The 118117-nt window shown below is 39.4% G+C and overlaps 3 protein-coding genes, 2 non-coding genes and 1 pseudogene across 6 annotated transcripts in view; 4 read left to right on the forward strand and 2 right to left on the reverse strand.

Annotated features, from left to right (window-relative positions):
- Positions 1 to 326: 326 nt before the first annotated feature.
- On the reverse strand, positions 327 to 60822 carry ATP6V1A (ATPase H+ transporting V1 subunit A). The gene is made up of 15 exons (XM_049785773.1): positions 60714 to 60822; positions 30152 to 30246; positions 26676 to 26804; positions 25114 to 25328; positions 24633 to 24770; positions 20173 to 20324; positions 18010 to 18172; positions 17050 to 17158; positions 10267 to 10389; positions 10055 to 10169; positions 8679 to 8742; positions 8223 to 8426; positions 6775 to 6869; positions 5238 to 5409; positions 327 to 2750 (listed from the first exon to the last, which is right to left on the reverse strand). The coding sequence occupies exons 2-15, from the start codon at positions 30234 to 30236 to the stop codon at positions 2658 to 2660; spliced, it is 1857 nt and encodes a 618-aa protein (XP_049641730.1). The 5' UTR covers positions 30237 to 30246; positions 60714 to 60822; the 3' UTR covers positions 327 to 2657.
- On the forward strand, positions 10519 to 11131 carry LOC126026270 (40S ribosomal protein S15-like; annotated as a pseudogene).
- LOC126026730 (U6 spliceosomal RNA) lies at positions 16094 to 16200 on the forward strand. The gene has a single exon (XR_007501951.1). It is a non-coding gene; the product is annotated as a U6 spliceosomal RNA (small nuclear RNA).
- On the reverse strand, positions 47847 to 47955 carry LOC126026879 (U6 spliceosomal RNA). Its single transcript, XR_007502082.1, has one exon. It is a non-coding gene; the product is annotated as a U6 spliceosomal RNA (small nuclear RNA).
- Positions 60823 to 62243: 1421 nt separating the features above from the next.
- Positions 62244 to 78689, forward strand: NAA50 (N-alpha-acetyltransferase 50, NatE catalytic subunit). Of its 2 annotated transcripts, none has more exons than XM_049785825.1 (5): positions 62244 to 62447; positions 72275 to 72408; positions 72772 to 72891; positions 73855 to 73921; positions 75735 to 78689. In XM_049785825.1, the coding sequence occupies exons 1-5, from the start codon at positions 62440 to 62442 to the stop codon at positions 75910 to 75912; spliced, it is 507 nt and encodes a 168-aa protein (XP_049641782.1). In that variant the 5' UTR covers positions 62244 to 62439; the 3' UTR covers positions 75913 to 78689. The 2 variants fall into 2 exon arrangements, with proteins under 2 accessions (XP_049641782.1, XP_049641781.1); XM_049785824.1 differs by having other exon boundaries at positions 62245 to 62447; positions 72272 to 72408.
- A 28536-nt stretch (positions 78690 to 107225) lies between these two features.
- The window catches only part of USF3 (upstream transcription factor family member 3), an 869396-nt gene continuing 858504 nt past the window's right edge, over positions 107226 to 118117 (forward strand). Inside the window, exons 1-4 of the mRNA XM_049785845.1 lie at positions 107226 to 107413; positions 109415 to 109486; positions 110882 to 110910; positions 113692 to 113774. Coding sequence (XP_049641802.1) covers positions 109440 to 109486; positions 110882 to 110910; positions 113692 to 113774 — 159 coding nt within the window. The 5' untranslated portion in view covers positions 107226 to 107413; positions 109415 to 109439. The remainder of the gene's footprint in view (positions 107414 to 109414; positions 109487 to 110881; positions 110911 to 113691; positions 113775 to 118117) is intronic.

Raw genomic sequence — 118117 nt, forward strand, 5'->3', positions numbered from 1 at the left:
CCAGCATCTCCTATGGTCCTCCAAGCCAGAAGTGATTTCTGAGTGCATAGCCAGGAGTAACCCCTGAGTGTCATGGGGTGTGGACCAAAAATAAAAAGTAGTCTTCAAAATATTTCCATGGGGAAAAATAAAATATTTCCATGGGAATCTGTATATTACATTTTAAGACTCTAATCATTCTATATTGAAGCCAAGTTAATTTCATAATCTTAGGTAATACAATCCATAAAGGAAAGAGATTTAACATTTTAAGATAATACTAAAAACAAGGTGTGAATTTTTCTAGATCATAACATCTGCCATAGACAAAAATGAAGAAAAACATGTTAATTTAAATTTACTTTTTATTATTCCATAGATTTTTTTTAACAATTATACACAACTTTTAACATAAAGATAGTGAAATCTCAAGGATAAGGAGGCAACATATTTGGCCTCTTCTATTCGTTCTTCAGTAAGGAAGGAAATTTCCAAAGACACGATGTGTGAGATTTAACACTGGAAAAATGCATATGAAACTTGTTTATCTGGCTCCACTGAGAACCAGGCACAGCACAATAAATAGAGAACTGTATCGTGTTTTTAAAAGACTGTTGCAATTTTAACACATCCTTACTATAGAAATAAGACCAGTGACTGACCTGAAACTGTACAACATAAAGTTAAGAGGATACTTACGATGAATATCTGAGCATAGTTTCTCTAGAGTTTTCACACCCATACATCAACATTCTTAAAAGGAAGTGAGAATGTACATTGCAAATTCAGAACAACAAATAGGCTTGGTCAAACTTTCTTCATTATATCATTCATTGCTGTCATAACCCTACTTTGCTGGTTGGTTTAAAGTAGGAAGAGGAACTTTCAGAAATCTTTAGTCTCCACTGGTCTTGGAACCTCTGAGTTCCACAATGGAAGCAAACTGTTGAAGCAGCACCATTAAGTCACATCTCAACAAACCCTTGCATACTTTTTATTTTCCAATATTCTAAAAGGTTAAAAAAGTTGCATGGGAGAACATGCAAACAGCTGCTGATATCACTACTGATATATATTTTAACAGACCAAAAGAAACACATTACCTAAAATTTTAAATAACAAATATTGAGGCATAAAATAAATACTCTATTTATACTATTGCATTTGGGTATTTGAGACTGTGAAGACATACTCACATACCCTACCTTCTTCTTCCCAACAAGGAAGCATGGTGCCAGCACTACTGATCAGAGTTCATGGGAAATTGTTGCTCTCAGAGCTGTTCTATAGCGTGCTTTATTCTACAGACACAGAAATAATTTTAAACATATACTCAAAACTCAGGATGAAAGAAATCTTTCTTCCCTACATAACCCAGATTCTATTAGCAGATACAAGAATTTTATCCCTGAAGAAGCAGAGTGGAAACTGTTACACTGCCTAAGGCAACAGATATTCTGAGAATTGTTTTTAGCCAATGAACACTAACTACACAAGTACTATTTTCTACAGCTGGGAAAGTGGTTGTTCAAGAATTCAACAAGCCAAGAAACATGCAAATGTGTGACATATGCTACCTTGTAAAATATATAATGCCACTCTGGCCTCCAAGAATCACTATAAATTAGCTGATTCTTAAAGGTACAACCAGCCTTCAAGATACAATTCAGCCTTCTTGCTGGCATTTTATTTATTTCTCATTATACTGCCACATGATTCTTAGAAGGCAAGTCTTCTAAGATGTTTGAAGAAAAGAAAGAGGGTGTGACGTGGATCAAGTTCTCATTGACTGTTTTAAATGTAAATGTGTGTGCGTGTGGGGTCACTCCTGATTGTTTGGAGAACCATGTATTCCTGGGGAGCAAAGCTGAGGTTCCCACATGTGACATGCACCCCAGCCCTGTAAGCTATGACCCTGGCCCTTAAATGGAATTTTAATATTTTTCAAAGTAATGCAGTAGAATAGTCCTTGGTATCGCATATTTTTTAACTTGAAATAAAATAAAAGCTTTAATAAGATGATAATCTAACTTTGTTGACATAGCTTCTTTTCCACTTTCTTTTTGAGAGAGTACTAATCTATTTATTGTGTTGAGCCCCACAATGCCACTTTAAAGAGTTTAGTTTCCAACAGTTTCATAAATATTTCTAATTTATGTTGAAAAGTAATGCATGTGGGGATATTAATCATTCATGTTTAAAAAACATAAATATTTCCTGCAAAATACTTAGCATACTATTAAGCTCTAAAAATTTTATCATAATAATAATGGAGTCATTTCACAAAGTACATGTCAAAATATATAGAAATTTTCCATTCTAAATCCACTGCAGAAACAGTGCACACATACAGTAATCCTGTTTCAACTGAATGGTAGATGCAGAAAGCAGGATAAGGAGGGATGTCACCCTATATAACAGATATACAGTAGTGTAGCCATTGTACAAGATATTTACTATATTCACCACTTCAGAGGATAAGGGAGACCCTTCAAATACTGCAGCTAAGGAATGTTTGTTTTATAGAAGACTTATCAAATAAACAAGGAAAACAAATGATCACATACATTAGCACTAGTCTTAACGTTACACAATGAAGTAAAGGGCTTGAGATGACAAATTTTGGAAAAAATACACAGATGAACTTGCTGACAACAAAGAGGAAAGAAATCACAGTTCTAGTCTTCAAGGCTACGGAATGCATTCTGCATATCTTCAAGAAGTTGTGCATAATCGGCTTTAATCTTTGCCTCACCGTCTTTCATCGGATCCTGAAAAGAAATGTTACATTATTTTAGTTCTGAAAAAAGAAATGTCTGAACATCAGCAATATATCACAGAACTTCTCTTATATTTAATAAACTTTAGTTACAGGTTAAGTATGCTGAACACTGGAGTCAAAATTATATTCCTTTTCCTTGTTTCCCTAGAGGGGTAGCTTAGAACAGACTGCAGTTCTATTCCCTGGTATCCCATATGGTCCCCAAGCCAGGAGTGATTTCTGAGCATATAGCCAGGAGTATCCCCTAAGTGTCACTGGGTGTGGTCCAAAAAGCAAAGAACAAACAAAAAAACCCACAGAAAAGATTTTAAAATATGGAAGTTATTTGACCCAAGTAGTCCAGTTTAGGAATCTATTAGGTAAAAAATACAAAATACATATATGAAAACATTATAAATAACTGAGAATTTCTAAGATGTCTTAAATAAGAAAATTTAAGACTTAAAATTAATTTAAAACTTTCCAGTCACAAAACTACTATATAAATATTTGATGACAATAAAAATAATGAAATGTGGGGCTGGAGAAACAGTAGAGCAGATCTTTTTTTGCATACAACCCAACCCAGATTTGATCCCTGGCATCCCATATTGTCTCCTAAGCACCATCAGGAGTAACTCCTATATGTAGAAACAAGAGTAAAACCTGAGCACTGCTGAGTATGGCTTCAAACAATGAAACAAAAATTACTCGATGTGAATTTAGCATAATGTGCATATATACTTTTTATTGGGTTTATTACTAGCTGTGTTTAGGGCTTACTTAATGTGGGCTTAAAACCATAAGTGCTGCTAGTGATCAAACCAGATCAACTGTGTGTAAGGCAAGCATTCTATTTGCTGCACTATAGCTCCAGTTCTGTATGTATAAATTTAAAATAACATCATCACCCCTATCACACTAATAGAAATCACCATTATTATTACTGCACATTTTTTTTTATATTTTCACATTCATTTGGGGGTGGAGGGCACATCTGGTTCTTTCTAATGTAACTATAATATATAAATAACCAGATGTTACTTTTTTTTGAGGGGGGTGTCACACCCGGCAGTGTTCAGGGGTTACTCCTGGCTCTATGCTCAGAAATCGCTCCTGGCAGGCTCGGAGGACCATGCAGGATGCTGGATTTGAATTACCGTCCTTCTGCATGCAAGGCAAATGCCCTACCTCCATGCTTATCTCTCTGGCCTCTTGTGTTCCAGCTTTTTAAGCCATTTTCCCAGCCCTTTTTTTTAATTGCCTTCTCACTGAATATTTACTTACTTTTTTTTTTCCAAATTATATATGAAATACCTTCCATAAAAAAAAAAAACTGTTAAGACTTGCATTTATCTTTCATGCAGAAGGTCATTGGTTCAAATCCCAGCTTCCCATATGGTCCCCTGTGCCTGCCAGGAGCGATTTCTGAGCGTGGAGCCAGGAGTAACCACTGAGCACCACCGGGTGTGACCCAAAAACCAACCCCCCCCCAAAAATCTAGAAGTTTAATGATAACTTTTATATATAATCACATGAAATATCTTTGATTATTTCCTTGGATTTTGAAATAAAAACTGGACTCAAGAGTGTTAATAGTTTTTTTTTTTTCTTCTTTCCATTCTGGTGATACTCAGGATAATCTCCTGGCAGTGTTTGGGGAACTGGATAAATCCAGTGATGGAAAAAGGGTCTGAAGCTTGCACAGCAAGCACCTTAACCCAAGTGTTTTCTCTCCAGCAATGTTTGAATGTTTTTTATTTTCCTGTGTGAGTTTTTAAAAACAAGAGAGTGAGTTTCTATTTATTTATGTTGACTTTTAATCTATCGTATAACAGACATTATATATAATATATGTAACAGACACGTTCAGAAACAATCTCAATTTCTCAAGAGGTGATTATTAACAGTTGAATGCCATGAGATAAACAATTAAATGCAATACAACTAATAAAACATTTTAGAAACAATCTTACGTATTCCAATTTCTGCTGATAAGTTAACTGTTTATACTTCAAAAAAACAAGAGTTCATTTAAAAGGTTAAAATGGTATGTAAGAGGATACTTAAAAGAAGTAAACAGCACAAATCAATTCAGATAAACATGGGAACTTGAAGTTAATAGGCACTTAAAGTAAAGTAACTGCTGCTAAGCAGTGATTTTAGTTTTAAATTGCAGGCAGCAAAGACAAAAAAAGAGAACATGTTAGCATTTTTTTAGACATGACATACTATAATTTTTACCACTACAATTGCTATTTAAACATATACCTTTCAGGTCTGTTCAGATTTTATATAAGCTGAGCCTGTGTAAAAATGAGGAGTGTTAACTGTAAATTTTCACGTGTGTGTGTGTACAGGAAATCAAATTCAATGCCCAACACATTAGAGGCCTGTCCTCTATCACTACATAACTGCATAACAGGTTTACATAGCTTAACTAAGGTTTAAAAGTACCTTTCCCTATCTAAAAGTGTAGCATAGAAACAAAATATACCTTGAATTTCATCGAGGAAAGCTTATAGAGAATTTCTCCCATATTCTCTCGGATAATGGACCATGTGATTTTATTGTCACTTTGGGCAGTGTTTTCAACAGCACTACGGGCCATATCATAGAAAGCGATCATGTTGGATAGCATTCCCACAGTCTTGTAGAATGGGCAGAACCTAGAACAAACAAAGTAAAAACAAAATCCAAAGTAGGCTCATATTCTTTTTTTTATATCCTTTATGTAACACTTTATCTATATTATAGATACTATCATCAGCTTCTTTTAATATGAAGGCTTCTAGATGATAGCCACATTAAAAAATGAGTAATAGAAAAGAACAGTTGTCTACTGAACCAGTGTCCTTAGGATATGAGTTAGATGGAGATATATATTCATATACCTAAGGATGATGCTTATTTTTATGTTCAATTAACTAAACAGAGACCAGAGAGATTGATCAATGGACTGAGCACAATGCTTTGCAATGCTCTGGCATGCTTAGTGGACCATATACAGCAGAAGACATTAAATAGGTTGACCAACAGGTAAATAAATACCTTAGTCTTTAAGCCAGGGGTCCTCAAACTTTTTAAACAGGGGCCAGTTCACTGTCCCTCAGACCATTGGAGGGTCTGACTATAGTAAAAACAAAACTTATGAACAAATTCTTATGCACACTGAATATATCTTATTTTGCAATGAAGAAACAAAACAGATACAAATACAATATGTGGCCCGCAGGCCATATTTTGAGGACCACCTCTTTAAACTATCTCTTGAGCATGTAAGAACTTTGGAAGATAGGGAATAAGACACTTAAAAAATAAAATGGAAAGAGAAGTACAATTTCAGAAAGGGTAAGAGAGAAATAGGCAACAGCAGAGAAAGAAATGCTTCTAGCAACAATCCTTAAGTTCTACACACTAAGCAATAATTTAATCTAATGAACAAATATGAGTAAAAATACTGACATAACTAAACAAATGAATAAAATAAAAATATGGATTACATTAGATTACTGTATTTCTGCTATGGAAATGGAAAAAAGACCTCAAATCAAAAGTATGTTTTTTGAGCCAGAGTGATAGCACAGCAGTAGAGTGTTTTGCCTAGAATGCAGCTGACCTGGGATGGAACCGGGTTTGATTCCCGGCATCCCATGGTCCTGAGACTGCTAGGAGCAATGTCTGAAAGCTAAAGCTAGGATTAACCCCTGAGCACTGCCAGGTATATCCCTAAAACAAAAACAAAAACAGAAAAGTGTGTTTTGTTTTTTGTTTTCTATTTCAGGGCCACACCTGGTAGTGCTCAGGGTTTATTTCTGCTTCTGTGCTCAGAAATGACTCCTACTAAGTGCATGGTAAGGCATCATATATGATGCTGGGAATTTGAACCAAAGTCATGGCTGCCATAGTCACATATAAGCAAGTCACTTATCTCCCGTGCTATCTCTCTAGTATGGAGAAGAAAACGTTTTTACTGTGTGAGCAGCTCTTTCAAAACCAGAAAGACAAAATCTTCAAATAAAAGGGTAGGTTACCTGTCATAAGGAGTATATCCATTCTGTTGTAGGAAATCATCTTTGATAAGTTTTGCTACCTCCAAAGTAATTTTATCTGTTTCTGCTAGAGAAGCCTAGAAGAGAAAAAATAAAAATTTTCATTTACTGTCACATGTTTATAACAAAACAAATAGCCAGGTGAAAGTATTGAGCTATATCCAACTGTGCTCAGGGGTCACACTGGTGGGCTTGAAGGACCATAAGTGGTGCCAGGGACTGAACTAGAGTCAGCCTTAGGCAGAGCAAACATCATATCTTAACGTATGTTAATTATTTTTCTCACTAGCCCACTTATGCTTTTGGGAATACTTTCTTCTTCATATTTTGGCTTACAATCTTAAAATTTTTTTTATTATAACACCATGATTTACCAAGCTGTTTATAATAGTTAAGTTAATTAAATGTTTCAATACCAATTCCACCTCCAATGTGTCTTTCCCTCCACCAATGTCCCCCAGTTTTCTACCCACGATGTCAGTGTGCTCCATTAACAGGCACAAAACATTTACTGCATGTTACAATACAAAAGCAAATAGAATCATCAAAACTTAAATCAATAAAAGTCAATTGGTGATAATTGTTTTATTTCAGATTGGTGTTGCTGAAGTCATTATCTGAGGATTTATTGGGTGGGTTGGTCCCAGTTGAACCTTCTATGTGCTATTGTTTTCATGTTCACTGAGCTTGGTGGGCTTCTATAAAACTTTCCTATCAGATTTGCTGTGACTTAGTGGGCTGACAGTACAAATCTGGAGTTGTGGGGCTGGAGAGATAGCATGGAGGTAAGGCGTTTACCTTTCATGCAGAAGGTCATTGGTTCGAATCCCGGCGTCCCATATGGTCCCCCGTGCCTGCCAAGAGCAATTTCTGAGCACAGAGCCAGGAAAAACCCCTGAGCACTGCCGGGTGTGACCCAAAAAACACAAAAAAATAAAAATAAATAAAAAAAAAACAACAAATCTGGAGTTGTCACGTGGCCATGTGACACAAGAGCTATGGAGCTGGAGCAATTTGGTGGCATGGCAGATTGATGAGGTTCAGTTGTGGAGCTGGGTGATTTCTCTGCCAGCAAGATGGCAGATGTGGGTGAGGGCTACTGAGCTATTTGGTGACAAGTGTGGGAATCTGTCCACCCCAATCCCTTGGCTTACTATTTATTTGAATTCTCAGGTTTTTGAATTTGTGTTTTGGCTTTTGGGTCACACCTGACAGTGCTCATGGGTTACTAAAATGTTTGCTAACTGAAGGAATAATCCAAAGTTATCAATCAAAAATATCTAATCCGAGGGGATAGGGAAGGAGGGGTAAAAAAAAAAATCTAATCCTCACCTTTTAAGGCAACAATGTACATCAATCACCAAGGCTCTATCTGTCCTTCTACTAGAATTAACTTACAGATCTAATCTCCATAGGATGTAACAACTCACCTTCCCTACTAGCTGTATAATTTCTGCCAGGTCTTCTTCTTCTTGCAGAATCTCTTTAGCTTTGGTCCTCAGGGGAACAAACTCTGTGAAGTGTTCATCATAGTACTCGTCCAAGGTACGCATGTACTTGCTGTAGCTGATTAACCAGTTGACAGAGGGGAAATGTTTGCGTTGAGCTAGTTTCTTATCTAATCCCCAAAACACCTGATTTAAAAACAAGACCAAATGAAACCAGTGATTTTTCTTTTATTTTCCATTAATGGGTCACAAAAAAGGGTCTACTCCCAGTTCTATTCAGGGGTTAAGCTCAACAGTGCATTGGGAACCATGTTGTAACAACATGGTGAGATTGAACTAACCCAGGCTTCTCACATACAAACCATGTGATGGGGTGAGTATGGGGAGAGTTAGAGAGTGGAGACGGACTTAAGAAAATTACATGAGGAAAAGATATACCTGGACAATACCAAGAGTAGCAGATGTAACTGGATCAGAAAAATCACCACCAGGTGGAGAAACACTAAATTAAAAGGAAAAAAAGATTACTGCAAGCCTTTTTATTTTGATTGGGGTGGGGTGTTATATTCAGTGGTGCTCAGGACTTACTCTAGGCTCTGAGCTCACGATATCATATTCAATGATGGGGATCAACCTTAGGTTAGCCCTGTGCAAGGCCAACACCATACCAGCATCTCTCTGCCCATGAAAGTCATTTTAAATTATTGAAATATTTTGGCTTTGCACTAGGAATCATAGTAGATGCTGGAAATCAAACCCAGATAGTCTGGGTTAGGGCAAGGCAAACACCTTATCTGCTACGATATCTTTCTGGTGCCAGATATAACGACATTTTTATTTTCAGTGAAGCAAACTAATTTATCTCTTTTTTTAATTGAAACTTACTAAGAAAGATTAGAGAGAAGATAAAGAGGTGAAATGTGTTCAAGAGAGAACACTGGCAGCAAAGAAATAAACAATCATGGGAGGTACATGTTCAAGAGTGAACACAGGTTTGAAGGAGTAAGCCTCACTACAAATAACTTCAGAAATCACCTTTGGAAAAAAATTACGTAAAAACTAGTACTGAGCTGATAATGTGAAACATAACTCTGTTGCCATTGTTAGTATGAGAAACAAGACATTATAATTAGTTTCACTGCTGTTATCAAATAGTTGACAGAGAAAGAAGGAAACGCTGACTACAAATTATAGCTTTATACAGTGGCCATGGCTTTTCACACTGTTTTATCACAATATATTCTTTCTTGAACATATTTGTTTCTATGTTATTCCTAAGAGACTGACTGTATATCATAAATGACTAATGCCAAATCTATGGAGCCAGAATGTGCAGATACCTAGATATGTGCCTTTTAAAAGAGCTCCTTAAGAAAGGAAAGAGAAAAGAAAGAGGGGAGAGAGGGAGGGAGAGAGGAAGAAGGAAGAGAAAGAAAGAAAAAGAAAAGAGGGGAGAGAAAGGAGAGAGAAAGAGAGAGCTCATTCAGTGAGAGAGTATTAACAGAGGTATAGAAGGTACTGTGTTTGTTTGCACACGGCTGACCTGGGTTTGACCCCCAGCATCCTCTATGGTTCCCTGAACACTGCTAGGAGGGATCCCTGAGCACTAGGAGTAACTAGTGATCTCTGGCTCATTAGCACAGCCAGGTTTAACCCCTGAGCACAGCTGACTATGGCCCAAAAGTTAACCAGCTCTCTGAGTGATTCCACAGTACAACCTTGGTTAAAAATCACTGCCCTCACAGGAAAGTAATATTTTCTCTAAAATAAATGACCCATTACTCTTTGGAAAAATAAAAAGTTTAGGTGCTTACGCTCCCACAATGCTGACACTTCCTTCTCTCTCAGGATTTCCAAGACATTTCACTCTGCCTGCTCGTTCGTAGAAAGAGGCAAGCCTGGCACCAAGATATGCAGGATAGCCACTATCTGAAAATTGAGGAGGTGGGAATTAAAAACAGAATTTAAGCCAGTCCTCTCAAATCTAACCAATATTTCTTACATTTTAAATAATGTAAAAGCTTACCTGCAGGCATTTCAGCAAGGCGACCAGAGATTTCTCTAAGAGCCTCAGCCCATCTGGAGGTAGAGTCTGCCATCATACTGACATGATAGCCCATGTCACGGAAATATTCTGACAGTGTAATTCCTAAATTGGAATGAGCATAGTACAAATGATAATCCTGTAATTTAGACAGCATTTTCACCCGTATGAAAAATTTAAAGCAGTTTGAAATTTAAAGATAGATTTCTAAGTTGTGTCAGAAGAGCAGGGAAAATGGCAGAAGTGGAGCTGCAGAAGAAAAGACCCTTCTGCAACTTCACATACCAGGGCGTGGCCCTATACCAGCTGCTGGCCATGTCCTACGAGAAGCTGCTGCAGCTATTCAGTGCCTGGCAGTGGTGGCGCCTAAACCAGGGCCTGCGTAGGAAGTAGCACTCCCTGCTTAAGCAACTGTGCAGGGCCAAGAAGGAGGCGCCAAGATGGAAAAGCCCCACCTTCCTGACATGACATCCTGCCCGAGATGTTGGACAACATGGTGGTCACGTACAACGGCAAGACCTCCAACCAGATGGTATCTGGGCCACCAACTCGTCCAGCTTCATCCCCCTCAAGGAAAGGCCTCAGTGAGGCTGCACATAGAAAAAAAATGTCTAAGTTGTTTACACTAAGATCTGTCCTGAGCACACACTGAATGAGATTTCTTACTCTTTTTTGAATTTAGGTATGGCCTTTATGCTAATGAAAAGTATGTAAAAACGTGTTTCCTTAGCAAACAAGTCAATAATTTCATGTTATTTTTCTTCCTTTAGGCTTACTTGAATTCCCAGAAGCCTGGAAGGCATGTAGTGAAAGGAAAGAGCTCTTATCAGCCTGGATCCCAGCATAAAATGCAAAATTAATTGTCTGAGTGATAATACAGTGGGTAGAGTGTTTGCTTTGCACAGAGCCGACCCAGATTCAACCCCCAGCATCCCATATGGTCCATAGAGCCCACCAGGAATGATTACAAATTAAGAGTAACCCCTGAACACTGCCAGGTGTTGGGCCAAAAAAAAAAAAAAAAAAAACAAACTAATTTTTTTTCCCTGAATACCTTAGATTGAGCAACTATATATTTGGGTTAGTTAGCCTAGTCTATCATAGCCTAGTCTATCTAAATATAATATTTATTTTAAAATGTAGGATGGCCATAGAGATAGTGTAAGGGGCAAGGTGTTTGCCTTTCATACGGCCAATCTGGGTTTGAATCTCAATATTACACATGGTCTCTGAGCCCCCCCAGTAGTGACCCCTGAGCACAGAACTAGGATTAAGCCCTGTATAGGGTGCAGCTCCAAAAAAAATACAATCAAAATGTTAGGAAAACACCCTTTCCATTCTTTGTTGAAATTACTAAGTCTAAAATTATTTTACAATGTAGTGTTTGTGTATATCACATACACATGCAACAAGAACCAAACATTAAATAATATATACCCTAATTAGCTTTTAGCTTCTATGGTTATTTTTCAAAAGCAATAAATGTTAATAAGCAATACCTTAATTATCCAGCTTATTCTACTACGTAGTCCCAATCCCATACTATAAATTTGTAGATAATAAATCATTTGTAAGAAATTAGTTTTATATCCTGTTCTACTATAACCACCTTAGCAAAGTAAATTAATTTCTCAAGACACTTTCCTATTGTATTTAAAATGGAATGACTCTTGTCATATCAATATAATACTGGTTTCTAAAACATGGTTCTTTAAAATAAAATCTGTATAAAATATTACTTATTATTAAGATTAAAAGCACAATAATTATGTATTTAATATAATAGTATTACATCCTCTTTTATTCAAGTATGGCTATGTTTTGATTCTGTAGAGACATTCACAACTTTTCTATGTATTTATTAGAGAGCCTTGGTAGAAAGTTTAACACACACACAGGGTTAAACATCAAAGTGCCAAAGGCCTCTTAAAGGCACATTAAGATACAAATTCTTTAAAAACCATTTTAAAAACTGCGCGGGGGCTAGCGTCAGCGCATATACAATATATATTGATAGTATTCTATGCATATATCTTACATATGCATAATATCCGCCTTGTATTGTGCCCTTGACACTGACCTAAAGCTCATTTCTAGTTCTTTACTGCCTCAGTCCCAACCATTATTTCCCCCCATTTACCCTTTTTACCTTCAATACCGTACAGGTCAAATCACAGACCAAAGTGGTTCACTGAATTTAACACAAAATTTCCCCTCTATGTATTTGTTTTGTCTGTCCTCTTTGTTATCTGTTTAATACGGAAGTCTCTAGAAGTATTCCTCCATTTAAAGTTTATGTTAGAACCAAGTCAAGGGAATTGTTGAACTTGTTCTAGCATCCCCATAGGCACCAATCACGACCTGTGGCATTGTTCTTCCTTTGCATAGGCACATTAAAATGGGAAATTACTATATATACAAACACATTCTTATCTAATAGAGATGGGAACACACAAATCTTGTAATGCAGTGGGACCTTACACCCTGAACATTGTCATAATGACCTGGCTCAGGCTTCAGAAGAACAGGTATTGTCCATTTACCCCTGAACCAGGGATGCCATCTACAAAACGACCACGGTTGTGTACATCACCTAAAAGCAATCCTCTACCAAGGAAGACTCTACCACTGCTCTGGCATAGACTTACTCAACAGAGACTTTCCTTAACACCCAGAAGACTTAACAACAACGACCTGCTTTCAGGGCCGAGCTCTCTCCATCACCCTCTAATTGTGAGATGAAACTAAAGGATGCTCCACATCATCCTGACTTTGATGTAGGATATGGACATATTCCAGGGTCCTTAGCTATAGAAACCTGACACCAACAACAGTGACTATGAGAAAAATAAAAGTGTATTGGCTGGGGGCCTGAGAGATAGCAAGCAGCCAACCCAGGACCTAAGGTGGTTGATTCGAATCCTGGTGTCCCATATGATTCCCCCGTACCTGCCAGGAGCTATTTCTGAGCAGATAGCCAGGAGTAACCCCTGAGCACCTCCGGGTGTGGCCCCACCCCCCCCCCCCAAAAGTGTATTGGCACTACAGACAATGACTTGGGTTAGACAACCTAGTATGCCTGGAGCCTAGAGTTAGTCTTATGCCAGAAAACTTCAGGGGTAAGGTCTCCTTGTATTTAGGACAAAGCTTTTCCTTTCCATGTCCCTATATTTTGCTGGGTCTATGCAAACAATTGCCACTCTAACACCATCTTTGCTGTGCTCCTTTGACTCATCCTTAATGAAATAATATATTATGATCAACTGTGTCAACAATACTATAGACTTTAATGTTAAAGGAGTTCCATAAATTTTGTGGCTTTATATTGCTCTGTGTGCTACTAAGAAATGTTATAATGTACTACAATCTGGGAGCGTGAGGGACAAAGTATTTGTGCATGTGTTTTGTTTTATTTTTCTTAATGTTTTTTGGCTGAAAATTCAAAATTAAGGTGTCAGCAAGGGGATTCCTCTTGAGAATTCTGTTTATGGGTGATTGTCTGTCTTGCTACTGTATCTTCACCTTATCCTTTCTTTGCATTTTTGTCTTCATAAAAAAAAGATATAAATTTTACAAGAAGATAAAAACATTAGAAAATAAAAAGTCCTCAGATAAAACTAAAAAATGGAAAAGCAGAAAACAAATCTGCAACTCACAACAAATTAAGACTTGTTTTAAAAAAACTATTATTCAAAAAAAAAAACAAAACAAAAAAAAAACCCAAAAAAACTCCAAAAAAAACCCCCACCAAAACAAAACTATTATCCAGGGGCTAGAGTGATAGTATGGCAGGAGTATGTGGCTAAATTGGGTTCGAGCCTCATCCCATAAGGTCCCCTGAGCACTGCCAGGAGTGATTCCTGAATGTAGAGCCAAAAGTAAGCCCTAAGCACTGCTGGGTGACACCCAAAAACCAAAATAAAGGGATGGACAGATAGCATGGAGGTAAGGTGTTTGCCTTGCATGCAGAAGGATGGTCCTTTGAATCCTCCGGAATCCCATATGGTCCCCCGAGCCTGCCAGGAGAGATTTCTGAGCATTGAGCAAGGAGGAACCCCTGAGCACTGCCGGGTGTGACCCAAAAACAAAAACAAAAATGAAATTCAAAAGAATAACAACACACACAATAAAACTATTATCCAAAAATACAATCAGAATTTCCAAATGCCAGGTACTTTTCAAATCATTTATGACCAAAGGTTTATATCCAAAGTTCACTGTTAAGAAACACAGACTACACAGGCATCTAATAAAGTAGGATTAATAAATGTTAGTTATTTTTTCTTGGTATATGGATATTCACTAAATATTCAACTTTTTCTTTGACGATTATCATAAGAAAGTGTGAGGGAAAGAAGTATATAGAGAAACATAAGCTTGTGTCCACCATTACACCTTTTGAAGGGATAACAACTGAAAATGTGCATACAGTTGTATCCTTTTGCTTTTCTGTTCTTTGTCTTGAGACTTTTGGAGACACACTTGGTGGTGGCACAGGGAACAGAAGGTGGTGGCCAAGACTGAAGCTGGGTTGCCTGTGTGTAAGGTAAGCAAGCATCTTCCCTGGTGTACTATCTCTCTAGCCCCTAAGGGTTGTATTCTTGGCATGCACACAAGACATGTGATGAGACAGTGTGAAGATTGTGATAGCAAAACGAAAACCTATCAATCACGCAAGTATTCACCAAAAAGATGTTCATGAAATAGATGTGACACATTCTCACAGACATTTCACTTGCAGCCATTTAGAAGTAGGTAGACTTCTTATTTTAATATAATGGATGCTTTAAATACATAATAGTCACTTTTATGTGACTATTAAGTGGAAAGAAATATACATGAACTCTTTTGCCAAAAATTAGGACAGGGGCCAGAGAGTTAGCACAGTGGTAGGGCGTTTGCCTTGCCTGCCCAAAACTAAGCTTGTGGTTCGATTCCTGGCATCCTATGTGGTTCCCAGTGCCTGCCAGAACCAGGAGTAACCCGAGTGCCACTGGGGTGATCCAAAAACAAAAAACAAAATCAACCTATGACAGTGTTTGGTTGCACAAAATTAAATAAATGTGGAAAATCTCCTTAATGAGATAAATAGATAAGACACAGGTGTGCAAAGACAATAAGAATTCACCTGAGGCTATGTATCTCAGATTAAACTTCAAACTAGAAGGCAAAAAAAAAAAAAAAAAAAAAGAAAAAAGAAGCAGGTCAATTTCAGATCTCCCCCTAGCATTTAATGCTAAACTACTTGGAAAATATTGATTTCAAGTTGCATACTGCTAAAATTTAAAGGCAGTGGGAGAAAAAAGTCAACAAAATATTTGGTGAAGAAAGAAGCATTAAGGGAATGTCATCTCTACAAGTCTTTCTTGAATCTTACAAAAGTCAAAATTTTGACAAACAAAAGGAGAAATGATAGCAAAAAAGAGTTCCTGGGGACGGACTCTATTATATTATAGGTCTAAAATGAATAGAGACATACATAATTACAGAACAAAATGTCAATATTATAAATCTTGAAAAGTCCTTAAGTATTAACGTAGAAGTCAGAGTATAATCAGAGATGGAAGATAATAAATACATAAATAACCAGATGTTACTTTTTCTAACTAGCAGATAAGATATAATACCTGAAAACTTATTAGACTCAGGGGATGGTACCTAGGGCAGAAGTGCATGCTTTGCATGTGGGAGCCCTGATTTCATCACTAACATAAGAGGAGTCTATTCCCCCAGCAAACATCATGGGAATGGGAATAAAAAGCAAACCCAAACAAAAGCCAAAAAATTATCACTTAAATTATAGAGATTTGTGCTCGCATCGGCAGCACATATACTAAAATTGGAACGATACAGAGAAGATTAGCATGGCCCTTGCACAAGGATGATATGCAAATTTGTGAAATATTTAAATCCCTAAAATATTTAAAAAAATTAGATATCTGGGGATGTTTCTACAGCTAAAACAATATAAAATATTAAAAGAAAAGTAGTAAAAGAGGGGCCAGAGTAGTGGTGCAAGTGGTAAGGTGTTTGGCTTTGCTACGTGCTAACCTAGGATGGACCCTGGTTCAATCTCCCAGCATCTCATATGGTCCCCCAAGCCAGGAGCGATTTCTGAGTTCATAGCTAGGAGTAACCCTGGGGCATCAGCGGGTGTGCCCCCCCCCCCCAAAAAAGGGAAAAATAGTAAAAGACAAATCATCTTATGATCATTATAAAGATAGCTCAAATGACTATAGCACATGCTTTGTATCCAAGGGATCGGAATTTGATCCTGGCACCACATATTCCTCAGTGTTGTCTGAATCAGCCATATGCAAGGAAAGGCAAGTGATTTGTCCCTGCCCAGGACAAAACTGAGCTGGAGTAGTCTTTGACAACTGCCAGATATGGCGCAAAAACCAAACTGAAGAGATAGCTTCAAGTGCTGAAGGTATGTTTTGCACGTGGGATTCTATGCCCTGAATACTACTGGGTGTGCCCCCCAAGCAGAGCTGGGGGTAGATCCAAGCACTGCCAAGTTCCGCAATAATTACCAACACACAGCTCACATTTATATGACACACACACAAACACATATAGTACAACAGGTTTATAGATGTTTTGATATATTCTAAGATATATAAACAAATATTTCTAAAAGCTATAGATACATCTTAGGTTTGAGTATTTTAGAATGAAAGTCTATGAAAAAGCTGTTGCTAGGTTAATGTTATACTCAAACTAGATAGATGCTATTGTTTTTATCCCAACTCATGTACTTACCAGTATAAATAGAGGCTTCTCTAGCAGCAACAGGCATATTGGAGGTATTGGCCACAAGAGCTGTCCTCTTCATAATTGACTCTACTTTGCCATCAACTTCCATTGTGAGCTAAAGAAACAATCAATTAGTGATCCTCAGTTTTAAATGAAACGTTGTAACCCTCTTTTCACCACTGTCTATATTGAAACTTCCTTATAATCATTATTTTCAGAGCATTTATTCCCCAATCACCCTGTTTACATACCTCATACAGCTGTAAAGAGAAACATTATTTCCATTTCATAAATTACTCTATGTATACTGTATCTATGTCAGTATCTACATCCAGAGATATTTTGTTATTTGAGTCACATCCAGTGTTGCTCAGGGTTGACTCCTGGCTCTGTACATAGTGCATAACACCAGCAAGGCCTCTGGGACCAAATGTGGTACCAGGAAGGAAGCTGCATGTAAGACGAGTGCCTTACCAGTTTTTACTGTCTCTCTGGTCCCTTAAGCACAGATACATTTAAGAAAATTCTTAAAACCAAAAAAAAAAAAAAAAAAAAAAAAAAAGATCTTAGGGGCCGGGCGGTGGCGCTAGAGGTAAGGTGCCTGCCTTGCCTGCGCTAGCCTAGGACGGACCACAGTTCGATCCCCCGGCGTCCCATATGGTCCCCCAAACCAGGAGCGACTTCTGAGCGCATAGCCAGGAGTAACCCCTGAGCATCACCGGGTGTGGCCCAAAAACCAATAACAAAAAAAAAAAAAAAAAAAAAAAAAAGAAAATTCTTAAGAGACTCTCAGCACATAAGAGTACTGCTCCATATTCAACACAATTTATTAACTACAAATCAAAGGAGACCAATGGTCTAACATTCTCTGAGAGTTAGTCAAATAACTCGTATAAATATATATGTGTACACACACACACGCGCACACGCGCACACACACACACACACACACACACACACACATACCTCTGGGAAGTCACGGAGGACTTCAGCCATCTCATTTCCTCTTTCACCACATCCTACATAAATAATAACATCACTGTTCGAATACTTGGATAGAGACTGTGATATCACTGTCTTTCCACAGCCAAAAGCCCCAGGAATCGCTGTAGTTCCTCCCTGTACACATCTAACAAAGAAAACAAAATATGTATTATTTTGCTTGCTAATAAATACCAATTATTCAAGTGGATTAGTGACACAAATTCAAATTTAAAAAAGAAATTCCTGAAATATTTTTCATCTCTACCTATCATATTACATGTGTTTATACATATATATTTACACAGATATAATTGCTCCCCTAGATGTATTTAAAATGCTTTTATAATACCACAGTCTTATCTTTAATAGCTGAAAAGTAAAAGCATTTCATAAACGTTCCTGAGGGAAAGACATTAAGATAAATAAAATGGCTCCAAATAGGTGGCCAGAGTGATAGCCCAGCAGTAGGGCATTTGCCTTCCACGCAGACTGACCTGAGATTGACTCAGCTTTGATTCTCAGCATCCCATATGATCCCCAAGCCTGCCAGGAGTGATTTGTGAGCACAAAGCCAGGACTAACTCCTGATCACCACTGGATGTGACCCAAAAACCAAAAATTAAATAAAAAGCTCCAAATAATATTATGGATGTTCATACAGAAAGGGAAATACTAAAGAAAAAAGAAAGGAAAACCATGGGGCTGAAGACAGTAGAGTGGGCAGGGCACTATTCTTGCATAGGGGATGCTAGGATTTGAACTGGGGTCAGTCCTGTGTTGGCTGAATGCAAGGCAAATGCCTTAACACCATGCTATCAATCCAGCTCCTGAATACCTCTTTCAAATAAAAATTTTTGTGGTGGTGGGCATCAGGGCCTCACCATAGAAGAGGCATAAATTTTACTGCTGAGCCATATCTGCAGCCAAATCATCACTTGATATAATCTATAGTCACATCAAATCACCCAGGGTAGAGGGACAGATCTGGAAGTAGCCCAATTTGTATGGTATGTTATTGAATGTGAAATGTAGTCTCTATCACAGAGAAAGCCCAAAGTAGTCATGGAAATAAACAGGAAGGGATGCAGAGTCTATCAGAGGATGGACTAAGGCTAGAAAATTATTCCTGAAAGAGGCCAAAATCTAGAGTCAGGACTATAGCACAGCAAGTGGGCATTTGGTTGCATTCAGCTGACCCAAGTTCTATTCCTGCCTTCCCATATAGTCCCTGGAGCCTGGTAGGAGTAATTTCTGAGCCGAGTGATGCCAGATGTGGCCCAAAGAAACGAAGCTAAAATCTGAAAGGGCTGAAGCACACGCCTTGCATGTGGAATGTCAGGTTTAATCTCTAGCACTGTGTGGTTCCCCTTTCCCCCCAACAACCTTTGGTAGTGATCCAAAACACTAAGTCAGGAAGCACCATCAGATGTAGCACTAAATAAAATTTTAAATAGGACCTGAAAGAAACTAGAAACCAGCTCGATAAAGAGAAATATCCCGATCAGAGGGAACTAGAGGTCCAGGAAACAAGGGGGAGATATAATTGCTTGAGAAATTAAAATGATTCAGTACTCCTAGAACATGATGTATAAAGTAATAGGAAGCCAGGAAGCTAAGAGAACAGTAGATGGCAAGCAGTGATCATGAAGAAGGTTTTGTAGGAACTTAAGGTGTGTGTATATTTTAAGAGTAATGAAGAGCTCCAAATGGTAAAGGACCAGGTATGTTTTAAATTTAGATAGATCTCTGTGTCTTTGAGACAAATACTTAGAAAAAAGGAAATGGAAAAGAACAGACTACAAATTAAGGTGGGTGTGCAGCAAGAAAGTCCAGATTATTTTACAAATCAATTAATATTAGAGTAAGTTAAGTAAAGTACTGCAGTATTATATTAACAAGGACTTTAGTCTCAAAATTTAATTTTTTCATAAATTTTTATGAAATAGCGCTTTCTTTCTGAGTTAGGAAAAGTCTTCTCTGGTAGAATAGTAGTCCATAGTTACGGACAATATATAATATATACTGTATATCCAATTTATTCTCTAGATAGAAATAATTACAATCTCCATAGATAAAGACATTAAAAATTTATCTGCAAACATTGGGGAAAAAACAACAAAATCATAAGATACAGCTCCAACTTACGGAAAAAGGGCATCAAGTACTCTCTGGCCTGTCAACAAAGGATGATTGGCTGGCAGTTTCTCAGTGACAGGCCGAACTTGACGGACAGGCCAAACTTGGACCATAGTGAACTTCTCTTTTACACCTTCAAACTCAAGCTCCAAGACAACATCCTATAAAAATACAGTAGAATTTTAAGGAGTCAAATTTATAAATATTTTTTTCCTCTAAAATCAAAGCATACCTGGTTGTTAGGGCTAAGTAAAGTGGTATATAAAAATCGATCAATTCTGTGGAAAACAGTATGGAGAGTCCTCAGTAAACTTAAAATTGAGCATAACCATGCAATTCTATTTTCGGGTATCTATCCTCAGAACTTAAAAAGATTCATGTACACCTTTGTGTGCTGTAAAGAGTACAATTCATTCACTGCTGTAATGAGTATGACAGCTAAGATATGGAGTCCACCTAGGTGTCCAATGACAAATGAGAAGATTATGAAGATGAGATATACACAATGGAATACTATGCAAATGCAAGAAATGATGAATCATGCAATTCTATTTTCGGGTATCTATCCTCAGAACTTAAAAAGATTCATGTACACCTTTGTGTGCTGTAAAGAGTACAATTCATTCACTGCTGTAATGAGTATGACAGCTAAGATATGGAGTCCACCTAGGTGTCCAATGACAAATGAGAGGATTATGAAGATGAGATATACACAATGGAATACTATGCAAATGCAAGAAATGATGAATCATGCAATTGCTGCAACCTGGTTGGAACTGGAAGATATCATGTTGAATGAAGTAAGTCAGAAGTACGACAAACAGAATAATCTCACTTATCTGTGCTATATAAAATAATTGAATTAGGAAATGTAATTAGTAAAGAGGGGGATGTCTAGATCACCCTTGACCCCAGAACCTAGGGAAAAGAAGAAATCAAGGAGGGAAGGAAAAAGATGGGAAGTAATGGGGAATAGGGGTCTGGGCTTCAGTTATAACGAGGCTGAGGAGAGTGGTATAGCTATGTATCCCAAGCACAAACTCAACAACAATGAAAGCATGAAATGTATGCTGAAATCACCAAACTTCACTGTGCCCTCTGGGGGTGGTATGCAGGAGGTGGTAGGTTGGTCGAGGAGTAGAGGATGATGGAGTATGGAAGCCTGGTGATGAGAGTTGACACTGGTGATAGAATTTGTGTTGAATTATCGTATGCCTAATACTCAACAACTAATATAGCGTTGTAAATCCCAGGTCTTTGTTTGTTTTTTAGTTTTGGTTTTTGGGTCACACCCAGCAGCGCTCAGGGACCACATGGGATGCTGAGATTCGAACCACCGACCTTCTGCATGAAAGACAAACACCTTACCTCCATACTATCTCTCCGGCCCCAAATCCCAGGTCTTTAACTAAAATTTGTTTAAAAGGGGAGATTAATACCTTTATCTATCTATCTATCTATCTATCTATCTATCTATCTATCTATCTATCTATCTATCTATCTATCTATCTATCTATCTATCTATTTTTTAACAGCCAGCAGTGCTCAAAGGTCACTGCTGGCTCTTTGCTCAGAAATTGGTCCTGGCAGGCTTGGGGACCACATGGGATGCTGGGAATCAAAACCAGGTCCATCCTGGGTTGGCTGTGTGCAAGGTAAATGGCCTATTGTGCTACTACTTCGGCCACGAGATTAGAAATGTTTATGCACTACACTAGTTTCAGGTATACCAAAAATGATTTGATATCCGTATATATTGTGAAATTATCACATAAAAATGGTAGTTAACATGTACCAGGTTTATTTCTTAATGCTATGAGGACTTTCTAAGATCTATTTTCTTAATAATCTTCACATATGCAATACATGCACAACAGTTTCATAACTATAATAACCAAGCATACTTTACAGTTTTAAGAAAGTTATATGTATAAATTTCATCTTCTGACTCCACCCATCAGCCCACTCTGGACTTACATCAACCATCTCCTGCCGTTAACAATCACCACTCTGTTCTTTTAATCTCTGAGCCCGATTTTTCATTTTGTTATTGTTATCAGATGTCACATATAAGTGAGATCATAAATAATGTTTTTCTCTGACCTTATTCCAGTTAGCATGTTCTGAGCTTCCTGCCTGAAAGATCTTTGGTGTTTTATTTTATTTTATTTTGCTTTTTGGGCTACACCAGGTAGTGCTAAGAGCTTTCTCTTGGCTACGTGCTCCAGAGACCCTTTGGGACACCAAGGATTGCACTGAGGTCAGGTGTATGCAAGACAATCAACCTACTCACTATACTATTGCTCCATTCCCAAGATTTTCGGTTTTATTTTGGGTTTCTTCCTTTAATGTCCAGTCAAACAAGCCAGATTGCCCAGACCATGCTGGTGAGGATGAAGGGTGTGTGTGTGTGTGTGTGTCCAAGAATGCATGGGGGATCTTTTGTGATCAAGATAAAGCATGCTGATCACATGCCAGACATACTCCATTATCTATATACTTTTCTCCATACTCAAGATAACCCTATTTCTTTATTTGGTTTTTGGCCCATACCTGGTGGCACTCGGGGGTACTCCTGGGTCTATGCTCAGAAATTACTCCTAGCAGGTTTAGGGAACCATATGGAATGCCGGGGAATCAAACTTGTGTCGGATGAGCATGAGGCAAATATCCTACCCGCTGTGTCCCAAATATCCAGTTTTAATGACTAACCAAAACTTAAAAATATATATCTCACATTTCCTTATTTTTCCTTAGTTACCTAGGCAACTTGCAATTGATATCTGTATAGATTGCAAATAATGCTGTAAAGAGGTGCATGTATCTCACAAGTCAGTGTTCTTATTTTCTTCAGAAATCCCACAATCAGAATTTCTGGATCATATGGTGGCTAAATTTTCAATTTTCTGAGGGACCTCCAGGCTGTTTTCATAGTGGCTACATAAAATGACTAATTCACAACAATTGTACATGAGGATTCCCTTTCCTCTATGCTCTTACCAATACTTGTTTTCTCTTGCTGGGTGGTAATAGTCATTTTAATAGGAGTGAAATCATATATCACTATGCTTTAATTTGCAATTCCCTGAGGATGAGCAATACTGAATACCTTTCATTATACCTGTTAGCCATTTCTTTTTATAATAAATTTATTTATTTAAAGAAAATGCACTGTTAAGACATGTGTATGCCTTTGGAAGAATGTCTACTTAGTTACCCTGTTCATTTTTAAATGGGCTGTTTTTACATTGGTCTTCATCAGTTACATCATTTCAATTGTTTTATCCATTTGATAGACTGCCTTCTTTTGGTGGTGGTAGGTGATTTGGAACACACCCAATGATGCTTTGGGGGTTATTCTTGGCTCTGCATTCAGGAATCCCTCCTGGTGGGCTTGAGGGACTATATAAGATTTCTGAGATTGAAACCCGGGTCAGCCTCATGTAAGGCAAGCACCCTAACCACTGTACTCTTGTGCTGGTCCCTAGACTGCCACTTTTCACAATTTCCTTAATTGTGAAAAAGCCTTTAAGTTTGAAGAACTTCAACTTATTTTCTTTTTGTTAACTTTTCCTTTTGCTGTCAAATCTAAATAAACATTTCCAATAATAATAAAAAGGAGTTGGGCTGGAGAGATGGGAAAGGTCCTATTGCTACTGCTATTGCCCTGTAGTAATGCTCCGGCCCCTCAAATAAACTTTAAGCTTTTCAGTGAACTCAGCATCTCCTAAATATATCTTCAGACCACGAAGACTATTATGGTTTAATGTATTTGATATAGAGGTCAGAGCATTAGCATAGTAGATATGGTATTTTTGTGCATGCAGCCCACTTGGGATCAATCCCAATCAAAATGGTCCCTTGAGCCCCACTAGAATAATTCTCGAGCGTAAAACCAAGAGCAGGGGTGGCGAACAAGTTCGACACAAAGAGCCAAAATTTTAAACTGTGAGAGTCAAAGAGCCACACCACGCAATGGCCTGCCAAAACAAATACTCACACAAAAGCATATAATTTTAACAATAATATAGAAACACATAAGGGGCAAAGAGCCACATTCATTTTGGCCGGGAGCCGCATGCGGCTCGAGAGCTACTTGTTCACCACCCCTGACCAAGAGTAATCCTTGAGAATTGTTGAGTGGAGCCCCCTACCCAGAAGTATTTGATATGTGACTATCAACAATACAAATAGAATAAATTTACAACATTTCAAACAGCATAAGAATTCACATGATTACATAGCCATAACATAAAAAGCATTTTATATGTCTAAAGAATCAGGTCTATAAGCAATGTAGCACAATTACAAAATAGTAAACTATTGTACTACATCCAAAAATAAAAGCAGTATCCTCTGCTATTTTGCATTCCCAAAATTTAATTGAAAATTTATACCTTATATAACAAATATAGAACACTTAAGGCAATATAACTGAGTAATCATGATATGAAAAAGGCCATACTTACGGAAGTGTCATAATTTCCCGGTGGAGCAATGTAAGTTACAGTCCCTCTATTTCTTGGAGGTAACATTATTTTGTGCTTGATAAGAGAATTCTCATTGACAATTCCATAAATATCTCCACCAGTGATATGACCACCAACCTAAAGAACAAATAAGTTTGCTGAAGGACTGAATTTATTGAAAAATAAAACTATATTTCTTCTTTTTTTTTTTTTTGGTTTTGGGTCACACCTGACTCAGCACTCAGAAATCTCTCCTGACAAACATGGAGGACCATATGGGATGCTGGAATTTGAACCACCATCCATTCTAGAGTGGTTGCTTGCAAGGCAAATGCCCTTCTGCTGTGCTATCTCTCTGGCCCCTAATTAAACTAAATTTCTATGGTACATTTTTATTTTATCTAAGAATACAAAATAGCTCAAATTGTATAAATTTCACATTCTCTCTGCAACGTTATAAATCTCAGTTACAAAGACATACCCGAAGATTTTTGCAAGGTGTGAAATCCCATTTTAAATCTCTGCTAAGAGCAGGAACATTAATTCCTCTGGGAATGTAGATACTTTGGGTCTTAGTGCTGATATCTGACAGAGGTCTTTGAATACCATCAAAAATGGCTCCCATGATGCCAGGTCCAAGCTCTACAGAAAGTGGTTTACCGGTACGGAGTACAGGATCTCCAACAGTCAAACCAGCTAGAAGCCATTGTTGAGGAAAATTTACTAGGTAAGTTTAAATACTACAAAAATAAAAATTAAATACCATAGTTTAACAAGGAAATGATATTCAACATGTCCTAACAACAAAGTAGCAAGAAACTGTAAATTTACAAATCTCCAAATTGTACTTTCATTTTTAACCTGATTATGAAGATTTTAAACCCTTAACAAAATTACTTCTATGGTAAACACCTAAATCTCTGCCAGCTACCCTACCATTAATGTTTTACTATATTATACACATATCCCTCTTCCATAATATATTATTAATGAAAAAAAGCCTGTTGAAGAAAATTGTTAAACAAAAGTCAAATCGTTGTTCAATCTAAATAAAATATATAATGAAACAAAGAAAAAACAAGCTCTCCTCACAAGGCTTCTTATTCTTTTCTCTTTATTTTTACATAGAAATTGAAAGTATTTGCAATGTGTAAAATCTAAACATATTGGATATGATTTCATCTTCTTTTTGGAGGTAAGCACCCCATGGTGTTCAAGGGTTATTCTTGGCTCTACACTCAGGAATCACTCCTGGCAGGCTCAGGGTGCCATATGGAATGCTGGGAATAAAATCAGGGTTGGCCATGTGCAAGCCCTCCTCTACACACTACTTTCTCTCCAGCCCCAAATGTAATTTTAACTTCTAAATATCAATGTTATTCTTTTTTGGGGGGGCAGGGGGTGTGTTTGGGCCACACCGGTGATTCTCTTTTTTATTTTTAGCTTTTTGGACCACACCCACTTGATGCTCAGGGGTTACTCCTGGCTAAGCGCTCAGAAATTGCCCCTGGCTTGGGGGGACCATATGGGACACCGGGGGATTGAACCACGGTCCTTCCTTGGCTAGCGCTTGCAAGGCAGACACCTTACCTCTAGCGCCACCTCACCGGTCCCACACCGTGATTCTCAAGAGTTACTCCTGGCTATGTGCTCAGAAATCGCTCCTGCTTAGGGGACCATATGAAACAACGGGGATCTAACCGAGGTCCATCCTGGATCAGCAGCATAAAAAGCAAATGCCCTATTGCTGCGCTATTGCTCTGGCCCCTCATCATTACTCTTTCATCCTTTCTTCTATGTGTCCTTTTGAAGAAAAAAACCCAATTGGTTTCCCCTAAATTTTCCACATTATGAAATGTTAAGAACAATGAAAATTCAGAAGACAATACCAATTTCTTAAAATAGGAACTTTCATATAATTTATTACATTTTTTTTAACCTACATTTACATTTCATGTCATACCAATAGGTGAATCTGCTTCTACTTCAATATTTGAAATCTGGCTTATAGAAAAAGACAAGAAATGAAACAAAAAAGGATACAAGTTTCTTCATACACTTGGATAGTAGCCATGTCACCCTCCAAACGGATAATCTCTCCAACCAATTCACTGTGGCCCACTCTTACCAGTTCATACATGGCCGCACCTGCCATTTCACAGGCTGTAACCACTAAAAAGAAGAAATCAGTATTTTGATGACTATGATGATTATGTACAGGTAACAAAAACATTAGAGAAATTCAATTATATAATTCATACTTTCATAAAAACATAAAACCCTCTATAAAAAGATTTATTTTAGCAATTTCTTAAACATGATATAAAAAGGCATACAAAATTAACATTACACTAAAGATTGTCCACTGAAATAATATACTGAAATATAAAGATTGTCCACTGAATTAATTTTGAAATTCTAGGACAGCATAGCAGGTAGGGCATTTACCTTGAATGTGGTCAACCTGGGTTCTACTCCCAGTTCCCATATGGTCCCCTGAGCCTACTGGGACTGATTTTTTTTTTTCTTTTTTGTTTTTGGGCCACACCCAGCGGTGACACTCAGGGGTTATGTCTGGCTATGCGCTCAGAAACCACTCCTGGGTTAGGGGAACATCTGTAATGCTGAGGATCAAACCGAGGTTCATCCTGGGTCAGCCCATGCAAAGTAAACACCCTACTGGCACCTGAGTGAAATAATATTTCTGGTCAGAAATAATTTTTGAATGCAGAGTTAGGAGTAACCCTGACCGCTGCTGGGTATGAACCAAAAACCAAAAATAATAGCAAACAAAAGTGCATAAAATTCTTGATTGCAAACTATTAATAATATAAAGGCATGTTAATAACACTTGATTTATAACATTTGATCAACCCAAGCAACTATAAATATGGAATGCTAGGTTTTAAAGTCACACTTTAACACTAAAGACTCAAATATTAAAATTGGAATAAAAGCTTGGCCAGTAGCTAAAATATTATCAGTTTGTGATATTGGCATTCCTTTGACAGATAATATCTAAGACAGTAGGAGTTTTAACTTTCTTATATTTTATAGTTTGTTTTTGTTCTCTGTTAGTTTAGTTTGGATTTTGGTTTTGGGCCACACTTGACAATGACTGGCTTACTCCTGGCTCTCTACTTTTTGATCTGGTGGGCTTTCAGGGATCCTACAGGGCACTGAAGGTGAAATTCAAATTAGTCACATGCAAAGCAAACACCTTACCAAAAGTATTATCTCTCTTGACTGGTTCTAAAAAGTATTCTGACAAGTATCATAATAAAGTAATGATAGTTCTACCTAAACGTTACAAATGCATCTACAAATGTTTTTCACACACCAGAAAGATAAATCACCACCACTGCTGAGACTTTGGCTAAGGAACTCTATTTCTTATACTTACTTAGGATTATATTTTTATTTAGATCATATTATTTTGATAGCAATAATTATTTTTCTGGCAGGAAGGGAAAACAGGCCATTTTCAAATATGTGCACAAGTAAGTCTATTTCTAATACTTAGTATTCTAACAGAATAGATTAGACTGTATAATATGCAAGTAGAAACTATTGATGTATTAATATTTAATTAACATGTGTTATAACAATAAAGATTTAATATGTCAAAAAAGATTTAATATGTCTATGACTAGTATATAACTAATACAATGAGAGAAAAGATATATCTAAACTCATATTTCATAAACTAAAAGTTAGTTGGAACAGAAAGGTAAGGTGTTTGTCGGGCATGTGGCCAACAAGGGATAAACTTTGTTTATCCCTTAAATTGAGATAAACCTCTGATTTTTTTTTCAATTTTTTTAAATTTGAGGGGGTTTTAGAGGCAACACTCAGGGGTTACTCCTGGCTTGGGGGACCATATGGGACACCGGGGGATCTGACCACAGTCTGTCCTAGGTCAGCTGCATGCAAGGCAAACACCCTACTGCTGAGGCACTGCTCTTGTCCCTAGATCTCCAATATGATTTTCCAAGCACTGCTAGGCATGATTCCTTGAGTACAAAGACAGGAGTAACCCATGAACATTCCTGAGTGTGGCTTCAAGCCCCATCTCTTCACACAATAAAATTTGTTTTTTCTCTTATTATCTCACTAACTACTTAAATAGTATACCCATGGGGCTGGAGAGATAGTACAGTAGATAGGGCACTTGTCTTATAGGATGGCATCTGGGTTTAATACCTGGCATCTGATAAGGTCCTCTTATAAGATAATTCCTTATAAGGAATTACCAGGGTAATTCCTGAATTCAGAGCCAGGAGCAATCCCTGAACATTGCAAGATGTACCCAAACAAACAAAACACAAAAATAAATACCCCTAAAATTCCATGTTATAAATAACAATAAAACAATAAGGGAAAATAATTTTGAATAAGGCCAGTTTACTATAAGTTTCAGAAAAATTCTTGTTGAAGTTGTTTGTCTTTTCTAAAAGTTTGGATTTCAGCCTATTCTTAAGCTATTATAAATTATCTCAATTAATAATAAATCTTAGGGGCTGGAGAGATAGCATGGAGGTAAGGCATTTGCCTTGCATGCAGAAGGATGGTGGTTCAAATCCCGGCATCCCATATTGTCCCCTGAGCCTGCCAGGAGTGATTTTTGAGTGTAGAGCCAGGAGTAACCCCTGAGCACTGCAATGTATGACCCAAAAAAACAAAACAAAGCAAAATACAAAAACCAAAAATAATAAATATTAGAGGAGCCCTTCTGATATAGGTATTTCCTCATTCTTTTTTATTTGGTTTCTGGCCACACCCAGTGGTGCTCAGGGGTTACAATGCTGGGGATTGAACACGGGGTTGGCAAATGCCCTACATTCTGTACTATTGTACCCACCCGGTATTTTTTCATTCTTAATTACCAAAGACTTTTTTTTAAAAAGAATTTCTTATTTTCTTTATTTAAATAGCATGGTTAACTAAGTTGTTCATAATACTGGGGCATTAAATTTGGGGGCATTATCTAACACCAAACTCACCATCAGTATGACCTTCCTTCTACCACCCACCTTCCAAGCCTGTCCCTTTAACATAGACACATAATTTATTTTTATTGCTTGTTACAAAATGGCTATTGAAAATATTAAAAAAACTTCATTAAAAGAATATTTGTGAGGATCTGGAACAACAAAACAGTGGTAGGGTGTTTTCCTTGCATGTTGCCAACCCAGGATGAACCCGGGTTCAATCCCTAGCACCCCTTAATGCCCCCCATCCCCCTGTACCTGCCAGGAGTGATATCTGAACACAGAGCCAGAAGAAGACCCTGAGTGCTCCCAGTGTGGCCCCAAATCCCCCCTCCCAAAAAAGAATTACTTGTGAAAATTGTCATTGCCAGAGGGGTTAATAAGATATCTGAGGTACCTGTTCGAATATGAGGTGCCTTTATGTAAAATAAATACTCCCACACTTTGAGCCTTCTATCAGGCCTCAAATGTATATGTATTTATATATAAAACAATAACATTAATTTTTCTACTGATAATATTACTTACCAGGTCCTGAGACTCCATGCACATAACCAAATGTGCTTTCTCTATCTTCATCAGCTATTTTGGGTAGCTTAGAGAAATCCATCATGTTAATTTACCTAGGATTTAAAAAAAAAGTCATAATTTCAGGTTTTTTATTTTTAGTTTTTTTTTGGTTTTTGAGTCAACCTGGCGGTGCTCAGGAGTTACTCCTGGCTCTGAGCTCAGAAGTTGCTCCTGGCAGGCTCAGGGAATCATATGGGATAGCGGGATTCAAATCGGGGTCTGTTCTGTGTTGGCCATGTGCAAGGCAAACACCTTACAGTTGTGCTATCGCTCTGGCCCATAATTTCAGGTTTTAAAATAAATATAGTCAACTCTTCCCTTAAGGCATATGCTTAAATAATTCCTTCTTCAAGTAATGCAAAGTAATATAGCATTAACTACAACATGATAAAATGTTATGTATCAGTCCATATATTACAATGGACCCTTTGCCATTTTTTATAAAACACACACAATCGACTTCAAGTGTTTGTTCATATTCTTACTCCCTGTTGGAGTATTCTTCCTGATATTGCTCTTATATTTCCTTCTTCAAACTTCTCAAAGAGGCTTCTCATTTCTTAGCCTACTCATCTTATTTAAAATTGCAACACACCTCCTGCTTTATTTTTCGTCAACAAGTCATATTAAAATTTTGGTGAAAGCATTTTTTGTTTTGTTCCCCATTTGGGGAGAGGGATTTCCCAGGTCGTATTTAGAGGATTCAAAAGGCCATTTCTGGAAATACCTGGCCAACCAGGCCTGACAATGCAATGCTCAAGGCTTTATGAAGTGATGAGTCCGGCCTTATAGTGTGGAAACCACAGGGGTACCCTGAAGGGCTCGTAGGCCAACAGGGCTATACCCAAGAGTGCTAAAATGGTTATTTCAGGGCTCAAAACGAGACGCACATATACCAAACATCAAACATGTGCTCTAATCTCCATACTATTTTCCCAGGTCCTTCTTTTCCTTTCTTCCAGCAATACAGAAAAAAGTTTAAGAAATATAATTCAATCTCAGATAAAACACATGAAAAATAAAAAGCTACAAAAATATTCTGAGTCATAAAGTAGGGGTCATAGATTAGCAAGCAGTAAAATTCCAAATAGCACACAAATCATTTACTGAAATCTCAAAGATGATAATGTCTAGGTAAAACACCTGGAAGGTTAGGAAGAATCTGCAAAAACAGGAAGAGAAGTAAGGCAATCCAGGCATGTCAATTTTAAAGAATGGACATAAATTTCCAATAGTCAGGCTGACTAGAATAAAAGATTTTTTATTGGGCTGGAGGTAAGGCATTTGCCTTGCATGCAGAAGGATGGAGGTTCAAATCTCGGCATTCCATATAGTACCTGGAGCCTGCCAGGAGTGATTTCTGAGCTTAGCACCAGGAGTAACCCCTGAGTGCTGCCGGGTATGACCCCCAAAAAAACCAAAAACAAAAGGAGTTTTTATTAGGGCACCAGACACTAATTTCGAATCTTGAAAGCATCAAGTAAACATCTTGTTTTTGTAAACAGAGGAAACTTCTATTCAGGAAGAAGTTCAATTCTTTTTTGGTGGCAATACTCAAGAATACAAAGAGAGAAGAGAGGCTTAGGGAAGGCCCTGAGTATCAATCCAGGAGATCTCAGAATTCTTTTTTGTTTGTTTGTTTGTTTGTTTTTGGTTTTTGGGCCACACCCTGCTGTGCTCAGGGATTACTCCTGGCTATCTGCTCAGAAATAGCTCCTGGTAAGCATGGGGGACCATATGGGACGACGGGATTCAAACCAACCACCGTAGGTCCTGGATCTGCTGCTTGCAAGGCAAACACCACTGTGCTCACACAAGCATGACTGATCAAATAATTGGTCATTGGTGACTGGTTCAACCCCACCCCTAGAGTTTTTGGGTAAGAAGGTGGAGAGACTAAAAATTCCAATCACAAGGTTAGGTTCTTCAGGAAACCAATCTCTCTAAGTGTTTCTAAGTCACCACATTCATCAGGCAAATAAGATAGTTATTATTTTCAAAGAAGAAAATTTCAGTGTTTTAGGAGAAATGAATTTGAAGCCTTAGATGACCAAATACGTGTAAAAAATACATTTCTATCATTGAATAAAATACAGATTTTCATATAGATCATAATATTTTATGCATTTAGTGCTACCACAAGACAGATGGTAGATAGGGCTAAAAGAAAAAAATAAGTATTAAAGAAACAGTCAAGAGGGAAAAAAAGGGACTGTGTGATGTACTGTTTGTCTTGCATGGGGCCAACCTGGGTTCAATCCCCAGCAACCAATATGGTCCCTAAGCGTTCCAGGAGTAATTTCTGAAGTTAGAGCCAAGTGTAAACCCTGAGCACTGTCAGGTGTGGCCCATCCCTTCCCCACAAAAGAGGAAAAACAAAGATCAAAACAAAGATTACATATATAGCTATATGTAAAAATTTCCATTTGAGCCAATGTGATGGAAGGGGGCAAAGAAAGAAGAGTATAAAGATGATAAAGCAGAGATTATCATTATAGATGGTACTTACTGATTAAGTGAAGACAAAGTACATGTAAAAGACAGTAGTAACTTCTGAAAATGCACTGAAGAGGCTATTCAGTGAGCAGTGAAACTGTGAACTGTGAAAGACTGTATAGAAACCAAACATGTCTTACAATAAAGTATTTAAAGAACAACTGAAGAAAAAAACCTTTAAAAGACATTTGGGAACTGAATTGGGCAAAGACTTCAAAGAATTAGCAAATAAATAAATAAAGGAGATAAAACATTATTTTTCAGAAAAGCAAAAATTTTTAGTCAGATGAAAACTTAATCACACTGTCTTACTTCCCTTTTAATTCTGGACATTTTTTTCATAGCATTTGTGATACATGGTCATCTGCCTACAAAAGCAGAAGAAATAGCATAAGCTATTGACTCAGTAAGACTAGAGATACAAGCTAGTACCCAAAGATACTAGCAATATGCTACAGATACTGAATAAGTCAAACCACTTACTTTGATTTACAAAATAAAAACAAAAATAACTTCTGGGGCTGGAGAGATAGTACAGTGGGCAAGGTGCTTGCCTTTCACACAGCTGACCTGGGCTTGATCCCTGGCATCCCATATGGTCCCTTGAGCACCGCTAGGAGTAATTTATGAGCATAGAGCCAGGAGTAACCCCTGAACATTGCTGATGTGGCCTCAAAACAAACAAAAATCCTAACTACTTTTATCCTCTAGTCTTGTTTTTTTCAACTACTATAGCCAAAAACAAATTTTCTTTAGTGCCTTCCAGTGTTTTTAAAGAAATAATCTACCTTTCATTACTCATTATGACTTATAAAGGACATAAAGCAGAGGTAATCTATTTTATGCATAGGCAGGCAGGGCTGAATTGGAGAAGGCTAAAAAAGATAAACAAGAGGGGACTGGAGAAATAGCACAGCAGTAGGGCTTTTGCCTTGCACACAGACCCTGGTTCAATCCCTGGCATCCTGCATGGTCCCCCCAGCCTGCCAGGAGCAAATTCTAAGCTCAGAGTCAGGAGTAACATCAGAGTACTGTCGGGTGTAGCTCAAAAACAAACCAAGAAAACAAAAAATATAAACAACAAGGCACTAGGAGTACACACAAGAATGTCCTTATAGATGGTTCAAATTTCCTTGTTTTCACAAAGACTTCCTAGCAAGTTAATTTCCTATCAAGGCAATAGTGCCTATTTTAATTGAGCATGCTTAAGAATCTGAGCTCAGGGATCCCCTAGCAAAGCTCAGGGGACCATTTGGGATGCTGAGGATTGAACTCAGCTCAGCCATATGCAAGGCAAGCATCCTACTCGCTGTACTATATAACTTAGGTTTATTTATTCTAATATCTTTCCCTTTAAGACAGTGAAAACTTTTAAATGTATTGGTAATGGGTGATTAGTGGAAATTACATGAGGTCTCTTTCTGATTCAGCTGCCATGTGGGCTTATTACTCAGCCAGATCATCCTAGCGAGCTTAGAAATGAATGAGTGTATAGTTTAACTTCTTCATTTATAGTTATGCCTGTATCATATATAAGAGAGCAATAGACAGCACGGAATAGGAAGAGGTGACATTTATATAAATTGATTCAGATTCTTTTTACCAGATCCACAATTTTCATCATAGAAATAATATCATTACAAAATGGGACACTGATCCTACTCTTGAGGACTGGGGAATGGTTTGAACCACAAAGCAGATACCTAGCATGCATATGCATGAGGTCCGGTCTTCAATCACCAAGGCCGGTGTGGTGTGGTGGCGTAAGTGTTAGGACATCTGCCCTACATGCGCTAACCTAGGACAGACCGCAGTTTGATCCCCTGGCATCCTATATGGTCCCCCAAACCAGGAGCGATTTCTGAGCTCATAGCCAAGAATAACCCCTGGGCATCACTGGGTGTGGGCCCCCCCCCAAAAAAAAGAACAGACAAAGAATCAACCATATCAATGTATGTGGGATCATCTCACAAATATTTTTCACTCCAGATTCCCTCATGGGTGAACTTAAGTTTTGTTTGGCTTGCAGAGTATTTTGTTTGATTTTCTTCCTCTGCTCAATTCTCCTTCCACTCCCACCTCTTCCCTTTCATCTGGTTGATCCCTAACAAATATTCTATACAACAGATTCTTTTGGCATCTGCTTCCAGAAAACCCAATACTGAACAAACTAAATACTCCCACGATAACTGAAATTTAAGATTCACACTTGAACTAGCACAATTTGGGAGTTGTTTTCTTAGTTATCTTGTGAAAGAGAAATGAATAGACTGGGTTTAGAATCTGGGGCTTATAAGGCCAGGTATAGCAAAGTTTTATATTCTACTTGCTTCTTGTTCTTCAACAGAAATTAAAAAAATATAAACAGCAGTTAGGTGAAAAGAATCTCAACTCATAATAGTTTGACTTCTTGGTGAGCAAAAAAAAAAAGTTTGACTGTATTGTACTATTTTCTCTGAGTTGAAAAACACACTCCTCTGTCTAAAAGTTACAGGTTCCAAGTATTTAGTACTTTGAGAAACTTCCAAGATTTAATAGACCTTAATATTTACAATTCTCATAGTATTGAGATAAGGTTTCTATTAATTGTATATTTCTCACAAAAGCAACTCAATTCCAGAAATACAAATAAGTAGGATAATTAAAGAAACCACTCCAGGATCAGATAATTTTATAAATCTCCATAAAAAGGAAAATTTCCTTATAAACTCTTTCTTGTATAATTCCTTATATGCTCTTTCTAGTATAGTCTTGAAATCCAAGCAAACTCTACTTCATCACACTATTTTTACAACAAAAAAATTTAAATGTTTCCGCTGATTTAAATGAATTGACGAGGCCAGAAAAATAGTAAGCAGATAAAGCTCTTCTTGCTGTGTTGTAGTGGATGTGGGTGAGATATCCAGCACCCCATAGGGTCTCTGAGCCCATCAAGCTCAGGGAATGATACCTGGGTGTAGAGACAGGAGTAAGCCCTGAGTACAGCCAAGAGTGGCACTAAAACAATTGAACTGAATTTATGTATATGGCCATTTGTCATGCTAATTTGTAATCCATTAAAACCTTTAGTTAAGGCTTCTGTAACCAGGTCTAGGAAGGGGTGCGGGACATGGGTCACCCCAGCACCTCTCTACCTCCTTCCTCTGGTACTCCAGGGCTTTGCCTGGCCACATGGCTGGGCAAGCCAGCGAGGTGGGTCCCTTGGAGGAGTTTATTGGTTTTCCTAGGCATTCTCCATTTCCCTCCCGGCTCCAAAGGGAGGGTCTGGGGTGGGGGCTCTGACCTTCTGGCCTTCTGGCTCCGGAAGGATCTCTTTACTTCCTGGGAGCCGAGCGGGGAGGTCCTGCCAGCATGGCGTTTGGCAGCCCTCCGCCATGCCAAAGGCCTCTGTAACCAGGCTTAGGAAGGGGTGCGGAACATGGGTCACCCCAGCACCTCTCTACCTCCTTCCTCCGGTACTCCAGGGCTTTGCCTGGCCACATGGCTGGGCAAGCCAGCGAGGTGGGAATAGCAGCACAATAGGTTCTGGCATTAGGACTTACCAGGGTATTTTTCTTATTAAACCTGTCCATTGTGTAGCCCCCGCGCGGAACATTATCTGAACGCCTTCCAGGCGCTCGTTTTATTCCTTTACTCCCTCACTCCCATCTCTTGTTACCCCACATTTAACCATTTTTCTGTACTAAGGATTTTTGTTTTGGCCAAGGTGGATTACATATCTTTCACAGTAATTTTTTTGGTGGAGTCTGAAGCTTCAGCAGGCAACACGTCATGGCAAGGTTCCATGATGTAGGCTTTTTGGCCAAGATAAGGTGAAGATGCAGCCTCGGCTGCCTCCCACAGCCTTCTCTCTCCTTCCTCCCCATCCCCAGGGTTATTCCTGGACACCTGCTCAGGGTCCCAGCAAGTGGGTTCCGGTGAGGTGCAATTTAAAAGAGACCTCAGGCTTCCTTGTTCCTGCAAGGGGCTGGAAAGGGACTGCTGAACTTTCAATTTCCAGCAATTAGGAAGCAAACGCCTCTCGGGGAGTCAGAAACTTCAGCAGACAACAAGGGGAGGGCATGGTTCCATGCTCTCTTCGATTGTCCAAATCACAGACCAAAGTGGTGTCTCGGAAACACACCCCTTCCTCTTGACTATTTTTAAAACATAAAAGGGTCACGTGTATCTCCTTTGTATATCTCATATGTATTCCCTTAACATCTATAACTCTTTTTGAATATCCTCATATAGTGACAATTTTGCCTACTGGATTTGTTATTTGATTGTTTGATTTTCCCCCTTTGAGATCTGTTTTATAAGCAACACTGGTAGAAGAGTATCTCTGTATAGATTTCATGTATGTACCAAGTTACGGGGAATGTTGGACTTTATTCATCGGCCCCCAGATGCACCAACAATATCTTGTGGCATTGCTTCTCTTTTGCATAGGCACATTAAAATGGGAAAATAATACATATGCAAACAAGTTCTTATCTAATAGAGATGGGAACACAAATTTGGTAATGTAATTAGGCCTTTTACCCTGAACATTGGCATCATAATTTGGCTCGGGCTTCAGAAGAATGGGCATCGCCCACACACACCTGAACAATGGATACCATTTATGGAAACAACCACAATTGTCTATAACATTACCAGGATCCAAGCCTCTACCAGGGAAGACCTACCACTACTTTGGCATTGACTTACTCCAAAGAGTGCTCCCAACACCAAGACGACTCAGCAACAGTCTGCATGCAGGGCAGATCGCTCCGCATTGAATGGTATGCTGAAACTAGAGGATGCTCCACATCAGCCTGACATGGATGAAAGAAATGCACAGAATCCAGTCTTTAAATATAAGAATCTGATACCAACAATAACTAAAGTGTGAAAAAGTTTCACCGGGACCTTGAGAATGACTCGAGTTGGACAGACTGGTATGCCTGGAACCCAGAGTCAGTCTTATGCCAATAAACTTCTGTGGTGAGGCCTTTTTGTAATCAGGTCAAGGATTTTTTTCCATTTTCCCCATTTTTCTGGACCTATGCAAACAACGGCGATTGCCACTATCACACCTTTACTATATTTTTTTACTCTTATCCTTTAAGGAAAAAAATACAACTTACTGAACTTAAAAACAAATAACTGTAGTAGAATGCCTGTCTCGAATACAGGCAGGGGATGGGAAGGGTGGAGGGGGTAATGTTACACTGGTGAAGGGGGGGGGTGTTCTGGTTATGACTGTAACCCAACTATGATCATGTTACTTAAATAAAAATATATTAAAAAAAGAAATAAATACATGACAAGTTCTAGAATGTGGTGAATGTACAAAATTTTGAAATATAGAATTCTTATATTATGGATACTACTTTGTTTTGTGATAGAAAAAATAAAAATTAAACATTTTAATGTAATAAAAACCAAAAAAAAAAAAAAAACCTTTGGTTACCTATGAAAATAGTAAAATAAAAATATCTCATTAAAATGTTTCACTATTGGGGCCGGAGAGATAGCATGGAGGTAAGGCGTTTGCCTTTCATGCAGGAGGTCATCGGTTCGAATCCCGGCGCCCCATATGGTCCCCTGTGCCTGCCAGGAGCAATTTCTGAGCCTGGAGCCAGGAATAACCCCTGAGCACTGCCAGGTGTGACCCAAAAACCAAAAAAAAAAAAAAAAAAAAAAAAAAAAAAAAGTTTCACTATTAAATTCTTATGCTATTTCAAGCACAAGTGTGTATGGAAATACCTTTATTTTTTTAATGAAATTTTTATTTGTTTTTCGGGCCACACCCATTTGATGCTCAGGGGTTACTCCTAGCTAAGCACTCAGAAATTGCCCCTGGCTTGGGGGGACCATATGGGACGCCGGGGGATAGAACTGCGGTCCTTTCTTGGCTAGTGCTTGCAAGACAGACACCTTACCTCTAGCGCCACCTCGCCAGCCCCTAAATGAATTTTTAATTGAATCACTGACATACAAAGTTGTTAGTGATTTTCAGTCATACAATGTCCAATACCCATCACTCATCAGCAAGCACAGATTTAAAAATGATAAAACAACTTCCCAAATTATTTTGCAAATCAGATTATATTGAAAGTTAATCTTATTGTAAATCTTAAGATATAAAGGATTGGGGCTGGTGAGGTGGTGCTAGAGGTAAGTTGTCTGCCTTACAAGCACTAGCCAAGGAAGGACTGTGGTTCGATCTCCCAGCGTCCCATATGTTCCCCCCAAGCCAGGGGCAATTTCTGAGCGCTTAGCCAGGAGTAACCCCTGAGCATCAAATGGGTGTGATCCCCCCAAAAAAAGATATAAAGGATTAAGGGCAAGGGTGGGCGCAGCGGTAGGGTATTTGCCTTGCACACAGTTGACCCAGGAAGGACCGTGGTTCCATCCCCCAGCATCCCATATGGTCCCCCAAGCAAGGAGTGATTTCTGAGTGCATAGACAGATGTAACCCCTGAGCATCACTGGTTGTGGCCCCAAAAATTAAAAAAATATATAAATGATTATGATACTTAATGCTGCATAAAGTTTTATATGCTCTATATAATTTCTATGCAATATTTAACTATTTTTCCTCAATCATTTAAAAATAAATTATGGGGAGCAGAGCAGTGGCGCAAGTGGTAGGGCATTTGCTTTGCACACGCCAGCCTAGGACAGACCATGGTTTGATCTTCTGGCGTCTCATATGGCTCCCCCAAGCCAAGAGTGATTTCTGAACTCATAGCCAGCAGTAACCCCTGAGTGTCACCTGGTGTGGCCCAAAAAGCAAATGAAAGAAAAGAAATTATGAAGCCTATTTTGCTTTATTTGGACTTTTGGGACTAGAAGCTCAGGTCACCGGCTCTGTGCAGACTGGTGATCTTCAGGTGACCATAGCATTTCTATAGAATCAAAGTACAAAGTAAAGTCAGAAAAAGCACCTAATCACCTATTTTAATGTTGCTTCCCTGAAAACAATATGCTGAACTGATCAATCGATGGCTTTTTTTTTCCTTTTAAAGTATCTTTGTTTGATTCCTACTTTAAGGACAAAAAGTAAATGCAATTTACCACTAAGATTTTCATAATTCCCAAAACAAACTCTACTGTAGAAAAGAAAAGGAAAATTCCAGAAAGTTGGCATAAACAGCCATCTGATCTAATGACTCATCCATCTCACCCACAAGCTGCAGAATACTGCAGTGACAAATCATAACAAGATACCCACTTTTTTCCTTCCATTAGAAAAGATCTACTCCTAATTGCTATTTGTTTATGTCCCATATGTATCTGTTAATTTCATTATTCCAAAATAATACATTTTACCAATTTCAAGTGACACAAATGTTTGGGGAACAATGAAAGGTATTACATAAAAGCTACCATATTCTGAAACATCTCTTGTTTTTATAAATAAAACACTTGGGCACTTAAAGTGCTATTTTACTGAATTAAAAAAAATTGGGTAAGGGAGGGTCACACCTAGCAGTGCTCAGGGCTTTCTTGTGTCTCTGCACTCAGGTATTCCTCCTGATGGGGACCATATGGATACTATGGATCAAATGCAAGTTGGCTGCATGTCAGGCAAGCACCGTATTGACTGTACTATCACTCTGGCCCCTGAACTGTTATTTTAATACAATACTGTTCACTTGAATTTCTTTGGAAATTTTTTGTTAAGATGAAGAATCTAAGGGCCTGAGCTGTGGCGCAAATGGTAGGTGTCTGCCTTGCATGCACTCACCTAGGACAGACTGGGTTCGATCCCTGGCATCCCATATGGTCCTCCAAGCCAGGAGCAATTTCTGAGCACATAAGTAACCTGAGTGTCACCGGATGTGGCTCAACCCCCCCCCCCCAAAGGATGAAGAATCTAGTTAATTGCAATTACTTATTTTTATCCCCAGCTTATTTTCTCAAAGAAAGCACCATATCTTTTAAATATTTTCATACTTGGAAAAAAAACAACAACTAACAGGGTAAGTATAGTTCCAGCCAATAAATAACTTTAACTTACATAGTACTAAATTTGTTGACAAACTTAGGAATCTACCTAATCAATCAACTCCATTACAAAGACTTCTGTGGTAGATTATTAAATATAATTAGTCCCAACTGTTCCTTGTAGGTGAACCCTAATTTGGTTCAAATTTTGGGAAGCCCATGTTTACTTTATTTTATAAAGTAATCAACATTATCAATATAAAACAGGTAAGAATTACAAAACTATGTGCTATTTAAAATGTAACAAAATAGGGACTGAAGCAGTACCGCAGTAGGAAGGGGCTTGCAGGGGTCTCAACCTCGAGGCCCTCTGTACAACATTTTGTGGCCCTGCCCTAGAGGAATCTTTTTTTGTTTTGTTTTGTTTTGTTTTTGTTTGGGTCACACACCCCCAATGTTCAAGGCTTACTACTGACTTTGCACTCAAGAATCACCCCGACTTTGCCTCCTGCAGTCCCCAGGTAAATTGAGTTTGAGACCCCTGCCTTACATGAAGCTGATCTAAGTTCGATTCTCAGAATCCCATTTGGTACCCTGAGCACTGCCAGGAGTAATTCCTGAATGCAGACTCAGGAGTAGTTCCTGAGGACCTCTGGGTATGACCCAAAAACCAAACAACGTAAAAGCAAAGTGCTTTAGAATATAAGGGATATTATTAAAGTGCTATTTTAAAAGCACAGTAGGTAGGACCATTGCCTTGCATACAGCTGACTCCGGTTTTGTCCCCACATTCCACAAGTTCCCCAACCTGCTGGGAGTAATTCCTGAGGCATAGCCAGGAATAACCTGTGAGCACTGAGGATGTGGCCCAAGACCAAACAAACAAACAAAAAGTAAAAATCGGCACACATGTGCTACCTAGGCCCATGTGTTGGTACTGCACACCATGTAGTTAGCCTGGGCACATGGTGCTTGAGCACATACTTCCCGTATGTTCCACATCTCTTCTGAAGATTCTAACTTCCATACTTTCACTGTAGGATGTGTACTGGGGCAAAAGTAATGAAGAAGCTGTGCTCTTTCGTGAGCACTTAACTCTCTCTTATTCTCTTCCTCTCCTTAAGAACCTCCAAATAAAACTTATTCTAGGGCCCGGAGAGATAGCACAGCGGCGGCGTTTGCCTTGCAAGCAGTCGATCCAGGACCAAAGGTGGTTGGTTCGAATCCCGGTGTCCTATATGGTCCCCCGTGCTTGCCAGGAGCTATTTCTGAGCAGATAGCCAGGAGTAACCCCTGAGCACCGCCGGGTGTGGCCCCAAAACAAAAACAAAACAAACAAAAAAAAAAAAACCTTATTCTAAAAAAAAAAAAAAAAGTGATGAATAAGCCAATGGTTAAGAATAAAGGTAAACAGGTGATTAAGTTTATAAAGATTACTGAGAGACCTGAGCAATAGTATAGCAGGTAAGGCGCTTGCCTTGCACACAACCCAGGGGGGCTCGATCCCCAGCATTCCAGATGATCCCCCTAAACATTGCCAGATATAGCTCAAAACAAAAAACAAATCAATGACATAGACCAAAGTAAGCAAGAGAAGTACAAATAAACTAGATGTCAAACTGACACAATGGAGTCAGGAACACTATTGAGTTCCTGACTATTGAGGAAGTACTCACGTAACATATTAGAAAGAAGTAAAGCAAAGGGGTCAGAGAGTTAGCATAGCGGCGTTTGCCTTGCAAGCAGCTGACCCAGGACCTAAGGTGGTTGGTTCTAATCTTGGCATCCCATATGGTCCCCCGTGCCTGCCAGGAGCTATTTCTGAGCAGATAGCCAGGAGTAATCCCTGAGCACTGCTGGGTGTGCCCCCCCCCCAAAAAAAAGAAGTAAAGTACTTCTAAAAAGAAGTAGCATAGATAAAAGCAAGAATGGACACAGCTAGAATAAATTTCAAACAGTACTAGCTATTAAAAAATTTTAAAAAAAGTATTCGCTAAATATGATTAAGATTTAACAAACTTGGGGCCGGAGAGACAGCATGGAGGTAAGGCGTTTGCCTTTCATGCAGAAGGTCATCGATTCGAATCCCGGCATCCCATATGGTCCCCCATGCCTGCCAGGAGCAATTTCTGAGCGTGGAGCCAGGAGTAGCCCCTGAGCACTGCCGGGTGTGACCCCCCCCCCCAAAAAAAAAAGATTTGACAAACTTGTCCATAAAGAATTTGTATAGAATTTCTAAATCTATAACTTTTTATAGACCTTTTTATCTTAAAATCAGAGTATGAAATTTCATTTTAACCAGAGTAACACAAGACTATATTTAATGAATACTAGAGCACGCATAGGCTATAGATCTATAAAAAATGAGAAAACTATAACATGAGCAAGCTCAACTATGTCTTCAGGGAGAATATTTATTATTATTTGTGGGGAATGGTGCTTGGGGCTACCCCCAGCTTGGTGCTAGGGGGATCATGTAGTGCCTGCAATCAACCCTAGTTCTTTCACATGCATACACCCCATCTCTGAGACATCTCCCCACCCATAGTCATTGCTATCCTACCCTTCCACATAGCACTATGTCTTGTACAACAAAAACCACTCTGAAAATAAAAATAGGGTCAAAGAGAGAACTCAAAGGACTGAGATGCATTCTTTGCATGCAGATGCCCTGGGTTCAATCACCAGCACTGCCAGGAATTCCCTCCCCCAACACCCAACATTGAGCCAGGAGTAGCCTTTGAGCACCACTGACTATGACACCAAATCCCCTCCCACCCAAATAGACAATATCAGCTACTCTTTGTTAAGTACACAACACACTCCCAAGCATTATGTTGAAAGTGGATATTCTTGTCTAACCTTTAACAATAGCTTTACAAGGTTGGTATTTGATTAGGCAATATGTTTCAAAACTTATACAGCCCACTCAAAATGATAGAACTATAGAGTAGTAAAGCTTACATCTAGGTATTTAATAAATAATTTAGAAGAATTTATTTTAAATAGTAGCTTTAACTTTTTGTTATCTTTACTCTCTCATCTGTAGTATGTAAGGAGATAAAACAAGAAATAGACAATTACCCAACAATGACATACTCTTGGCCTTAGAATACAAAACTCAGCTCAACAAGCAGTAGGCCATGGGTTGGTGTGAGGTGAGGAAAGAAGATTGGACCAAAGGTGACAAAGAAAATGGAGGCAAGTCTTGAACACTTCGGTGTTAAAGCAGGGATATGTAATGACTTTTATATGTTAATACCATAAACATTAACACTACTGTAAACATGTTACATAAACTATAATAAAAACAAAATAATTTATAAAACATTACATTAAAAAATTCTAAGTGGGGGCTGGAGAGATAGCATGGAAGTAAGGCATTTGCTTTGTATGCAGAAGGTCGGTGGTTCGAATCCCGGCATCCCATGTGGTTCCCCGAGCTGCCAGGAGTGATTTCTGAGCATGGAGCCAGGAGTGACCCCTGAGCGCTGCCGGGTGTGATCCAAAAACCAAAAAAAAAAAAAAAAAAAAAAAAAAAATCTAAGTGAAAGCCTCTTTTTCATAATTGATTGCCTATAGCAAAATGGCAAAGACAGACCTGGAGAGATAGTACAGAGGGCAGTTGCTTTTCTTTGCATGGCCAACCTGGGTATGATTACCAGTATCCCATATGGTCCCCTGAGCACTCTAACTCTCAAATGCAAAGTCAAGTGGAATCCTGAGCATTGCTGGGTGTAGCTCAAAAATGAAAAACAAAACAAAACAAAAGTAATGGCAAAGATAAGAAATAAAGTAACAACACAACCACAAACTACAGAGCCTCCAAAACCTGATTACTGTAATATCTATCTCTTATGAAACTAAGGTTTATCCCATTGTTGTATTTGATTTGCATCTCCCTGGTGATTAGTGATGAAGAAATTTTTTTTCATATGCCTTTTGGCCACCTGCATTTCATTCCCCCCCCCCCCATTTTTTGGATGGGGTTATATCTTTTTTTCCTTCAAGCTAAGTTCTATCAGTACCCAGTTTATCTTAGACTTTAATCTCTTATCTAACACCAGAGATTAGCAAACTACCAGTGCTGGAGGGAATGCAGGGTGGATATGCAGACTGCAAAAAGGTCCAGCCTTTTTGGAAAATAATATGGATATTTCTTAAAAAACTACAAATTGAGCTTCCATAAGATCCAGCAATACCATTCCTAGGGATATACCCTAGGAACCCAAAATCACCATGCAGGAAAGCAATCTGCATTACTATGGTCATCAAAGCGCAATTTACAATAGCCAGAAACTGGGAACTACCCAATATCCAGAGAACAGATGAGTGGCTAAAGAAACTGGAACATCTTCACAATGGAATACTATTCAGCTGTTAGAAAAAATGAAGTCACGAGACTTGCTTATACATGCATGGATACGGAAATTATTATGCTGAGTGAAGTGAGTCAGAGGGAGAGGGTTAGACATAGAATAATCTCATTCATTTGTGGAATATAAAAAAAAAGATAAGGGGCTGGAGAGATAGCATGGAGGTAAGGCATTTGCCTTGCATGCAGAAGGTCGGTGGTTCAAATCCCGGCATCCCTTATGGTCGGTCCCCTGAACCTGCCAGGAGTGATTTCTGAACATAGAGTCAGGAGTAATCCCCGAGTGATGCCTGGGTGTGACCCAAAAACCAAAAAAAATAAAATAAAAAAAAAGATAAGGGGCTAAAAGCGATAGCACAACAGTAGAATATTTGCTTTGCACGTGGTGACCCAGGAGGAACCTGAGTTTTATCTCTGGCATCCCACATGGTCCCTGAACCTGACAGGAGGGATTTCTGAGTGCAGGGCCAGGAGTAATCCCTGAGTACTACCAGGTGTGGGCCAAACCCCACCTCAAAACTAAAAGAAAAAGAAAGAAAAATAACAGATAATATGGTCATAATATTCAGAAAAAAAAAGAGATGAGGGTCAAGGGGACCAGTCAATGTTAGGAAGCTTGCCACCATGTGCGGTGAATGCAGTTAGGAATGCAGTTAGGTGAATGCAGTATGGTCCACTGTAACAATGACGGAATTGATCACTCTGGATAAGAACGAGGTGCTGAAAGGGGATAAAGTGATATGCATGGTATACCTTTATTAGCAGTAGTATAAACCAGTGTCAAAAAAGAAGAGAGAGAGAGAGAGAGAGAGAGAGAGAGAGAGAGAGAGAGAGAGAGAGAGAGAGAGAGAGAGAGAGAAAGAAATAAAATGTCTGCTCCATGGGGCTGGAGAGATAGCATGGAAGTAAGCGTTTGCCTTGCATTCCATATGGTCCCCCGAGCCTGCCAGTAGTCATTTCTAAGCAGAGTCAGGAGTAACCCCTGAACGCTGCCGGGTGTGACCCAAAACACACACACACACACACACACACACACACACACACACACACACACACACACACACACACACACACACACAAAGTCTGCCCCAGAGGCAGGTGGGAGTGTGGTAGGAAGGGAGGGGAATTGGGACATTGGTGGTGGGAAATGCGCACTCGTGAATGGTGGTGTACATTCTATGACTAAAACTCAATCATGAACAATTTTGCTTCAATCAATGATTTACATATAAAAAAGAAAGTAATATTTATAAACTAGGCAGTCTTATTTAACCCTTAACTTTAAATAGGTAACTTAAATAACTTTATAATAATCATAAATAACAGCAAAATAGGGTAAAATATCAATGTAACTAAAAGTAAATGAATATGTCTAAAAGAAAAACTGGCCACCCTTGAAGGTAATAAGAACTTTAACAAAAAGGGGGCAAAGCCATAGCACAGAAGTAGGATGGCAGATCCAGGAGGGATCCTGTTCGATTCCTGGCATTCCATATGGTCTCCTAGCCTGCCAGAGGCAATTTCTGAGTGCAGAGCCAGGAGTGACCCCTGAGCACCACTGAGTGTGGTCCCTAAACCAATCAATCAATCAATCAATCAATAAAGTTAAAAAATAAAAGAATCTTAACAAAAACAGAACTAATACAACTTTGCTACTATTTAAGGAAGAAATAGTACCAGAAAATCTTTTGGTTTTTAGAATGCATTAATTTTAAACTTTGTTACCTTAGTTAATGCCAGAGTGTGGAATACCCTATTTATCACATTTCTTAAATAAAATTGAATAAATGAAAAGCAAAAAGTTAAATACAAATTAATTTTAATAACTGGTAGTGGGTAGGGTGCAAACCTTGTATGTAGCCAATGTGGGTTTAATCCTTATCAACACCTCTGTTACCCTGAGCCTTGTTAGGAGTGAATCCTATGTGTAGAGAGAATAAGCTGTGAACAGTGCCTGGTTTAGTCCCCCAAACAAACAAAAAGTTAAATATGAATTTTGATAATATTTTTTTAATTTCACAATACAAAAAATGAGGTTTGAACTTAATTGGCTGCTTTAAATCAACTTCCAATTCTACCTGGTAGGTTACAAAGTCTTCAATATTGCTCCTTTGTAGTACTTAGTACTATTTTAATTAATATTCTGTGAATACAGGCCAAGGATGTAGCTGAAAAGTAAAATTTATAACTCAAATATGTGAAGCTCTGAGTTCAATCTGCAGAAAAGCAGGGAGTAAAACCTGTGATCAAATTATTCAATGTCTGTCCCCACTGCCAGACAGTTAAATGCTAGGAAAACAGAAACCATAATAGCTTTGTTCTTTGAGTATCCCAATTACATAGTAAAGCACCTCAACATAGAGTATGCAATTACTATACAGTACTGAGTGACAGTTATGGCAAACGTGTGTGGGAAATATGCATTCTCATTCTGAGTGAAAATTGATACAACCTCTTTGAAGAACATTAAATATATCTGCTCTACCTCCATGCTATTTCTCCAGCCCCCTAATTTTTTTTTATTAAAATCTTTTTCCTGGGGCCGCGAGGTGGTGCTAGAGGTAAGGTGTGTGCCTTGCAAGCGCTAGCCAAGGAAAGATCTTGACCCTGGTTCGATCCCCATGTTCCCCCCAAGCCAGGGGCAATTTCTGAGCGCTTAGCCAGGAGTAACCCCTGAGCATCAAATGGGCGTGGCCCGAACCCCCCCCAAAAAAACAAAAAACAAAACCTTTTTCCTTTAATTAAGCACCATGATTACATACATGATTTGTTGGTTTTTTTCTTTCAGTGAAGCAAGATCGTTTTTATTGAAAATTACTTAGAACAATATAAGGGAGAGAAACGGAGAAAGCATATATATTTTTTTAAATGGTACACTTCAAGAATTTGCGTGTCATCCTTGTGCAGGGTCCATGCTAATCTCTGTATCGTTCCAATTTTCTTTTAGTATATGTGCTGCCGAAGCGAGCACAGGAAGTATATGATTAAGAGAGTGCATGGCTTCTTCAGAATGGAAAAAGCAAACAAAAATAGAGACAAGCAGGCAAGATAAACAATCAAGGGAGAACATAGGATTGAAGAGCAAGCTCCAACAAATAGTCATTAAAGACTACATGTGGCAAGAGAACCATAATCCTCTGAGTAAAATGAGGTAATGAACAGTTGAAAACAACTAAATATGCTGCTGAGATGGGACTATATTAAGCTGAGAAGCTTTGTACACCAAAGGAAATAGTGCCTAGGATACAAAACCCACCCACAGAATGGGAGAACTATTCACCCAATACCCATCAGCAAGGGACTAATATCCAAAATATACAAGGTACTGACAGAACTTAACAAAAAAGAAAAAAAAATCTAACCCCATCAAAAATGGAAAGAAGAAATGAACAGACACTTTGACAAAGAAATGACCAAAAAGCACATGAAAAAATGATCCACATCACTAATCATCAGGGAGATACAAATCAAAACAAAATGAGGTACTATCGCATGCCACAGAGAGTGGCACACATAACAAAGAACAAGAACAATCAGTGCTGTTGGGGATGTGGGGAGGAAAGAACTTTCATTCATTGCTGGTAGGAATTCTGTCTAGTCCAGCCTTTATGGAAAACAATATGAAGATTCCTCAAAAAAATGAAAATTGAGCTCCCATATGATCCAGCTATACCATTCCTAGGGATATACCCTAGGAACACAAAAACACAGCACAAAAATCTCTTCCTCACATCTATATGTATTGCAGCGCTATTTACAATAGCCAGACTCTGGAAACAACCAAGATACCCTTCAACAGATGAATGGCTAAAGAAACTGTGGTACATATACTCAATGGAATATCATGCAGCCGTCAGGAGAGATGAAGTGATGAAATCTTCCTATACATGGATGTACATAGAAACCGTTATGCTGAGTGAAGTAAGCCATAGGGAAAGAGAAACAGAATAATCTCATTGATCTATGGGTTGTAAGAAAATAAAAAAGATAGGGGCTGGAGCAATTGTACGGCAGTAAGGCATTTGCCCTGCAAGCAACCAACACAAGACAGACAGTGGTTTGAATCCCAGCATCCCAAACATCCACGTGCCTGCCAGGGGCGATTTCCATCAAAATCTAAAAAGCACATATTCTCTGACAGAGTAGTTTCATTCTTTTTTTTTTTTTTCCTGGAAGGCAGTATGAGGAAGAAGCTGCTTTAGCAATATCTTGGGACCTGGGGCCCCTGCTCCTTGCAAAGCAAGGCTAACTGGATGAGGCAAACAGTTCAATGTCTAGAGATTCACTGCAGTGAGGAGACACCTTCATGGTGCTTCAAAGATATCTCCAAGTCTATAGCAGAAGTACCTGAAGAGCTATGTCATGCTAAAGATAAAACTCCAAAGCATGCATTCCTGAACTCGAGCTAGCTCCCTGGTCCTAGCTCTTCCATTTTTGTGAAATTACTTTATGTGTACAAAATGTTTATTTACAAAATATTTGTTTTGATACCAATTCTTATACGAATGATTAAGATGTCCATGATAACATGTTTAAAATAGTCTTATTTTAAAATAGAGAAAGAGTGGCTTGCAGATAGGAATCTCAAAGGGTCTCCAAGGAAGGAGAGTGTAATGGTGATAGGTGTGTACCACCATTAACGATATTGTAAATCATAGAACTGCAATCTGTAAGATGACACCTAGCTATTAACCCAAAACAAAGGCATTCCCCATCTTCCTCTTTCTGTTAAAATTAATTCCTTTGATATGTAAAAGCCCACCTGGATCACTCTGCTCTGTCCACCCTGGTGGATTTTGTTCTGAACTAATAAAGAAAAGGTGCAGACTGACTCCTGACTGGCTTTGTTTATTAATCTTTTGCAGCTACCCTGCTTCTTTAGACCTGTCTACCTGGAGATAGAGAACAGCATGTGGGTGATATCACAACTTGTGGATTTTATTTTACAGCAATCAGTAAAAAACTTTAAAATAAATAAGGTGTAATGGTTATGATAATCTTTATAAAGATATTACGTAGGTCCAAACACCCAAATACTAGTTCTTTAAAGCTATGTGACACTGGTTCAGCATTTAACCTCATACCATATTTATTTCATTTTTTAAATAAAGATAATATTTATCTTGGTCAGACAAACAGTATGGCAGATAAGTCCCTTCCTGTTTGCATAAAGAGGACCCAAGTTCAGTTTCTGGCACTACATAAGGACCCCTGTGTTCCACCAGAAGTGACCCCTCAGTACAATGCCAGGAGTAAGCACTGAGCACTTTAGTGTGTGGACCAAAATGCAGTACACACACCCCCATCTCATCAAGTAGTCAGTCAATAAGTTAACACAAGTAAACTATTTAAGTGTCAAGGTGAGAAGCAAGCTCTTTAATAAATGTTTTATATAATGGTTATACAATTGAATACTAGTTTGGTATTAAATAGAATGAGGCACTTTAATTACAGATACTCCTTGATTAACGACCAAGTTCCATTTCAAAGACTTGGTCATTAAGTGAATTGGTCATTAAGTGAGGAACTGCATGAGTACATACTGTACAGTAGTACAGTATATGCATAATACTTGACAATACAGTATTTTGAATAAGTAAAATAATGAGATCAAACTGAAAGCTTCCACTTGTTTTAATTTGCATAGGTTGTGTAATTTACACACAGTACTGCAATGTATTACAGAACATAAAGTTATAAAGTAGTACATTAAAGTACCAAAAACCACAGTACTGTACTGTAAAGTGTACAAGATGGAAAGGATATTTAAAATAAAATAAAATAACGGTGAAGAGATGGTCGTAAGTGCGAGCGGTCGCTAAACAGGTAGGTTGTTAAGCAACCTTTATATATCAAATGTGAAAAATATCCTAGATAACACTGTTAAGCAAAAATATAGAGGTGCTTAGCTTTGTTTGCTATTAATTCATAAGGAAAAAAAATCCAGAATGCATAAAGTACACAAGATATATGAATGTTTACCTTTTACCATATGCACCTATATTAACTAAGGGAGAACTGACAGTATTGTTCAATGAATAAGTACTGAAATCATTAACCCAGCTAATTAAACTACTACATACACTTAATTAACTTAGTGGAGTAAATAACAGCAAATACTTTATAGTTCTTATCTAGAGTTAGCTATTATTTCAATCACTTTTCCCCTATAATTCAGTTAAACCCCATAACATCGCAAATACTTTTTTTTTTGGTTTTTGGGCCACATCCAGGAGTACTCAGGGATTTTAATCCTGGCTCTGTATTCAGAAATTACTCCTGGCAGGCTTGGGGGACTTTATGGGAAGCAAGGAATTAAACCTGGGTTGACTATATGTAAGGCAAATGCTCTACTGCTGTGCCATCACTCTGGCCCCAATTTTTATATTAAAACTGAGGGAAAAAGTCAATACAGAAAGATAAAAGTAACCTCTTTAAAATCATGTGAATAGAAAGAGCAGGGCCAAATGAAAGTGTATGGCTCTAGGACTTAAGCTTTAACTTGTTTTGTTTACTCTTACTATTTTAAAGTTATTTTTTACTTAAATATACCCCAATATTTTGTAAAAAGAATCTCAATGGCGTACAATAGGGAACTTATATGCACTTAAATAACTTGGTGCAACAAACAAAAAACATGAGAAACAAAAAAACAAAGGACATATACTTCAAACAAACTAACTCTAAAAATCTTTCATTCCTTTTATGACTTTGATGTTTGCTTCAGTCTCATTAAAAAAATAAAACAGAAATTGGGGATGGAGAGATAGTACAGTAAGTAGGACACCTGTCCCCACCCAAATTTGCCAGTAATGATCCCTGAATATAGAGGCAGGAGTAAGCTCTAAGCACCATAGGATGTGGCCCTAAGAACAAACAAACAAACAAACAAAAAGACAACATCTTGGGCTGATAGTGCAGCACAAATGTAGCCATGTACCCACATGCAAAGAGAGTGCAGCACACATGTACCTATGCATTGCTGGGGGTAGATGTAGAGGCAAGCCTCAGAATAATGAGTGAGTGGTAGAGGTAACTTTTAGCACCAGAGAGCCCAAGGAATACCACATTCTCTGATACGTTGTTGAACTATAGATCTAGTTCTGAAAATAATTAATAGGGGCATCAAGGCCTGATGAGTACCATTTAGGAGTCCCCCTGCATCCAAACAGAACAGTCAGTGATTATGGAGCTTTCCCTGCATGTGACTGATCATGGTTTGATTCATGTATAGTCCTTCAAAGTAATCCCTGAGCCCATAGCCAAGAGTAAGCCCTGAAATTATAGGATGTGGTTCCTGTCCCCCAAACCCCAGATCAAAGTTTCAGTTATATCACCCAAAGCACAGATTCAACACTGAAAACATGAGATCTAAACTGTAACAATGAAACTTTGTAATGTACCAGCCAAGGTGGTAAGCAGTGAACAAGGGAAGAGGGATATGGGTTTGGTGATGATGGAAGTATGGGAACACTGGTGATGGGAGTTGATGCTAGTGGTGGGTGGATTGGTTGGTTGTTTTTTGGCTGCACCAGGTGCTCCTCAGGGGTTACTTCTGGCTCTGCACTCAGAAATTGCTCCTGCACCCGGGGGACCATATGGGACGCTAGGGATTGAAATCTGGTCCGTCCGGGATCAGCAGGGTGCAAAGCAAATGCCCTACTGCTGTGCTATCGCTCCGGCCCCACTAGTAGTGTACTGATATTGAAATATATACCTAGGGGCCGGCGAGGTGGTGCTAGAGGTAAGGTGTCTGCCTTGCAAGTGCTAGCCAAGGAAGGACCGCGGTTCAATCTCCTGGCATCCCATATGGTCCCCCCAAGCCAGGGGCAATTTCTGAGCGCTTAGCCAGGAGTAACCCCTGAGCATCAAACGGGTGTGACCCAAAAAAACAAAAGACAAAACAAAAAAATATTAAAAAAAGAAATATATACCTAAAACTCAACTATCAATAATTTTGTAAACCACAGTTCTTTAAAATGAATAATTAATCTTTTTCTTAAAAGAGTAAATAGAGTAAATTAAAAGAGTAAAAGAGTAAATAGAGACTGATAGCTCAAGGACTAGGACACATGTCTTGCATGCAGAAGTTCCAGAAACTATGGCACCACACAGTCCCCAAAGCACTGGGGAATGTGGCTCAAGAAACTAAAACATCCCCCAAATATGTAAAGAATTTCATCTTTTCCAATTACAGAAATACTACATTTTCATAATAAAACACACAATACTTAAAACTGTAAGGAAAAAAGTAAAAGTAACCTGAAATGCCCATTCAGCCAATTGAGAAAACCGCTAAGGTGACTATCCTTTACTACAATTTACCTTGTTTAGACATGCAGGAACAAGTAGTCTTGTACAAGTGTTATTCTGCATGCCCTCGACTTTTTTCTTTCATTTTTTTCCTTCTCCTAATGTTGGAAAACATATTAGCGAGATGGTGTTTTCCAAAGGCACAGTATCTTACTGTATACATTTCTCAAAACTTTCTTCTAATTTAAGATGTACTATATATTCTTTTCAGAATGCATTCAGAAACACCCTTTCAACTCAACAATTTAGTTGCTTGTAAAGTCATTTAACTTACCAGTGACTTTCCAAGCATTCCAAAATATGCCTTGGCCATAACTTAGTAACAATATTCCTGACAGGCAGCAACATACAAGTAAACACTGCTTAACTCACTTGTGTTTCACATTCCCCCCACCCCTCCTTTTGGGGTTACATCTAGTAGCACTCAGGGTTTAGCTACTGCACTATCTAGATCTGGTACTTTATTTCTAAAGAAAAGGTTCCATTGAATGGTATTACTGGACAAAGAATATATATAATATATAATAGTAACAAATTTCGCCTAATTGTTTACTAAAGATTCATAAAAATTCATATTCTGTGTTGGAAAGAAAGTACATTTGACTATGCTCAGGGATCACTTATGGCATTCCTCAAGGAATTCAAAGTGATACCCAGGATGGAATCTGGGCCAGTCATATGCAAGTCAAGTGCCTCTCTACTATCTCTCTATCCCTGATGTCAAAATTCGTGACCATACTTTACTGAACACTTTTTTCTAGTGATAAAAAAAATTTTTTTTCATTGTTAGTATACTGAGTACTAGAGTGAGCTTATACATTTTTCCCTCTAAGTTTCTTCTCTGTGAAATTCTAATTATGTATTTTATACAAAATCAAACGTGGAGACATTTCTTTGGAGTGGTAGTAGGAGTAATGAAAGTCATACCCAGTAGTGCTTAGGCTGTGTGCTCAGGGATCATTTCTGGTAGTACTCAGGGGATCACACATAGAACCAGAGATTGAATTTGGGTCTACCACATGCCAGAGAAGCAATTTACCCTGGGCCGTCTCTCCAGTAAGAGGGGATGTGTGTATGTGCAGGGCAGGGGTGGTGAGGTGGGGGTTGGTTGGTTCATTCAGTGCCAGGAATTGGATCTGGGAATTAAGGATGAAAAGCATGCCCTCCAGCTTTGATCTCCGGGTGTTAGCAATCAAACTCAGGTCCTTGTCATGTGCTCCCTCTGAGATATCTCTGTGGCACAAAATAATTTGTAGAGAGAAGTGTGGTGTTATAGACCATACCCTGCAGTGCTCAGCATTTCTGGTGGTATCAAGAATACAATCTTATACCTGATGTTTAATTATTGAATACAGGTCTTTATATATAAGAAGCATACTTTTGGAACTGGAGAGATAGCATGGAGATAAGGCATTTACCTTTCATGCAGAAGGTCATTGGTTCGAATCCCGACATCCCATATGGTCCCCCGTGCCTGCCAGGGGCATCTGAGCACGGAGCCAGGAAAAACCCCTGAGCACTGCAGGGTGTGACCCAAAAACCACAAAAAAAAAAAAAAAAAAAAAAAAAAAAAAAAAAAAAAAGAAGCATACTTTCTACCACTGAACAATACCCAAGATCCCAAAATTTAAATTTAAAGTCTTTAAAAAAATTATAAATATCTTTAATCAATCAAAATTAATTTGACATAGAAGAGAATCTAACATTAAAGACAACATTATTTTATTTTTTTACCATTATAAATTTCTGTATAAAACAAAGTACATTTTTCTCAGTATTAAGATGCAATGTAAACTCATGCTAGCTATAATTGAATTGTTTAGTGACATTTTCCAATTAAAAAACACTAGCTGTTGGGGCTGAAGCAGTGGCACAATCAGTAAGACATCTGCCTTGCCCGAGCTAGCCTAGGATGAACCTCGGTTTGATTTCCCCCAGCATTCCATATGGTTCTCCAAGCCAGGAGTGATTTCTGAATGCATAGCCAGAAGTAACTCCTGAGCGCCACCAGGTATGGACCCCAAACAAAACAAAACAAAACAAAACAAAACAAAACAAAAACACTACCTGTTGTCTTCGTGGTTAATTTAGGAAAAAAAATTTTTTTTGTTTGTTTTTTAATCACACTCAGCTGTGCTCAGGGAACCATGAGATACCAGGAATCAAACCTAAGTTGGCTGTGTGCAAGGCAAGTGCCCTACCCAAAGTACAGTATTTCTAGTCCTAGAAGGGAAATTTCTTACTCTCACTCTTGACTCCTTTGTATATTTTGTTCTTTGTATCCTTTTGTATCACTTTACATGAGAATAAATTTATAGTAAAACAAAAGGCTAATTTTAAAACATAAACTGAAATTTATGTTCTACAGATCTGCACAATTTTAATTCTTTACTACAAATCTTGTACAAATAAAAATTTAGAAATAGAACTATACATTCAATGGGGCTGGAGAGATAGCACAGCAGTAGACTGTAAATAAGGCCTTGTACGAGGACAACCCAAGACAGAGCTGGGTTAGAGTCCCGGTATCCCATATGGTTACCTGAGACTGCCAAGAGTGATTTCTGAGCACAGAAAACTATACATTCAAGATCATAAGCTTTGGAAAACTTGTATGAGGAAATAATAAGTCATTACAGTTGACAAAACAATAAGCTTTGTTAGTACTGTCAGCTCTTATTCATAATTATTTTAAAATTTTTACTAGAAGTAAGCTTTTCTTGCTATTTTATTATTTTACTATCATCTCATTTCAAATGCTACTGCTCTGACTACACTCCAAATCGGTTATTTATTTTTGTGGACTACCTTGTTTAATTTAGGATTCAGGAATTCAGGATGCAAGACATTCAAGTTAGATATCAATAAATTTAATATATAAATCATATCCTAGGCTTCTATAATACTCATAATCTATTAAGTAGGAAGACCAAACCTCATTAAGAAAAGCACTTTAGGGCCCGGAGAGATAGCACAGCGGCGTTTGCCTTGCAAGCAGCCAATCCAGGACCAAAGGTGGTTAGTTCGAATCCCAGTGTCCCATATGGTCCACCGTGCCTGCCAGGAGCTACTTCTGAGCAGACAGCCAGGAGTAACCCCAGAGCATCGCCGGGTGTGGTCCCAAAACCAAAAAAAAAAAAAGAAAGAAAAAAAGAAAAGCACTTTACTGCCAACAATTACATACTTATTTTTTTTTCAAATTTAAGATTAATTTATAATTTTTCAGCCTGGGGCCCTGACTACTGACAGCCAGAATCACCTAAAAGGGCATTTGTGGCACCAGACATGCATCATGGTTGCTCTGGATGCTTTAAAACCACTGAACTTTTTCTTGATCCTTTCTCACTGGGGAACCCTAAGAAGAGAGGTAAGAATTTTCTGATTAAGTGTGGGCAGCACCAGGGTTTAAACTCAGTTATGAATTTAAATTATGCCAGCATATCTCTAATATGCTGGCATGGGTTTTGAACTCACAACCTTACTGCTAGAGTCATGGTTGGAGCGACAATACACTGGGTAAGGTGCTTGCTTTGCATGTAGTCAACTCCAGTTAGATATTCTGGCACCACATAGGTCCTTAAGCACCAGAAATGAGTTCTCCATATACCCTGCAAACACTTATCTCCAGCAAAGAGCTAGAAATATCTCTTGAGCACCACCAGATGTAGCCCAAAAATGCTATTAAAAATAAATTTACAAAGCTACTTAGCCATCTTTTGTATCCCAAATCACTGGGATATTAAAATATTAAAAAGAATAGGGTTGGATGGGGCCGGGCAGTGGCGCTAGAGGTAAGGTGCCTGCCTTGCCTGCGCTAGCCTTGGACAGACCACGGTCCATCCTCCATCCTCCGGTGTCCCATATGGTCCCCCAAGCCAGGAGCGACTTCTGAGCGCATAGCCAGGATTAACCCCTGAGCATCACCGGGTGTGGCCCCCCCCCCCAAAATAAAAACCAAAAAAAAAGAATAGGGTTGGAACCAGAAAGATAGCACAGTGGTAGGGCGTTTGCCTTGCATGAGGCCAACCCAGGATGATGGTTAGATTCCAGGCATCCCATATGGTCCCCCAAGCCTGCCAGGGGTCATTTCTTTTTTCTTTTGCCAGGGGCAATTTCTGAGTGCAGAGCCAGAAGTAACCCCTGAGCACTGCTAGGTGTGACCCCCAACCCCCCCCAAAAAAAATAAAGTAAAAAAATAAAAATGATTAGGGTTTATCTCATTTTTAACTGCAAGAGGAAGAAGGTTCCCAACCCCAACAAGAGTATATGATGACAGTCTAAAGCTGAATGAAAATCTTGATTTTCTGACTCGTGGCATATCACTTGTAGATTTTATTTATTTAATTTTGGAGCCACATCTGGCAACACTCAGGTGTTACTCTTGCCTGTTTAGAAGTTCTTCTGAACTCCTGCAGGGTTCAGAAGGCTATACAGGATGTCTGGGACAAAACCTAGATCTGCTCAGTGAAAGGCAAGTACTTTATACAATGTACTATCTCTCAGGACTCCACTTATGGATTTTATCTTTTTTTCTTTTTTGGTTTTTGGGCCACACCCAGTGACACTAAGGGGTTACTCCCTGCTATGTACTTAGAAATCACTCCTACTTAGGGGAACATACGGGACGCCAGGGGATCAAACCACAGCCCGTCTTACGTTAGCATGTGCAAGGCAAACACCCTACCACTTGCGCCACCGATCGGGCCCCATCCACTTATGAATTTTACAGCCATTTTTGTTTTTATTCATTTCCCCTTTCCTTCCACATCTGAATGATTATTGTACTTTTAAGTAAACCTCTCTGTTGTGAATTGATCACTGCATATATAAAGTGACCTAAGATTTATGTCTATCTGTACACCATGATCTGGATAGTTATATTACTGATTTATTTATTTGAAAGCTAATATGCAGTACACAACACATAACAAAGAGCTGTTATCTGCAAGAGTTTAAATAGCAGTTTAAATCTTGACCAATTGTTAATCACTTATTTAACAATTTACAGAGTATCTATCAAAATTTCAGCATCCAGATACTGAAAACACAACTGAAGAAATACTGTCCCTCAACTTCTAGTTTTATGGTTCGAGAAAAAATATGTCAAATAATAATTTGAAACAACATACTAGAAATGAAAATAGACAATACTATTTAGTATCAGGATTGAGAGGCTATCTCATTCCAGAGGGTAAGGAAGAATTCCTGGTGGTGGGAATAACCTTAATATATAATGTAGTCAAGCACAGATTGACAGGAGCCCCAGGTTACAATAAAACCCCTACATTCCATTTAATCTACCAATGTTAAGATTCCTTCATTTAATATGCAGAAATGGACAGAGGTCTCAGAAATATCTTCAAGCTTTATGTCTGTGCATGCGTGACTTTTATATAACAAAGCTCTTTCACATTCGTCTTTAAAAGCAATCTAGCCACCAATTCCTGCTGCTAATTTTCCAGATTTCATCAGTGGTCTTTTTGTTATCATAAGTTCCCTAAAATTGGGAGAACAGTGAAGTAAAACTGCAGACTCATTCAATCTTCTTCATATTGGCATTTCCCACTCCAACTCGAAATGCTGGCTTTCTTGTTCCCATTTTGGTCCCACCCAGATAGAACTGGTTTGGACTTCCAGGGCCTTAAAGAATGTCACCTTAGCATTTAGTGGAATGTTACCTGCGTAATAAAGCTACCATGCTTGTATTTTCCTTTCCCTAGAGATCAAGGAACTTCACTCCAGCAAATCAATAATAAAATTCTATTTATATAGATAGCAAGCATGTCAAATGAACAAATAAATATTAGTGCTTTTGTCCAATACGGATACAAAATGCTAAGGTAAATTTGCAATAATTTATTGCTTCATTAGCGAGGGAAAGAAAGATCATCAAGGTTATTTTTCTAGCAAGGGTGTTAACTGTTTCAATAGCTAGTGTATAATTTTACCCTTACATTTGGTTAAACTGCTATTCTAGAATTTTAACTTTTTGTTCCCCTAAACCAAAGAAAATCAGTTTACTGCTGATGTGGAAGATGCAGGGGATAAAATTAATTAGTTCCAGCTATTAAAGACAGTTTTCAACTCTTTCTTTCTAAACCGATTTTTAAAAATTATATGGATGAGTAAAATTTTGACTAAAAATAACATTTCCCAATTTAAGAAAAAGCCTAATTTACATTTTAAAAGAAGATTTCTAACTTCTGTAAGATTTTTCCAACTTAAAAAAACTTGGAGTTTGCAGTATAAACAAATAAAGTTTAACCCAAAACTGAAAAATACCCCTCCTTAGAGCACACTGTTTGGGTCAAAACATTGACTGCTGCATAACAAATAAAATGGGAGTACACTTTGGTTTAAAACCAAAGCAAAATAATTTCTGAATTTTCTCAAAAGACTATTCTTTAAAAGCAAAAGTTTTACAAATGGGGACAACTCAGGAGGTTAACACATGGAGAAACCTGAAGGAATTGATTGGGAATGGTAACTAAAAAATGTCAGCAGTTACTCGAATGGACCTCCTTACCACCTTTAGATTTAAGATCAAATATATTTGGTGTTAATTCTATTTCTGCCCATTGAGTTTCTGAAGGGAAAAAAAAGCACTTCCCTTTCAGGGAAACCAAGTCACTTTCCTCTAAACCAATGTGTCTCTTGCAGACCACCACAATGCAATACCATCCATCTCTCCCAAGGCCTCCCCCATGTCGCATTACTAACACCTCCTGTTTGGAAACCACGATATCTTTCAGCATTCCATTCCCTTCTCTTCCTGCCCCATAAAATCAAGGGGGAGAGGAAAAGGCCTGCTTTTATCTGTCCAGTCGTAATTTACAGAAAATATTAATGAACCTGGAGGGGGCCCGTCGGGGAGTGCAATAAAAATTCAGAAACAGGAAAAAGCACTTTCAGAAGCCATTTGGGCTTCTTCAGAGGGGCCACCTCGGTGACATTCCCCTCCCGAGCATGTCTCCCAGGAGGGCCTGGCCCCTGAGTCTGGGGTTCTTCCTCTCTCCCCCCATTCCCAGCCGAAGCTCAAGACGGTGCAAGGAGGGCCTCTGCCATGGATAGGGGAATGGAGCCTGAAGAAGATGCTGCAGATCCCTAGGAATGGCTGAAGCAATCCCCCTTCTCCGAGCCCTGGAGGCTCCAAAGACAGAGAGCGAACCATGATGGCCGCATTGACCTCCTACAGTCCGGGGAGAGGTTGACAGACATCTCTGAAGTCACGAGGGGAAGGGAATACCTAGCAGAAAAACCTAAGGAAAATAAGCTCCTGGAAGGAGGGCACGATGACAGTGTGGGGATCCCAGACAGCGGAAGCCGTCGTTCACACTTCCTCCTCTTTCCCTCCTCCCATCCCTTCCCCGGGCCCCACCAGGAAGCCAGGGAACCGGGAGTCACTCACCCACTCACCTGCAGAGCGAGGCGCGAGGCGCTTCCAGGAGAAACGCAGCGGAGCGCCGTCCCAGAGACTCTGTCACTGCGAGAAGGAGGGGAAGTGCTTCCTTCAGCTGCAGTGGGCGGGGCGGCAGGGGCCGGGAGTCACGTGATCGCAAGCCACACCCACCACTCATCGTGCCCCCCCCCACCGTGCGCGTGCGCATGAGCGCGCTGCATCCGGGCCAGATCCCTGCTTGGTCTTTCTGTCTGGAAGGGGGCCTAGTGATTGACATATGAGTTTATTTTGCGATTCCAGTTTTGTAGAGAGAAAGAAATGAATGGAAAACACCAAGAACATTTTCGTGCGGTCAAAGGCCGTGTAGGAGGTTCGGGTTAGAGGGAGGAACTAAAAAAAAAAAGTACATGAAGGAAATGACGTTCAGACTTAATTCAGCCAAGGGACCGGAAATGACGATGGACTTTCTCTGTCTCTTATCTTCTGTCTCTCATCTGTCCTTTTTCTCTCCGTCTGTCTCTACTGTCTCCCTTCTCTTCTCTGTCTCCTGTCTCTCCTCTTATCTCTCCTCCATCTCTGTCCCTCTCTACTGTCTCTCTCTGTCTCCTCTCTCTTCTCTCTCCTATCTCTCCTCTCTCTGTCCTTCTCGCTTGTCTGTCTTTCTCTCCTCTCTCTGTCTCTGTCTTTCTCAAGTCCCCAGATTTCAGGGGTTGTTTGTGGGAGTCAAGTAACTTAGACTTCTGAAACGTACCGGATGGAAGCCCCAGTCAATTAAGACACCTAATTCCTTTTTACTGGTTCAGTCTTCTCTTGGCATTTAGAACAAGCAACTTTGGTACAAAAATATATTTTTTATTAGGCAGAGATGAAACGCTGAAGGTCATTCTGATCGCCATTCCTTTAGTAAAATATAAAAAGAACAGGGTGAGAGAAGATCGAATGTGATTAAAAAATATATAAAATAAAAATGGACAAAAGGAGAGTGGAAAAATCCGGATTTTGGGACCGCCTGTACAGAGCCTACGGGGTTAGCCTGTACTGGTGGTGGTGGTGGTCAGGTAGAGGGGTACAGGGAGGAAAAAGAATGACGCCTGGGGGGCTGGAGAGCTAGCATGGAATAAGGCGTTTGCCTTTCATGCAGAAGGACGGTGGTTCGAATCCCGGCATCCCATATGGTCCCCGAGCCTGCCAGGAGTGACTGTTAAGCCTAAAGCCAGGAGAAACGTTGAGTGTGAACCTAAAACGAAAAAAAAGAGAATGAGGCCAGGAAAGGCAACAAGGAGAAAGAAAGATGGGAGGAGTGGGTGGGGGGGGGGGCGAGAAAGGGCGCGCAGAGGACGGCAGTGCGCCTGCGCAGTAGGCCGCCGCCGCGCAGGCGCAGGCGCGGAGGGGGCGGGGTTAAAGGTCACCGCGCGGCGGCTCCGCTCGGCTCGGCCGTGGTGGCAGGCGGGAGAGCAGAGTGAGCGAGTGAGTGCCCCGCGTGCACGTGTGGCAGAGCGGCGACTGCCACCGACACAGACACCCCCCGCCCCTTTCGGAAGACACGGCGCCGAGCTCTCACTCACTCACTCACTCACACACACACTCACACTCGCGGCCTCCGTCGCCCGCCCGCTCGCCTCAGGCCAGGAGGGCCGGCTTTGGCTTTCTTCAGGTTCGGTTGGCCCGAGCCGAGGGCGGCGGCGACGACGGCGGCGTTGGCGTGGATCTCTGTGGTAACAACGGCCTCAGCGGGCAGGGAAGATGAAAGGGTGAGGAAGGGGCCCCCCGGCCGGCGCGGGCGAGGGGCTGAGGGAGGGCGGGAGACTGAGAGAAGAGCCGATGGAGATGGATGGAAATCTCGGCTCTCGAGGGGGGCGGAGGCTCCGCTTGGCTCTATTCGGCGCGCTTTTAGGCGGGAGGACGAACTGGCTGTGGCCGGCCAGAGCCGGGCACTCGGGCTTTTTCGACTCGGAGAGGAGTGGAGAGGAGCCGAGCTGGGCAGAGCGGCGACGGGGCTCCGGAGACGCTCTAGCGAGGCTGGTTCGGCCTCGGTTGTCTGGCGGAAGCAGCCCCCTGGCTCTCGCGCCAGGGGCTTAGAGGTGCCTGGCTGTCTTGCTTGCGTTTCTGTGCTAGAGGCCCAAGGCGTGCACTCACTCCCCAAAGAGCCGTTCTGCAAACACCTCTTCTCCATTTTGCATTTCACTCGGGGGACCCAGCAGAACCTACTGGAGGCCGAAGGCATTGGAATAAAAAACCCAAGGAGCTGAGGAGTATTTTATTTTAGGGCTAGTGACTCAACTGCATTGGAGTTGGGGTTGGGGTTGGGTCAGCGCTCAGGGAGGAGGGAGGGAGGGAAGCAAAGGACTTGGGGTGCCAGATGTTAAAGGAAGTATTGCTGTTCAGTAGGTGGAGCTCTTGCTCTAGTAGTGCTCCCTTCTCCCCTCCCCGCCAAGTGCTGTGAGGAGGCCTTGGTGGGGTAGGGTAGGGTAGGGTGGGGTGGGGGTGGGTCCTTAGTTATCTGGAAGCTTTCTTGGGCAGAGTTCATAATCAGTTCACAACTTAGGTGTTCCACTTGTATAAAATTGGAGTGGGTTTGGTTTTGGCTTTTTTTTTTTTTATTTACTGAAGGTGTCACTTTTACTATTTTGTTATGGATTAAAATACTTTCAGGAGATGTGAATTTAAAATATTGCCTAAAATAAAAAACACCGGAGAAATCAGTGCCCAAAGGCGTTCTGAATGGTAACTTTGAAGTTTTTTAATTCTTTAAAACTCTGTATAGCAGCTCTGTTGAGGACGAAATGAAATTCAGTCTTTGAAATACAGTTTTCTACTGCCTAGTACAAGGACCTACATGTCTCGGTGTGCATGCGTGTGTTTTAAGTGCTGAAACAGGTCTAAGGAAGTTTCATTTGGCCTTAGGTTTGATTTATATTGCACTCAATGCATATTGTCTTGTTCTGTTAAAGTAATAAAAATATTCTGAAAAGTTCCCAGTACTGAAACGGCATGGATTCATAAAGGAAGGTCTCCAAGAAATTGTTCTGAGTGTTCAAATCCAAACTTGGTGATAGAGACGAAGTCAAAGGAAGCAGAGCCAACAGAGTCTCCTTCAGCTAATATACTCATGAGATAGTAAATTTATATGCATAAGATGAAAGTAAATCCTTAGAAATGAGTTGGTTAAATTTTAAGTGATTAAATCTGTGCCTTATGTCTAAAATGAAGAATCCTCATGCCGACTTTCCTATCACTTCTTTGAACAGCGAACTTAGAATTGTAAGTTTTTGAAATGATTTTTATAAAAATTGACCTTTAACTTCTCAAATGAAGAAATTCCCAAATAATACTAGTAATAATGGGTTCTTCATTGGTTTTGGTATTTGCCTTCCATATAATAAATTCCTAATTTTTAATTATTGCATATATTTATGTGCATGGTGTATACATTTGAGACATTTAATTAACATGGGGCTTTCTAGGTGGATTTGTGAATGGTTAAAATACTATCATAGTATCATAGTATAATAGTTAAATAGTTAAATACTAATCATCAGTTGAAATAAAAAGACTGATAGCCACTTGATTTATTATAGAGATTATTAGCCTTTAGTCAGGGCACTTTTGCTGGTCTGCAGATGTAGTAAAGTTTCAAACCACTGGGAATGAAATGACTAATTAGTTGATATAACAGAAGGTAAAACTGAATTGCGTTTACCTTTCTGTTGTAAGGAGGTATTCAGCATGATGGAAAGGTAATATAAATGCATCATGTAGTGTGCAGTTAACTAATTGAGACTTTGAAATAAAAGATTTGTCATCAATAATGTAAGTTGAGGAATTCAGATGATACACACCTCTGTACTGCAATTATATCTATTCTTGGTGTTGACTTGGTGAATACATCTGTTAGCCGTATTTGTCCTCTACCAATGCATCCTATACTTTAAGTGTTTTTTATTGCTATTTTGATCAGAAAACAAATAGCAAGGTTAAAGTAGAATTTGGAAACTTTTCTAAAACTTGCTATTCATGTTCTTATCTATGTAGGCAATAACCTAAGGTATTGAATTACTAGATTATAAACTTTGTAATATCCTTGTTGTGTTGGGGTTAATTGGGCGAGCTGGTTGCACACATAGTAGTGCTGAGGTTTTCTCCTGACTCTGTGCTCTGGAATTTTATCTGTTAGATATAAAAAAAATCTGGGAACCATATGGAATGTGGGGGATCAAACCTGGATTGGTCACATGCAAGGTAGCCCCCTGCCTGCTATATTACCTTTCTGGCCCTAGATAATTTAATATTAAATGTAATCTACCTGTGTAGTAATATTAAGTCAGTGTAATGTATTCCTTAATTATAAAAGAAGTAGAAAAGAAACTATTAAGTTGTATTTTGCATAAGAGATCAGATATTAGCATCTATTTAAGTAAAATTACTGAGAAATTTAGAGAGTGTGTTGATTATCAATACATGTATTGATGCTTTGTTACTGTCAGTGAGATTCCTTAACAAAAGTATGGGCAGTTGCTGGTAAAGTTCTGAAGTAAACAAGTATCTGGTTTGGTAAGATATTAAAATGTTATTAATATACTAAGTATCTGATTTGGTAAAATATTAAAAGGTTACTCATATAAGCCATTGTCTTGCAGAGAAATTAGTGATTTTTATCAGACCATACTAATGTTCTATTACATTTTACTTTTCTACATTCTCTAATCCTTTGATGTCTAATTTTGTTTGTTTGTTTTTTTTGGGTCACACCTGGCAGCTCTCAGGGGTGTTACTCCTGGCTCTATGCTCAGAAATCGCCCCTGGCAGGCACAAGGGACCATATGGGATGCCAGGATTCGAACTACCAACCTTCTGCATGAAAGGCAAACGCATTAGCTCCATGCTACCTCTCCGGCCCCTTGATGTCTAATATTTTATTTCATGTATTGCTTTTACCTTTCTGCATCTGAAAGATACTTATTTAGATACTTCTTTTTAAGCACAATCTAAAAAATTTGTTATACTATTTTTTAGTATGTATATATATACTACATATTATAATACTAGTAAAGCTTTTCATTATGGTAATAATTGTGTGTATTAACACTATAAATGCAAGATTTTGTAATTATGCTGTCATATACATAAAAATATGTTCTCTTGATCTGTTCTGTTGACATTTGTTCATTTAGTACCTGACATGCAAAATGTTCTTTCAGTCCACTGATGACACTGGATAACTAACAGTTGGGTATTGAGCAGTTGACGTGACTTCAGAATTGAGTAGTTGAATTTTACATTTAATTAAAGAAATAAACGTTTAGGGGGTGGGGGAAAAATTAAAAAAAGAAAAAAGTTTAGATAAGGGGTTAGTATTCTAAGATATACAGGTACTGGTAGGATTCAACAAGAATAAAATATCTAATCTCATCCAAGAATGGGGAGGAGAAGAAAATAGAAAGAAAGGATAAGTGGCTAAAAAGCACTTGGAAAACATGTTTTACATCACTAATCATCAGTGAGATGCAAATTAAAACAACAGTGGGATATCATCTCACCACAGAGACTGGCACACAACACAAAAACAAGACCAACCAGGGCTGGCATGGATGTGGAGAAAAAGGGACTTGTTCACTGCTGGTGGGAATGTAGACTGGTCTAGCCTTTTTGAAAATTGGTTTCCCCTCAAAAACCTACAAATTGAGCTTTCATATGATCCAGCAATACCACTCCCAGGAAAATACCTTAGAAACACAAAATTATCATACAGCAAATTCCTTTGTGTTTGGGGGGTGGTCACACCCAGCAGCGCTCAGGGCTTACTCTTGGATCTATGCTCAGAAATCGCTCCACGCAAACTGAGGGGATCATATGGGATACCAGGATTCAAACCACTGTCCTTCTCTATGCTGTCTTTTCAGCCCCTGAAGTCCTTTGTGTTTTATGTTCATTACAACACTATAATAGTCAAAAGTTGTAAACACCTCAAGTGACTAAGTGGCTAAAGAAACTGGTACATCATCCCAATGAGATACTATGCAACTGTTAGGAAAAATAGTCATAAATTTGCTTAGATGTGGATGGATATGCAAAGTATTTTGTTTAGTGAAATGAGCCAGAAGGAGAGGGATAGACGTAGAATAATCTCATTTATTTGTGGGATATAAGAAAAAAGAAAATAGTATGATGATAATTATATCCGGAGACAATAGAGATGAGGACCTGTACCAATCTATGTTACGAAGCTTGCTACAAATAGTGGAGCAATGCAGTTAGGGTAGAAAAGGGACCTCTATGACAAGGATAGTTGGAACTGATCACTCTGAACAAAAACTGGATGCTGAATAAAGTGGGAGATAAAGTGATATGCATGATACCCTTCCTCAACAACAGTTCAAACCACAGGTCTAAAAGGAAAAAAAGATGGGGGAGAGATGGCAGGAGTAAGACACCTGCCCCAGAAATTTGGGTCACAGCTGCCTATGCTCAATTATTTCTGGCTTCTACATTCAGGAGTGACTTCTGATGGTGCTCTGGATACCAAATGTGATTCTGAGGATTTGAACTAAGATCCATAGGATGTAAGGCAAATGCCTCAACCCCTCTGCTTTGTGCTGTCTCTTGGGAATGGATAGGTGAAGAGAAAGGGTGATGTTTAAGTCAGCATTTGGTGTCAAAGATCTAGATGCAACTTTTTATTGTGGATAACCAGTTCCATCCATGGCACCACATGATTCCTTAGAACTGCTGGTAGTGTTTTCCCTCCTGCTAGTATGATAGTATGATTTGGTGCCAGGTATCTAAAACAAGTAAAATAGTCATTAATATATGTGGAAATAATTTTACCTATTTGCCTTATTAATGTTGATTCTGGGAATATTTTTCCACCCACAGGCCTGCGATGTCCAGGAAGTACTTCTGGTTCTGCACTCAGGAGTCACTCCTGGCAGTACTTGGAGCCAGGAATCGAACCTGGGTTGACTGTGTGTAGCCTACTTACTGTATTATCTAGAATTTTTTTGAGGGGTAGTGGGGTTTGGGTCACACCTGGCAGTGCCTCAGGGGTTACTCCTGGCTCTGTGTTCAGAAATTGCTCCTAGCAGGCATCGGGGGCCCATATGGGATGCTGGGATTTGAACCACCATCCTGGATCAGCTGCATGCAAGGCAAACACGCTACTAGTGTGCTATTTCTCCAGCCCAGTGCTAGAATTTTTTTAATTACTTGACTGAGTTTATACAGTAATGTATTATACCTGAAAAGACAAAGTCTGTCTCAAATTATTTCCTTGTGATTTTAGGTCCAAGACTGTAGGTATTTCTAGAGTTACTGGGTTTTTTTGTTTTATTTTTTTAGTTTCTTTTTTAGTATGCCTACAATAGTAGATATCTAAAACAGTTCATAACTCTGGAACCCATTTATTGTTTTAGATAAAATATCACAATCTTAATTTTTATTTGCTGTGGCCAGGGAAGACATTAAAAATATAGATTTATCTTTCCTGGGCTAGTATAAACTATATTCTGCCTCTGTCATTCTTACTAAAGTTGAATTTAAGGGATAAACCTTGTTTTCTAAAGTGAAAGACTTCTTTCTGTTCTTGATAGTGCTTTGGTGTTCTTGATATTCTTGTTTGTAGAATTTCTTGTCACATATTCCTAATTCCTTATTTTTGGTTAAGTTCCTTGAATAGAAATCTTTGCGTCAGAGATACTCTTTTTAAGTGCTGATATTTACTGCCAATTAACTTCCATAAAAAGAGTGATGTATATTGTTACCAGTTTATGAAAATGAAATTGTTTTCCAGTCTGATAAGAGAGGGAAACACACTTAGAGAAATCATAAGAATAGAAGAAAACGCTGTAGATAACATTTCAGCCATGCATGGTATAAATTATTGTTGGGAATGAGCATTATACCAAAGTTGGGAAAATACTCTAAAATCTAGATGAAGTGAGAAACAGATCATATGTATTAATGGTCTGCAGATTCTGGGATTGATTTAGGAATTCCTTGAAATAAATGATTCTCCAGTTTCGTTGTTTTGAGGAAGGGTCACACCTCGGTGGGCTCAGGGCTTTCCTGCCTCTATGTTCAGGGTCACTTATTGTGGGTTCAGAGGAACATTTGTGTTGTCAAGAATCAAACCTGGATTGGCAGTGTGCAACAACCTGCCTGCTGTGCTGTGGCTTAGGCACCGGTCCTCTAGTTTTGTAAGTTAGTAAACTCTCCCCAGTGGGAAAAATAAATGCTCATCATAGTATAGAGTTGCCTTGCCTTGGTTGTGTTCAAAAGGTAACAAAATTCTAATCAGATTGATTTTTGTTTTGATTCGGTTTTGGATCACCACCTTTACCATCCCCATAGTGCTAGGACTTTTTTCTTCCTGCCTCTGCGCAGAAGTCACTCCTGGGTCTCTGCTCAGGGATCTCTCCTCTAGCATACAAAGTATCCAATTCAGGTGGGCAACATGCAACATAAATGCCTTCTCCTTACCCACAGTATTGTTTCTGTCACCCCTACCCGGACAAGGAGGAGGGATCTAAGTCAGTAGAAATCTTAGCAGGAAATCAGTTGATATTTCGGCAGAATAACCGGCTAATATTTGCTCATAAATCTGAGGTTAGTATTTTAAGCTGTGCTTTGATAAATTCTGAGTGGCTTGGATTTTAGTTGGGAGGAATTTATACTTTAGATAAGTCATTTTTTAATATAATTTACATATATATTTCATTTCCTTACATATTATTTAGAGCTTCGTTATTAATAGATTAGGGGGAAAAAGTTACTCATAAGCCCCCTTGAAAGTTTGACCATAAACAGACGTACTTGTGTAGATCAGTATACCTTAGGTTATAGTGTTTCCTCTGTGTTAAAAATCTTGAGGGGCCAGAGAGATAGTACAGCAGTGTTGGCCTTGCTAGCAGCTGATCCAGGACCTAAGGTGTTTGGCTCGAATCCCGGGGTCCCATATGGGACGTGCCTGCCAGGAGCTATTTCTGAGCAGATAGCCAGAAGTAACCCCTGAGCACCGCCGGGTGTGGCCCAAAAAACAAAACAAAACAAAACAAAACAAAAATCTCAAGGAATATATAGTGGATAGGTATTTGCCCTGCACATGGCTAACTTGTGATTAATCCTTGGCATTTCATATGGTTTCTATGAGCTTGCCAAGAGTTATTCCTGAATACAGAGCCATGAGTAATCTCTGGCCATGACAGGGTGAGGCTCCAAGACCAAAAACAACATAATAAAATAATCTTAAGTTACAATGATCAGCCCCTTTGAAGAATCATGGTGTGACTGATCTTGGAAGATAAGGAGAATTTTCAGGCATAGTTTTATTTTGGATTTACTGATAATTACATTGTAATTCTTTGGGCCTCTGTTCTCTGTTCCATCGCCTAGAAATTAGCTTCTGAGGTCCCTTGCAGATCAAATACTTCTCAGTAAGTGACTGGCTAAAATTTTGTGTTGTACATCTGATACCAATAAAAGTACATACAGTTAAGCTTCATTCTTTCTCTGTAAATCATAATTTTTGCTATATAATAATCATACTTTATAGAGAAATACCCACTTTTGTGGAGTCATATCTCCATCTTGTGGCCTTTCAGCATATTGCTATTAAATTATAAACAACTTTTTATTTTCCTTTGTCCAAACTTTCAGTGTTGTAGTTGTGATGATGGCAAGTACACACGTGTAATGCACACACACGCCAGTCACAGTACTTCCTGAGGTTTGTACCTCCTAGTCCTCCTAGCCCTCCTAGGCAGAGCTTGCAAGGCAGATGCCTTACCTCTAGCACCACCACTCCAGCCCCTCTCCTACTCTTCTTCACGATACATTTTAGAGTATTTTTATTTTTCTGTAAATGCTTAACAACAAAATAGTCTATAATCATATATACACTAGAAATATAAATTATAAATTATAAAATCTATTGGAAGATGCTTTTTCTCAGAAGACAATAAATCACATCTTTCTATGCTAATATCAGATGCACCTTTTATTTAAACTAGACTCATTGGGACAGTAATTTGTTTTTCTTTTAGTCATAAAAATGTTTGGTATTCTAATTTAGACATTTTTCCAACAGTATATGCACAACCTGTTTATATGATGTAGGTGATTAACTGGGCATTTTTTTTGTTTGTTTGTTTCCTTGATGTATATTTGTTTGTTTTTTGGTTTTTGGGCCATACCCGGCCACACTCGGGGGTTACTCCTGGCTATCTGCTCAGAAATAGCTCCTGGCAGGCACTGGGGACCATATGGGACACCGGGATTCGAACCAACCACTTTAGGTCCTGGATCGGCTGCTTGCAAGGCAAACACCGCTGTGTGCTATCTCTCCGGGCCATGTTTCCTTGATGTTGACAAAAGCCACTGTGTTCTGAAACTAGCTTTGAGGAAGTAGGGCCAGCATTGTATTGTGCTGTTTGTTTGGAAGCAGATAATTTTCTTCATTTTGATCATTTCTTAAACGTTTATTTTCACCTGCTTGTATTTGGACTGAGATTATGCACTCTTGAAGATCTGGGAAGCTGGAGGATTTATGGGAACCTGGAGAACCTTAGGAACCTTGAGTTTGGGCACTGCTTTATTTTCTTCCGCATGTAGAATATATCTGGCTTAATTTAAATATGCATATTTTGATCATAAATTCCTAGAGTAGGATTACTTAAACAAGATCGTTTTAAAACATAGAATTACTTTTTTACCTCTCACATCAGGAGTCAAACCCAGGGCCTTACACAGACAGCTGAGCTACATCCTAGACCAGAAGTACTTTTTTAGATATTTTGATACATAGGCTAGATTGTCTCATAAAACTTTGAAATTCAATTTTACATGAGGACTAGCAGTGTATCTGAATTCCATTGGTCATCCCCTTATTAGTATTGGCACTCATTAGAAATAAACCTCTTTGGGCCAGCGTGGTGGCGCTAGAGGTAAGGTGTCTGCCTTGCCAGCTCTAGCCTAGGACGGACCGAGGTTCGATCCCCCAGCGTCCCATATGGTCCCCCAAGCCAGGAGCGACTTCTGAACACATAGCCAGGAGGTAACCCCTGAGCGTCACTGGGTGTGGCCCCCCAAAAAACAAAACAAAAAAAAATGTTAGTTCAATTTGGGCGGGCGAGGTGGTGCTAGAGGTAAGGTGTCTGCCTTGCCAGCGCTAGCCTAGGACGGACCGCGGTTCGATTCCCCGGCGTTCCCTATGGTCCCCCCAAGCCAGGGGCAATTTCTGAGCGCTTAGCCAGGAGTAACCCCTGAGCATCAAACGGGTGTGGCCCCAAAAACCAAAATAAATAAACAAACAAACAAACCTCTTTGGGGCCGAATTGATAGCACAGTGTTTGGATATTTGCCTTGCATGTTGCCAACCCAGACAGATCCCAGTTCAATTCCTGGCATCCATTTTGGTCCTCCGAAACTTAGAGGAGTGATTTCTGAGCTCAGAACCAGGAGCTACCCCTGAGCACACCAGATGTGACCCTCCTCTCCCCCCCCAAAAAAAAGAAACCTCTTAAATATTTGGCGTTTTAATTAATTAATAATACTTTATTGAGCACATTTTGGTTTGTTCCAGTAGCCGGATCGAACTGGGAGACGTGACACCACACAATATTAAACAACTGAAGAGATTAAACCAGGTCATCTTTCCAGTCAGCTACAATGACAAGTTCTACAAGGATGTGCTGGAGGTTGGTGAGCTAGCAAAACTTGGTATGTTGTTTTGTTTTGTTTTGTTGTGTTTTTCTCCCTTATTTCATTGGTTAATTTTATGTTCTTGTATGGATCCTTAGCTTTAATATTATCTCCTTAAGATCTGAGGAATGAGAGTGGTAAATTCTGATAAGAATCAAGATAAAATACTTTTAAAAGGAACTGCTAATTGCATCTTCTTATTTTATGTGTTTATGTGGTTTTGCATATTAGCTTTCTGCTAGAGGTTTTAACGTTTCTCTGGTCATATGAAGAGGGTCAATAATTGAGTTGTTGATATTGATGCTGAGTAACTAATGGCAATAATTTAATCCTTCTAGCTTATGATTTTGTCTGTTAAACTTTTTGTGTCTTCCATGGCAGCCTATTTCAATGATATTGCAGTAGGAGCAGTATGCTGTCGGGTGGATCATTCACAGAATCAGAAGAGACTTTACATCATGACACTAGGATGTCTGGCTCCATACCGAAGACTAGGAATAGGTAAAACTCTTTTCACTTCTTGAAAGAAGCCTCGATAAATCTCTGTTCTTTCTGTTCTTTCAGGCATACCTGGATAGAGTTATAATTGAAAAACAAATGTTGTTTGTTAATATAATTCAATTGGAAGCCATATGTAGATTTATTATTAAGGTTTCTTTTTCTTTTTTTTTTCCCTCCTTTTATCCAGGAGTATGTGCCTAAAGATTGTTTTCTGTTAGCAGGTTTTTTTTTTGTTTTTGTTTTTGTTTTTGTTTTTGGTTCACACTGGCAGTGTTTAGGGGTGTGAACTTGACTCTATGCTCAGAAATCGCTCCTGGCAGGTGGGGGGGGGGGCGGGGGGGAGGGGAGTATATGGGATACCGGGATTCAGACCACCGTCCTGCATGCAAGGCAAATGCCCTACCTCCATGCTATCTCTCAGACCCCTTCTGTTAGCAGTTTTAAATATGTGTAGGCATTATAGAGAGAACAATTGTTTTTATATTTTTGAGACACACAGCAGTGCCTTGGCCTTATTTCTGGCTCTGCACTCAGGAATCACTCCTTAGCAGTGTTTGGGAAATCATGAAATGACAGGATTAAACCCGGTTTGGCTTCATCAAGGAAAATGTCCTAGCCTCTCTATTGCTCTAGCATGGAAAATAACATTTTTAATATCAAGGAGTCTACTTTGCCTCAATTTTTCTTTTGTTTTGTTTTGGGGCCACACCCGGTGGTGCTTGGGTTATTCCTGGCTCTGTGCTCAGAAATTGCTCTTGGTAGACAGGGAAGAGGGGGTGGAGAGCCAGGGATGCCAGGAATTGAACTTGGGTTGGTTGCATGCAAGGCAAACACTCTACCGCCATGCTATTGCTTCAGCCCCCTTTACATCAAATTCTATTAATGAGCTCAGGTATTAAGATGGCAGGTGCATAGTTTTAAAGATTGGTTTTTAATGAGGTTATTTATTTGTCTTATTAATAGGAACTAAAATGTTAAATCATGTCTTAAACATCTGTGAAAAAGATGGCACTTTTGACAACATTTATCTGTAAGTAAAATTTATTTAAATGTTCTTAAATATTGGCAATAAAAATCTTTATTAGGGACTTTTGCAACTTATTGTTTCCTTGAAAACATAGAAATAGTGTTTATAAGGTTCATGTTGGTTTTTTATTGTTTGTTTTGCATTTCTTTGGGGCCACACCTGGTAGCACTTGGGGGATTACTCCTGGGCTTGTACTCAGAAATTACTCCTAGCAGTCTCGGGGACCATATGGGATGCCTGGGATTGAACCTGGGTTGGCTGTGTGCAAGCAAATGGCCTACTGCTGTGCTCTCTGCCCCCTCATATTGGTTTGTTTTAATAATAAAGTACCTAAAATAAAATAAATTATTAGTCCCAGCTGGTGGCTCAAAAGGTAGAGCACCTTACTATGTATAAGACTCTGGATTTATTAATTCGATCACTACTTTGTCCGCTTTGTTATGTATGGCTTTGTTAATCTGTAAATTCTTCTTCTTTTGTTTTTGTTTTTGGCCATACCCGGCTGTGCTTTGGATTACTCCTGGCAAGCTCTGGGGACCATATGGGATGCCAGAAATTGAACACCCTACCACTGTACTATCTCTCTGGCCCAATTCTGCTTTTTTTTAATAAACCACATTTTAATTTTCTTATACTGATTTGTTTCTTTGAGGGTCACACATGTTGGTGCTCAAGAGATCAGTCCTGGGTATGAACCTGGATTAGCAATATGCAGGGACAGAGCCCTGCCCACATGTATCTCTGGCTCTGATTTTGCTTTATTATCTTTCATTGTTGTTTGGGAGCACATCCAGTAGTTCTTGGAGGTTTTGCCTGGCTCTGCATTTGGGAATCACTTCTGGTAGTGCTTGGGGGGACCTCCCCATATGGGATGCCAGGGATCCAGTCCAAGTCTGCCCAAGCAAGGGAAGCACCTTAGCCACTGTCTCTCCAGCCCTGCTTTATTTATTCTCTTAAGAGTAGAAATTTCAGAATTCTAGGAGCAAAATCAATATTAAACTCGTTGTTATTCTCTTAAGAGTAGAATTTCAGAATTCTAGGAGCAAAATCAATATTAAACTCATGTTCAGAATTTAAAATACAGTCAGACAATGTTGTTTATACCACTGTTTTTATACCACTGTTTTGTTAGGACTTTGAGGACTTGCTTATTTGTAAGAACTAAGATTAATCAGTGCATAGTTGATAACATTTGTACCTTAAGTAACTTCTGATTTAACAAAAACAAAGCTAAGAACACAACCATTAGTTGTCTTTATAGTGCATAAATTTAATTATTTTTATTTTCAATTTAGCAGTGGAAGATCTAATTGCATATTATTATTTTGAGAAGTAATTGAAAAAGCTTAAGTTAATTAACTTTTATTTTCAAAATATAGTATGATTATAATTTCAACATAGCATTTCAGTATAAACCCTACTTTTAAATTTTTCTTTTTTTCTGCTTGCATTAATATCTGAATCATCTCATTATTAACCTATATTTGATTAAAGACAATTTTTTAAATATGAAATGTTAGAGTAGCTCGGATACTTAAAATTATAAGAGTAAAAACTGTTATCAGTCAGCTGTCTTACACATAAGGGCTAACATTACAAATGTAAATTTGCCAGCAAAGGTTTTCTGAAATGAATACCTAATCTTTATTAATATTTTGGATTTAATCTTTATAAGTATTACTGGTAATTGTAAGAGAATCTTGAAAAAGTTCTGTATTATTCCAGTTCCAACTAATTTGAAACTATCTCTGGAGAATATGTAAAGCTTATGAAATCTTAATATTCTTTTTTCCTGATGTCCTTTTATATATCTTAGGCATGTCCAGATCAGCAATGAGTCAGCAATTGACTTCTACAGAAAGTTTGGCTTTGAGGTTATTGAGACAAAGAAGAACTACTATAAGAGAATAGAGCCCGCAGATGCTCATGTGCTGCAGAAAAACCTCAAAGTCCCTTCTGGCCAGAATGCAGATGTGCAAAAGACAGACAACTGATAAATTGCAAATGAACTTTTCTTGCACTTGCTTGTCGCCAAATAAAAGAGAGGCCCATTGATTTCCCCCTCCCCCTTTCTTTTAAACTTTTCCACCTTCTTTTGTCTTTCTCCTCTTTCCTTTCCTCTTAAAAATTTTAATATGTTGAAGGACTTTAAAGATTAATCATGTTTGGATTATTTTTCTTTTTTCCTTTTTCTCCCCTGGTGAGGTGGTTTGACTGTAGGGAAAAAAAATTACATTTGTTGTTTCACAGTTCAGCTGTATTGGTTCTGAGAATTTGGGTATCAGTTTCAAATTTTTAGTTTTTTTTTTTCCCTTATGTCCTGCTTTCACATTGAACGGCAGAGCTTACAAATTATCATATATTTCAAAAGACAAAACAGCAGCAGCAATATTTTGTTCTCTAACTCAGACAAGTTTAGTAGTATGTTTGTGGTACTTGGGGTTCTTAAGACTGTGGGATGCTAATCCCTGGACATTGCCTTCACTCCACCTCTGTCCTTCAGAGTACTTTATCAGGAGTTTAGACTATTTACTATCCTTATAAGAAATGCTAAGCTTATTTTGTTTTGTTTTAAAGCAATTACTCTCTTCTTTGATGGTGGTTAAGGGTGGGTGGGAGAGTTTTTTTGGTAGATAGTGTCAAACATTGGTCTCAGTATTTGAGTTAACTGCATTTTGCTGAGTGGATTGTTTCTAAGCAGGTTTCTTTTTCCTGCTGTTGATTGTTAGTGGCATTAACTTTTAGAGAGTGGGCTGGTGAGATTAATTTTTTTTTAATATCCCAGCTAGAGATATGGCCTTTAACTGACCTAAAGATGTTTGTTGTGGTTCACTATTTTCTCCTGTCCTTTTTGTTCAGTAAACCCCACAGTAGATAGGTCAATATTCCTAAATAAGCCTGAAGCAGGTGTTTTCTCTTGGATATATTAAAAAATACCTAAAAGGAAGCTTAGAGGGACTTGTGGCACAATAAATGCGTTTAATGCTAGCTAATGCAGATTGTTTAAAGTGTGGCCACTAAGCATTTGATTACATAGGAAAGAATATCTAGTCAGTATTTTTGAGAATGATATAGCTGTGCTATTGCTTATCTGTTGGAGAACATCCCAGATTTGCTTACATTTTGTGCCTATGATAGTAAGGATTTAGGGAAGGGGAATTGTTGAACATACTGCTTCTGTTGGAAAAATAGAAGTCTAGAAGTGTTAATAATGCAAGTGTCACTGTGACCTCCTCTTAATGAGACTGGTTTATGCCAGATCATTTTTTAACATATAGGGAGTGACTGATTGGTTTAATAATACTTGTAAGATAAGGGACACCTGGCATTTTCATTTTTACTCCATAGTCCCATCTGCAACATTTAAAATGTTTTTAGATCGCCAGTGCTGGTGGCCCAAGAAATGTTCTTATTGAACATAGAAACAGAGCACAGGGTTGACCTTTCTGTCATTTGACATTAAGAGAAGGTTGTTCATTATATTTCTCCTTAAGAAAATTCCGACATAAAAGACTCATCTCTCCCAATATGTTAAATATTTGTCAAAATTATTTTACAGAATGTTTATGCACATTTTATAATCTTAAGTTCTTAATTTGAGAATGTGAAAGTTAAGTACAGTAGACTTTAATAGTCTTAATTGAGTGCCAAGAATAATACAGAAAAGGAAGATAGTTGATGAAAGAGTTATAGGGTTCTAAACTAAAATAGTGAAATTGTAGAAAGATCATGCTGATTTGTTGGGTCTCAGTTTCTTAAGCAGTCCAAATCTAAGCTTAGAAGAAAAGTTTAGCATTAAGCACCTTTACCTTCATGGATAAGCTTCAGCTTGCTCTTGCCAAGATAAAAAGTATGTAAGTTACAGAAGGGAAAATTAGTTTGACGAATTCAGCCTTTTTGTAAACTTCCAGATATCAAAATAGATTTTGATATATAAATGAGTTTTCTGAGATGACACTGCCTCTATTTCTATAACCATTTCACCTGGACTATTTAATCAGTCCTATGAATGTATCCCTAAATGTGGTTATTGAAAACTGAATACCTGCCTCATGACAATGAACTACATGTTATTTAAGGAGGAAAAAAAAAATAATAAATTTTGAATTGAGTGTGTAGGCTCCCTATCATAGTTTCTTTTTCCATACTAGTCAGTGACTTCACCTAAATTGTAAATGTTTATAAAAGGTTAATTGTCCTACAGCAAACTATTAAATATTCCATACATTTACAAAGCAGGAGGATGTAGAAATAGAAGCTGGGTGCTAGTAGTTCATATGCTTACGAGTTGGTAAAGACTGAAGTAATGCCCGTGTTAAGTTGGATATTTTGATATGTGATAAAAATTATTGAGGTAAAATAAAATTATTATAATTAACTAGAAGATCACACAATATATCCATCACATTTTCCAGGAAAAATCATTTGTACTGTGGGGCAAATAGGCAAAAATTGTATGTAATTGCATTTTGTTCTGACAAAAATAATTTGTGGAGAAATCTATGCAATATAATTTGTCCAGATTAGTTATATTTGGGGAAAGAAGTTCTGAAGCATCCCCAAAACAGTTTACTCATTTGAAAGTCCTCCAAAAACAGCTATTGGGAAACCATGGTTTGTGGGGTAGAAAGAAAGAAGCTCCCTCAGTTTTTTGGAGGGAATAACTTAAAATACTTAAAATGGCTACATTTACTTGGTGCAGTTAAGAATTAAACTTGTTGATTTTAACATCGCTGTTATATCTGAAATAAAGTTATGTGATGTTCTGGTAGTTACCTATGATGTCTGGTAAATATCAATACCATGCAAATGTTTGAGATTGGGTATAAAATAGCTAGTCACTTTTCTCCTTCCTCAATAATTCATTCATTTTTTTCTTTAAGGCCTAGTTTAAGATTAAATAGGCTATATTTAATCATGCCTTTTAACATTTAGTAAAAATATTGCGCAGCTGGGGCCGGAGAGATAGCACAACGGTAGGGCGTTTGCCTTGTGTGCGGCCGACCTAGGAGGGACCTCGTTCTGTTCCCGGCATCCCATTTGGACTCCGAGCCTGCCAGGGGCGATTTCTGAGTGCAGAGCCAGGAATAACCCCAGAGCACTACAAGTTGTGGCCCAGAAAAATCAATCGATAACGTTTAAAAAAAATACTGCACAGTTGAGGTTGTAGCTCAGTCCCCACTGGAAGAGTGCTCTGCTGTGCTCAGTCCAGTAATCTCCCTCAATTTCCCCCCCAAAAGAAATGCTGTTTACTGTCTGCAGTTTTGTCCCAATGAGAGAACAAAAAAATCCTGCTGCTCTATTTGTGAATATGATTGTAAAAATACCTGCAGTTGGGACCGGTAAGGTGGCGCTAGATGTAAGGTGTCTGCCTTGCAAGCGCTAACCAAGGAAGGACCGCAGTTCGATCCCCAGCGTCCCATATGGTCCCCCCAAGCCAGGGGCAATTTCTGAGCGTTTAGCCAGGAGTAACCCCTGAGCATCAAGCTGGTGTAGCCACAAAAACAAACAAAAAAATACCTGCAGTTTATAGGCTTATAATCAATAGTAGTGGGCTTTGACTACAAATATTTTGTATCAAAAAGTTTTTGTTAGGGTCTGGAACACATTTCATGCTACTAATCTGGTTCAATCCATGGCATCCCATGTGGTTCCCAAAGTCTAGGAGTGATTCCCAAACATCGCTGAGTGTGGCCCTCCAAAACGTTTTGTTAGGTAAGTAGAATTTAATAATTGGAAGGAATTTAGTCAGTTGCAAATTGTTTTCAAATTTAAAAATTGCATCTTGGGGTTGGAGAGATAGCACATCGGTGGCATGCTTGTCTTGAATGTGGCAAACCCAGGATTGACCTGGGTTTAATTCTCAGCATCCCGAGCCTGCCAGTCATGCGTTTAACCCTTCATGATTTCTAAGTCAGCAATCAAAGATTAACTTAGTTGTGGTTATATCTATCTTGAAGTCTCATAGTATGAGTTGGCTTTCTGTATAATTGCCATCTTGAAGGTTTGCACAGGCCTAGATGAGATTAGTAATTTACAAGACTGTTGAAGGGACTCAGTTCATCACAATGTGAATGTCTATGAGTCCCCTGAATGACAACTGACATCTGGCAGGTATGAGCAGAAGTGATACTCGGATGTAACTTGGAGGTAACAGTTGCTTCTATTGTATTCAGCTAGTTGCATAGTAGAACCAGTATACCAGTCAGCTATATTGTTACTAAGGGTCTTCTCAGAAACAAAATTACCAATTAGTGCTTTGGGGTATGGTATATCTGTTTTATGAGGACAGACACTGGGTAGTTGGAAAATTTCCTTTATCTTATTCAGAGCTTAATTTTCCAATTTGAGAGTTAGAAATCACTACCCTTTACCCCCAGCTGAGCCTGCCAGGAATGATTACTGAGAGCAGAGCCACCACAGAGATGGCACAAAAACAATTGGGCTTGATGTGCCTTAGAGCAACACAGTGGTGATAGGTATTGTCTTCTTTAACCAGACTTCTCCAGAGGAGTGAATGCCCAAGGTCAAACTCAATTAGGAGTCATTGATGGGGGGTTGGCGACACTCTGTGCTGTCCTACCCTCAGCTCTGCTGCAGAGGTGTTTTGGTCTTAAGGGGAATCAGTAGAACAATTAGTGGGCCTCCATGAGCATTTGTGGTTCACAGAGGACATCAAACAAGTAGAATTTTTGAGTTCCTGAGATATTTTTAAAGGAGTAAATCTTAGAACAGCGTCCTGAATTACACTTTACTAGCAAGGTAATGCCACAAGAAATTGGGCCTACATAAATAATGTCCAGGTGCAGAAAAAGGCTTGAGTCAAAATTTGAAATTCAGGGGTAAGATGTCTGCCTTGCAAGCGCTACCCAAGGAAGGACCGCGGTTCAATCTCCAGCATCCCATATGGTCCCCCCAAGCCAGGGGCAATTTCTGAGCGCTTAGCCAGGAGTAACCCCTGAGCATCAAATGGGTGTGGCCTGAAAACACACACACAAAAAATTGAAATTCAGGTGTAGGTAGTTATCTTGGTAAACATTAAAGACTGGGATTGGAGTGATAGCATAGCAGGTAGACCTACCCAAGTTTGAACATCGGCTTACCATATGGGCCCCAAACACTCAGTGCAAAGCCGTGATGTGAGTTAAGTCCTGAGCCTAGCCTGTTATGATTCAAAACCAAAACAATCATCCAAGAGTATAATAAAACTTGGTACATTGATAGAGGTAAAATTTGAGTTTTACCAAGTTTGAGATGATTGGTGTAAATTCAAGATGGGGGCTTTATGAGAGTCCCTTAAATAGAATTGTATTCTCTAACTATTTCCTTAGATTTTTTGACAAACTTTTAAAGTTACATTCTGCACACTTTGCACATACACACACTTTGCACACAGAATCCGTGGATTTGATTCTCTGTGTCCAAAAAAACAAATAAATTCGAGTTTTTTACTGAGTCACCACCAGGTGTGGCCTCAAAAGTAAAATAATTGGGGGCTGGAATGATAGGACAGTGAGGAGGACTTTTGGTTTGCATGTGGCCAGCCCAGGTTCAATCCCTGACACCTTGTATATGGCACCCTGGGCCCAGAGAGAGTGGCCCCAAAACACACACACACACACACACACACTGGCAAAGAAGGTAATTAAAATGTCTAAGGAGGGGTAGAATGTTAATGTAGCAGGTAGGGTACTCGTCTTGCATACGGCCATCTAACCCTTCATTCTCTGGCATCCCATGTAGTCCCTTGAATACTGCCAGGAGTGATTCCTGAGTGCAGGCCAAGGAGTAAGTAATCTCTTTGAGTATTGCTGGACTTGGCCCCAAAACAAAATGGGGGGGGGGGAGTTCAAGGAGCTTGACTTTAGAACTTGGAGAAATCTTTCCAATACTAATTAGATTTCTCTTCACATTTGTTTGAGCACACAGAAAATTTTAGTTCCAATAGAAGAACAGAGACTAAATGAAAAGGTACAAACTGACAATTTATGCAATACAAAACCACTCTATATTTGAAGATTTTACTTGCTCTGGATTAACTTGCATCCCAAATTTGATGAAACTACCATTTGAGTTTATCAACTCATGATATTTTACGAGTGACCATTATCTGTTACTTTGGTTTCTTGATCTATAGCAAACCTCTAGTTTTTGGAAAAAAAAAAAAACAAAACAACTTCACTAGGGACTTAATTGATAAGTTTTGAATATAAATAGGTGCTGTGTGTGTACTCGTTGCATGTGTCTCCTTTATGTATACTTACCTAAAAGCAACTGAACTTACTTCCCTGAAAACAACTGAACCTCTTGGTTAAAACACCTGCAATTGTAACTTCCACAACTAACCCAGATTTAGGAATTTTCCCTTGGTAAGTGTTCTTCCTATTCTCATTCACTCCAAATGGAAGAGAATCTGGTTGGTAGATTATTGTCAAGTCCTTGATTATTTTGGAGAAAATGTGTGTAAATTCAGGTGATTCTCATTTACTACAAAAATACTAGTATCGTAACTAATTGAGAAATAGGTAATCATTTTAAGACTTTGAAATGAAAAGCCCAACATTTCAATACAGTATGGAACACCCTATCAGCAATCATCAGAAGATGGAAAAAGGACAAATATATTACCACTAGTCAAATAAGTTCATAAGAACTGAGTTTATACAAGAAAAGTTTTATTTTAGGAACTTTAGAATTATAAGATAAAATCGTTAAATATCACATTTATCGATTTAAAATATATAAAATACTTAAAGATCTTAAGTTTAACAAAAGATTTAACAGGTATGTCTATGAGAAAAGTAATAAACCACAATGGTCTTAAAACTTGAATGATTTTGTTTAGTTTTGGTTTATCAAGATCTGGTAAAGGACAATTTACTAAGGAATGTGAGGGCTTCCTTTTTGTTTTTGTTTTTGTTTTTTTTTGGGGGGGTCACACCCGGTGATGCTCAGGGGTTACTCCTGGCTGTCTGCTCAGAAATACCTCCTGGCAGGCACGGGGGACCATATGGGACACTGGGATTCAAACCAATCACCTTTGGTCCTGGATCGGCTGCTTGCAAGGCAAACGCTGCTGTGCTATATCTCTCCGGCCCGGAATGTGAGGGCTTCTAATTTATAAAGTTTATAAAGGAATTTATAATGTTCTGTCTGACTAATGAGAATTTGAAATTTGCTCATATTGGGACTATCCACTGGTTCTTACTGGGTTCATATACAAATCGAAAGTTTACTGTCTATTAGTCGTGTTCATTTTATTTGTCAAAACAATCTACTGGAGGAGAAACTTCCATTAGCTACATTTTATAGTTCTTTAGTCTCATAGCACTGCCAGATGCCACACAACCAATAACAATCCTCCCCAATATAGACCAATGAAACAGGCTTTAGGGCCAGAGAGATAATACCAGGAGTTAGGTGTTTGCCAAGCACTCAGCCAACTTAGGTTCAATCCCTAACAAATGGTAACCTTAGCAAAGAACTCTGCTTTTGGGGGGTTAGGGAGTAGCAAGATTTGGAGATTATTATATTTTTAAACTATTGATTAATTGATTAGTTTCTGGGCCGCACCCTGCGGCTCTGGCTACTCCTGGCTCTGCCCTCAGATATATCCCTTGGTAGGCTGGGGGAGCATATGGGATGCCAGGAATCAAACCAGGATCTGTCCCGGGTCAGCTGCATGCAAAACAAATGCCCTACCGTTGTGCTGTATCCCCAGCTCCACTTGGAGATTATTTGATCAAGGTCAGAAGTAAGTAGGTAGCTAAGTTGAGTTTGGTGTGTATGTCTTCATAACTAGTACTGTTTGGAGGAATTGTGCTACTGATACAAAGTAGGGAAAAATCACACTATAACATAACATTCACGATGAATAACAAAGCAACTAGTATGATTAAAGTTGGAAGGTAGGACCTTAAATCAGAAAATTTAAGATGGCACAATCCAACCATTGTAAGCCATAACAGGCAGAGATTTGGCATATTTGGTATATACATTAAATGTAAATACCGAATACCTACGGAGATTTGTGGAACAAAATGTTTCCAGAATAGATTATAAATCGTTACCAAGAGATTGTAATCTAAAATGTATAGATCAATAGTAACTGAATGTGAGACCACCGAGTTCAATCCTTAAGAAGTGAAAAAAAATCCAGCTATAACTCAAATTTCATATTCTTGGTCATTGGCTAGTAGGAAGTAAATGAATTTTGGAACATGTGACAATTTTTTTTTACATGTAACAATTTCAGTCAACTTGACACAAATGTATGGAATGTTTCTCCAACATTAGAAGTGCAACTAGTCAAACAAGAGTTGTAATCTTAGTTCTAGAGCTCCAAACCTGTATTGTGGATAGGGAATCCTCAGATCTAACTAATCCCTGCTCTGTATCTCTCAGGTCTAGGTATTTAAGAACCCAATTTTAACTTGCAAAAAACAACCCAAGCCCTCCACCGTCTTCAACGACCTCCCGGATGTTTCTGATCATGGCCAAGCTTCAAAGTGGCCAATGACAGGTGACTCAAGTCTACAGCAGATGCAGGCGGCAATGATCTTCCAGTCACAGGGCCATCCATCAGAGACATCAGAATTCTTTCTTCCCACCTCACGTCTTTCCAAAGCATCATTCCTTCTTCCTGTCCTCTGAACTCAATATATATTCTTGAAAGCCTTTTGCATCGTCTTTTTCACTTCCAAAACTCCTCTGACAGACACAGAGAGAGAACAAGGCACAAAGAAGTTTCTTTCAAACAGCTCCTTTCCCTCCAGCCTCTATTTTATTTTATTTTTTCCATGGCGTCCCCTTTAAGGAACCAGGCCCACCTCCTTCTAGGCCCTTCAGCTACTGGCTGCACTTCCTGCCTCTCATCTTTACCTTGCAGAAGACTTCCTGTTCCGTCAACCTAACTTAACACACTTCCATACCTCCCACCTCCCATTCCCCGGGGCCCTCCCTCCCTTCCTCTCTCCTCATTGGGCCGCCCGATGTCGTGAGTTCATTCACTTCCTGGTTTTGTTTTTTTTTTTCCCTCTCCATCACCTCCCGCTCTTTAGCCTAAAGCTTTCCGGGTTTCTGATTGGCTGGGAGCGGCATCCTCCCTCGGGAGGATCTGATTGGTGAGCTGGGCGGCAGGGGCGGGGTTACGGAGCAACTAGGGTAGGCTGTCCCGCGAGCCGAGCTGAGCCGAGCGGCGGGGCGGGGGGAGGGGGGCTGGGCTGGGAAAGTTGAGGCGGCCGCTGCTGCCGGGGCTCTCCGGCCTAGAGCGAGAAAGAGAGAGAGCTCGGGCTTGCAGCGGCGGCGGGGGCGGGGGGAGAGGAGGGCCTGGGCCCGCGCTCCCCCAGCCCCAGAGGAGCCAGAGCGAGCGGTGGCCGCGCACGGAGAGACCAGCCTGGTTGGCCGCACGCAGGGGCTTTACCCAGAGCCTGGGGTCATGACCCCGCCGGGGGTGGGGGCCGCCGCCGCCGCCGCCGCCGCGATCGAGCCCTGGCAGCCGCGGGTGAGTGCTTGCTGGCTGGCTCGCTCGCACGCTGCCCGCCTCGGGAGGGGGCCGCTGACAGCCGGGGCTGGGGGCGGGCGCCGGGGCTTGCGGGGGCGGCTCCGGGGGGCGGCTCCGGGCTCTGCTCCACCCACCCCCTTTCTCCCCTAAGGCGAGTGGGGGCTAGGCTGCGTGCACCAAGTCTGGGGGGGCCTCGGAGTTGCCCAGATCGGTGGGGGTGTGCACCCCTTTTTCTTCCCTTGCATCTCCGGCTCCCCCCACCCCACCCCAACCCCTCTTGTTCCCTAGTTGGGCCCGGGGCTGCTGGAGAGGGCTCCACGCTGCCTTGCATAAAAGAGCCCCCCTGGACATCCAGGTTCTTCTCTTTCTTCCCGGAGCCCCCCACCCTTGCCCACCTCCTCTCCCTTTTCCTGTCTCTTTCTTTCTTTTTTTATTTTTCTTTTCGTCCCCAATTGCCTGCGGACCCAAGTGGCCCTCCTTCCTTCAGTGGGAGAGTTTTCACTTACAAGCTCTTCTGTTGTGTTTAGGTTCTAAACCCTTTTGCATCTGAAGAGTAGGAAAGGTGCAGAGAATGGACACACACACACACACACACACACACACACACACACACACACACGTCCCTAAAAGAGAAAAAAAGAAGAAAAAAAGAACACACACATAAAAGAAAAAAGGAGAAAGAAAAAAGAAAACACACACACGAAAATGTCTCTCATTTACATACATGTTGACTGTGTGGTTCAACATATTTTCCCTCCTTCACTTGGATATGGCTCTTCGAATTATTAACTTGATTGGAAAATAAGAGATTGCATACACAAGCGAGCTCCCAACTTTTGTTCATCCCACGTTATCTCCCTCCTGTTTTAGTAGACCTTGTGACCTGACCGCCCAAGACAGTTGTAACTGACTTTAAGTTTGCTTTCAAGAAGACAGTGGCTTACCTATTAAGGATCTCTTTCTTAAACACACCCTTGTGAGTAATATGAATCATCAGGCATATTTGCGCCTTCTTAAAAATATATATATATTAAAAAGTCAGCAAGCTGACATTAATCTACGCGTGGAAGGATCAACAGGCCGCCAGACTCCCTTTCTCCCACTGGGATGTAGTTTTGCTCTCATGCAGGATACTTGTTTAATGTAATGCATACAGAATTGTATGGGATAAAATTTCTTGTTTCCCTTTATTTGCAAAGTACCGTATTTACCGGCGTTTAAAACGACTGGGCGTATAAGACGACCCCCTAATTTTGCAGTTAAAACATAGGTTTAGGCCTATATTCGGTATATCAGACAGAACGTTCCTGTGCTGCCTGTGCTGCATGTGTTCCTGTGCTCATGTACCACAGTGAGCCAATCACAACAAGCAAAGGTGCAAAGGTTATACTGTCATAGACTTCCTCTCTGACTATGGCCAATCTGAGCAGGCTTTTTACAGTGTAGATTCGGGTCCAGAACATTGTCTAATTTACATGCATCAAAAGCCTGCTTGGATTGGCTGAGTTAGAGAGGCGGTCCTAGCAGCCTGGCAGTGATTGGTGCGGGATCGAGTTGGAAAATTCGTTTTGTGGCAATATTCAGACAATTTTCGTTTAGCGGCATATTGAAACATTTTTTTCGGGATATACTTGGCGTATAAGACGACCTCCGATTTTCAGTCGACTTTTTTTGTTTCAAAAGTCGTCTTATACACCGGAAAATACGGTACTTGAAGATCTTTGTTACAAAATAAACCATGTGGGCCGGGCGGTGGCGCTCGAGGTAAGGTGCCTGCCTTACCTGCGCTAGCCTAGGAGACGGACCGCGGTTCGATCCCCCGGCATCCCATATGGTCCCCCAAGCCAGGAGCGACTTCTGAGCGCATAGCCAGGAGTAACCCCTGAGCGTCACCGGGTGTGGCCCAAAAAAAACCAAAAAAAAAAAAAAAAAAAAAAAAAAAAAAAAAAAAAAAAATAAACCATGTGATACTAGGAATGGCATAATGCCTTCAGGTACAACAGGATTGTAAAGTAATGTAAGCAAGATAACTAACTTCATAACATGTAGTATTAGAAATTTTGAGGCATGGAGCGACGGACAGTATGGTCGCTAAGGCGTTTGTCTTGTATGTGGCTGAGCCCAAGTTCAATCCCCAGCACCTCACAGACCCTCTGAGCACCACCAGGAGTGATTCCTAAGTGCAGAGTAGGAATAAGCCCTGATGAGCACATCCAGATATGGCCCAATAAACAAAAGCTTTGTAAAATCTGGACATTGATGCAACCTAGAATACCCCTTAATATAGATAGAAACACTTAATTGCAGGTATCTTAAGATAAAAACAGTAGGGCCTGGAGAGATAGCACAGCAGCGGTTGCCTTGCAAGCAGCCGATCCAGGACCAAAGGTGGTTGGTTCGAATCCCGGTGTTCCATATGGTCCCCCGTGCCTGCCAGGAGCTATTTCATGTGGGGCCCCCCTCTCCCCCCCTGTGCCTGCCAGGAGCTATTTCTGAGCAGACAGCCTGGAGTAACCCCTGAGCAAGGCCGGGTGTGGCCCAAAAACCAAAAAAAAAAAAAAAAAAAGAGAGAGAAAAACAGTAGTGAGATCATTATTTTCTAGGTTGTTTGTGAGACCTAATGGAAATGAAATTCTGAAGTTACAGATTCCTGACACTGAGCTAGGTATTTAAGAGAAATTGTTGGGCTATTTTCCTGTTTTCAGAGCTTAGCATTGTCACTGAGAAAAGAAACACGATAAATACTGAGAATGTTTAACTCAGGTTAGAAATTAAGTTTCAGTGGGTAATTAGCAATTCAAAATTATTTCTCATTAATAGGGACATAAATGACGTTTGGTTTATTTTTTACATATGGCCATCCATACACAGGGCTTACTCCTAGCTTTGTGTTCAGGAATCATTCTTTACATGGCTCGGGGAGTAACATAGGGTGCCTGGTATTGAATCTTGCTTGGTTGATTGTGTGCAAGGCAAGCAACTTATTCTGTGCTATGGTTCCTGCTCTCAAACTTGGTTCTTAACAGCATATTTGACTTGCCTGACCTTTTTATCCTCTCACCTAGTGGTTCTCAATCAGGTTTGTACTTTTGCTTCACTTACTTTTTATTTTTATTTATCAATGGGTTTAGGACTTTTGCTTCACTATTAAGATGGAATACTGCTGAGGGGCTATTTACTGTTCTATGTTGGGGAGTTGTATCTAGCAGGGAATTGAAACGGGGCATCCCTCAAGTTTAGTTTGGATGCCAGGCTAACCATTAGTCTTTTTATCCAGCATTCCTGGTAAGAGCCAGGGTAGAACAATGTTCAAACTAATCTTGCGGGTTTGCAGATAGAACATGGTTTAAGTCTCTTGGCTTGTTTTCCGCTCCACCAGGAGTAACCTCTTAGTACTGCTAAGAGTGACCCAAACCACTTCCTCCAAAACAAACAAACAAACAAGCTAGATTTGTGTTCAAGCTCTTCTAAATCAGACCTTTACTCATGTGTTCAGTTTTGCTCCTGTTGCTTCCCATCGTGTGCTTTCAGAACTCCTCAGGGTTTCACTGGTAAACAGTGTGGATCTTGCTTGTTAATGATATTGATTGTAGCTTAGAGATACTGCTCTCTGTGATCTCCCAACCAACAATATTTCTAACTTTTGGAAAGGTTTTTCTGACAGCTCTCTAACTCTTATTGATTGGCCACTTTTGTTTATCTTGGGGGCCACAACCAGCAGTTTTCAGGGGTTACTGCTAGCTTTGTACTCAGTAATAACTCCAGGGATATCAGGGGACCATATGAGATGACAGGGATTGAACCCGGGGTGATCATGTGCAAGGCAGACACCCGACTCTCTGTACTGTCTCTTCATCCCCAGATGTTGTTTTAAATATCAGAGATATGTGAAAGACTTTATTACGTGGTAGTTAAACAACTTATTTTTTTATTCTCAAAATTGAGGACAAGGAGTATTAATTTCTTGTTTGTTTGTTTTGGGTCACACCCAGCAGTGCTCAGGGGTTTCTCCTGGCCCTATGCTCAGAAATCGCTACTGGCAGGCTCGGGGACCGTATGGGATGCCAGGATTCAAACCACCATCCTTCTGCATGCAAGGCAAAGCCCTTCTTCTTGTAATTATTTGTTTTAAGATGGATTGGTTTGCTTTTGAATCCTTCCAGCTCTGCTTACAACTAACATTTTAGGGTTAATTCTATCCCAAACAAACATCCTTGTTTGTTTTTATGGGCCACACCTGGAGGTGCCGAGGGCAAACTCCTGGTCTGCACTCAGAGATCACCCCTAGCAGACTTGGGGGTCATATAGGGCACTAGGGATTGAACCTGGGTCAGTCATGTGCAAGGCAAACAACATCCAACCTACCTTACTTGTCTCCAGCCATCTTTTATGTTTCTGTCAGTATCTACCTCATGTAATATGCATTGAATTAATGCATGGATAGTAGCTCATATCTTTTTCCAATTTTCTTTCATTGATAGGATATTTTCTCTTCTGGGGCCAGAGCGGTGGCATACATATATATTTATCTGCCTTTATCAGACACCTACCTCTAAATCATCTATAAGTACTCTAGGGTATAAATAACTTGCCTTGTGTTATATACATTGTATCATGGCATAGTTTGAACCCCACCATATAGAAACAATGTTCTCATCATTTTTGTATTCCTAGGGCTGAACATAGTATATTTCAGTAGTTGGCATTTAATCAATATTTGTTGAATGAGTAAATGACTGCTTTGTTTTATATAATGAAAGATATATATGTATAATGTATATGTATATATATTTAGCTCATGTACAATATGGATTTGAGTTATAAGTAGATTTTTCTTCAACCCCCTTCTCCACGTCCTCTAGTTCTTTTTTTATATCAACATGAATTTGGTGAAGGTGAAGATATTTTGATGATATACTTTGAAATAGGGAGATACAAAGTAGTGTTCTTAGACTGCTTCTAGCTCAGTCTTGGGAATCACTCCCATTGGTACTGAGGTGAATCTTGCAATACCAAAGATTGAATCTAGGCTTCCTATATGGAAAAACGCTATTGAGCTGTTTCTTTCAATTTTATTATTCTAAAAAATCTTTGTTTGTTTTGAGCCACTCCTGACTCTGTTCAGGGTTTACTTCTGGCTTTGCACTCAGGTATTATTACTCCTGGCAGGGCTTGGAGGACCGCATATGTTGCCAGAAATTGAACTGGCCCAGCTACATGCAAAGTAAATATCTTACCCACTGTACTCTCTCCACCATCTAAGATTTTCTTGATAACAATTTCTTTTCTCTAGTATACTTTATTATAAAAGTACAGTATATTGTACGCATAACATGCAAAGTATGTTTTAAATTATCAGTAAGGCTTCTAGTCAATAGCAGGCTCTTGAAGCAGTTAGATTTTGGGGTCAGATGTTGTATTTTTGGATTTTTGGATGATTGAGGTTTGCCTCCACCCCTTGTATTCAAGGATAAACTATACATGTCTAACATAGTTTGATTTGCATGAATACATTTTGAATTTAAATATTCTTTTAGGGGGCTGGAAAAAGAGAGCACAGCAGTAGGGTATTTGCCTTGCACGTGGCCAAACCAGGATGGACCTGGATTCGATTTCCGGCATCCCCATATGGTCCCCCGAGCCTGCCAGGAGTGATTTCTGAGTGCAGAGCCAGGAATAAGCCCTGAGCACTGCTTGGTGTGACCCAAAAACCAAAAAAAAATTCTTATTTTGATATTCCTCTACAGATTGTTAAGGACTATTAAAAATTTAATAGTGTTGTAACAGACTCCCTTAAAAATGTAATCTTCCTCCCAATATGCATAGGCACACTTTGAGTCTTTCATTCTGAACTCTAGAGGTTGTCTCTTATTATCCATAAAATATGTCTGGAACTCTTGCTAAGAAAAAAGCTATTAACTGTCCAATTGAATAATTTTTCTTCTTCTCATTAAACTTTTCATATGGGTACAATTGCACTACTTCAGAAGGCCAGATCTTTTAATTAGATTGGTAGGGCATGATAAGTTGCTTCTATTAATGTTTTTAATTCAGTTCATCAAGTATTTATTGAGTGCTTACCATGTGCCCAGCACTCTTAGGTGCTAAGGAGAATACAGAGTAAATTGTATTAAGAAGCTTTTAAGAAGTTTTTTAGAGGCTAACGGAATAGTACAGCTATTGGACATTTGCTTTGCATGTGGCTGACCCAGATTCTATCTCTGGCATTCCACCTGTTTCCCCAAGTCCCACCAAGAGTCATTCCTGAGCACTGAGAGGGGAATGAGCCCTGAACACCACTGGGTGTGGCCCCCAACTGAACAAAATAAGTAACTTATGGTCTAGTGCCAGAGAGATGGTACAGAGATGAAGGCGGTTGCCATGCATGTGACCAACCCCAATTAGATCCCCAGCACCACATATGGTCCCCTGAACCCCTCAAAGAATGATCCTGAGTGCAGAGTCTGGAGTAAGTTCTGAGCATTGCTTGGTATAGCCTCCTCCCAAAAATAACAAATCAAACCAAATAGATGTTTCTCTTGTGCAAAACCAACCCTCATTGGATTTCTGGCACTGCACATAGTCTCCCAAACACCTCAAGGAGTGACCAGTGAGCACTGCCAGGTGTGTCTTCCCCAATAAAATAAAAGCTTACCGTCGGTTAGGAAAAACCAATAAGCACTTTGAGTGTATTTTATGTTAAGATATTATGGAGTGCTGTTTCAAGGTGTTTTGGGTTAAACTCTAGATATCAATAAAAATTTTTAAGGGCTAGGACCGGAGAGGTAGCACAGTGGTAAGGTGTTTGCTTTGCATGCAGCCTACTCAGGACGGATGGTGGTTTGAATCCCAGCATCTAATATGGTCCCCTGAGCATGCCAGGAGCAATTTCTGAGTGCAGAGCCAGGAGTAACCCCTGTGAGCAGCCGGGTGTGACCCTCCCAAAATTTTTTTTAAGGGGCTTATCTGTTCCCAGTTGAAAGGTTGATGTGAGCATCCTAGACAATATAATAAGCATGGAATGAGAGAGGGTTTTTCTTAATTAAGGAGCTGCAAGTAGATTGGTCAACTGAAAGTAATATGCTAAAAACATGGACTTTGGAGTAAGACACATGTGCTTTGCAAATAATTCATTCCTGAGTGCCCTGAGCTCTTGCAGATCTTACTTAGCAGTAATCTGCTTTGCTGACAAGGTATTTCAGGAATCATCCAATTCCTAATGTGCCTTCTATAACTTCCTTCATTGTTGTATTTTGCCTGGTTGCCTGAGGAGTCCAAGATAGCCTTGTATCCCACTTAGTAAAGTTACTATTGGGTCCCCTGGGCAATGTGTTAGTTGCTATAACTTTTTTAAAAATATAAGTTACTTTATTTTAAAACTACATATTATGTAGTTGCTCATAATACATTTGTTTACAGTAAGTGGTAAAGAATTTTTTTTTTAAAAGAAAGGGCCGGAGAGATAGCATAGTGGTAAGGCATTTGCCTTGCATGCGGCCAACATAGGATGGACCCTGATTCGAATCCCAGCATCCCATATGGTCCCCCAAACCTGCTAGAAGCAATTTCTGAGCAGAGAGCCAGGAGTAACTCCTGAGCACCACTGGGTGTAACCAAAAAAAAAAAAAAAAAAAAAAAAGGGCTAGAACAATAGTGCAACAGGCAAAGGGGTGTTTGCCTTGCAAGGTCCAACCTGAGTTCTGTCGTACCAACCCCTATAGTCCTGAGTCCACCAGGAGTGATTCCTGAGCACAGAGCCAAGAGTAATCCCTGAGCACCACCTGGGTAGCTCAAAACCCAAAAGAAAAAAGGAGAGAGAGAGAGAGAAAGAGAGAGAGAGAGAGAGCTCAAAACCCAAAAGAAAAAAGGAGAGAGAGAGAGAGAGAGAGAGAGAGAGAGAGAAAATAAAGTAAGGAAGAAAAAATAAGCACAGCAACAAGAAAATTTGTGAAAATTATTGTATCTTGCAATGAGGTTATTAAGTCTCTGTCAGTAGGTTTTATTAAGTTCTTACTGCAAGTTGACCTTTCTCTTGTTTCTTCACATTAAGTGGCTCTGAATTCACTTTGACATCTAAATTGGTGTATTCCTACTGGGATGACAGTATTGAAAAATGAAGTTGTTGCATGTAATGTGTGTGTGGCTGGCAGTCCAGGAATTCCAAGCTCTGGTTGATACTGCAGCCTGGTTTAGGCTGTAGGACTTCGAGAAGTACGAGGTGGGGGGGGGGGGGGCACACAGCCTGGGAATCGTGGAAAGGTGCCTTCTACTCACTCCTAAAAAGCTCTGGTGATATCAACCCAAATACCAGCATAACAGGAGTTTTGGTTGGTTTGGCATTTCTGTAGAGATTCATAATTGAAGTAGTGAAGTTGGGTTAAACATTAAAAGCCAACAACAACAAAACATTAAAAGCCAGAGTGAAGGGATAAGAGCAGAAGAATTCTGGTTGACTTTGAGAAGTACTGTTTCTACCATTGCTAACATAAGCAGAAAAAACGGGGTTTATCATTAAATACTGGATGAAGAGTACAGAAAGGCAGAGTGATGGAATGTTGGGAAGGCTGGGAAACTGCCATGTATCGAATCACATGGACCCATTCCTTGACTTAACCTTGGCCAGATTTTCTTCTTGTGCACACTTTTTTAGTTAGTTCTGTGACTACTTCATGAGATGAAATTATGCTGGAAGGCCCTGTCAGACTTCAGGAATGAGTCAGAGAAGATCCAAAGAAAAAGTAAGATATTTTTGTCAGAGGGCCAAAAGCAACAAGTATTTACAGAAAAATAACCGTTCATTAGATTTGACAATGTAGAGATCTCTGATGAGTTTGACATAAGTTTTACAAGTAAAAGCCTGGTGACATTACATTGAAGAGGAACTAGGAAATGATGAAAGAAGGATTTTGAGTGTAAACAAAACCTAATCGTTATGAGAAAGAAGTGGTGGGGTTGGGAAAAAGTGATTTTTCCCCCCTTCAGTGGGGAAAGTTAGTAAGAATATATTTTAATAGAAAAACACTAAAAGGGAAGAAGAGCTGAATAAATATATGAAATAAAAGTTGCTATGTAGCAAAAAAATCTAAGTGGAAACGATAAAGTCCATAATAAACATAAAGAGGGCTTAGTGATGAAAATGTTAGAGAATGTTTGATAGAGGAAGACAGACTTGAATTAGTACTTTAAAAGTTGGGCCCAGAGAGAGCACAGCGGCGTTTGCCTTGCAAGCAGCCGATCCAGGACCAAAGGTGGTTGGTTCGAATCCCGGTGTCCCATATGGTCCCCATGCCTGCCAGGAGCTATTTCTGAGCAGACAGCCAGGAGTGACCCCTGAGCACCGCCGGGTGTGGCCCAAAAACCAAAAACCAAACAAACAAACAAATAAAAGTTTATAGGATTTAGATTAGCAGAGCAAGAAGTAGAATGCCTGTCTAGAACACAGGCAGGGGGTGGGTGAGGAGGGAGATAGGGGGCATTGCTGTTGGGAATGTTGCACTGATGAAGGAGTGGTGTTCTTTTTTATGACTGAAACCCAACTACGAACATGTTTGTAATCATAGTACTTAAATAAACATTATTTAAAAAAAGGGGGGGGGGGTGAAAGCTGAAAGCTCTGCGGTAGGGCATTTGCCTTGCATGTGACCGACCTGTGAGGGACCCAGGGTCAATTCGCAGCACCCAGTATGGTCCCCCGAGCCTGCCAGGAGCGATTTCTGAGCACAGAGCCAGAATAACCTCTGAGGGCCACTGGGTGTGTCCCAAAAACCAAAAAGATAAAGAAAAAATTCTTCCACTATAAGTAAAGATTAGCAGAGCAAAGTGGAAAGGTCATTTTAGTGGAGAAATAGCACAGGCCCACTAGCTTATAAGGAGTACAGGAAAGAATTGTAGCACAGGGAAGGATCAGATTGGAGAGAAGGGAAGTTGAGATGATACAATTAGCTGGATAATCCTGGGCCTGCTACATGCATTGTATTTATTGATGAGGTGGATGAGTAAACTGGTTTGGTAGTGTTAGGTAGAATAATGAAAAAAAGGATCCAAGAATTTGGCTTTGATATGGTAGGTAGTAGAAACAGTGCTGTACAGGAGAGGCACATGATGAAACAGTGAATTGGTAAGATTTGGAGACAGTGGCATATTCAAACACTTAAGAAAAGGAGAAATGTTGGGACTTTAACAGCAAAGACTGTGAATGATGCCTTAATCTAAAGTGGTCATAGCGAACAGGAAGAGCTGCACTGTGGAAATATTTGGTGGGATTTGATGAGAAGATTTGAAGATCATTATGGGGTTTAGAGTTGGTTAAAGTTTTGGTGTCATGGATAAATTGGGGAAATTGGGAAGAAGGTCTTTTAAGAGTCAAGGTAATATCTCATGTAGAAAATGATCTTGTTAGTTTGTTTTTAAATGAAATATTTTGTAGAGAGCTTTGCCTTACTACACTTTGGAGCTAGATAAGTTTGAAAGGCAGCTTTATTATATCACAATGACTTTTATACAGAAACTATTCGAAACTGTGTAGAGAAAAGAAATAGAAAAAAGGAGGGCATTGAACCTTGAAATTCACTGGGAATTTATGTTAGAGAAAGATGTTGCATAGGGCCGGGCGGTGGCGCTAAAGGTAAGGTGCCTGCCTTGCCTGCGCTAGCCTTGGACGGACCACGGTTCGATCCCCCGGTGTCCCATATGGTCCCCCAAGCCAGGAGCAACTTCTGAGCGCATAGCCAGGAGTAACCCCTGAGCGTTACTGGGTGTGGCCCAAAAAAACAAAAAAAAAAAAAAAAAAAAAAAAAAAAGAAAGATGTTGCATAACCAGGGAAGAGGAAGACTATCTGGGAGTATTTCAAGAAAAGGAGATCAGTATTCTCAAATCCTCCAGAAAGGAGAGTGATAACAGAGAAAAAAACCTATGATCTGTGAAAATTGTACAAAATAGTCTCTGTTTGCCCAGAAAGCAGTTTACTTGGGTTTGGTCAAAGATCATATTGCTATGAGTTTAGGAGGGACTGGTCAATGAAAGTTGATTTGCCTCATAATAATAGAAGAAATTGTATGGTTCAATATGAGGAAAATATTTCTATCCTAGAAGCGACCAGCTAGCTAGTAAATGTCATCTTTGAAGTATGATCTTAGGGGCCTGGAGAGATAGCACAGCGATGTTTGCCTTGCAAGCAGCCGATCCAGGACCTAAGGTGGTTGGTTCGAATCCCGGTGTCCCATATGGTCCCCTGTGCCTGCCAGGAGCTATTTCTGAGCAGACAGCCAGGAGTAACCCCTGAGCACCGCCGGGTGAGGCCCAAAAACAAAAAACAAAACAAAACAAAACAAAAATTATTCCCATTCCATTATATCACTCATTTGCTTATGTGTATGAAGGACATAGAGACTTGAGAGGATTTGTTAGTGATTTTAGTGGCTCCATCTCAGAATATCTTTATATCTTTGTCTTTAGGTGATTTAAACAATTCTTTACACTATCTAATCATTCATTTCTTTATCAGTATATGTATTATTTACTGTTTCATCAGAGTTCCTCTTTTTTTTTTTTTTTTTTGACTTTTGGGCCACACACCTGATGGTACTCAGAGCTACTCTGTGCTCAGAAATCACTCCTGGAAGGTTTGTGGAACCATATGGGATGCTGGGGATCAAACTCAGGTTGTCTATGTAGCAAGGCAAATGCCCTACTCTCTGTGCCCTCACTCTGGCCCCTAGTCAGAGTTCTTTAAAGAAAAAGAGTACTGTGTATAGGTATTTAGAAAGAAGTATTTCCAGTTCTGGAATCACCGGCACCAGCACCCCTACTTAGTGTATGTAATTCCTTTCTTTAACTTTATGGGATTCCTTCCTCTCATATTTCCTTAATAAGAACATTATACTTAAAAAAAAATAATAAAACCCAACCCAAAATATAGAGCTGTATGAGGAATTGATCATTGTTATGAGGAATTGATTCAAGTGACTGGAGACTGATAAGTCATGCAATCTGTTTCAATAAACTAGAGGCCCAGAACAATGGTGATTTAGTTTCAGTCTAAACCCAATGGCATGAAAAACAGGGAAGATGAGAATTTACTAATTTACTCTGACTCTGAAGAAGTTATGAGAATCTTTAGCAGGAATAGTGATGTCCAAGGCAGGAGAAAATGGTTATCACAGTTCAAGCAAAAAATAAATTAAGTCCTCTTCTTGTCAGATTTTTTTTTTTTTTTTGTGGAGGTATTGTGTGGTCTCTGGTATCATGCAGTGCTGGAAGATCAGATCTAGGGCTCTTGTTTGCAAACATGAGCTCTGACCCTTTGGGCTCTCTCTGTGGCCCTTCCTCTTCTGTTATATTTAGATTCTCAACAGATTGGATGTTAACCACTTGTTTTGGTTAAGGTTAAATAATAAGTTAAAACTTATTCTGCCTATTCAAATGCTTATTTCTTCCAGAAACACTCTCTTAGATACATGCAGAAATAAAGTTTCTAGTTCTCTAAGCATCCTTGAACTCATCCTTTAATCCTGCATGTAAAAATAACCATTACAGGGGCTGGAGAGATAGCATGGAGGTAAGGCCTTTCATACAGAAGGTCATTGGTTCGAATCCTGGCATCCTAGCAGGTTCCTCAAACTTTTTAAACAGGGGGCCAGTTCACTGTCCCTCAGACCATTGGAGGGTCTGACTATAGTAAAAACAAAACTTATGAACGTATTCTTTTTTTTTTTTATGAACGTATTCTTATGCACACTGCATATATCTTATTTTGCAATGAAGAAACAAAACAGATACAAATACAATATGTGGCCCGCGGGCCATAGTTTGAGGACCACTGCATGGTCTCCCATGCCTGCCAGGAGTGATTTCTGAGCATAGAGCCAGAAGTGACCCCTGAGCGCTGCCGGGTGTGACCCAAAAAACTACAAAATAACCATTACAGGGGCCAAAGCAATAGCACAGTGGGTAGGTAGGGGATTTGCCTTGTACGTTGCCAGCCTGGGATTCCCATCATCCCATAGGTTCTTGGAGCCAGGAGCGATTTCTGAGCACAGAGCCAGGAGTAACCCCAGAGCATTACTAGGTGTGGCCCAGAAACCAAAAAAGAAAAGAAAATTTGTAAAGAGTGGATATCAATTCTGCAATGCAGTTAAGTATATTTTTTATATTTTTATATTTTTGTTTTGGGACACCTTTAGTGGTACTGGAAGCTACTTCTAGTTCTGTGCTTGGGGGGTCGGTCCTGGTGGTGCTCAGAGGACCATGTAGTTCCAGGGAATTGAAGTCTGTTTCAGGGAACAGTCAGCCCATTTCGCTATCTTTCTGGTACCTGAATTTTATTTTATTATTTTACTGGAGCAGGATAGTTTTTATTGAAAGAAATTTAGAGAAATGTAAGGGTAGAGAGATGGAGAAATGTGTGTTCAAGAGAGAACATGGGCTTCTCCAGAAGAGAAACTGCAAAGGAGAGAAAGAAATGTTCAGGACTCCACATGGAAGCCCAACTGGGTAGAGTGATGATACACACTAAGTGTTTGCCTTAAACAGATCTGACCCCGATATGATTCCCGTATCCTGTATGGTCTCCCAAGTCTGCCAAAAGTGACCCTGTTACCCTCTGAGTGCAGAGTCAGGAGTAAGTTCTGTGCACCTTATGGTTTGGGCCCCTCCCAGAACTAACTAACTAATCAACCAATTAATGCCTAACATGGAGCAAGAGATAAAATAACCATGTAGGCACTTGATAATTGATAAAGCACTTGTATTCTATGCAACTAATCCCATTCGACCACTAAATGTTCCTCGTTAGTACTGCCAGATGCTAAACAATAATACCCCAATAAATAAATAAGTTTCCAGTAAATTAATAAAGTGTCTAATACATGGACTTATCTTTGAATCTGGGTAATTTTTGAGTCAGAACTATTTGTAGTTTTGTTTTTGTTTTTTGGTTTTAGAACCACACCCTGTGACGCTCAGGAGTTATTCCTGGCCACGTGCTCAGAAATCGCTCCTGGCTTGGGAGACCATATTGGACACCGGGGATCAAACCAAGGTCCGTCCTAGGCTAGCACGGGCAAGGCAGATGCCTTACCCCTTGCGTCACCACTCTGGCCCTATGTATTTGTAGTTCGTATCAGCAAAGCAAATAATGCTGAACTGTTGGAGGCATGGGTGAGGTGTGGAGGGAGTTGAGGCAGGGAGCAAAAAAAAAAAAAAAAAAAAAAAAAAAAAAAAGAAAAACCCAAAATCTGAAAAAGAAAAAAGAATGCCAAACTGTTGGACACTGTAAACTGTAGAAATTGTATCTCAGTGATTTATGCCTCAGTATCTCTGGAAGTAACCACTGAAACTCAAAGTAGGGAATAACCACTGACAACTCCTGAATAAAACCCAAAACAGAATTTAAAAAAAAAATCATTCAAAAAAATCAATATTATTGAATTTTATTCTGGAATTTAGAGGTTGGCTAGATAATACAGCCGGTAGGTCACTTGCCTACACTCATCCAATCTAGATTTGATTCCCAGCATCCCATGTGGCTCCTTAGCTCTAGCTAGAGTGATCCCTGAACACCTCCAGCTGTGGCCTAAACATTAAAACAAATTCATTATGGACTTTAATGTAAGTAGGATAATACAACTTATAGTCATGGGACCACATCTCTGGTCTATGACAATCATTTTTATTTTAGCCAGCCATAGATAGGCTCTATGAAGTTTGGTGGAATATGAATCATCTGAGATCTTATTTTATTTTATTCTACCTAAGACCAAATATGTAGAACATATTTTGTTGTTTAATGTATTTATTCTTTTTAATTTTTGATCTGCAATTGAGGATCACTCCTAATAGTGTTTAGGGGACTGGGCAGTGCCAGGGATGAAACCGCAGTCTCCCACATTCAATGGGTATTCAACCCATTGAACTATCTCTTCTGTCTTTATCTATTTTAGAGAAAGGTCTTCTCAAATGCCCATTTTAATTTATTTGTTTATTTTAGTTTAGTTTTGGTTTGGGGCCATACCCAGCAGCGCTCAGGGGTTGTGACTTCTGGCTTTGCACTCAGAAATTACTCCTGACAGGGTCAGGGAACCATGTGGGATTCTAGGGATTGAAACCGGATCAGCTGCATACAAGGCAAATGCCCTACCCGCTGTATTTTATCACTCCTGCTCCAGATGCCTGTTTTTTTTTTTGTGTGTGTGTGTGTGTGTGTGTGTGGTTTTTGGGTCACACCCGGCAGTGCTCAGGGGTTATTCCTGGCTTCACGCTCAGAAATTGCTCCTGGCAGGCACGGGGGACCATATGGGATGCTGGGATTCGAACTGATGACCTCCTGCATGAAAGGCAAACACCTTACCTCCATGCTATCTCTCCGGCCCCCAGATACCTGTTTTTAAGTTGGATTATTTTTCTTTTTATTACTGAATTGTAAGTGTTTTATATAGTCTAGTTACAGTTTTCTTATTGGAAGTATGGTTTGTACATATTTTCCCCTATTTTGTGTGTCAACTATTCACAGTCCTGTGAGTATTTTTTGAAGCACAGAACTCCTTTTTTTAAAATTTTTTTTTATTTTTAATTATGAGAAAAATGATGCAAAGAGGACAGGTAAAGTTACAGTGAAAGGACAGTTGCCCATAAACGGAGTTCTCAGAAGAAATCCCCTTGCTGATGCCTAAATATTGAACTTACAGTCAAAGAAATTAAGAAAAATAAGGCAGAACCCATGTACAATTACTTTGTCCACAGGTCCCCAGATTGTAGTACATTATAACATTTCTTAGCAGTACACAAAGTAACCTAAGGCCATGAGATTTATGTGACTCCTTAAACTTTGAAGGCATAGTATATTTTATATTTTCATGCGCATACATATTAGTTTAAGTTAACGTCAAAAGTTTAAGAGTTTTTTTTTTAAGGGTTAGTCAAAAGGGCACAGTAAAAACAGTGTTAGAGTGGCAAATATTGTTTGCATAGGCCCACCAAAATATGGGGAACATGGAAAGGAAAAGCCTTGGTCTAAATACAAGGAGACCACTACCCCTGAAGTTTCCTGGCATAAGACCAACTCTAGGCTCCAGGCAAACTAGTTTATTCAATCCAAGTCATTGTCTGTAGTGCCAATACAGTTTTATTTTTCACGCAGTTCTATTGTTGGCATCAGGTTTCTGTATTAAAGATCCTGGAATCTGCACATCCTACATTGAAGTCAGACTGGTGTGGAGTATCCTCTAGTTTGACCTCACAATTAAGGGGCAATACAGAAAGCCCTGTCCAGTAAGCAGGTCATTGTTGTTGTTAAGTCTTCTCAGTGTTAAGGGAAGTCTCTTTTGAGTAGGTCGATGTCAGAGCAGTGGTAGGGTCTTCCCTGGTAGAGGGATGTTATAGACATCCTTGGATGTTTCGTAGATGTCTTCTCTAGATCAGGGGTGAATGGAGAATGCCCATTCTTCTGAGGCCTGTGCCAGGTCATTATGTCAATGTTCAGGGTGTAAGGTCCCATTGCACTACAAGATTTGTGTGTTCCCATCTCTATTAGATAAAAACTTATTTGTATGTATAGTATTTTCCCGTTTTAGTGTGCCTATGCAAACAAGAAATAAAGCCACGTGGCGTTATTAGAGTATATGGGGGCATAAGAACACGTCCAACAATACCCATGACTTGGTTCAAACATAAGCATTAAACTGAGGGATTCTTTCACACCAAATTCCATATTAAACAGTTCACAAAGAGAAGATAAAAAACAAAGGGGGGGGGGAAATCATCACTGTATAAGAGAATATTCAGCAAAAGTTATAGCCGTCAAAAAAACACATAAAATGTTGAAAAGACATATGTGTCCTTTCTATGCCTTTTGGAATAGTTGTGTGGATGTTAACTCTAGGGCACCACTTTAGTCTGTGACTTAGGACTCTACAGTACTTAAATTAAAAAGGGTAAATGAGGAGTAATGATGATAGGGGTTAAGAGAGTTAAAGAGAAAAATTATCTTTTGTAGGGGTGTGCGAAAGGGCGCTAGCCCCCCCCCCTCACGATTTTGAAAATATAGACAGGAAAGAGATTACCAGAGACTGCATCAAGAAGCTGGGAGGCTGGAAGTTCAGAGCCCCACCCAGACCCTCCCTAAGGACCTGAATGGGGGAAAGCCTAGGGTACCTTCAAGCTCCACCAAGGGACCCAACTTGCTGGCTTGCCCAGGCATATGGCCCGGGGAAGCCCTGGAGATCTGGAACAAGGCGGTAGAGGGGTGCTGGGGTTACCCAAGTCCCGCACCCCCTCACCCCCTCAACCCCCAGGCCTGGTTAAGAAGGCCTCTGGCATGGCGAAGGCCTGTCGAACCCCATGCTGCTAGATTCCCGGCTCCCAGGAAGGAAAGAGATCCTTCAAGAAGTTGGGAGGCCGGAAAGAACTCCTTTTTTGTGGTTGATTTTGTTTGTTTTAGGGCCACACTTTGTGAAGGACAGGTATTCAGAAGGTATGAGTAACTCAGAAGATGTAGACTTCCTATAATAAATAATAAAAAGAAAATCCAATTTAAAAATGGGCCAAAGAAGGCTGGAGCAATAGTACAGCAGGTTGGGTGCTTGCCTTGCACATACATGGCTGGTCAGGGTTTGGTCCTTGCTAATTCTACATATGGTGCCCAGCCCTGCTAAGAGTAATCCCTGAGCACTTCTGGGTGTGACCCAAAAACCCTACAACAACAACAATAACAACAACAAAAGATGAAGCAGGCCAAAACAGTGAGCAGAGTAAAAATCTACAAAAGGCCTTAATGTGAACCTTATATAGTATGTGGTATTATTAGGTATTTGGAAAATGCAGTTTAAATTACAATTAGATACTATGGTATAACTATAATGGCTAATATTAATAAGCTGACAAATCAGTGTTGTAAAAATTATTAAAAAATGAACATTTCATTGTGATTGGAAGTGTAAAATGGCACTGATACTCTGAAGAAAGTATGAGAAACATTCTTAATAGCACTGTAGGGTATATGATAAGCTTTCCAAAAGAAATGAAAGACTATATTTACAAAAATACATGTAACTGTGGATAACAATTTCATTCAGCCAAGACATGGAAATAACATAAAAATGAATAAATTGTGCATGGAATTTAGTTATATTTTTATATGCATTTAAAATAAACAACTACTTGGTGAATTTGAAAAAAACATTATGGAGAATGGGAACTTCACCAAATAGAATTCTCTGTGCCTTAGTTAAGTTAGTAAATGAGAGCAGACATTTAGCTCTAATGTGAGGTCTGGTATTTGATTCCTGGTACCACATGGTCTCAAATATGACCCCAGTGACCTTTTTCTCCTAACCTCCCATGTCACTTAACTTAGCACCAGATCATCAATCAGTCTGTAATGCTGGGCCAAGCATCACTAGGAGTGGTCTGTATGCCACTATAGAACAGCACTGGGAGGTGTTTAAGTCCTAGGTTACATTGCTCTAAACTAGATCTTAGAATACCCAGAACACTACTGGAGAGGCCTTCCCCACAAAATTTCATGGCATTAATAATATTTTTAAACTTACATTTAGTTACAGTACATAAACATTATTTTAAAGTACCCATATTTTATCAAGTTAATTAGGTGGTAAAGATTTATGATGATAGGATTTAACTCATATTTGACTAATGTCCTTTTTTCTCTTTTGACCTTTTAAAAGATTATTTGGTTTGTTTTTGAGGCCACTCCTGTCTGTGCCCAGGGCTTACTCCTAGCTCTGTGCTCAGGGATCATTCCTAATGGTGCTTAAGGAACTATATTTGGTAGTACTGGGGATTTTTTTTTTTTTTTTTTTTTTTGGTTTTTGGGCCATACCCGGCGGTGCTCAGGGGTGACTCCTGGCTGTCTGCTCAGAAATAGCTCCTGGCAGGCACGGGGGACCATATGGGACACCGGGATTCGAACCAACCACCTTTGGTCCTGGATTGGCTGCTTGCAAGGCAAATGCCGCTGTGCTATCTCTCCGGGCCCGTACTGGGGATTTTCAACTGGGATCAGCCAGCATGTGAGTCAGACACCTTGCTCCCTGTACTGTCTACTCATACTCAGCAGTACTCAAAGACTACTTCAGACTCAGTGTTTGAGACTCACTCCCTACTATACTCCAGGATCATGCAATTCTGGGGCTAAGACCTAGCTCTCTAGCAAATAAAGCTGTAGTACACATTCGAGCCTGGTGAGCTATCCCTTTGGCTTCAAGTTAATTGCGGAGGGTGGAGGGCAGGGGATAGGTGGGCAAAGAGATAGCACATCAGTAGGCCACTTACCTTGCAAGCGGGCAACCCAGGACAGACTTTGGTTCGATTCCCGGCATCTCATATGGTCTCCCAAGCCTGCCAGGGGCGATTTCTGAGCACAGAGCCAGGAGTAACCCCTGAGCGCTGCCGGGCATGACCCAAAATCCAAAAGAAAAAAATGTGCGTGCGTGTGTGTGTGTGTGTGTGTGTGTGTGTGTGTGTGTGTGTGCATGTGTGTGTGGTGTTTGTGTTGGAGGGGGGTGAGGGGAGGATACCAGAGATCGAACCCAAGTCTCATGTATACAAGGCATGTTAGCCACATTTTAGTGTGGCTAACACATTTTAGAATAGATGGTTAACATCTGTTAGCCACCACTTAGCCACATTACAGGTCCTTTCTTTGTTTTGTCTTATTTTGGAGTCACACCTGCGAGTTCTTAGGGCTTACTTCTGGCTCTGTGCTTAGGGATCAGTCCTAAAAGGGTTTGGGGGAATCATACTGGGTGCCAGAAATCCAAACCCACTGTACTATTTCTCCACCCCACCCCCCATCCCCAGTCTGATTCATGCTCTTAACTATCAGGAATGCAATTTTGGAATTGGGAAAGGTTTCTGGGAGCAAACCCAGGCCCTCATTAAATGAAGCCATGTGCTCTACAACTGAGCAGCATTCCTAGTCCCAGGAATGTAACTTTAATACCATGAGAAATTGGTTATTTGCATAATTTTGTATTGAACTTGATATAATTAAATTGATTTAAATGTGGCTTGGAGTGGTGCTGTGTGTGTGTGTGTGTGTGTGTGTTGTGACATTTGGCTAACTGGTACTTTTTTACTTATACTCCTGGCTTGGGGGACCATATGGGATGCCAGGGGATCAAACTGCAGTCCGTCCTAGGTTAGTGTGTGCAAGGCAAACGCCCTACCACTTGTGCCACCACTCCAGCCCTTCTCTATTTTTTTTTAAAAGATCACAATATAATGCATGTTTGAGTGTTATCTCCCTAGTGCAAGTTAAGTTTTCAGTGTCATCAGTGAAGGGAAAAGTAGATTTATGAAAGATCATTAATGTTAGCAAACAAATAAAATTTATTTAATCGTTGTGAATTACAAAGTTATTCATGATTAAAAATACACACATGAAGGGTGGGTGGTGTGATATTATAGTAGGTAGTGTGCTTGCTGTGTACATGGCTGACCTGGGTACACAGCAGTATCCCATATAGTCCCCTGAGCACCACCAGGAATAATTTCTTACCATTGCCAGACATGGCCCCATACCAAATCAGCCCAACAAAAAAACAAAACAAGACAAGTTATCCATTGTAAAATCACCCCATGTGTCACATCTCCAGCCCCAGGTGAATGAGTCTGAATCAGGGTCGCGTATGAAATAATCCAGACCAGGCTGAGGGTGAAATATAGGTGGTCTGGCAATATTCAGCCTCATATGGAGAGCAAGCTGCCTACTAGAACTGCCAATTTTTATTGAGTACAGAGATCACCCCTGGGTGGGGTGGTAAGGACAGATAGCTCAGGCTATCCTGAAACAGTCCCACCCAGGTTTACAAATAAGACAATCTCTGTTTTGTGATAAATCCAAGTTTTAAACAAACATACAAAGAAATCAGGGACTATCTTTGTTTTAAGTAAAAATAAGGTGTAATCTAACAATTCATGATTGAGTTTTAGGTATACAATGTTTCAACACCAGACCCTTCACAAGTACCCATCAGTGCCCCCAGTTTCCCTCCCACCCTCCAGCCTAACTCTATGGCAGATACTATTTTCTTTTTCTTTTTTCCTTCTCTTTCTCCCTTTTAGGCCTGGTGATTTAAACTACTGCTATTGATAAACTATCATGCTCTTTTTGACACCTCTTCCTGGTTCATAGTGACCACCTCCCTCTTTCATTGTTATTGTGGTCCCTTTTCTGACCTATTTCCTATAAGCCCCTCTTTGGGGGGTGAGCTTCCTACCAGTTTTCCTGCTCTTTGTTTCTATCACCTTTTGGCATTGGTTATTCCTTATCGTGCAGCTTTATATTTCAGGTATGAGTGAGATAATTTTGTGTCTGTCCCTTTTCTTCTTATTCAGCATGATACTCCATGGAAACAGGTTTTAATGTTAAGACCTTATAGAAGGATAAGGAGAACCTGTGAGCATGAATAACAGCAAGGAAAAATTGCCTCCTCAGAATCCAGTGGCTCCAGGACTAGAATATGATAATCCATTGGAAAGTGGCTTTTTGTTTGTTTGTTTGGGGGCCACACCTGGCTGTGCTCAGGGGTTACCCCTGGCTATCTGCTCAGAAATAGCTCCTGGCAGGCACCAGGGACTATATGGGATGCAAGGATTCAAACCAACCACCTTAAGTCCTGGATCAGCTGCTTGCAAGGCAAACATAGCTGTGCTATCTCCCAGCCCCCACTTTTGAAGGCAACTTTACTCATTAGCTTTTCAATGGTAGGGAGAATTCAAGATAGGCCACTAAAACAAAGCCACTAAAAGTCTGCAAGTATAATGGGTTGACAGACCCTCTTTGACATGCTGTTCATAAAAAAATCCCAGAGACATTAACTTCATTGACTCTTTTTTCCTCTTTGTAGAAAGAAGAAAACGTAAGTTATAGACCATCTTCTGGCAGAAGATGATAGACTTGGATCAGAAACGGGAGGCCTTGGAAGCCAGGAATCAAAAGTGAAGATATTTGTCAAGTCCTCTGGTGAGAAAGGTGATAAAGATTTATTTTTACGTCCCCATCATTATTATATGATTATCTAATGTTGCTTTTAGTTAGCTTCACGAATGTTAGAAAGAAAGTGAAATTAATAAACTGTTAAGAAAATGGTGAATAATGCTGAATAAACTTTTCTTCACAGATTATTTCAGTTGGTGTTTTCTGTCATCACATTGTTTGCCTTCGCTTCTTCATATTTTCTGTACCTTTCCTTCCCTTTACCTCTTGTTTCCAAGGCTAAAGCCTTAGCCTAAAATTCTCCATGAGGGGCTGAAGCAATAGCACAGAGGTAGGGCATTGTTTGCCTTGTACACAGCTGACCCAGGACAAACTTGGGTTTGATCCCCCAATCCCATATGGCCCCCTGGGCCTGACAGGAGTGATTTCTGAGCATAGAGTCAAGAGTAACCCCTGAACTTGGCCCAAAACAAGACAAACAAAATTTCCTTGAATATTTATAGCTAACATTTAAACAATTAGTACTTCCAGGCATCATTCTGCTGCATTGTCCCACATCTTTTTTTTTCTAAACAACCCAGTTATGTAGACACTGTTATCTATTTCATCTGAAAATTTTAGGTTCCAAGAGCATTTTTTTTCCAGAAAGAAAACAGAAAACTGTACTTGGACATAATTCAGTGTATCAGAATAGGCAACCCTACTTAACTTCTTTTGAAGATTGCAATGCCTGGGATTTAAAGCATTAAAGTTTTTATTGTGAAAAACTTGAAAGTCAAAGAGAAAGAAATCACCCATAATATTTTTGACTTTACATTTTACCCTCAGTTTTTTGTTTGCTGTTTGTTTGTTTGTTTGTTTGTTTTGGTCACACCTTGCTCTGGTTAGTCCTGGCTCTGTGCTCAGAAATCGCTCCTGGAAAGCTGAAGGGACCATATGGGATGCCAAGGATCAAGCCCGGGTCTGTCTCGGGTTGGCTATGTTCAAGGCACAAGCCCTACCACTGAGCTATTGCTCCACCCCCATACCTTCAATATTTTAACAAATTTACTTTGATGCTTCTTTGTCATATATATATATATATATATATATATATATATATATATATATATATATATATATTCTCTATAAAGTGAATATCCTTAGAATTCTGATACTTTAAATAAAACATTTTTAATGTTACATATGATTGTTTAAGACTATTAGCAGTTTGAAATGAAAGAAGCCTAGCAGATATCTGGATGAATGGTATATATGTATTGAATATTGCATGTCTCTGTGCTTGTCATTTTTGTTTTATCCGTATTCAGGAAAGGGATTTTCATCTTAGTTTAAATTATCTATAACACTTCAACATTATCACTGTCATGAATAAAAAATATTTTAAGTGGGCTTGAAATATTTTTCCAATGACAAATTTTGAGAGGTGGCACCCTTGCTGTGCTCGGGGCCCACTTTTAGTTCTGTGTTCAAGGATTATTTCCCTTATATTTGGGGTGGTGTCAGTGATAGTTCCGAAGGTAGGGTGCCCACCTTGCATGCATATCTGACCCAGGTTTCATCCCTAGTATTCCATATGGTTCCCCCAAACCCTGCCAGGGTTTCCTGGTGTAAAGCCAGGAAATAACCCCTGAGCAAACAAACAGATAAAATAATAAACTTCTTTTATTTCTAGGTTCATAATGATCTTTCTCTGCTTTTATTGGGGGGGGGGGGTTAGGGTTTTTGGTAGGTTTAGATTTAGTGTTAGACTTAGTGTTAATTAGAGTTAGGGTTAGGGTGTTAGGGTGAAAGTTAAGTTAGGGTTAGTGTTAGTGTTAGGGTTGGGGTTAAGGATTGAGTTAGGTTTAGTGTTAGAGTTAGGGTTAGTATTAGGCTGCTACAGCCTTTCTAAGTACTTTCTGGTTATACCTCAGATGTGATATTTACCCTGTTTTCCATTGGCTAACAATTTTATATTTTGACCTCTTTAATTTTTTTATATATTCTTCTGTTACCTAATCTTGTGCTTTTTTATGACAGCACTTTTTCTTTCAGTATTTAGATTTTTATCATTATAACCATGCCAGAAATGACAGAGAATGAGACGCCTACAAAAAAGCAGCACAGGTATGTAGCTACAGACCAAAAATGATATATCTTATAGATAAGAAGTAGAATTAATGGTCTCCCTCTTACTTCTGCTAATCTTTAGAACGCCTTCATTTTGGATAAGCAAAAAACCATTACTCTCCAGTAATATTTATGGATATGATTTATTGAAAAGTAGTATGTAATCAAAAATTTTACATGTTCTTATTGCATTAACAGTATAACAAAAAATAACTCTTATTATTTAACATAGTACCAATTCTATACCAAATATATAGTTTCCCCTTAAAATTTACTATAGTAAATCTTATAGATTTACTTATAGCCAATCTTATAGCCAATATAGATTCTGTTTCGTTTAGGTAAAAGCAATTTGGATAGACATCTTTGATATTATTATAATATATAACATAACAAATAATTTATTAAAATCAATATGCGATATTTTTTTGGTTCTCTATAAATCTTTCGGATTTTTCAAAGTTTGGACAATATTTCTGCAAAGAATTGCATGGTTGTCTAGTGTTTCCATTAATACTGTCATCATTCATTTTTTCTTACCAAATAGCTATTAGAGAATGCTAATATACAGAATAATTATACATTAAATTGCACACAAATATGATATTTTAGCTGATTCATTTATAGATTAATTAACTTTTAAAAAAAAAACAACTTCAAATTGGGTAACCTCAGATAAACAAATGCAAAAAATGGCTCAAATACCAGTTGTCAGTAATGGGCTCCACGGGCTGGCATACTTTCCTCCCTCAGGTTTTTAAGGTTCCTTTGTACTGTTGCTTCTTTCCCTTATATATCAGTACTATCTCTGGCCAGGTACCAGAGCAGACATCAGGAGTCACCTACTTGGTACAACACTGTGAAAGGAAATTAGTTCCTAAGTCACTCTTTTGAGAGAGCAACAGTTTACAAATATTGGTTTATGTCTAAATCAATGATGTCTTGGTATCTATAAGAAACATATGGTGGGCCCGGAGAGATAGCACAGCGGTATTTGCCTTGCAAGCAGCCGATCCAGGACCAAAGGTGGTTGGTTCGAATCCCGGTGTCCCATATGGTCCCCCGTGCCTGCCAGGAGCTATTTCTGAGCAGACAGCCAGGAGTAACCCCTGAGCACCGCTTGGTGTGGCCCAAAAACCAAAAAAAAAAAAAAAAAAAAAAAGAAAAGAAACATATGGTTACTTACAGAAATTGTGGATTTATAGTTTCTATTGATGTTACGACATTAGGTTATTGTACTATAACCTTTATTAAGAACATTTACCTTACAGTGGTATCTTACTTATAGGGTAATACAAATTCAAAAACTTTAAATTTACAGTTCTCACAAAAGTGATGAGAATGTTTTACCATTATTTTCATGTTTCTTTTATCTGCATTTTTGCTTTTCAGAAAGAAAAATCGAGAGACACACAATGCAGGTAGATACAATTTATATTTTATTTGCTAGCACTTATCTGATTTCAAAAAGAAATTGTATAGCATTTGATTATAATTTTTCTCTTTTGGGGCCACACTCTGTAGGGGCCACTCCTAGCAGTGCTTAGGGGTCTGTATGATCAGAAATCAAGCCCAAATATTCTGTATACGAGATATGTGTCCCAGCCCATTCCTCCAGCTGCTGATTATAATTTTTATGATACAGTTACAAAATAATTATTTGTTTTGCCTTTTTTTTATTCAGGAGATATCAGCTTTATTCAGTGGATAAGGCTGAAGAATTTCCCAGAATGAGCCCCTTGTTTTGCTTTTTATTCCCCATAAAACTGAGTTTGTTTGTTTGTTTGTTTTAAATAACTTAATAAATGTTTAGGGGATAGACACAGTGCAGAGATAGATAGATAAAGTGCATGCTTTACATATGGCTGATCCTAGTTTAATCTCATTTTGCTTTAGGAAACTCTTCCTTTATTGATTATAATTCAAAGACACCCTATGGGTCAAATGACAATGAGTATCATTCTGATCATCATCTATGTAAAGACTTCAGGATTAGAGTATTCATGCAGCTAATATTTTAAGCTATTTCACTTATTGAGAAAGTCCAGTATACTTCCTTTGGGCCTCATCTAGTGGTGCTCATGGGCTATGATCTGGGTCAGTGCTTAGGGCACCATCTGGTTCTAGAAATATTCCTGATTCTGCTTTACTTTTTATTAAAGGCCGTATAAATTAATCTTTTTGACTACTTCAACTAAAATTAGTTATCAGGGGCATAAGCAATAGCACAGCAGGGAGGGCATTTACCTTGCATGCGTCTGACCTGGGTTCAATCCCTGGCATCTCATATGGTCCCCCAAGCCTGACAGGAATGCTCTGAGTGTAGAGCCAGGAGTAACCCCTGAACACTGCTGGGTATAGCCCCAAAACTAAAAGAAAAGAATAATAAAATCAGCTATCATCTGATATCATTAATATGTCCTCAGAGTGATTTGATGTCATTGAAGAGGATTCCTGTCTACTAGATCACGACATTAAAAAAATACATATATTTTTCAAAACAAGTTTTTTCTATACTACAGTCTGAAAGATCTTGGTTAAAAAGGAATGCTTTAGAAAACTTTCTATCAGAAAATAGCAGGATTGGGCCCGGAGAGATAGCACAGCGGTGTTTGCCTTGCATGCAGCCAATCCAGGACCAAAGGTGGTTGGTTCAAATCCCGGTGTCCCATATGGTCCCCCGTGCCTGCCAGGAGCTATTTCTGAGCAGACAGCCAGGAGTAACCCCTGAGCACCGCTTGGTGTGGCCCAAAACCAAAAAAAAAACCAACAAAAAACAAAAAAAAAAGAAAATAGCAGGATTGAGTGTTTCTTGCATTGTCCTATTATATAAATGACAGATAATTTGTTGACTCTTTTTGGATAATCTTTGCAACTTTTGAAATTGTATAAAGCATCCAAGCCTGGAATGTTTCTATATTAATTAAGAAATTATCAGAGAAAAGAAAGAAAAACAAGCAAACAAACAATGAAAAAAAAAGAAATGATCAGGGGCTGGAGGGATAGCATAGAGGTAAAGCGTTTGCCATGCATGCAGAAGGATGGTGGTGCGAATCCCAGCATCCCATATGCCCCCGCCAGCCTGCCAGGAGCGATTTCTGAGCATAGAGCCAGGAGTACCCCCTGAGTGCTGCTGGGTGTGACCCAAAAACAAAAAAAAGAAATAATCAGTTACCATTTTCTTAGATAAGAAGAACTCTTCACAGCCAAAATAAACATACTTGAGCTTATAGAGAACATTAAACCAATAACTTTGCTTGTTTTTTTCCGACACATATTGTGGTTTGCAGGGCTTACTCCTGGCTCTGGGCTCAGGTATCACTCCTGGCAGTGCAAGGGGGATTATGATCATGGAGTGCCAGAATTGAACCTGGGTCAGTCGTTTGCAAGGCTAATTCTCTAATCACTATACTGTCGTTCTGGCTCCTGCTGGCTATTTTAAGTCAAATTGATAGCTATTTCTGAACATCTAAGAAGTATTTAATCTTCTTTAATATACCTAGATTTCTCTTGTTTTTTTTGCCCATAGGATATATAGAGACAGATTTTAGTAACTTATTAATGGATTCTTGAAATTTGTTATTGAAATATCTAGTAATTACTTGTAATAGAATAGCCTAGGGTAATGTTCTATTGTAATCCATTTCTCATAATCTATATTTAATTATAATCATATCCTTTTAAATGCTAGTAAAAGTATTTTAGGGGCTGGAGAGATATAGCACAGTGGTAAGATGTTTCCCTTGCACACAATTGAATCAAACAGATGGTGGTTCGAATCCTGGCATTCTATATGGTCCCCCGAGCCTGCCAGGAGGGACTTCTGACCACAAAGCCTTGGAGCGCCTCTGGGTGTGCCCCCCAAAAAACGTATTTTAATATCATTTTCCTTAATACTAGTTTAACCTTGACATTCTTGGGAATCTCACTGTAGTTGTTTTGGTAGTTACTGTTAAAGGTGGGAAGTGTGGGAAAGATAGTAAAGTGTGTAAGGTGCTTCTGTGGTATATGGTATATATGTGTTATGTGGTATGTGGTATATGGTCTACCTGGGTTCCAGACCCAGGAAAAGCCCTGAGAATTACTGGCTATGACTTCCCTCTGCCAGAATTTTCTAAAATAACTTATTTACCTAAAATATCTTTGCTCAGGGAGAGGGTAATGATATGAAGTTTGATAAATGGATTTTCCTCCCTGTCTAGTGGAGAGACATAGAAAGAAGAAAATCAATGCTGGGATAAACAGAATAGGAGAGCTGATCCCATGTTCCCCTGCACTGAAACAGGTAAGAAGTACCTTCATATTTCATTTATTACTGATGAATAGATAAATTACTTATTTTTTCTGTACTCTTGAGTATTTTTTCTGGCATTTGTGAAGTTTTGAGCTAATCATAGTTTTTTGTTTTGCTTAAATTTGTTTTTGTTTTGTTTTTGGGCCACACTCAGCAATGCTTAGAGGTTACTCCTACTTTTTTTGCACTCAGAAATAACTCTTGTCAGTGCTAGGGGAACCATGCGGATGTAGGGAATCAAATCCAGGGTTAGCTGTGTGCAAGGCAAATATCCTACCCACTGTACTCTTTCCTACCCCCGTTTACTTAAATTTTTATATACCTTATTTTAATTTTTTCAACACTTCTAGTATGATCACAGGTTTATTATGTGATCCAATGTACTGTGTGCTTTCAGATATTTTATTACTTTTAGATGTTGAATCATGAGCACCTCCATATATAAATGTGGTATTATATCTCTGAGACATTTAAAATTTTTTCTGCCAAATGCCCTGCCCCTCCGCCCCCAAGCACTGCCTGAGTATAGAGCCTGAGTAAGACCTGATAATCTCCAGGTATAGCCTCCACCCCTCCAAAAAAAAAAAAAAAACCCAAAAACTAAACTGAATTAAAAAATTAAAATTTTCACCAACTTATGTTTGTTAGTGTTTTTGTTTTTCTCCTGTGAAGTTACCACTTCTATTAAGTGAAAATTTTTATCACTCAGATCCAGAATTGCATTCACTGGTTTGTCTCAACACATACATCCATTTGTAGCTTTCCTTTTATAATTTATTGGTACTTTTGTATTTCAACATGTGATTTATTCTTGAGGACATTTTTTTTGTTTTGTTTTGTTTTGTTGTTGTTGTTTGTTTTTTATTTTGAATTATGAGAACAAAAGATGCAAAGAAAGAGGACAAGGTAAAGTTACAGTGGAAGGACAATCAGCCATAACATAATTCTCAGAAGTCCCCTTGCTGATATCTTAACTTTGAACTTTCAGCCAAAGAACGTTAAGATAAATAAAACAGAATCCATGTACAATTACATTGTCCCTCTCTTGAGGACATTTTATACATAGTTGAAAAAATTATAAATTCTGCTGTTTAGGGATTAGATAGTCTGTAAACATCTGTGAAGCCCATGTGTTCTAGTTACTAATGGAAGGCTATTATTTTCTTATTTATTCTCTGTTAGTTGATATGTCCATGGTTGTTAAGTGGCTGTTAAAGACCATTACTATTATTCTATTACTTTCAATATCCTTTTTTCTATTGATAGTTGTGTTATTTGATGCCTATAAACTAAGTATAAAATCAGCCGTTGCATTGTCTTTTTAGTAAGATTTCTTTGTTATATGATATAACTATAGCTGTACCTGCATTTGTAGTTATTTTTTTTACTGGTGCATGCTCAGGTGCTGCTCTCCACTCAGTACAGCGCTGACACACCTTTTAAGTTCTGGCATTTTCTGGGGATCTCATGCTTTCATTGTTTGAGCACACACTTGACTATACACCAGAAATTGCACATTGTGTTGAGGTTACAGGGGTTCCAGACTTGCATTTAGTGTACTAGGGGGATTATGCCTTGCCAGAGATTGAAACCAAGCGTCCTACATCCAAGTCATGTGCTGATAGCTTGTTTAATTATCTGTGGCTATTTCTAGTATCTGAGTTTTCTAAATTTACCTTTATTTGTAGGGTTGTTGTTTAGCCAACCTTTCTTTTTCTTATTTATTTATTTATTTATTTTGGTTTTTGGGCCACACCTGGCCACGCTCAGGAGTTACTCCTGGCTCTATGCTCAGAAGTCGCTCCTGGCAGGCTCAGGGATTCAAACCAACCACCTTAGGTCCTGGATCGGCTGCTTGCAAGGCAAATGCCGCTGTGCTATCTCTCTGGCCCCACAACCTTTCTTTTAAAGCCTCTATTTTACCTTTAAAGCTAAAATATGTTGGATAGATAGTACTCAGGGTAGGGCACATTTGCCAACCATGCAGTCAGCTTGGATTCAGGGGTCCTCAAACTTTTTAAACAGGGGAAGAAAATACAGTAACTTCTACTAATTCATGAGATTGACCATTACTCCTTTCCTCAACCAAGCCCCTGGAACAGGGGTCCTCAAACTTTTTAAACAGGGGGCCAGTTCACTGTCCCTCAGACCATTGGAGGGTCTGACTATAGTAAAAACAAAACTTATGAGCGAATTCTTATGCACACTGCATATATCTTATTTTGCAATGAAGAAACAAAACAGATACAAATACAATATGTGGCCCGCGGGCCATAGTTTGAGGACCACTGTTTTGATTTCTGAGCACCAGCAGTGATTCCTGAGCTAGGAATAAGCCCTGAACACAGCCAGGTGTGGCCAAAAAACCAAAACAAGAAAAAAGGTGAAAAATTAAGAGATGTTTAATATGGGCAGCAGAGTTGAGTTTTACGTTTTGATTTCTACTACTTGATGCCTTTTTGAACAGGACTGGTGGCCTGTTTTTGGTGGCCCCAATTCTTGAATTATTAGGTCATAATCTACTGTTGTAGAACTAAAAAAAATCAGTATTTTTCTATTTTTTGTTGGACAGTAGTTTGTGAATTTTTATTTTCCAGAGTCTTCACCAAACCTGGAATGAGGGAGGTTGGACAAAGAGTAGTTTGAGCCTAGCTGCATTATTCCAGGGCAGTGGTCCTCAAACTATGGCCCGCGGGCCACATATTGTATTTGTATCTGTTTTGTTTCTTCATTGCAAAATAAGATATATGCAGTGTGCATAAGAATTCGTTCATAAGTTTTGTTTTTACTATAGTCAGACCCTCCAATGATCTGAGAGACAGTGAACTGGCCCCCTGTTTAAAAAGTTTGAGGACCCCTGTTCCAGGGGCTTGGTTGAGGAAAGGAGTAATGGTCAATCTCATGAATTAGTAGAAGTTACTGTATTTTCTTGCTTATAAGATGACTTTTTAACCCATGAAAAACTTCTTAAAAGTTGGGGTCGTCTTATATGCCATGCCATACAGCATGCTGAAACTTACTCCAGCTTCAGGACGAGTGATCCGCCCGTCTTACCACTGCATCCCATCCAGCAGCCAGGCATCATCACTCAGTCCTTTGCTTGTCCTGATTAATCTTTCAGGGCACACAGAGGAGCTGAGTTACTGAATGCTGCATCCCATCCACCCATCAGCTCTCATCACTGATATGTGGCTTTCCAGTGCTCAGTCCTTTGTTCAGCCTTTATGGGACACAGAGGAGGCACTCTGTCTCCCTCTAGCTGTTCTATCAATCACTGCCATCTGCTCTTGGAAGAGCCCCCTCTCCCTTCTCTCAATGTAGATCACAATTAAAAAATCATGTAAAAAAAATCACAGTCACCACTACAAATGACAAATGTAAAATGATTGTTGGCATTCCAAAGTCTAGCTTTATTTAACATAGACTATTAACCTTAGAGGGTTCTACTCTTTTTCTCTTACGTTTTTTAAATTCTATATGGTATGCATTAAAAGAGAGGTAGTTTTATATGGCAAATATAGCCCAAACTCTATATTTTAACAGGAAAATTAGGGGGTCATCTTACCTACCCCCCGTTTTTTTTTTGGTTTTTGGGTTACACCTGGCAGCGCTCAGGGGTTACTCAGCTCAGGCTCGGGGGGACCATATGGGATGCCAGAATTCAAACCCGAGCCTGCCAGGAGTAATTTTTGAGTGTAGAGCCAGGAGTAGGCCTTGAGCACTGCCAGGTTTGACCCCAAAACAAAACAAAACAAAAAGCAAAACAAAACAAAAAATTATTATTACAGATTATTACAGAGTGTCTTAGTTTGTGCTGTTATAACAAAAATACTGTGGATTGGGCAATTTATTTGTTGCTTTTTGAGGGTTACTCCTGGAGGTGCTCAGGAGCTACTTCTAGATCTGTGCAAGGGATCCAGTGGTCACTTTAGGAGTACTTGGGAAACCATATGGTGCTGGGTGTTGAATCTTTAGCTCCTACAAAGTATGTTGTGCTAATCTAGAATTTGGATAAACAACAGATCTTTCTTACAGTTCTGGAGGCTGGAAGAATATCAAGGGGCCCATTACCTTGGATCCTAATGTAGTCTCTCTTCCTAGTTGTACCTCTGGTGATAGAATCATCATTTCTCTTGGGTCTTTTTCTGTAAGGACACTAATCTCATTCAGGAGGATCCACCCTCATTCTCTTATTACCTCCCAGAGCCACCCCTACTAAGTACATTTATATTAGGATTCCATTATGAATATTTTAGGGGATTCAGATATTAAGTCTTTACCTCAAAGTGACTTCAGCTCCTCCTTACTTGACTTATTTTTCCTTTGTAGTCCCT

The sequence above is a fragment of the Suncus etruscus genome, chromosome 13 (genome assembly GCF_024139225.1).
Source record: "Suncus etruscus isolate mSunEtr1 chromosome 13, mSunEtr1.pri.cur, whole genome shotgun sequence".
Lineage (NCBI taxonomy): Eukaryota > Metazoa > Chordata > Mammalia > Eulipotyphla > Soricidae > Suncus > Suncus etruscus.

Bases quoted from the DNA above. Each gene is read 5' to 3' on its own strand.
- ATP6V1A (XM_049785773.1), bottom strand. From the start codon at position 30,236: ATGATGGATTTCTCTAAGCTACCCAAAATAGCTGATGAAGATAGAGAA. The intron at 20,325-24,632 runs GTAAGTATGGCC...GTATTTTTATAG, and splicing joins CGGGAAATTATGACACTTCC to GATGTTGTCTTGGAGCTTGA. The intron at 5,410-6,774 runs GTAACCTACCCT...TGTTTGTTCTAG, and splicing joins GGATATACTCCTTATGACAG to GTTCTGCCCATTCTACAAGA.
- NAA50 (XM_049785824.1), top strand. The intron at 72,409-72,771 runs GTATGTTGTTTT...CTTCCATGGCAG, and splicing joins TGGTGAGCTAGCAAAACTTG to CCTATTTCAATGATATTGCA. The intron at 73,922-75,734 runs GTAAGTAAAATT...TATATATCTTAG, and splicing joins ACTTTTGACAACATTTATCT to GCATGTCCAGATCAGCAATG.